The sequence below is a fragment of the Rhipicephalus sanguineus genome, chromosome 1 (assembly GCF_013339695.2).
Source record: "Rhipicephalus sanguineus isolate Rsan-2018 chromosome 1, BIME_Rsan_1.4, whole genome shotgun sequence".
NCBI classification, from domain to species: domain Eukaryota; kingdom Metazoa; phylum Arthropoda; class Arachnida; order Ixodida; family Ixodidae; genus Rhipicephalus; species Rhipicephalus sanguineus.
Genome location: NC_051176.1, coordinates 68,387,147 through 68,531,325, shown reverse-complemented (window position 1 = coordinate 68,531,325; position 144,179 = coordinate 68,387,147). Strand labels below are relative to the sequence as shown.

Here is a 144,179-nt window from a genome sequence, read left to right as displayed (position 1 = left end):
CTCAGGCAAACAGACCCTCAGGCAAACAATATTATAAATCCTAAGGAAGCGGACACGGTCACTAGAGGCGTAGTGTAAACTGGTGGTATAACGAAATTCCGCTCATGCGCTCTTTCGGTAGCCTTTTGACTAAGACTGTGGCAGCTGTGGCTTTTACGTTCTCACATATCTTGGTGTGGATCGACGCGATCATATGAAGGAGAGAGACTGAAGAGACTTACAGCATCGTCGCAAGTATTGGACTCTATGCGATTCACATTTTAGCAAATTTTTCATCAATTAGTGTTTTGTTTTTTAATCTCAACGAGCAGACATAGAGAAAGATGTGTTTGTAAGCGGTCGTAGTAATGGCACAGTGGGCCTAACAGCAGTGCTGGATTTGGACTTTATGAGCGTCATCTAAACATACTTTCAATTGCCTTCTTTTCAAGCATATAATGCACCAACACACTCTGGTGTTCATACACAAGATAGTTAAATTTCTTTCCGCAATGCTGCTGTTGTGGCTGTGATTTCAAATTTCACAGAGCAGTCCTACAAGAACAACTTAGCAGGCGTACTACAACAAGGATGGGTTTGTTGCCTTCGCGTACTTAAATACGCTGCCAATATCCAACACATTTCCACAAAAGTGGCAGCGGCAGCCTTTTCTCGCACGCAATTAAACTAGATATAATTCCGGGTCCGTCACATGTTTCGTTTAGGCTTGTATGACTTCCACAAATATTGACGATGTGCCTGATAGTGACATCACAGCGGAGATTGCTTACCAATTGATGTGTGAGTACTTCTGCCTCGGGATACGCTCACCTACGCTTGTTTCACGCAATTATCAGCTTTTCTGCGCGCGTTTTCTTCTTTCGACGGGCTAGTGCTGCACTTTTTCATCGTGTTATGACATGCAGTATAAATTTTTCAAACAGCTTCTTATATAGGCAGAAAGCGGGCTGACAAGGTTAGATAACCAAGAAGCACGTCATGATGATTATAATTATTGAACGCGAGAAGATTGCGAGTCTGCGAGATGCTTTTGCTAGTTACAATTGTACACGTAAAAAATACCATGAGGTCAAGGAAAGCTTAGGGAATAGTAATTGTTTTATCTTGAGGTAAACTGTAGAAATTAAAGGAAAAAGTGCATGGAAATGAATGGAAAGGCAACTTGCCACGTGTGCCTCGCACATTATCTTCCGCATTACGCGTGTGCGCTGCATTACCATTTAAGCTCTTGCGACAGCCATACCGCGGTCCACTTTCCTGGGTATTTGTATATTTATTTATTTATTTATTTGATTCATTTACGAATACTGTTGTCTCAGTTTCTGAGACTTAGCAGGATTGAGTACAGATGTTCAACATGATGAACAAATACAATTGAGCAATATACATGATTACGCAATTCGTTTTCGAGTTGCTCAGCACCAAGCCTGCGCAGAGACCCATCAAGTTCATTACATAAATCCACCGTCCGCGGAAATGTTGCATGTGTACAAGATTATCTCTGTGTTTTGTTATCCATTACCTTAATACAATTTTCGTCCCACATGACTAAATTGAGTTTGCTGAGAGCACGCCTGAAATCTCATAAGCTCATCTGGTAATCAAATGTCATCATCCTGATAATGTACAAAGGCTTCTCATTCCCAGGATTTGAAGACGTCTGTACGTGGCGCCATCTCTAGGCGGCAGCTACGGCGCCCTGCCATAACTGAATGGGAAATAGGCGAAAAGAAATATCTGACGAAAAAAGCCAGTTACAAAAAAAAAACTGTTTCCCTTGTTACGACCGGCTCTGGAATTCGCCATGGCAGGCACCATTGTGCCTGAACCTGTCAGTCTGCAGGTGTCCCCATGGGTCGGCGCTTAGACGGAGGCACGGAGCGCCGCGTCTTCTAGGAAGAGGCTTTTGCCGAGCGAGCCAGGAACGCCGCCGTGGACGGGTTCCGAGCAATACAACGGGGGATTCGTGGACACCCATTTCTGGCTCGGTGTTTTGAGCGTGAGATGGCACCTCTGGAGAGGTTCTCAGCAAACCACTGCATTCTTTTGCTCGAACGCAGGCATGAAAGTTTGCACGTGCTGGAGTGGACTGTCTCCCTGTCCTCCGAATTCGACGCGACATCTCCCCTTTCTCGGTCTCTCCTTCCTCGCCGGGAGTTTCCGGGGTCAGGTCCCTCCGAGTATGGTGCAAACACCCTCTAGACTAGCTAAGGCTTCTTCATATCATCCTCTCCTAGCGCCTACGTCACCACACTACGACGGAACTGATTTGTAGGCGCTTTCGGGAAACGGGAGACAGCATGAAAGAATGGATTCGCAACGCGCCTGAAGAACACGAACGAGCACGCAACAATGGGCATTTCTGAAAGCGCGTCCTCCGCGCCTGTCGCAATGTGATGACGTCACCAAGGAGTGGAGAGACCTCAGCTAGTCTAGAGGGTGTTGGTGGGACCCGAGCGCTGACAGTGTGCGGTGCGCTTGTTGCCCGATTGGACATCGTCCTCGACCAAGCCCTCACCAGATGTATTGTGTGGTTCCTTTACCCTCTCTCGTAGGTGGGGCCCCGACGCGGCAAGACACCGGATTGGCGGGAGCGGCTGTCATCTCTTCCTGAGTACCTCAGTGTTGGCAGAAGCAGGGCTTTAAAAGCCGAAGACTTTTGTAAAAACTCGTCCTTCCTTCATTCATTCTTTTATACGCCACTATGTAAATAAATCTCTGCCATATCGTACTGGAAAAGTTGGATGATAGATCCGACGACGGGGGCCAGCTACCAATGACGTGACCCACCGGATCCGAGTCCCAACATCCTGCCAGGGCGAATCAGTGAATGTGATAGCAACAAATTGTATACTTATACGAAGTAAGGCTAGCAGCTTACTCTTCTGGGTCCGATTTCACGTAACTCTACAAAAGGCCGGTGTAAGGGAATACAGCCGCTCCAGGGAGCGAAGTGGTGTTCTTGTTGTCGTCGTCTCAACGCGAAGTAAGCGGTGAAAGTACAGCACTATGCAAGCCGTTTGCTGATGTCTGCCGAGATAGCGCGCGCGCCAGCGCTCGCGACCTCGACCTTATGATCAAAGTTCGCAGTTGCTGCTCGAGAGATGCTGCCCCCCCCTCCTCCCCCAGCGTCCCTTCATGCTCCTTCGCCCGAAGAAAGACGGGCGCGGCGTTTCTTTTCTTCTTGAGAAGAAATCGACGGTAGGCCTTGCACGCGGGATGGTGTTATCGCATGCGCCCTCTGTGCGGCGGAGAACGCCGGCTCATTTCACCTCTCCTTTAGCCGCGTTCGTCGCCAGCGCTCGCGCGCTTTTGCTCGCGGTTAGAACATGCGATGCGACAGCAAACATGACGGCGACAGCAAAAGCCGTCAAGAGTGTCCACAGTGGCGTAGCCAGAGGGTGGCACACCGAACCGTGCCCCCCCCCCCGCCCCCAATTTGTTTCTCCCATAAGATACAGAGCACGGAATGATACTCAACCACACTTACCTGCCCGGACACAATGTCGGATCAAGGGCGTGCCCCCCCTCCCCCTCGAAACAAATTTCTGCCTACGCCACTGAGTGTCCATGTATTTCCTATCGCGATAAAAGTACTCTCGGCTCTATACAGCAGACAGAGACCCACAGGAACATTTTGACAAAATTTCAGTATCGGACTACAAAAGGTGTGGTTTCCCAGGACAATTGAACACCGCCCGTTTGAAACACATGGGGTCGCATTGTGAAATAATCGAGGGAGTATTGAACAATGTGACAGAAAGAAAGAAAAGTATAGTAAGGCAGGCACGCACACGACAAGCTTCCAGTGGGTTTCTGCTCTATAGGACCGGGAGTCCTTTTTGGTAACTAGCTCTTCAGGGCGAAAGCCTTATACAGTGGCGTACCAACTCGTTGGCGAGTGGGGGGGCTGGCGTCTCTCACTCTGTCCGCCATATATACATATATATATGTACATATATATAGAAAGAGGGAGAGGGAACTACATTTTCTCTGAATTTGACGTGATTTTTTATATTCACAGAGATGATTAGATGATTTCCTTTTCAAAACTGTTTGTTTTCAATGAAGGAAGAATCTGACAAACAGATTTTGCAGGCTGGGCCGTCCTATAGCGCGACAACACAGCAGTGTTTAATAACATTTTGGCAATATTACCGTAAAGTTTAAAACGTGCAGCCACATTTAACCTGTACTTCATCTGAGCATTCCATCTGCGAACTTCACAGTCTTAGTTTGGGGTTGTAGATATGATGAGTATGGAGAACCTGCTATGACTCCAGTACCTTAAGTTCTCACTTGTTAAAAAAAAAAACATGTGGCTGACAAAGCAAGGTGCTTCGCAGAAGTGCCAATTTCTTTACTCTTAGAGCCTTAATAAAGTCTTTCTAAAGAAGAAGGCCAAGTTCAGTCGAATAGCATTTATGGAAAACACATTGCGCTTGTTAACCATAGTAATAAGATTATAAATGACTGCGAATTTATATAGTAGGTGTCGTTCCTTGTCCTCCTATTTTTCCCAGCTTGGATGGGGGGTGGACGAGAAAGCGATGAAGTGGCCCCTTTACTCCTCGCTCCAGCCCCTCCAATTAGCCTACGCAAACTGTGTAAGCTCAAATTTTCTTTGAAAAAATATGGGTCATTATAACGTTAAAACCCCAGGTGGTCGAAATTTCCGGAGCCCTCCACTACGGCGTCTATCATAATTATATCGTGGTTTTGGGACGTTAAACCCCAGATATTATTATTATTATTATTATTATTATTATTATTATTATTATTATTATTATTATTATTATTATTATTATTATTATTATTATTATTATTATTATTATTATAACGTTAAACTACCCCGCATTGTCTCCTTCCGTATAGGTCGTTAGCTGTTAATGATTGGTCGAAATTTTTTGGGTCACGCCTACAGCACCTGCTCGTAACACGACGCAGCAAATGACGCGCAAGTGATCCACCGCGTAATTATCAGTTACGCATGACTGCGTGAAGAAAACAATAATAATAAACTATTTTCAATACGGTGTATTATTGGTCATTGGTTCTTTGCTATTCGTCAGAAATTTTCGGTGTGCCATAAAATCGCCTCCTTGTTAAGGCCCGAACACACGCACGCGTTGCAGCGCGTCAACGCGTGACTTTTTGACGCGGCGTCGTGCCCTCTCCCTGTGGAGAGGGAGGGCGCGCAGCTTCGCGTAGCCTCGCGCCCTCTCTCCCCATAGAGAGAGGGCGTGACGCCGCGTCAAAAAGTCACGCGTTGACGCGCTGCAACGCGTACGTGTGTTCGGGCCTTTAGGCGACGTCATGAGTATTCGAAACCTCGTGGCGTTAAAATGAAGTCTGCACAATAGGCAGCGCATTACTGTGCTGAACAATACTTTTTTTTTTGGAATAGCCACACAGTGTTTCTTTCTGAACGTAATTCAAGAAGGCTGCCCGCAATCACATTTATAATCACTTATAGCAGCAGGCGAGATGGATTCATATATGTATGATAGATACTTTCAGTAGTAGTATAACGATGTTGAGCTGCTCTTGCGCGTATACCACTTTCTGAGAACTCATCGTTGCTGACAGAGAGGTAGACAGAAATAAACATTATTAGGAACACACACAATCCTTTGCAGGTGGGCAGCCTTCTTAGTCCAGAAAACCATGGACGCTGATCATCTCCCTGGAGAGATAGATCAAGTTACGGGGCAAACTTGAAAGCTGGGCTTCTCAATGTGCTCGAGTCCACTGCCTTGTCACAAGCCGCCGCGACCGCTACACGCTACCATATGATAAGCAAGGTGAAGCAGGCTAATCGGAGACTGAAGTGAGAATCTTTTTTTAGCTCTCCTGGCTAGGCGGCAACTAAAATACTCGACGCTTCTGCGCACTCATCAACTCACAGCACCTTGAATATGGAACACTGACGATGCTATTCATTTTCAAAGAAAAAACTGAATTTCTGAAAAAGGAGAGCGTTTGATCGGGCTATAAAACGTTTACTGGCTCCCGCCCATATTTGCGTCACCGATTACTATAACTTAAGGCCAGGCAGAACAAAATAAAATCATGACAAATTGCTTTAATGTTATAGAGCCCCTGCTGAGTGATAGCCTCCTCTGCAATGCTCGAACGCAAGACGCGAAAGCGTGAAATAGGCAGTAGAGGTGTGCACGGGCTCCGTGTAGCCCGAAAGCCCGAGCCCGACCCGGCCCGCGGGCCGGGCTAGGGCGGCCCGATGTATTTTCACCTCGGGTCCGGGCCGGGCTCGGGCTATTTGGAGTTTTATCGAGCCGGGCTCGGGCCCGGCGCAAAGCCCGACTCAAACCCGAAATATAGAGAATGAGCGGGAATTGTTTTTCAGCACACATACAGCGCATTTTCCGCAACCGCCCTTTACCGCTTTTCCTTTCCATTCTCTACTTTGAACAAAAGGGGAGCAGGTAAAGCACTGCCTCTGTTGCACTCCGACAAACAGAGAAGTAACACCACCTGAGCTAGTGACGGCGCCACGCGACTGTTCGCGTTAGATTTAAGGCCAAATCCCATATGAGTGAAAATGCACGCGACAGCGACCCGACGTAGATCGCCTTCGTGCAAGCTTACGCTTGCATGGGCATACCACATACACGTGACGGCTTTGGCGAGCGAACTCCATTGTTGCTGTCATGAGGCCGTCTGCTTGTAATTTGTAATCTGTGTAATAGAGACTGTTCGTCGTGTGTCGTTTGATCATACTTGATATGCTCAATAAAATGCCATATTACCGGAAAACGATGTTTTGTTTTCGCAGCCAACCTTCAAAAAGCCGAGCCGGGCCGGGCCCCGGATTATGTTTTCGTACGTCGGGCCGGGCCGGGCGGGCTCGCAGCCCTTTGCCGTCGGGCTCGGGCGGGCCTTCGACAAAGTCAGCGGGCCAGGGCCGGGCTCGGGCTCGGAAATACGGCCCGTGCACAGCTCGGGCTCGGACTCGGGCTCGGGCTCGAGAATACGGCCCGTGCACAGCTCTAATAGGTAGCCCCACCGCAGACAGCCTACAGCGCGTGGTCATGACACACGGAGGACAGTCGTCACAGCTGAATCGGAGGACACATTTTATAACATATTTACGTTATTGCTGCGTTGAAGTAAAATTACCCGACTTGTTAGTTTCCCAGTCTGTAGCCCACAATGACTACTGTCGAAACTGGGGGGGCTCCGCCCCCTAATATTTCTCAGTGGGGGGGCTAGCGCCCCCCTTGCCCCCCCGGTTGGTACGCCTATGGCCTTATATGCCGGACTAAACACGAAATTTGACCGTCGGCCTCCCGCGTCATTGGCGGCGTCTCGCGTCCTGCGGCGTCGGGACGAGTGGTACAAGAAATCATCACGTGATGACGTCACCATCATGACGTCACAGGTCGCAATAATTTGTGACGTCATCATGACGTCACAAATTCTTGCGTGACGTCATGTGACGTAACGCCACACAATGCCGCTTCCTTTGGGTGCCGCCCAAAATCCTTTGGACGGCGAACAAAACCGGAGAGCACGCGAGCTCAAGAGAAGAAAATAAAGACGGCGCTTCGCAGGGCACGTGAAGCCACGGCTCATATTCCCTGCTGGCGTCGATTCTGGCTCAGCTGTCTCGTTCCTTCGCTCCTGTGACATAAGCCTACACCGCCATCACATGACATCGTAGCCTGGTCAAAGGTGGGCTGGTCACGGAAGAAATGCAAAACTAGGTGAGGTGCCTCCGATCCTGGAGGCAGTGCGAAACCACGCTCGGTGCACAAAGCTTTCGGAGGGTGGCGGGGCAGGATAAATACATCTAGGGAGCCTACATGAATGGCTGTTCATGTAGGCTCCCTAATACATCGACTGAGAAGAAAAAATTACACCATCTCTCGCTAAAGGGGACCATGAGGCGATGCGAAGCCGGAGCACATGCACGATCGCGTTCCGTTGGCGTTTGTTGGGCATGCTACCGACCTCGCGTCGTGGAACGCGAAGAGGGACGCTACGCGCGTCGTATCTTCCATCTAGCCTGGCCGTTAATTCTCACAGGGCGAGCGGGGAACGCGGTCGACAGGTGGGCGAGAGGGGGGCAGCGTGGGAGAGGAGAGAGAAGCGGAGAGGACGCGCATGCTCTCGAGCTCATCGCGGCGTTGCGCAGGAGAGAATTTCGGCATGTCTAGCCCGCGTTTCAGAGGAAGAGTGGAAAGGGGGAGGGGAGAGGGAAAGTGGAGAGGGGATGGTGAGAGCGAAAGTGGAGAGGGAAAGTGGAGAGGATGTGTGTGGAGAGGGTATGCGCATGCGCAGTAAGGGTGGTCACGCCGCACACCACCACCACCGGATTGAGCTCCGCCTTAAGATACTTCGCATCTAAAAGAAGGTGGCTTTTGCTTTCGAGTCGTCTTAAGTGAATACGCAAGGAACCCTGTGCTTTTTACAGCGGACTGGCTATACCCACTGTTTGTCGGGTTCGCGATGTAGACAAGAAATTATTATGAAATTACTACGTCAAGCCAAGTTAAGCATAGCTGTTCCTAATTAAGCCTAGTTGAGTATGGCAATACTTAATTAGCTAAGCACAACTAAAATAATTAAGGCAACGCCTAATTAGTTCTAATTAAGCCGAGTTGAGATTCTGGTGTGCCCAGTCATGCCGAGCTCGGCAAGATCAGTCGAGCTAAGCCTAATTAAGACCAGTTAGGACTGAGCCCAATTAGTGCTAATTATGCTAATTAGCAAATTAAGCATAAGTTGACTTGGGATGCAAGCTAATCGAGACCAAGCCTCGAATATGCAATTGAGGTCAATTAAGCTAAATAGTCTAATTAAGATAATTAAGCTACTTGGTGCTGTGATGGTCAAGCGATTCCCAGTTGAACCCGATCAATACGTAGCCAATACTCGTGATTTACAATGTGATCACGTGAGCAGTTCGTGCATAGGCGTGTCATGGCTTGACTAGGCACATGTGCCTAGTCAAGCCAGGACCAGCCGAGTGCCGACAAGCTCTCCTCTGCCCCAGCCTAGCGCGACTCAGTGCAAGCTGTGGAAATTGTTTTGGTCATATTGGGCGCGAGGCCCACCACTGGATACGCGGGCGCTGCAATCGCTGTGACGTGCAGGGTTGGATCACGTGATCTCACCTCGCTCTGGCGAAGGGAAGCGGACGGTTGAATGCGTTGTTTACACGAGATTCCGCGGCGTTTTTTTCTTTTAACGGCGTTGTTTTGCTTCACTTTACGTGTGCGGACCCCTAAAAGCTACACAATCTGGGAAAGTGCGCTAAAGTTATCGGCGGCATGGTACTTTTCTGCTCTGTGCCACAGTGCGCTACGTACGCGAAGGAGCCAGGCGTGAGCTTTCACTTTTGCTCCAACCCTGCTTTGCAAGATCATGAAGCCGCTGTTACCTGTCTTTGTTTCATTGTTATTTCAAGCCCACGGGGTTAAAATGGACACCGACTAGGAATGTTGGCATAAAAGCAAGACGTTTCGGCTCCTGCACGGGAGCCTTGTTCACAACGAAAAATGAATGTGCAAGCAGTCCGCAAAATATTTTAAAATATGACGTCGCAACATGCGTACACGTGTGAGAAGTTGTCATTACGTTTAATCGTGTGCGCCGTTGTCTGGATTGTCAGAAATTCAAGATACAGCCGAGAAGTCCAGTTTCTTTCTCTTTCGTTATTTTTGCCCTATCGCAGTCTATTTCATATGCGGCCAGTTGCTTCTGCGTGCTCGGCCAGTGTGTTCGATGAAACCTCGTTTCTTACATCATACATGTGCTGCTTGAGTCTTTGCTGAAAGTTACCTGTCTCGCCGACGAGACTTCCACCAACGTTACTAGAACAAACTCAGTTTAAAAGCTCCGCCGGAGAGGCGGTCCGCGTGGCGGTCGTGAGAACTAGTGGCGCTGCAGTCACGTCTAGCTCCCGCGGCTGGCGCTTGTTGTGATCGGCGAAGGCGATGTACGAGCGCACGTGGGTTACAGCGTCGTCTGCGCTTTGTTAGCTCGTCATTTTTGCGACTGTTCTTGACCGGGCTTAGCGTCTTGTACGAAGTGATGTACGAAGCATAACGAGGGCGAACAGATTCACAGTGCGGTATGCCGACTTGCTTTGCGCCGGGCTGCAAGAGCGGCTACCGCAACGACGACTCCGCTTCATGACACTTCTTCGGACCTCCAAAAGACCCTACGCCATTCAAGCTTCGCATCGCAAAGATAGAAAGCTTACTGCGAAATGCAGGGTCTGTGACGTTCATTTTGAGAGTGACGACATTGTAAAGCACTATCGTCGTGTCGTTGCGAGACAAGAGGTTTTGATCCCACGTGGAAAGTGGGAACTCGCGCCCGGTGCCGTGCCGCGCTTGTTCCCAGCACATCCACCCCACATTTCAAAGCCAAAATGTTCGGGGTTTTGGCGCAAATACTCCCCAAAACGCACGGCGTCCCGCGAAAGCCCCGTGCCCAGTTTGGAGGAGCCGCCAGAAATAGAACAACAAAACGAAAGGCAGGCGATTACCTATATACGCTACCGAGACTGAGAGTTGCATCACACTGACATTCGATCAGTTGTCAGCTGTCGCCATGCCTTCAAAGCAGTGGATTTTCGAGAGATTTTACGACGAGGTATCCAACAAGATGTGCGGAATATTTTACACTCGCCGGCTCGGGAACGGGCTGCTCAGCGCAAAAATTTGACACGGTACACATAGAAAAGACGAGGACCAGCGCTGGTTCTCGTCTCTTCTAGCTGTACCGTGTCAAATCTTTTGCGCTGAGCAGTTTAATAATGTAATACCAACTAGCCCAATCCCACACTTTGCTTCGGGAACGGAGACTTACTTGTGCAAAAGATAATTGTAGTTGACGAGCAGTTTAACTGCGTAGTGAACGGCTACAGCACGAAACGCAAACGGCTGTCGTACAGTGTAAGTGCTGCGGGCATGGAACATCTGCTCGGTGAAGTTGAAAAACTGAAGTTGAATACTGACGACTGTGACAGAGTACGCGCGAATAACTGCTCGGTGCTCACATCACGGCCGAGCTGTTCGAATTGTGTAAGGCACCGTAGAAGGATGCGACGTAGAAAGATGAGACACCGAAAATACAACTATCGCTGAAAAAATTGCTCAGAGACGACATCTATTCGATGTAATCGCACACTGAGATTTCATTTACGGAGTTCTCGTAAAATTTTCCGATTTTGGGTCAGTATCCCTTTAACCGTCGCGAAAACGTGTCTTGTAAACATTGCAGAGCATTGGCAATGTTTTTCGAAAACAATTTTTTCAATAAATTGTAGAAACACGAGTACTGTTTTTCTAGAACGTTTTTGTATCTCGAGTAAGTACGCTTCTTTGTACACTATAAAGGCTTTTACAAACGTGTTGGGTTGTTCTTGGTCTAGATAAGACGGCAGCGGCTAAAATTGTGGTGGTAGTTATAAAAATTACGCTGAAAACCCTCATTCACTTAGAAACTCTTATGCCTGGAAGTTAAGCGCAATGTAGACAGCTCAAATATTGTCACAGGGTCGTGACGTCGACGAAGGCAGCAGTCAGCAGGTCCGAGTTGAAACTCTTCATTCGGCCGAACTTGTGGCCGAGAAACTCAAAGTCAAACTACAGCAATACACTGAAAGCGGCGAACAGAGCGTCGACCGTCGATCAAGTGACAAGCGGTCAAGGGCGTCGAATTTTATACAGGCGCTATCGAACTTTCCAGCGATATCGCTGGTGGCGGCGTTATCTCTCGACAAAGCTGGAACATTCGCGTGCAGCGCGCAATCTTACCAAAACGAACTACGATCGCGAAGCTTCTCGAACACTGCTTCGCGGACAGCGTCGGGCGCTGATAACCGTCCTTGCTGGTCAAACCCGAATACATCAAAATAAAACAAGAAGTGGGCGTGGCAATATAGACCGAACATCGATTCTTAGCCAATCAATGAACAACGCACGCGGGCCAATGCATACAGACGACCTTATGCATATCCACCTAAGCATCCACCTAACTAATACAATAAGAAAGTTGCCGCGCAGTTGCCGCGAGCAACTGCGCGGTGCACCGCAGCGTTATGCCGTGGCAGCAGACGACGCGCCGATAGTGGAGCAAGACGGAACTGCAGCGCCGCTAGTTCTCGCGACCGCCGTTCGGACCACCCTCCTCCGCTGGCGGAGATACGGAGCTTTGAAACTGAGTTTGTTCTAGTAACGTTGACTTCCACCACAGTCTGTGCCCCCCTCCCCCCTTCCGCGGTGTCCATATTAATTGTCCGCATGCTTTCCCGACCACATGGGTTCCTGTCCGACTCCCGACTTCAGCCCATGAGATCCCTTGCTGACAGATTATGTCTGTAGAATGAGCCTGTAGAATGTAGCTAGTGCCACTTGTTCTCCTCTATGTTGTTTTACGCTACAGGCGAAAACGTGGCCAGCTTCAAACACCGATTCGCCTTCTAACAGCAGCAGCGAAGTGTCATACTGCTTATCTATGACGCTGTAAGTGCTGGACGCCGGTACTTTCACTGAAACATAAAATTGCCTTTAGACCGCGGTGAGCCACACCTTGCAGAGTGTTCATTCAAGCGCGCAAAGTAATACGGCCGGCTGGCACACGGCGCATTTGCTATCGCAATCGAGCCCGATCGGGACCGTATTTTTCGATCGCGATTGGCCCCTTTGTAGAACCTGGACAACTGAGCCAATCATCGAAAATTTTCATCCCTATGTGGCTCGATGGTGATGATCGAAAATGCACCGTGTGAAAACCGTTGAAAATTTGGAGCGCAATAAGGAGCAATAGGTAAATATTAAGATCGTGCCGTAGAGAAACTTGTGGTCATGTGAAATGATATTTAGCTACAACTCCGAGTGAGGCACGCGCGTGGCTCTCTTGCATTTGCCTCCAGTCATATCAGAAAGGTTGCGGCTGCATGCAGTTCTAAGCATGCTTCGTTGCTTCCCACAAAACGGAGAATCCGCTTGCGTCGTGCTTCATAAAGATATGTGTGTTAAACAGGAATGTAAATTTATGCATGCTTGTGTCAACCGCGGCCTGTCTTTAGATGCAAAACTACAATCAACGAAGTTGCACGGTGGCACGCATTTCTTGGATCAAAAATATGTGTATTTGCCGCAAGCACGCGCTAAAGCCCATTTGATGCTTCATTTCGACACAAAATGGTTCATTACCTTTTACAAGAGCAGCGCGTTCGGCCGCCGTGACTTTCGACACGCAGTGTCGGCGGCCATAGCAGGTGGCCATAGCAGACGACGTCGGCAGTCAGGGCGTTGTTGAAGGCATTATGAGGAGTTTAAGATTTTTTTCGGAGCAGTTATTTAGCATTTCGTACAGTCACTGAAGAAGCCGCCGCAGTTTTACTGATTTTGTCGAAGTGCAACGAGAATAATAATAAAAAACAGACGCGAAAGCGGCTGCTGGTTCTGCGGGAGAGGGCTGGCGGAGCGATCCAACCTTGCACGTCACAGGGGCGCTTCCGCATGGTGGCGCCACGGTATGTCCTCGCGCCCAATACGATTTTTTTTCTCGCCTATTTCCCATTCAGGTATGCCAGGCCAACGCCGCCACTGGCGAGAGATGGCGTCACGTGCTCACGTCCGCAAATCCTGGTTATGAAAGCTATGGACATTACTTGCCTCAATGGCGCGTCTTATCTCGCTAGTAGAGTGATGAAGATATTGTTTTGTTGTTTTTGCCTTCAAGCTTGAGCGGTCTTAACTCTTGCCCTGAAAATGCTTCGCAGCTGGGCAACCTTGGCCTCTTGCGTTATACAATAACCGGCGCACCATTTGTGTCTCTCATCTGATGTCAGTAACGAGCAAACGCATTACGCACGCCGAGGTGTCGGAGCTTACGTAATGCGTTTGCATATTAAATGCTGTAGTATAGCAGCGCTCTTTCCCATGAACACAGAGCCATGTATATTTATTGCCCACTATCTGTGCATCAATTTTGCATTCTCTCGGATGTGTAGAACTTCGCTGCTAACACAGAACATGCGCAAGTGTTGATCACTATATAGTCGGTGAAGACCTGAAAATACAAAGAGGCTCCGTATAGTCAGCGGTCAGCGACAGCCTAGTACTCCAGTTACGTAGGTACCGTTGTTCAATAATTTATACAAATGCGCTTGCCCATTATGTTCTGTCATTTACGTAACTATATATATATATATATATATATATATATATATATATATATATATATATATATATATATATATATATATATATATAATGGATAACGGGAACTTCTTCTGGCTACCGTAATAAAAATTGTGAAAGACTTCGTACTACAATATAGGCAACAAATATTTATTTTGCCCTGACAGTTTCGGCTGGAGGACCAGCCTTCTTCAAAGGATGTAAGTGAAATGAAACGGCCATTGCCGAACCCGCTGCACAAGAGCCGCCCACCCATTGGGGGCCAGACAATACTTTCAAAAAAAAGAGAAAAAATAGAAAAAGGAAGCCAGAACTCACGAAGGAAACAACAGTGACAAAACGAGGGAGGGAAAAAACAGCGGGAGGAGAGGCGGCGGGCTATGCCCGTCTTATCTTCGTACGGTAGATAAGAAGCGGCGTGAGCAAGGGGAAAAGACAAATGACGCTTCTACACATCACACACGCGGCGTACGAGTTCAGATGGCTCGGCGGTTAGCTCACGGCGCCGGGCCGCGTACACACATACGACCCGCTCCAGCTGTGGGAAGACTCTGGCCACGATACAAGGCTAAATGTGCCCCCCCCCCCTCCTTTCGGAAAAAAAAACCCGGAAAAAAGAAAAAATTACACCATCTCCCGCTAAAGGGGACCATGAGGCGATGCGAAGCCGGAGCACTTACTTGCACGATCGCGTTCCGTTGGCGTTCGTTGGGCATGCTACCGACCTCGCGTCGTGGAACGCGAAGAGGGACGCTACGCGCGTCGTATCTTCCATCTAGCCTGGCCGTTAATTCTCACAGGGCGAGCGGGGAACGCGGTCGACAGGCGGGCGAGAGGGGGGCAGCGTGGGAGAGGAGAGAGAAGCGGAGAGGACGCGCATGCTCTCGAGCTCATCGCGGCGTTGCGCAGGAGAGAATTTCGGCATGTCTAGCCCGCGTTTCAGAGGAAGAGTGGAAAGGGGGAGGGGAGAGGGGTATGGGGGAGGGGAGAGGGAAAGTGGAGAGGAGCAGGGGAGAGGGTGAGTGGAGAGGAGGTGTGTGGAGAGGGTATGCGCATGCGCAGTGAGGGTGGTCACGCCGCACACCACCACCACCGGATTGAGCTCCGCCTTAAGATACTTCGCATCTAAAAAAGAGAGTGGAGCCGACTGATACATGTGGTGACGACTGGGTCTGTTTTCACGCGCTCGATCGTTTCCTTAGCGTCCCGTGCGTCTGCACTAACGTGTGTATAAATAAATACATTAATTAATTAATTCCCTTTCTGGGCGCTACGACTGGTCACGGAGGCACGTCAATCGCCCAGGGCTCTCGTTGATTCCGTGGGAGAGTGATTTGAATTTGTTTATGAAATATGACTCCCGCTGTTCGCGCTCCCGTGTGTTCTCGAAGCCGGATTGTAGAAGTGTAACACTTATGTGTTCAAAAGAGTGACCAGGCAGAATAATGTGTTTGGAAAACGGCAAATTGGGGCGGCCTTTCACGTGTGCCCTGTGGTTGTTAAAACGTAAACGGAACGCGGTTTCTGTCTGTCCAACATATTCCTGCTTGCACACTTCACAGCGAATTTTGTATACCACATTGCACGAGTCGCAATTGAGGTCGTCTTTAATTTTATACTCAAAGTCCGAATAGGAGGCTTCGGCCGTATTTGTGGTCTCCATGTGTTACCCCGACGCTGAGATCGCTGAGATCAACAGCTAAAGGCCAGGTTCGCTAGAGTTTTGTGAATGGTGTTGCTACTGAATTCTCAACCGAGAATAGAAGGCACCAGACCAATTGTCTATTATATTCAACAGCACAAGGAAATCATAACATTCAGTGCATGTTTGTAACATCACTGCCACAAGTGCCCTGGTGGTTGGTTGATGGGGTTTAACGTCCCAAAGCGACTCGGGCTATGAGAGAAGCCGTAGATGAGGACTACGGATAATTGCGACCACCTGGTGTTTTTTGAACCTGCACTCACATCGTACACTACCCGGGCCTGCGGCATTTCGCAACCATCGAAATGCGACCGCTGTGTCCGTGATAGAACCCGCCTGTTTTGAATCAGCAGGTGAGCGCCCTAACCACTTAGCCTCCGCGGTGGCAGTACATGCACCGATGGCAACATATTTAGGAATCAAAGTTTTCCAGCAAGCTGTAGAGCTCAAGCATTCACCTCACTGGTAACGTCTCCTGGTTCAGTCTGTTCGCTGTTTGTTTCTTCCTCGAAGCCCAAAGCCGGTGTTGACACAGGCGCGTGGTAACGGCTCCAGCCCCTGGCCGACGGTTTCGTTGAGGCGACGTCAACAGTTGCAGTCGCCGCCGTAATTCTCGCCTTGGAAGCATTGCCGACTGGAACGGCCGGCGCGTCTAAAGCTCGAACCTTCTTCCGCCCTGAGGCTGCCACGGGTGTTGTCGTCACGCTGGCTTGAACGGAAAGCCAGCGGTCCAGCTACGTTTGTGAAAAACGAAAGAACGAACAATGAAGGGCATCTGCCCTATCGTCGATGATCGACTCGAGAAACCGTGGTTGATTTTTTTTTTCATTTATGCATGCTAAGTATGCAATGTGAGATTTTTAACGGACGTATATTTAGCCATACCAAATGACCTGCCAGCATACGGTATTTTTCACCTTACAAAATGTTTGTTACTGCAGCGGATAACTGTGTTTTCAAAAGGGAAATCGGCAGCCCTTCCGGGTCTTAGTCTTTCATAATACTTATAGCACTTTCCATTGGGCGAGCAGGAGCAAGGGGAACGAGCAGCCAGAGCAGCACACGGGGGCAGCGGGGACGCGGGCTCTCGTCTCCCGAATGGAACAATCACGCTACTCCGAGAGCAGAGCTAATAGAGGCCGCGCGTGATGTCAGGCGTGATGTGACCAAACTTTTCCCGCGCTCGCGCGCGCGCTTCGCGGACATGTGCAGACATGGCGCACGCTGGAACTGTCCGCGCGCTGTCCGCGCACTGTCCTCCCCGGGCATAAAACCAGAAGTGACGTGAGAAAGGTCATGTGACTTCCTCCGCGCTCTCTTCACTCCGCCGCTGGCGGCGGAGCACCAAGAACTGCTCTCGGCTGCCCCCGGCGCCGGAAAAGTGCTCCTCCTCGACCAATGAAACACAATGCCCCCGCTCCTGCCCGACCACTGGAAGGCGCCGCAACTCGCGAGAGCACTTTGAGCGCAGTTAGAAGTGCTCCTGCTCGCCCAATGGAAAGCGCTATCAGCTACACGATTCCCTGGCTCCTTTAAACAGTATTTGATGGCCGCTTGAGGCAGACTTAAAGGTAGGGTTCAAGAGAGGTATCTATGGAGGGGCTCTTTCTCAAAACTGCAATAAACCCACTGCGGTGGCTTATTGTCAAAACGTTTTGCTACTAAGCAAAAGGTTGTGAAAATCTTGCGGTAATTGCATTTTTGATGAGGGCGATGTGAACGAACGCTTCACTACTTATATTTATGTGCATTTTAAGTGAGCCAGTGACGTAGCTCTAACTACGTCGCTAGCTTTTGCTTCAGCAGGCCGAATAAAAAAAATTACACCATCTCCCGCTAAAGGGGACCATGAGGCCATGCGAAGCCGGAGCACTTGCACGATCGCGTTCCGTTGGCGTTCACTGGGCATGCTACAGACTTCGCGTCGTGGAACGCGAAGAGGAACACTACGCGCGTCGTGTCTTCCCTCTAGCCTGGCCGTTAATTCTCACAGGGCGTGCGGGAAACGTCACGTCGACAGGCGCGCGAGAGAGAGGCAGCGTAGCAGAGGAGGAGAGGGAGAGGAGACGCGCATGCGCTGGCCCTCATCGTGGCGCTGCGCAGGAGAGAACTTCGGCATGTCGAGCCTGCATTTCAGAGGAGCCAACCGAGACAAGCGCTGGACTGAACGCGCGCAGCGCTCTGCCATTTGAATGAGAGGAGACTAGAGGAGGAGAGTAGCGTATGTGCCGTGAGAGCAGAAGCGAGAACGCAGGAGAAGCGCAAGCAGGTGCTGGTAGAGAAGTGGAGAGAGTAACGCGCAGCTGTTGGAGAGAGGGAAGGAGGAGAGTCGTGCATGCGTAGTGTGAGTGCGTACCACAACGCCGCGTGCGGATGACCACGCCGCGTTACATACCCCCGAGCAAGAGATACTTCGCATCTAAAAAGCAAATGCACAGTGCATGTGGCAGTGGTTAGAGCATCGGGCTCTGGCGCTGAAGGCCTAGACGCGTAGATTTAACCGCAAATAATCTAAGTAAGCCCATCACCCACGTTGCTGTAAAATGTGGATAAGAAACAAGTATGAGTATATACCTATATAAACAAGTATATATAATTCTTGGGGTTCTACCAAAGCCATGATATAATTGTGAGAGACGCCATAGTGGAGGGTCCCGGAAATTTCGACCACCTTGGGTTCTTTAACGTGAACCTAAATCTAAACACACGGGCCCGTAGCATTTCGCCTCCATCGAAATGCGGCCGCCACGGCCGGTATTCCTTCGGTTCAGCAGTCGAGCACCATAACCACTAGACAACCGCAGCGGGTTAGGAAAAGAAATCATGGGCGATACGACGATCAGTCTGTACGTAATCACTTTAAGAACAACGAATTGCAATCTTCGTTCTTCCGCGTTTATACCACGGCATGCACATGTGCACTGATGACAAGTCACTGTTTTATTCGTTTAAATTGATTTCAGTTCTGAATTCGGCCGTTGCAATTTCCGTCATATAGTTCGCGCCTTCTCCCTCCGCTTCATTTTCTTACACTAACGCATCTGTATGACCTTGGCATATGAGGCCACACCTCGTGTACACAGTCTTTAATAGAGGCCGCCTTAGGCAGCGGTTGATGTACTTGCGTGATATTCTGCTCTAATTCAAGCATTAGGCATCCTGGCCCGCTTTTGCTCGTCGCTGCACTCATAACGACACAGCGCACTGTCTTCAAAAGAGACATTTTATTTCCGTATTCGTTTAAGCCAGCCTTTCGACTTACCGTCGCGAGGCTTGCCAGGTTTATATTTCGCTATCCGAATATTGCATTACACAGGATCGAGAGCAGTGCTCCTGCGATGATTAAACAAAGGGTTGGCGATAACAAAGTATTACTGTGCCAGCCCGCGACACAAAGCCATGACGACCCCGATCGTGGAAAAGCTTTGCACCAGTTAAGCCTGCAGAATGACCACATGAGAAACCTGGCCATTTGATAGGCTGGAAATAGTTGGTACAGGTAATAAGGAAAGTCTAGTTGTACGGGAGCTCTGCACTAAGAAGGGAGTGTGACAGTTGCATTCTCACCTTCACAGTATAGCCCGCGCCACCTGCTCCGTGTGCTTCGATTTTATTACCCTCAACACGAGTTCCCGCTCTTCCTGCACTGGCTACTTTGAAAGTACATGCAGAGTTCGCGTAAGCTCTCGGTAGAAGGAAATATTCGGCAGCACTGTTCATTCAAGGTGAGCCGGCGTAAATATAATAATTGTGGGGGTTTAACGTCCCAAAACCACGATATGATTATGAGAGACGCCGTAGTGGAGGGCTCTGGAAATTTGGACCACCTGGGGTTCTTTAACGTGCACCTAAATCTAAGCACACGGGCCTCAAACATTTTCGCCTCCATCGAACATGCGGCCACCGCGGCCGGGATTAGATCCCGCGACCTTCGGGTCAGCACTAGAGCACCATAACCACTAGACCACCGTGGCGGGTATACCTTTCGGGAAGGCAGTTTCCATATGGCAAGAATATAAGCTTTGTGAATTCGGCCCCTGGTTCAGAGCGAAGGCATCTTTAAACTAAGACGCACTAAAGTTCCGCAATTCGAGTCATTAGATGAGCAGGCGATTTTCGTTTTACTCGCTACCGAGAGCTGTACTGCGTTTTAGCTAGTTACACCTCAATGCTCCTACTGTTTATATGTACTAGAGGTGTGCACGGGCTCCGGGTAGCCCGAAAGCCCGAGCCCGACCCGGCCCGCGGGCCGGGCTCGGGCGGGCCGACGTATATTTACCTCGGGCCCGGGCCGGGCTCGGGCTACTTGGAGTTCTATCGGGCCGGGCTCGGGCCCGGCGCAAAGCCCGACTGAAGCCCGAAATATAGAGAATGAGCGGGAATTTTTTTCCAGCACGCATACAGCGCCTTTTCCGCGAAGGCCCTCTACCGCTTTTCCTTTCCATTCGCTACATTAAACAAAAGGGGAGCAGGTAAAGCACTGCCTCTGTTGCGCTCCGACAAACAGAGAAGTAACACCACCTGAGCTAGTGAAGGCGCCACGCGACTGTTCGCGTTAGATTTAAGGCCAAATCCCATATGAGTGAAAATGCACGCGACTGCGACGAGCGATCCGACGTAGATCGCCTTCGTGCAAGCTGACGCATGCATGGTCAAAAGCGCCGCACTTCGTTGAAGCCGGAATCGTTGGACTGCTTGCTGTTTTCGCACGACAATTTGTAATCTGTGCAATAGACTGTTCGTCGTGTGTCGCTTGATCATATTTGACATGCTCAATAAAATGCCAAATTACCGGAAAACGATGTTTTGTTTTCGCAGCGAACCTTCAAAAAGCCGAGCCGGGCCGGGCCCGGGATTGTGTTTTCGTATGTCGGGCCTGGCCGGGCGGGCTCGCAGCCCTTTGCCGTCGGGTTCGGGCGGGCCTTCGACAAAGTCAGCGGGCCGGGCTCGGGCTCGGAAATACGGCCCGTGCACAGCTCTAATATGTACGCTAGTACGAGCACATTAAATTACAAATATGGGGAGACAGATTTATGAGGGTGTGATGTTGGTGCGTGGACTGAAGTAACCGACACCCTCACTCACTGGGTGTTTCTTGTATAACTTCCTGTGACCACTCACCGCGGTGGCTGCAACGCAGGCGACGATGAACAGTCCGAGCGCGGCCACCACCATGTTGTCGCGGTGCGCCCGCCACCACGACCTGAACCCTTGGCTGCGGCGGGGGCAGCCTTCTCGCGAAGCCTCCGCACGACCACCTGTGCGATGGGCGGCTCCGAGGGACGTCGCCGAGCTTCCGTACTCGCTGGAACTGCAGTACCAGGTAAAACCAGTGTGCTCGGTCAAGTTGTCCTGTTCTTGCAAAGAAATCGATTTTCAAAGTGCTTCACTAGAAGACCAACTTCGGGCTGTCCAGGAGGCCCGTGAGGCGGCGGAGAGCTTCGGGCTCTCTGTCCCGACGTGGGAGATGCCCTCTACACCCGGCACCTAGCCGAGTGTCCTTCAGGACCCCTTTTTGGGCAATAAAGTTTCACCACCACCATCACCTCATACAGGCGGCAAGTTGTTATTTGTCCACTTGACTTGACCTTACCTTGATCTCATAATCACCGTTATTTCATTAAACAACGAATAACACGCCCTTACATTCGCCTGGCCTTCATTATTTGTTGACTTTATAGGGTTATGCCTAAACAAACATCGCAACCCTCGGTCTTCCCCTTTTTTTCCTTTATTGTGTTCGATACATCACCAATGGTGCCATTCCTACCATGCAATCCTGCCGCATGTAGAGTGGTGAAACGCTACTTCTATATGGAGTACTAGAGTACTTTAAACACTTGCTATTATATATTGTGCTATCACGGGGCCTGGCAAAAAAGTAATCAAAGGCATATAAGTGTGCACGTGGGAGCATCCGCACGACCCGTCTAAAACCCGGCGATATGCAGCAGTGCTTCTGCCATACTACACAGATAAGGTCGCAGGTTGGATTACCGGCCGTGCCGCCAGCATTCCGCCAAACCACTCGTGCGTTCAAGTCCTTGTCCATTTGTATTTGGGGGGGAACTATGGGGCTCAGCGCCTATCCTTACTGAAATTCGAGAGCATGCGCGACACACGTGCTTTAAAGGAGCACTGACGAAATTTCAAGCTCGAGATGTGGCCTTCACTTGATACTTGGTATGCATACTTTTTTTTGTCGAAGTGTTAATTGCGTCCGTTACCTGGAAGTTTCTTTTTTTTATTTCGAAGGCGAATAGCGTACGAAGGCTCAACGTCGCGTTCGGCACCCTGCGACATCGACAGTACTGTCATAGAGTAACATATACATGTAGGGATGGTACTGTGACGCGTTCAGCGGGCCCCCAAGCGCTGAGTGACGATGTGCTAGTTACGATAATGTCGACGATCTCAGTGTTGTCATCGTAGCCTGGTTGTCAGCGACGCCTGGTAACGGCTTCACTTCGATTGTCTGGGTTGGTTCGTCTCAAATCCTGCGTCTTTGCCGTGCCGCTTCGAATGATTTGTCGTATGCTTGTCAGCGTGCGATAATTCGGAGCGATGATCTCAACTGCATTACGTGCTAGCATGCCGTGAAGCCGTTGTGCGCTGCTTACGTCAGCGACGTTTCAAGTAGCGCAAAAAGGAATGTCTTTGTCGCGGACAGCTCCAAAGGTCGTTTATAAAAGCTTCCAGGTAGGACTGCGCATATAATTTACGTCTGTGCATGCGTCTCCGCGATTCATTCAACGTCGGCCTTACACAACCGGAGACTGTGCTGTTCTTCGGAGTTTGATGGTGACATGGGCGAGACGCGCGCCATGTCTGGGGACGAGACGCGCGGAGCGTCGACAGCGCGCGTGCGTGTGTGCGTGTGTGTGCATGTGTGTGCGTGTTTGGCTGGTGAAAGAAGGCGAGCCCGGCATATTGAAATAATTGGCAGACGCGAACGGACTTCTGAGCAGTGCGGACGTATTTCACCTTGAAGACGACCGGCCATTGGCATCGAATAAATGGTTTGTTGTTGTTTGTCACCGGACTGCTTATTTTTCACATTGGCTTCACTTCAATGTTAAGCCGAGTCAATTTTTTTTTAACAGTGGAACTGTTTACGCTTGATGTTGTGCCGGCCGTCGTTTCAGAAAACTCGGCGGGTATGCGCCTCAGTATGCGTGTATGTGCCAAGATGCTCCTATCCTTACAAAAATATATTTAGACAGTCTATAGACTGTAAAAAGATGGGTTTAGACAGTCTATAGACTGTCTAAATCAATTTTTGTGTGCATGCACGTGCACACCATAGCCATGGATAGTAGTATAGACCAGAATTTCCAGCGCTCGTAGGGGGCCGCCATGTTTGGCCGACCGAGGCGCCGCGGTGCGAGCATTTGCTTGGGGGCTGCTGAAACGCGCTGGCGTACAGCGCGGTGCACCACGTTTGTGGCTCTCAGTAACGGGCGATGGCAGATTCGCGAGCGCTGCAGCCGCTCAGTCTTCTCTGAATGTCGGAACGTGCATCTTCTTACATGCGACAACATTTTCGAACAGTGGAATTGTGCCAGGGAGCTTGCCAAACATCGCGAGAACGTTCAGCAACATCGTCACGAAAGTTTGAATAGTTGCAACGCCGTGCAGTTGTCAACTCTCTTTTTTTTTTAGAACTGTATCATATCAAGAAACGTTTTAAACTTACGCATTTGCGTATGATAACGGCCAGATGAAGCCTAGTAAGCTGTATCTTCTTTTTTTTTCTGAAAGGCAGCAGCGACAGATATTTTCGTGCCACGCTACCGTCCGACTTTGTGCTGCACGATGGCTGTTTTGTGCTCTCTCGCAAAATGTAACGGGATGAATTTAATTAGGCGATTATTTCAGTTTTTAACGCAGAACGCTGTAGCGGAGATTACGTGCGGCTTCATTAATTACTGCGAAAGGATGGCCTGGCATAGTGTCCGAAGCCTCTTGTAGCAAAGCTAGACGCATGCAGCGCGCATGCCGGCCCCCAGCCTCTGTGTTCTTAAAGAGCAGTCTGCAAGAACACACCGTCGCACAGGTGCTTTGAATCACTATCAAAACAGACGAAGATTACGTTTGAGTCCGATATTGATTTAGTTCGATCCTGACCAAGCGGCGCACACGCGTGCGCTTTCTGTCGCGACGTGCCTCGTTCAGGATATACTTAACTGCAATTGAAGGATCGCCCCTGCAATGACAAGATCCCTGTCACACGGGCACTTTCGATCACGATTTAGCCGGATCAGGATTTATCGCCTCGACCTTCCTTTGCTGTCACAGTAAAACTTCGTTGTTATGAAACCACAGGTCGACATACCTCGCGGCTGTGAGGTTCAAAATACATATGTTCTATACACATGAAGTTGTAAAAAGTGAAACAGTTCGTTACATCGAGGTTTACCTGCGCCTTTTTGAACAAATTTACAACCAAGGTGGCCGCATTTTGATTTCGGAAGCAAGATGAAACAACCGCGTGTTCAAATTTCTGTTCATGTTAATAACTGAAGCTTGTTTCCTCTCGGCAGCTGCGGTGGCCCCTGTAAGTCTTCAGGCAAAATTAAGAGACATTTGTTAATTGGCTTCGCAGTTTGAGAAAATATCTGGTGAGGTGCATGAATACTGTCTTTCTCATTTCAAGATTCGTCGTTGTCGTTCTAGTAATTCAGTTTATTTTTTTTTTTTCATCCAGAAGGTGGTCTTGTTTTAACCCATACACTTGCAGTGCAGCCGTTTGAATAGGTAGAAAATATGGCCTCCTGAGCAAAAGCACCAGCTCACTTATTACTTGTCGAAATCAAGGGCCTTGAAAACGTCTGGAATACACGCTGCACAAACACAAGCCGCTCGTGTTCCCGTGAACGTCGCAGGTCTGTCGCATCAGCCGCTTCCTTTTTCTCTCGTTGTTCGGGCACCCAACGACGGCGCAATGCCACCCGGACGAATTTTTATACATTGCAATGCCGTTCCTAGTACGCGGCAAGCAAGCAACTAAGACTGCAACTTTCTAACAGCTCTGAAAGCACTGACACAAGCGAACACGCGACGCAAGCGCGGCTATCACCTCCCGCCATCAGCAGCCCCCGCCGTCGTCTGCACCACCAGGCGGCGCCTGGTGTCGAGAGTAGCGGCGTGGCTGACACTCGCGCTATGAGGAGGGAAAGGAGGAGATGAGAAAGGGTACGTGCCAAACGGTTCCTGGGGGGGGGGGGGGGGTGATTCTTAAAAGGAAGAAGGAAATGAAAATGAAAATTGGGTGTAGAGTGCACGATAACTGTCTCTCAAGTGAGGACACCTCAACCGATACACTCACGGGGGACTGGGGATTGAAGGGACAGTGAGAGTGAAAAGAGATGGTAAAAGAAGAAAAAAAAAGAAAAAAAAAAGAAAGGTATGAGTGGAAAAAAAAAGGTGAGGGGGGGGGGCAGGAGAACGGGCGTCCGAGTCACCGTGGTGAGCGGCTAGAAAATTCGTTCGACTAGGCCGGCATCCTCGAGAAAAGCGAGTAGGGCCGCAAGGGCTGATCGGCGACGGTGCACGTGGCCGGTGGGATGGAGCAAGTCCTGTAGGGTCGCACACGGCAGTCCGACGAGTCGGTACTTCATGACGAGCTGCTTCCGCGCGGTGTTGAGAGAAGGGCAGTCAAACAATAGGTGGCACAGGGTTTCGATCGCGCCGCAATCGGTGCAGTTCGGTGCAGCGGCGCCGCGAAGACGATGCCTGCGTTCCGCGGGCCACACTGACCCGGTCCTCAGGGCAAGAAGAAGCGCGCGCTCGCGGCGAGTGAAACCAGTGGCTGGGATGGGAGGAGGGGGGTGTCCGGCGGCGACCCGTGCGTCCGGATGCTCGCGCACCAGCTCCCGGCGAAGGTTGTTGCGTGCCGAGTCGAACGAGCTGGCGTAATCTGTCAGCGAAGTCTCGGCGGAGTGTGCTCGTTTTGCGAGCTCGTCTGCAGCCTCGTTGCCCGCGATGCCGACGTGTGAAGGGAGCCACTGAAGGACCACGTCACAGCCTCGTTCCTGGAGGGCCAGCAGGCTGAGAGCGGCGCGCTGAGCAAGAAGGGGGCCCCGTTCCTCCCTCGCGAGCTGGCGCAGGGCAGGTTTCGAGTCGCAGAAGATTGCTGCGCTAGAGACGGCCGGCGAATTGCGCAGGAGGTCTGCAGCCAGCTGGAGCCCGACTAGCTCAGCTGTTGTTGAGGATGCACAGTATCGCAAGCGGCACTGTCGTTCCGAGCTGAGCTGAGGGGCTATGCAGGCGGCCGCGGCTGAGCGATCCTGTAGGACGGACCCATCGGTGAACACTTGCGTCCTCCCGGCCAGGTCCTCATACATCCGCGCCGCGGCCTCCTGAGCAATGGCACTGAGGGGGGTGTGGCGTTTGGATCGAATGCCCGGCAGGTGCAAGTTCACTCGAAGGGGCACTCGACGGTGAGGGGGTGGCCAGCGCGAAAGGCGTGCGGGATCGTCAGCCACAACACCGTCGTACACGTCGATAAGTTGACCGACACGTGAGTTTGGCACAGCACGTAACCGCGAGAGGAGGGGACCTGCATCAGGCGCTCGGTGGAGACGCTGCAAGTGGCACAATGCGCGCAGGTCCGCCGTGAGCGACGCAGGCCACGCACGAGCCTCCGCGAGGGTCTCGGCCACACGAGAGCCACGAGGCATTCCGTGACACATGCGGATGACTCGGCGGTGGTCCTGGTCGATCAGTCGCCACTGTGGCGCCTGGAGTTTGCAGATCGGCAGTGCGTAGTGGATGGCAGACAGAGCCATCGCCTCGTAGATGGTGCAGGCGAAGGCAGCGGGGCAGCCGTTGCCGCCTGCGAGTAGCTGGCGCACGGCCGATTCCACGCGACGCGTCGTCTGGCGTACACGTCGCACCGCCGGGAACCATCGGAGGCGATTGTCTATCGTCAGGCCGAGGTAGCGGACGTTGCTACTCCAAACTATTGGTGCACCATCCAGCTGAAGGCACGGAAGACGTCGTCGGGCTTCAGCACGGGGGTGGACGACTAGGGCCTCGGTTTTCGGCGCCGAGATCGTGAGGCCGATGTTTCTCACGAAGGCGGCCACACATTGGAGGGCCTCCTGCATGCAAGCGCGCACCACCGAGCACTTTCGGGTCGGTCCACGCACATACAATGCGACGTCATCAGCGTACACCACTGCGCGAACAGGGAACACAGCCGTTTCTGGTAGGCACTTGACGAGCGGCGCGAGTACCAGATTAAACAGAAACGGGCTGAGGACGCTGCCCTGTGGCACGCCACAGCTGACAGATCGCGGCGCACTTGTCGCCCCGCCCACGCGCACAGTAAACGTTCGGTCAGTGAGGAAGGCCTGAACGTAGTTCAAGAGTTTGCCCTCAACATCCTAGCGCGCGCACGGCACTGAGGATAGACGAGTGGGGGAGCGAGTCGAACGCCGACTTTATGTCAAGGAGGAGTAGGATGGCCATTTCTCCATCGTGAAGGGCTTGCTCGAGGGTGCTCACGACTGCAGCAATGCAGTCGATGGTCGCGCGATGTGGCCGGAATCCACACTGCTCTGGTGGGAAAGCGTTGCGCACCTCCGCGATCCACTGTAGCCGGCAAAGGGCCATCTCCTCCATAGTTTTGCCCGCCACAGAAGTGAGGGAGATGGGCCTGTATGACGTCACCGAACGCGGCGGTTTGCCTTGTTTGAGGACAGGGATCACAGTCGCGGAACGCCATTCTTCCGGGAGGACAGCACTGGAGAAAACTCTGTTGAATGCATCCAACAAGAGTGGGCGCTGGGAGGCATCCAGGTTTCTCAACAGCTGATGTGTGATTTTGTCCGCTCCAGGGGCGCTGCGCTTGCGCTTTCTGAGGAGAACCCGTTCCAGCTCGTAGAGGGAGAAGTCTTCCTTGCAGAGAGAGCGAATGTCAGCTGAGGTGATGGGATCCACGGGAGGCAGGGGAGGGAGCGGGGGTGCGGCGTTTGTCGTGACACCGCCAGCGCTCCCCGCTCTAGAGGGGGAAGGAGGCGCGAAAGAGGCGGCAAGCAGTTCAGCAAGCTCCCTTTCAGTGATGCCCTGCGCAACGGCTATGGCGAGCACTGGGTAGCGCGACACTTTCGGGTTTATCAGGACGCGCATGATGTGCCAGCCGCGGCGACGTCGGCGTGGGTCACTCAGAGAGGAACAGACGCCCGTCCAGCTGCGGTCGCGTAGACGCTGCGCGTGCCGCCGGCACACAGCGTCGAGTCGGTTGTACTCTGTCCATGCGCCGGGGACCGAGGAGCGCAGCGCCCGCCGCTGTGCTCGTTGGCGCACTGCGCGGAGGTTGAGCAGCTTGATGTCAGGGCAGGGCGTGCCGGCGGGAACAACACAGCGCGTTGTCGCACGCTCAGCACAGTCCGCGATGCGCGAAAAGAAATCATCACTGCTCTGCACGCTCGCGCACAGGTCACGGAAAAGTGGCCACCGTACAACACTGTATTCACGAACGGCACCACGGCTGGGGTGGCACGGAAGGAGTGTGATCGGGTAGTGATCAGAACCAGCAGTGTCAGCGTGGCGTTTCCATTCGTAGGAGCAGCGTTCTGACACCAGCGCCAGGTCAATCACTGTCGAGGCCGCACTGCGACGGATGAAGGTGGGTTCCCCGGAGTTTAGTACGAGGAGTCCCACCGAACTGATCGCGTCGCATAGGTCCCTACCGCGCGCATCCGTGGTACGGCAACCCCAGCTGACGTGGTGCGCGTTGAAGTCTCCACACAGTACGTGGTCACGCGCGAGCACGGCGACAAGGCGCGGCACAAACGCGCAGCTGGCCGCGACGACTGGGCGCACATAAACACTCGCGACAGAAGTGTCCACGCCGTCCACACGGACTGTGGCAGCAACGCACTCACTCGTCGCACAGCATAAATGTTCTGTGGGGACAAGCGCATGAGCGAGTGTGTCACGAATGTACAAACCGGCGCGCGGCTTCCCGGGCGGGTGGGCGGTGTCACAGCACGGCGCATTATTGCACTCAGCCAGCGCACACTGCGTGGAACTGCTGTAGCCGATGTAGCCGGGCAGCGAGACATCCTCCACGCGAACATACGTCTCCTGCAAAGCAAGGACGTCGTAGTCGCGCAGGGGAAGGATCGCTGCGAGCTCTGCTTGTCGGCGACGCAGTGAACGGCAGTTCCACTGCAGTATGCGTGGCCTAGACTCGTGTCGATCACTCGCCATCATTTGTTAACGCAAGGTGGGTGGCCAGCGCTGCAGCACAGAGCGGGCGAACGGGGCAGCCGAGAGGGAGAAAATCCATAGCGGCTGTCAGCGCTGCCGAGAGCACAGCGATCACAGAGTTTCTCTTGTCTGAGGCGGTTTGTGAGTTCTTTGCAGACGGAAGACCAGCGGCCGCCGCGTACGAAAAGTTCTCGCAAACCAGGGGGTGGGCACGGGACATGGTGGTAGAGCCGCGTTTTGCTGGGTCTCCTGTATTCTGTCCACGCGCGATAGCGAGCGCCTCACGGCGCGAGATTGGGAGCGACGATTCGGCGCGCACTTCCAACAAGCGCCGCTCTTCCTGCCAACGAGGGCAGCGGGGCTCGGTAGCAGGGTGAGCTGCGCCACAATAGAAGCACCTCGCCTTCTTCGCGGTGCACTCACCGAGGGAGTGCGGTCCGCCACAACGCACACATCGCCGCTCAGACGTGCACGTTACGTCCGTGTGCCCATAGCGTCCGCAGAGCTCACACTGGGTTGGTCGTGGACGGCGAGCACGCACGGGCCGGCGCTGTTTGAAAAGTTCCACATCAGGGGGAGCCTTGTTGCCGGCGAAGCGCACAATAACGTGGCGACCAGAGCGGGAGCACTGAAGGACAGGCAACCGTGACGCGATGTTGGCGCGGATCGAATCCTCGTCTAGCGCGGGGTCGACGTTATAGATGACGCCGCTGCAGGTGTTCGTCGACGCCTGCTTCGCGCGCACAGCAATGCCGCAGATGTCAGCCACAGCGAGCAGGGGGTCGAGTGGAGTTCCGGCGGTGACGTCGACCGCGACGACGTTGCGACCGAAATTTACGCGGACGCGACTGACGCCCTCCAGAGGAGCCAAACAGGAGGAGATGGCTTCCTGTGTGGCTGTTCGGAAAGTTTCTCTCCTCACAGCCGGTCTGTAGAGTACCGTCTCCAGCTGGGTGCCGGGGCTTGTGTGCCGTGGGGGCCGGGGGCGTGGGTCGCTGGCAGCGGGCTTCTCAGCACGCTGAGACCGACGCCCGGTGTTGATGGGAACACTTGGTGCGCAGAGCTCTGTAGCGCTCGGGGCCCCAGTGGGGGAGAGGGCGGGGAACTCTTCAGCCGTCAGCTGTCCCAGAACGCGGTTGGCGCGAGGGAGTGGGGAGGAGGGCACGCCATTCAGGGGCTCCTTTCCCTCAAGAATGGGCAATGGCTCGCCTGACCTTGCTGTGCACGTGTGAACGGGAGCTGGGTTCCCTGGAGTCAGCTGTGCTTCCTCCGTGACGTCAGCAAAGGGGGAAAGGGGCCTGGTGGGCGCTCGTGTGGCTTCATTCAACGAAACTGATGAGGCAGTGATTTCTTCGCTCCCCCCTGCGATGGGAGGGGGAGGGTTCTTGTTTGACAAGGGGCATTGTCCCTCCTGGTTCCCCTCTGGAATGCCAATGCGGTCGTTGACCCTCCTGATCCACCGTGACTTGCTCGCTGGAATCTGCCTCGGCGTTAAAATGGCCGACTTGGGAGGGAGGACGAGCCAAGATGGCAGCAGCGTCTTTCTCGACTGTGGAGGGAACGGCGCCCGTGGAGTTGAAGGGGCCGGGGCTGGATGGCGGTTCGGGCGCCTGGTTTGTGGAGCCTGGCACAACAGTGGCGGGTCGTTTGTACCTGCGTGGCTGAGCAAGACTCTTGCGAACCTTGCGAGGACGGCGGCGAGGTGACAGCGATTTTTTGGAGTCATCTTGCCGGAGGAGGTTGTTTGCCTCCCGAAGAAGAAGTTCAAACGCTCGAGAGCGCCTAGAGCTACAGCTCATGGTGATTTCCGACAGGAGCTTGGCGGAAAGTTGTCGTCCATCACAAGGAGTGTCGAGGGACAGGGAGGGAATCGGCTGGTGGGGCGTAATAAAAAAACATGATATAAAAGAAAAGGCCGATAAAAAAAAAAAAAAAAAAAGGTTAGGCGGACCTACATCGCCCTACTTAATCCCCAATGAGGGCTGGACCCGGGAGAGCAGAATAGATAAGTAAATCAAACGATAGAGGAGGGGGTAAGGAGATCATAACTGTTGATGAAAAATTAAACAAAAAATAAACGGAGAAAATGAAAAACTGAGGAGCTAGAAAAACGCGTGCGACCGCGACGGAGACAGGCGCGTGCGAGGAGCATAGCATAGCCATACATGGTATAGCATAGCAAGGGGGTGGGAAAGGGAAGTGAGGGTGAGGTGGAGTGATGTGTGGGTTAGGAGGAGGGAAAGGAGGAGAGAGGGCAACATAGAAATAGGTAAAGAAAGAAATATGAAAGAAAATATGAAAGCAGATGAAGAAAGAACTCAATCTGCGTTTTCCAGGTGGTGGCGCTTGCTTGCCGGCTGCATTGTTTACTCAGATTTCATGGGCGTAGAACTGGCTTTAATTTTTTTTTTTCTGAGGAGGCACTCTAGAAAGTATAATGGGTGCTTGGCAGGCGGGTGTATCGCAGGAGCTTGGGCAGGAGAACGTGCTTGCTGTGTCACGCCCTAACTGATACTGCGGCATCCCCATCGTTTCACTGTCTCTCGCACGCGGAGCCCCGACTCAAAAGGCGCGCTCTCAACGTCATCAAAACTTGGCTGCACGTGTTCTTATGGTGCTTCACCGCGGTGGGGTGCTAGTTTCTAATGATTTCTTATGACATTAGGCGGGCGTTTTGAACGACACCAAAACTGGTCATAATTAATTACGCTAGCATTAATTATACGATACGTTAGAGCACTTACAATTCAGTTTCGGGATTAACATACACAAAGCTGCTAATTAACGCATAGAGGTCGCAAACAAAAATTTTGCTTTTACTTAACCACCGACTGAACGCATGCAGCGTCAAAAAGGCATCATCTGTGAACACCTTCCAACCATCTACGTGTGAGCTGTTCATGCCGCGACACCCGTTTGAGCGCTGAGTGTGTCTGTGTACTCGTTTGGCTTACTGGCGTCAACAATAAAAACTCGATGCGCATCTCTGGAGACCTTCCCAAACTCTCCTTCCACGAGTCGTGTATTATTCGATCGATGTCGGGGCAATATATATAGTCGCAGTGTTCTTCCATGCTAATACCGCCCATAGGGCACGGCACGCATCTGATGGTCAACATGCCTAAGACTTCGTTTGTACATCTGCAGGTTATGCTGTGGCTTTCTGCATCCACATCGCCGTACTGATTTCAGTCTGCACCCGATCTACCTCACGGACGGCCGAGCAGGACTGGGATCTGCCTACCGATGAATGCTCATTCACTGCGCATGACGTCATCAACGGCGGATCTACTAAAGGACCAGCGCGACAACAAATTCTACAGAGGGCACGTCACGCATCTGATGGTCAACATGCCTAAGACTTCGTTTGTACATCTGCAGGTTGGTTACTTCGGAAATGTCTTTTGTTATAGAAGTGATGATCGGTTTTTGTTACTAGTGCCGTGCCCTGGCAGATGTTTCATTATTCTGTGACATTGTTGTACAACAATTTCACTCCTGCTGTCGGGAGATATAGAGCAAAACCCTGGGCCTACAAATGCTCAGATGCTACAAGCAATTCTAGATAACCAAACGGCCTCGGACCGCAAAATAGACACTATTAAGGATGAAATCAGTGAATTAAACACACGAACTGAGAAATTAAGCGGACATCTTGCGGTAATACAGGAAATGAACAAACGAATTCAGAACCTCGAACACATCGTGCAGGAGCAAGCTGAAAAACTTGCAGATTATGGAAACCGGAGTCGACGCAATAATCTTCTGGTGTTTGGTGTTCCCGAAAGCAAGGGCGCTTCAGTGTTTGATTTAAAGAAAGTTGTGATCGACAAACTTTTTAACGAAACCCTTGGTGTAGAAGTCCAAACGGTTGAAAGAATCCACCGACTTGGAAAGGAAAAGCCAGGGAAAGATAGGCCCATAATTATGAAATTTTATGATTACCGTGAGAAAGAAAGCGTCCTTCAAAATTGCAAAAAAACTGAAAGGGACAGCTATAACCATTAGCCACGACTACGCCCGAGAGACAGTTGAAATAAGGCGCAAGCTATGCAAGAGTGCAGCTTCAGATAGGACTAATGGTGCCCAGGTTAAGTTGGTGCATGATAAGATTAAAATTAATGGTGATTTATATGGTTGGGATGTCGCTCGAGATGAAAGATACGTGTGTGGAAACCGAAAAGATATACGAAAACAGCGAAATGCTCTTGAGGCTGCCGACACAGTCACGCGTAGTGAACAGGAAGAGAACACGTCATCTAAGGCGCTGGGAACGCCATTTTTGTCACCACAGGCATAGCTACGGCTTCTTTTATTTAATGCACGAAGCATCGTTAATAAGGTAACTGAAGTGGAATACATTTTGCTTTCGCGAAGTCCACACGTGGTGGCCATAACTGAAACATGGCTACACAATTGTGTCCCTGATGACTGCATTGCGCCGGAAGGCTGCAAAATGTTTAGATGTGACAGGGATTCACGAGGGGGCGGTGTTGCTATCATAGTAAAAAACTCTATTGTGGCGTCACAGGTTCAAAGCAATGTACAAGAAACAGTGCGGTGTAGAATAAGCCTTTCAAACGCAGTATACCTTATCGGTGTCGTGTACAGACCACCCGCTACAGCTCCAGAGTACCTTGATGAATTGAATAATTTTCTTTGCACTCATGTAAACAGGAACACCAGGCTCATATTGACTAGAGACTTCAATCTGCCTGATATTAACTGGGACGCTTTCCTGCCTGGTCAGGTCGAGATTGAAAGTGCTGAAAAGATGTTGGAAATTACGTTCGCTCACAACTTAATACAAATAGTGAATGAATATACCAGAATAACACCTTCATCTCAGTCAGTGTTGGACCTGGTGTTCCTTTCAAACAAAATATGCAATTACGAGATATGTGTTGAGGAGGGCATTTCTGATCACAGATTAGTCTTTGTCACTGTTCCACTGAGTGTTTCACGGGCTAGAACTTATAAGACTGTACAGGTAAAGGACTACGCGAATGCAGATGACACTTCCATCCTTGACGTGTTGGGGTATTCGTTTAGTCAATTTCAGCACATATCCGAGCTCGAAACAGTTGAAGAATTGTGGCAGCGTTTCAAGGGTATCGTTAAACATTGCTTCGACAAATTCATTCCTAGTAGAGCGCAGAAGACTAAAAAGCGCAATCCGTGGATAACGCGAGGCATTATTCATAAAAAACGAAAGCTAAAAAGACTGCGTAGAAGAAGAAACCGTGACGTCGAGGAAATAGCACGTGTACGAAGGGAGCTGAAGAAAGACCTGATAGAATCTAAGCGGGCTTTTTTTATTCGCAAGCTGAGTACATTTATTAAACATTCGCCCAGCAAGTTTTGGCTTTATATGTCTGATAGGCGCGATAAAATTGAGGAGCTGAAACGGGGAAATGAAATTGTGACGCAGAATGCTGATATTGCAGATTGCCTTAATACTTTTTTTCAGTCAGTATTTACAAGACGCGTATGCGGAACTGAAACCGAGGGTCCAGTATGTCACTTTTCTGAACCGATGGGAGATATTATTATTTGTCGAGAAGGATTATTAAAAAGCTTATTGTCTCTTGATTCTAAAAAAGCATGCGGACCTGATGAAACACCCACTCCCTTCTTGCAGCGTTATGCGGAGTGGATGTCTTACTACTTACAAATTATTTTTCAAAAGTCCCTTAGTACTAGTTCAGTCCCATGTGACTGGCGCAGAGCTTTCTTTTATCCTTATCTTTTTTTCTTTTAAATTTCTTTTTAAATTTCTTTTATCCTTATCAGCATGGCTTTAGGAGTAAAGTCTCAACTACAACACAGCTAATTGAAACAATCCATGACTTTGCGACAGCGTTAGACTTGCATGAACAAATTGATGTCATCTGCATAGACTTCGCTAAGGCCTTCGATAAAGTGCCTCACGATAGATTACTAAATAGGCTTCGCTGTGCGGGACTCAGTCGACTTGTACTTAGCTGGATTAAAGCGTACTTAAATGGCAGGCATCAAATTGTGAAAATTGACGACTCTGTGTCTAGTCCATTGGAAGTGTTTTCTGGTGTACCACAGGGCTCGGTCCTCGGGCCCTTGTTATTTTTGATATATGTCAACGACATCGCAGACATTGTACAACCTCCTGTAAAGCTCAAACTGTTTGCTGATGATTGTTTATTATACGCGCGAGTGATTAGTAGGAATGACCAGTTGAACGTTGCCCAATGCCTGCAGAAATTACACTTGTGGTGTCAAAGTTCGGGAATGGAAATGAATTACACCAAATCAACCGTTACCCATATTTCTCGGAAGGAAGCGACTATTCCATTCGAATATTATATCGGTAATCACAGTTTGTTCAGAGTGGGCGCATTTAAGTATCTCGGTCTCACAATTACGCAAAACTTAAAGTGGCATACACATATTGATACTGTTTGTTCTAAAGCTTCACAGAAGTTATACTTTCTCAGAAAAAAACTGCAGGGCGCAAGTATGGACGTGAAACTTCTTGCTTTTAAAACATTTATACGACCAATACTTGATTATGCTAGTATTGTCTGGAGTCCCCACCAGAAAGTCTTGGTAAATAAACTAGAAAGAATACAACGGCTTGCGGCTTGCTTTATATGCTCAAAATATAGGAAGACTGATTCAGTCACAGAAATGCTAAAATTTTGTAATCTAGAGATACTTGAAAAACGCAGACTTAAACATAGATTAAAGTTTCTTTTTCAAATATTGGAGGGTGATTTTAAAATTAACAGAAATGACTACATACAGCTACCTGGGAAACGAAGCGAGAGGGCAAATCATGGGCGAGTGCTGCAGCCATACTTTGCACGAACGAAAATGTACCAGCATTCATACTTCCCTGAAACGATTGAGGCGTGGAATGTATTACCGGGTGACGTAGTACATACGAATGATGTTCACAAATTTATGCACTCACTTGATCTACATTTTTGTGATTTGTCATAAAAATGATCCCGATTGTTCTTTATTGTTATGTGATTTGAAATGTCTTTGTTTTTTGTTGGCTGTAAGAGAGTACTTCTAATGTTGTATAAATGTACCTCAGTTTAAAAATTTTATTGTAAGTTGTATAATTATGTACCTACTTATTTGTACCAAGTGTTGTACCTCCCTGTAATGACCCTCAGGAGAGGGTTGACAGTATTTCAAGTAAATAAAATAAATAAATTTTGCGACCCCTTCTCAATTGTTAGCTTACGCCACCGAGAACAGGCGTTCGCTTACCTCCCTGCACACCCAAGTTCGATTACTCCAAGTGAATACAGCTTTCTCCATTTTTTATGCGGTCATCCTATCGAGGCCATGCCTAGAGGCAGGCCAGAGTATTGTGGGATAGCCAAGTAATGCAAAATATACGTGAAGAGGGCGTCGGGGAGCTGTGTTGTCTTTGTGCCACGCGCATAACTGGCCGTCCGTCGGTGCTCGTACGGGCGAAGACAGGCCCAAAGCCAGGAATTTTTTTCGGGGGGGGGGCACTTGGTGAAAACCTGGACTATTTGAGAAAAACACCTACTTCTCCAAAATTTCGGGGGGGGGGCGGCCCCTAGCCCCCCACCCCCCCTGGCTACAGGCCTGGGCGAAGACATCTGTTGCTGCCACGAGGCGACGATTGCCGCTATCACAAAGACATTTACTAGTGGAGACTGCTTAGGCGAGAGATAAGGCCATCAAGAACCGCGGAAAAAATTGCGACATCGTCGACAATAACGTCGGTCTTCGTTAACCACGAAGTTTTACCACATTCTAAAACCACATCAGCTTCCCTTTAGGGTCATGCTTTGTGCCGACGACTGCTAGTACTCCACGGCCAGCAGCCGCTGCACGGCTCCTGAAGGGCACTAAACGAAACTGAAGATTTTTCCCCGTTTAGCGAGAGAGAGCGCATACCCGGGAGACGCGCTGCGCGTGGTGGACTGCGTGGCCTGCGTACTCTCGGTGCTCGTTGCGGTGCGATTCGTAGATTCGCCGGAAGACGGTGGTTCCTCGCTGTCCTCGCCTTCCGCCCGCTGCTGCTTGATTTGGTCTGCGGGCGGTCTTCGCGGCGACACGGACGATTCTTGGCGCTCGTTCTTCGCCGCAGACCGCGACGCTCGTCCTCGGGCGCGGGAGTCGCTCTTCTGGACCGCAGAATTCTTCGAACGCAGCTTCATTGCTGCCGCTCTGTTCTTTGCGAATGATAATACGCGGGCGGCCGAACGAGGCACTTCGTTGTTGTTGTTGTTGTCGTTCCCTAGTATCTGTGGCTCACACCCACTCTAGGGCAACGTTTTGTTTTGTCGCCTAGGGGAAACTGACTCATACCCACGAGGGGTATTAGCCACGCTGTCGTTTATAAAGGGAAATGAGTGAAAAGCATTAAATAAAGCAATACTAAACGCCATACAACATTTAAAAGAAAGAGAAGGACGAAACGCGATGCATATAAAAAGTGATAGCTGTAAAAGAATTCAAAGAGCGATATAGGTAAAAGATAATGAAAAAAAAAATAAAAACAAAAAATGACCGTTTTCAAAGTCCGTTTGCATGCGATAAGTAACCACCTCACTGTCGTTTCCGCATTATTCGCCCAGGACCAGAATATTTGGAACAATGAAAAACAGAAGGTTTTAGTTTCATTTTGTTTTACTTCATGGTACAGGAGGATGAACAAGAATCTTAGCCAGTAACTCGATCTGCGCACAAGAGGTAGAGTAGGCCTGGGCTTGCATTGCGGCAGGATATCGCTGCTGTGCGCGGAACGAAACGGCAGAAATAAGAGTTGTCGGCAGTTTGCTAACTCACAGTTTGTCATTCAGTCCGTTTGCTTGAACAAACCGCAGCAACGCCCTCAGAGCGGCTCGTGTTGAAGACCGGGCAGGCCAGTGCCCTAGGTAGGTAGGTAAAAAATTTATTTCGCCTTTTGAAAGGAAAGGGGCAAAGGGATAGAGATAGGGGGAGGTTGCTACACACGGTAGTCCTCCGCAACCTTCTCTGCCCAACCCAGGATGGCCTCCTGGACGTCGGGTTTCGAGCTGCGCAAGGCAGCCTCCCACTGCTCCTCATTATTTAATATGTTTCGGAGGGACGGGGGAGGGGGGTGCTTAGGGCAGCCCACATGATATGACTGAGATTGGCCTTCGTTGCGGAGCAATATTTACAAGAAGAGGACAGGTAGAGACAGGGGTACATGAGGTGAAGAAGGTGAGGAGAGGGAAAGGTGCGAGTCTGCATTTGTCGCCTGCGCGGGGATTTAGCTATTAGCGGCGGAAAGGTTAAACGGCCGAGGCGGTAGTGGCTGCAGATGTCGTGAAATGTTAGAAGGCGATCCCGCGCAGCAAACGGAGCCGTTGTGGAAACGGAGCTTGGCTCTTCTAATGCCTGCTCCCGGACCGTAAATCCTCGGGCGCTGGCGTGAGCCGCTGTTTCTCTGCACCCGCAGACTTCACATGACGGGCTCTCAGCCATTTTAATAATAAATGAATAGGCATTTGAGAAAGCCACTTCAAGCCACAGACGGACCAGCTGAGTAGAGTTACGTCGTGATAGGCTGGACGGTATACGTAGTTCAAGATCAGCGTCCAAAGTATGCAGCCGATAACTTATAAATGTCGCTGACTTCCACAAGTCCAACGCTAGACGACAGGCTAGCACACGAAGTTCTTTTGCGGCGACCGATCTTGAAAGGGGAATGGCGATACTGCTGACGCCGTCGTGAGCGGATCGGGCAGCTGCGTCCGCTTGGTCATTTTCCTGAATGCCACAGTGACTAGGCACATACTGGAATATTATATTACTTCGCACCCTTTTTCTATTGCTTCACGGTGGACTTACCTGATTTCCGCTACGAGCTGCTCATGTGTGCCATGACGTAAAGCGGAGGGTAAACTTTGGAGGGCTACTTCGCTATCTCAGACGATAGACCACGAATTAGATGTCTGCTCTATGACAAACTGAAGAGCATCATGGAGGGCTACTAGTTCAGCAGCTGTAGTTGAGATTGCGTGAAACATTTTGAGCTGTATTGTGATAGATCTTGCCGGAATTATTACAGAGGCGGTTGAGCTTGTAGTCATAGCTGAATCAGTGTAATATGGGTGTGAGCGCTGTAGACAACATATAAAAACAGTACTGCGGCCTGTTTAAGGGAAACCGTTGACATTTTTCCTTTCTTCGTAACTGCAGGTATATTAAGGCGCACTCCGGGTATGTTAAGGTGCATTCCTGAGTGCATGGAGGAAGAATAAAAGAAAGGAGCTAGAATTGCGCAATGCGATTCCCGTGGTGGTTGATCGGAAGTCTACATGACTACGTCATGTAGATTTCCTTATGGTTGAACAATCGCAGCGCCTGACCCTCTAGTGTTTATAGTATGAAAACCTGTTGTTCTGTGCCGTGAATTTCAAGCCGACGTTGTTTTAAGCTCCATCCGTATTATAATGTCGTGGAGGAAGGAAAAGGAGACTGGAAGGGAGCATGACGTCATGCTGTTGGCCTTCTCAAGGAGCCCTTGCGCCGAACTGTTCCTCCTCTTGAGGCCGCTGACTTAACCATAGGTCGGCAAACTCACTCATGAGTCGACTCACTCAGAATCACTCAGACTCAGATAGGGCGGCGAGTCTGAGTCTGAGTGAGTACGTGTGAGTAATATTTTGGTGAGCTTGAGTCCGAGTGAGTCCGGTTGAGGAAAATATTGGTGAGTCTGAGTCTGAGTGAGCCCTAAGCACAAAATATATTTCTTGAGTGAGTGTGAGTGAGCTCCACCATTTATTGCCGACCTATGGTCCTATCTACTCATTTTCAGCATTACTATCAGTCTTATATCGGCTTACGTTTGTACTCAAGTCTACTCACACACAACGCAATAGCGTTCATGCGCCACTTCAATATTTATTGATCACAGGCGTGAGGTGGAGGGGGGGGGGGTGCCATGACGTCCCCCGCAAACTGTGTGAGTCGCGTATTTCATAAAAACGTTCTTAGTGATTCAAACCACTGATAACAAGCATTTGAAGGTACAAGATCAAGAGGCGTATCGTAAAGCACCGATTATGTGAGATATTGGCGTTCAGGCGCATTCACAACATGATCGAAAAAGCTAATTTTACGCTGACCGACTCATTAGTCGACTCACTCAGGCTCAGGTCAAGCTGTGAGTCTGAGTGAGTCCGACTGAATAATATGTTTCTGAGTTTGAGTCCGAGTGAGTCCGGTTGAGGTAAATTTTGGTGAGTCTGAGTGAGTCCTCAGAGCAAAATATATTTCTTGAGTGAGTCTGAGTGAGCTCCAATTTTTTTCCCGACCTATGGACTGAACCGCCCTTCAACGCGCACCAACTACATGCCACGACATCCTACAGGAAACAACTCATGGGAGCGCACACTGCCTATCCCGCATCCATCTCTTCCGCGCTTACGAGCCGTTATGCTACGCAGGGTACACACAAACAGGCTGATGGTTTCCTCTCCTCACTAATTGTGCCCCAATCTCTACCAACATTGTCAAAACAAAGGCGGCCTACTACAAACAATTTGGTTCTGTAGAAGGTTCCGCACTAAAAGTTGGAGGACGCTTGAACTTCGCCTTCAAGAGTAGAACGCAAGAGCTTAATCGGGCCCCATATGCATCGCCTTCTCAACTGCTAGAATGGCTTCGGTTCTCGGTGCATGCGCCTCAACCGTGCCGTGAGGTAATGAACGACTGTGCCCGTAATATTTGCCGTTTCAAATTATCGTAGAATGCCTAGTGCAAGTTCTCATTAATATAGTGCAAGTACAGTTTAGTGGCCACTACTCCATAATTCTTCCTTTTGCGAATCAGCGAAGGGTCTACTCTGCGTCCGTAAGGCAACATGCGATCCTACGCAGCTGTTCACTTTGTTGATGCTTTTGATGATTATGATGATTAAATATGTCTGAGCGCTTTGTAATGGGTGGGCCTTTAAAACACCCGCTCGTTGCGGAATTCACATGTTTTGACACCTGGCGCGATTCTACGCTTCTGCCACACAATATTACATGCGTTAAGGAGACGACTTCCACTACATGACATTCACGTAGCATTTTTTTTTTTCTAAACAGTTTCAAGAAAGATCATGGTTTTGTGGTAGAACACCTGCTTGCCACGCAGATGGCCTGGGCTCGATTCTCACTCGAAGCCGAAGCTTTTTATTATTTAATTTATTTGCATCTTTCTAGATTTTTAGGTCACGGACAAGATGATTTTTCGCTCGCAACCAACGACACCGTCACCGACACCGACGCCGACACCGGAATTTCTGCGAAACGAGCCCTAGAACGCTAACGCGTTAAAAATAATTGCATACCCTAACAGTGACGCAGTGCAATGGGAGGCCACCCTGCGCAGCCCGGATCCTAAGTACATGGAGGTAGAAAAAAAATTCACCGACGATTACGATGCTGCATAATGCCAATGCTGAGCGCAGCTTCCTGTTGGGGCAAGGCCAACTGTTTTTGAAGTTTTGGCTTTCCGCAAGGATCCACTACGCCTTAAATCATAATTTCTGGGAAGTAGAACAGCGCCCACTATGCCCGTATTCGTCTTTCTGCGGACAAGCGAGGTACCCGCTACACATGTGTAAAGTATTATGTGCACTTCGTTGATGCTGCATGTGGCTGATGACGATGAAGAATTATGGCTGAGCACATTTGCAGTGGGTGAGAAGCATTAAACCACACACTAGTTGCGCAATTAGCTTTATGTGACGACTAGAGGCCATATTTTTAGGCGTTATAAAAGCGCCTTTTAGGCGCCAGAAATAGGCTGGTAAAACAACGTTTTTGGCGACAAAAATAGGCAGGCAAAACACGTTTTAGGCCTCCAACGTCCTAAACCGAGGCACAATCATTCTTTACATAGGTGAAAATAATTTCAAAACAAACACGTGCGCGACCTGTATCTATTCGACAGGAAACCAGGCCTGCGCGGAACATGCAGCACAGTAACTGCGAAAGCTGGAAGAGCTGCACATTGTTGATTCTCTCGGGGCAACTAATACAAGTACACATGCAAGGTACCCACTACGTCATAAATCATCGTAATTTTTACGAAGTAGGGAAGCATCCACTATGCCATTATTCGTCATTCTGTAGGCCCGGTTGTTATTTTACTCTTCTACCATGCTATATTACATATGTTAACGCGATTCCTTTCCCGACATGACGCGTGCATAGGGTCTTCTTGCGAAGGGTTTTAGGCACCGGCGTGGCTCTCTTGGGGTAACTAATACAAGTACACATGCAGGGTACCCACTATGCCATAGATCATCGTAATTTTTATGAAGTAGGGAAGCACCCACTATGCCATTATTCATCATTACACAGAGAAGCGTGGTACCCGCTACACATCTGTAAGGCATTATGTGCACTTTGTGCTGTGGCTGATGACGATGAAGAATTATGGCTGAGCGCTTTGTAATGGGTTGGAACCATTCAACGACCCACCCGTTGCGCGATTCGCATTGTGTGACGCCTGGTTGTTATTTAACTATTCTATCGCGCTATATTACATATGTTAACACGATTCCTTGACGGATATGACGCCTGTATATGGTCTTTTTGCGAAGGAGTTTCAAGCAACGGCGTGGCTCTGTGGTAGAATACTCGACTGCCACGCAGAGGGCGCGGGTTCAAATCCCATTCAATCCTGGGTACTTCATTCCCATTTATTTTATCATGTCTATCGGTTACGCCACCGACGGCGACGGCGACGCTGCTCAACGCAGGAAGCATTGCGCAATGCGATTGAAGCCCACTGTGCTGTCCCACCACGTGATCAAAACGTCAGAGATCGCGGTAGGCTTTCGTAGTCCCAGTGGCGTTCTGTCTTTGAACCACCTCCGTGAGCCGGCAGAACTGCGCCGAGCAAGCGCGCTTCGGGCACCATACACCGAAGTCTCGGCTAATCTCGTTTAATGCGTGATCTTGACGCAAAAGGTAACGATCTTGACGCAAAAGGCTTGCCAAGGCTGGCTGCGTGACGTAATATTTCCCCTCTTTCTCCTTCCGCCATGCCTTTAAGTGCCAGTAGTGGGTAGCGGACTGGGCCATCAGGGCTCGGGGAAAGCCAATTAACGGTGGCCCCGGACTAGACGGCCCGCCGCGAGTTCTTAATAGTTTGGTAAATAAAGTTTTCATCATCATCATTATCATCATTCTTCATTCGCTTTTACAATCGCGAGAAGTTCGCGCAGCGTGCGTTTAATCCTGTAAGCAACGTGCCTTACGTGTCTCGATGCGGCGCAGCGGCCGCTGCGACCAGTTTAATCGCCGTTTTCTACTCACTTGTGCTTTTACTTCTCAATACCTGGGAACATTGTTTCCGCTCCAACGACAGCAGTGATTACGAAGCGTTCGCATTAGCCGTACGCTACAGCCCTGTAGCGCCACAGAAGGTGCAGACAGATCCAGGACCACCACTCGGAGACTAGAAACCACTTCACCTAGGCTACTCGTTTGAGGCTTGTACGCGCTAAAGAAATTTGCATGCTTATGGGTGTATTTGAAGGCCCAAACAAAATGGTGTTTCATTGCTATTACACCTTCCCCATACACCACGTTTGGTTTCTTTTTCAAGGCGCCGTCTGCTGCGATTATTTCCGCTATTTTGCGCTTGCCGGTAGCGTCATTGCGAGTCGATGCGATCACAATGTAGAGACCTTCAGCGCCGTTATGTCTGTACATCCCGTCTCCTTCGCGATCTACTTACTGACATGAATCGCCAGGAGTGCCGGCTTGACTTCGTACGTACTTTGGATTACCAGTCAGAAGCATTACGGCGGCCTCATGCAGCGACTCGAGGGCGTCCTGTCATCTTTAGCCGCCTCAATAAGCAGACGCCATGTCAGAGTGTCAGCTTATTCCCTTCAGTACGAATGATGCACTGTCCTCAAATGCGCCAAATTCGCATGGCATGATTCCAAGGCACTCGGTATTACATTCCAAGAAAGAAAATAAGGAATGTGTTGTTTTGTGTGAGTTTCAGTATCAAGTCAGCTTCAATCCTTGCATACAAAGAAGGAATGTGTTGTTTTGTGTGAGTTTCAGTATCAAGTCAGCTTCAATCCTTGCATACAAAGAATCAACTATTACGCCCGAAATGTATGCAGTTTGTTTTTTTGGTTGAATTCGTTTCGAGCGAAGAAAAAAATACTCTTGACGTTGGCCCTGGAACGCGGCACGTTGAACGATCGTCTAACATGGTAGTGTCTCCAGCAGAGTGATCCTCTGCAGCAGTACGCTGCACAATGAAGTTAAATGACCGCTAGTTGTTCAATCGGGAAGCCTGCACGAATGTGCGTTTCAGGCCATTTGAAGAAATACGCGGTGCGTGACGCGCCTCCGAAGTTGATGTACTGAACTGTAGACACTGCGACTGAAGGGGTTATTTTCGATGGGGGAGATGCGCGCATGGTTTTCCCGTTATTTATTAAAACGTGTCCGAGCACCCTTTTAGAGCTCGCGATATCAGAGCGGCCATCTTGGCCTTCGGGAATAGCTCACATGTCCGTGGCACAAAGGACGATTCTGCACGCCACGATGCCAGCACCGTGCACCCTTTCTCAAAAGAGACTGGAATGGTGCCCGTGCGCTTTCACACAACAAATTCTCACAGAAGTCACAAACACCTTTATTTACCCAAACGCAAAATGTTCTGCTCCCGGGACGCGTGCACAGTGTACGTCATGAACACTTCGAACAAAAAAGCGAACTTTGTCGTCACCCTTCATAAAAAAATGGCTGAAGGTAGTTGCAAGCTGCGACAGTCGGCTTTAAGATTGTTCTAGTAAAAAAAAAAACGTAAAATAAAACCAGCGCGCAGTTAGTGAGCAGAGCAGGTAACCTGAAGTGGCTATAAAAAAAAGCAATTTCGCCGATCACCGGAAAACGCGTGCAAAGTCTTTGCCACGAACCCTCGACTACAAAGCGAGCTGCTTGGTCACACTTCGTGAAAAAAAAAAAGTAAGCGCCTTGAAAAGTTATCCGCACCACACTGTCCGTTCAAAAAAAAAAAAAAGCTAGCAAACAGTTACACTTAGTGAGCGGAGCAGATGCATAAAGTGGCTGTCAGCTGCTTGTGAAGAGGCTGCCTTGCTGTGCAGACTACTTTACGTGGACCCTCTTTGAGCCTGTAAACGACGAAAAGAGAAATGAGGTAAGCTTTTAAAACATGACTAAAATCTGGCGGCATGATGTGTAATCGAAAACAAAGTTATGCATACTTAATTTTAGAAGATTACCTTTCACTAGATGGTTTAACTATTTGAGGAGAGTTTACAATGGCAAATATCGCGCGCACAGACGTTCCTCTTCTCACGGCATTGTTGAGGTGTCCACCGAGAAGCGAAGCATGGCAGGCGTTCACGAGAAGGCGATGCCAACGGGCCCCGAAACACTATCGCGTTCCACTATCAAATGAGAAGCTTACGCCTCTTCTCATTTCTTGGCTTTTAATAATAATAGTAATAATAATAATAATAATAATAATAATAATAATAATAATAATAATAATAATAATAATAATAATAACAACTTATTCCACCACTACAACGTTGATGGAGGGGCTCAAGATAAATACAACTATCCGCTTGACTACGTCCTCACCCCGTACATATACATCGGGCATCGGTGGTGGTGGCAACGAGACACATAATACAATATTATTTGCAATAGCACTCACAATAGAATTGCAATAGCACTCATTTTGAAATACATGCGCTAGACACACACAGTAACGATGCGTGAGTATAATGCAGCTAGGTTATACAGGCACACAAAAGACCGAAGGGCAAAAATAAAGGTCATAACCGAAATTTCGCCAACAAAGGTTTCAGTAAAATAGTTGCGATAAAACGACGGAGAGACATATTAGTTGGAGTACATAGACAAATGTAGTTATCGAGCATGTCTAAGTGTCAGCAGAGCTCATGAGGAATTGGCGGAGCTAAGGAAGTGTAACGTCCATGATTTCAATGTCTGCAAATTTTAGCTTATGTTTAATGAAGACGCTAGCTCGAAACAAACCCTTTGTAGTGAATAGTTGTAGTGTTAGGTAGTATCCAATGCGGTAATACCAAAAACTCATAGTGCTGTCGCCGTTTCATGGCGCGACATCCTAACAATTCCAGTACCTAAATCGACAGGAGACGCGAAATAGGTGAGTGCTTAACTGTCTTGAAATGCCACTAAAATGGAGTAATCGGTAATTAAGCAAACTTATTCGAATTCTCTGTGATATGGGAGATGTCGCCAAGTCGCGGCCGAAGGGAATCTTAAGCGAGAAGGGGCGCAGCGCGGATAAGTGTTTCCTGTAAATATTTTACATACACAGTGGCGAGTCCTAAACTAAAAGTGAAAGACCAAAGCTACTTCTCGCTCGGGACCTCAAGAATGCTCGTTGTGTAGAAAGAAGCTTTAATGCATCTAGATGGACCCAACAATCGATCCTGCTGCAATAGGTGTCGCCCAAATAGCCGGTCTGTACACAAACAACTTACAGGCGAAAGCGGCAGAGTTCGGCGTTTGCTTCAGGGCTGAGATATCTGGCGCTTGAAGACCAGCGAGAGCACCTCGCGGAACGACGGGTACACGACGATGTCCTTGAGACGCTCCAGTGCCCAGCGGCTCCCAGTGACCATGAGCTGAAGGAACCACTCGTCCATCCGGTCAGTCTTGATGTGGCACTGGATGGTGTCAACGCCCGACCAGTCCGTCATGATGACCGTGAAGATGTCCTCGTAGCGGCGGATTATTGTGAAGAACTCCTCATCGGCCCTGTCGATGTAAATCCTGCGACAAGGTGGTCAGGCAGAGTGTTTGCTGCCCTGCGATCCTTGAACTCACCCCCGTTATCGCTCGTTTTGCAACTTCACATCTATAAGTGGCAGACGCACGTCAATGGACGTCACCGCTTTTCAATGCAAATCCCAGGCCCTTGATTTCTGGAATGCTATTCCTAAGAGAATATTAGTATTTACATAGCGTTCACTGACGGAATCGTTGGTCATCCATGAACTCGGTGAAGCAGCGCACATTCGCGAAAATAAGGATGAGGACATGCGCCGCTGTCAGGTGATTATACTCAGCGCCCATCTGTGCCTTCGGCGGCCAAAGGCAAAAAGCGCTTGCAAATGAAAAGCTGAAAGTTTCACACCTGGACTTGAAAAAGCCTTCGTGACTGGGTTAGGTGCACGTTGATAAGTTACGAATGGGAGACATCCATTACGGAAACACTCTTAACCCACCTCTGACAGTTTCGGCGCGTTCCTTGTGCACTACATGCAGAATGTGTTTACGCGCTACGTTTATCTATGCATACCGCAGTAGAATACAGCGGTTCTAGGCGACACAGACAAGAGTTTTTCGTCGTGCGTGCTTCCCCCGCGGTGTTAATAAGGTATGGTATAGGTTAAATACAATTCGCCCTACCGATATATTAAGCGTGCCGTAATCGACACTATTATCAGCGTGACCGACCGTCGGCGTGAAAAAGTTATATCGACAGAGTCTATAGGTTTTGCATACCTGACCAACTCGGTGGACACGTTTCCTTCCGGAGCTCGGCGCAGGTAGGCGAGGTTTCCGGACATGGAAAGACGGTTCAGAGTGATGAGCGCCAGATGGCCGAGCCGGTAGCGGCGCCTGCATTCCCTCGAGATGACCTCTCCGTCGCTGCCGCCTTGAAAGATCTTGAGGCACCAAGCACAGGCGAAACGCAGGCACAGAATGACCAGCTTGTGCGGCTGCATATCTCGGGACAGGGAACGGGACACCTGTACCGTTCCGTGCAAGCGATGGTGCTATTAATAAAGCAACTCCCTTCTATATTACAGTTCGATGCACTATAATTTCCAAGTACTATACTCCTCTTTCCAAGTACTATAGAGCGATACATCATACCTATGCATCAAGAAATTGCAACCGCTTTAATATTTCTCTTTAAAAATGTGATACCTATTTACCTCGTTGTTGACATCCCGCAGGAGAAATCGCGCGCTAACGTTTGTGGCACTCAAAACCATGTGGATATAAAATGCTCGGAGAAATCACGAACACAAACTGCGCGCGGGAACACACTATCTTCACTACGGTCAGTTAAGGCTTTCAATAACCAAACTAGTCCGTCATCGCCCCCGCTACAGCTATGCTCAGCAAATGCTTCCGTAGATACCTGGCGTCTGCAAAGTAGACGTCTGTAATTTTGCATTTTTTGGCTTGCTTTAACCAACGTGCCCCTTCCATAAAGCACGGGGAACAGACGATGCGTCTAGTCGAGCTCTAATAATGGTAGTGCATGTTGCTAAGAGTATGCGCTCCTGTACGTTCTAGCACCTCGGCATATCCCTCCAGCTACCCGCCATGATGGTCTAGTGGCTACGGTGCTCGACTGCTGACCCGAAGGTCACGGGATCAAATCCCGGCAGCGACGGCTGCATTTTGATGGAGGCGAAATGATAAAGGCCCGTGTGTTTAGGTTTAGGTGGACTTTAAAGAACACCAAATGGTCAAAATTTCCGGAGCCCTCAACTGCGGTGTCCCTAATACTCATAGTCGTGGTTTTGGGACGTAAAATCCCCACAATTTTAATTATGCCTCTAGCTGACGTCAAATCGCAGCCTGACGCTACTGAATAGTTTTTGCTCCGCTCACTAGGCCGTCGCTGTGGTTTTCATGCAGTAGTTTTAAGCGCTGTTGTCCATGCAGTTAGCTCGCTGGATAGCAGCCATGCATGACCACAGTAACTACAAAGCCAGAAGTAAAAACAACAAAAAAAGCTTTTTTAACCTGACTCTGCGCATATGCAAGAAAAATCTTTTAAGCCACAAGGACGTACTGCATTCACCTTCATGTGCTAAAGATTTATTCAGGGACAGTTGTACCTACGACGGCGGTTGCCATGAACAACATTACTGCCAGTGTAGCACGGAGGTCTGCACCTGGCACTTGTTGATCTGCTCTCTTATGACGTATCGTCTGAAGACATGTATCGCAGCGGCCCTTGCTTATTTAGGAGCTGTTCAGATTCAAGTGGTGTGATGAGTCATGCACCTGACCCATCTATTCGATGCATGCATGCGTTTCCGCGATTCCATTAAATTCTCTGTTTTATATAAACAGTGATTCCGCACCTTGACGCAGGCGTCCCGCATGATGTTCTTGTAGACCCCGACCTCCTGTGGCTCTTTGACGAAGAGGAACTCACGATTGGAGTCTATCCAGTCGTACATCAGCTTCAGCAGATTGTTGAGAAGTCGAGCCTCGTCTCTTGGGTTCCCTGAACCCTGACCATCGCTGCGGGCCGGCGTTCTATCGAGCAGAAGGGCGCCGAGCCGCTGGGTGAAGCTGTTTCTCGAGGGTGGCGCGGCGCCGCATGCTGACTGGCTGGCGTCGACCAGGATGCGCATGAGCACGTCAGACACGACCCACGGAAAGCTCTGGATGCCTCCCTCTGACGCTTGCAGCTCGTACGTTACCTGCACAAAGGCCCCGCGAATGTGTTTTGTCGATCGATGGATCGCTTACACCATGCCTGGACACAACCATGCCCCTTCCACCGTTCCTTTTTTTTTTCTCCAGGTGTCGCTAAATTCCCCTTGCTAGTACTAAAGACAGAAGTTCAGGCAAGATGGAGGTTGATGAGATGAAAAAATCCTTGAACAGAAAATGTCCACGTTTCGACAAATCAACTTGTCGAAACGTAGCTTCGAGCGACATTTCCTGATGAAGAATTTTTCATCCCTTGCTACTGAAGCTACACGGGCTTCAGTAGCCGCAACATTTCGATGTGCAGCCATGGAAAATTGGAATGCGAACAGATTAAAGTTAACTAATGCGCATTCTTTCGTTCTTTTAACAGCGGAGCTGTTTAAGCTAGCCGTAATTTGTCTGTCGGAGACAGAAATGATCATCATCATGAACCGGCACGCGCTCTCTTCCTCCTCTTCATCGTCGTCGTCGTCGTCTTCTGCTTCGCTCCCAGTACACGCGCGGCGATTTCTCCGGCGCGGCATAGAATAACCCGATGGGCGAGAGAACGATTACAGAGAGAGAGAAAGAAAGATAAAAAGAAAAGAAACAAATATTCTTCGCGATAAAAATTTCTTCGCGAGGCGGGATTCGAATCCGCGTTCCCACGATCCGAAGGTGATAAGTAGGCGCCTTCGCAAAGTGGAGCAACAAGTAACACTTCAAAACGGCATTCGCCGGAGTTAGTTGGTTCATAGCTAACACTGGTTTGAACAGCGGAACTTCAAACGAGTAACGCCAAACGAGTAAACGAGTACACCAGGCATCAATCAGTGTTAGATACCTGTTAGTGACTGTGCTTGTTTTGGTTATTTATATAGCCGCGCGCATAGAAATAAAAAGAAATCGGTTGAAAGTACAGCGACGTCCTTGTCTGGCTTCTTTTTGTTCCTCGTTTTAAGTCCCGCTGTTCAAACCAGTGTTGAGTAAGACTCGTCGCTGGGCGAGTCGGTTGACATCGGAGGGGTGCGCAAACTAGGAAAGAGGGCACGGAGAAACAAGTAGAAGGAAGCATATAGGTCGGGCGCTAAATTAGTACAACAGCTCGCACTCTGTAGAATCCTGGGAGGCCCTGCTTCGCAGCCCAGACCACAACGTTCAGCTGGACATCATCAGTTTAACCCTTGCTGCTGCCGTGTCTCAGGGGATTCCGGCCGATGGTTATAGAGGCAACGGGGGAGGTGTACTTTCTCCTGACGTCCACTGACTGCTGTTATAACGAAGTTTTTTCTCTCTCTCCAACAAAGAGGCAACAAGGCGCCGCGTAGAGGCAGTAAAGAATTGGAGGACGCGGTTATTTAACAATTTCCGGCTTTCAGCGGAAGACAGAAATAAACTGCCTATTGTGCCCGGCGGCGACCGCCATTTTGACATGGCGTATTTGACGTCCTGTGCTGCATGGAGCGGAGTAAATCTTTCTATTTCAATGCCAAGCTGAACGAAGCTAAATTATCTCGATTGCATGCGCAGCTGACCACGGAACGAAATCGTGCACGGAATGTAGATGCTCGCACAGGAAGCAGCTTAACTAGAGTGTACACTGTAGATTAAGTCACGGCTAGAGAGAGTCGCGAGTGCGTTAGTGTTGCCCGACTCTCGCGCCCTCTCGCGTGCTTATAAAAATATTCAGCTGCAAATTAGGTGCTCGACCAAATTTGCTAAAATATCGCGAGCGTGTTTGTGAACGCACAAGGATTAACCCACATAACACAGATTATCATCGAAAATTTGGTGTCATGTCCCCTTTAGAGGTGTACTGACACCAATTTTCGAAGCCGAGTTTGCTCTGTCATAGAAATCTCCTGTATACAGGGACGGCTCTCATAAGTGTGAAGGTGAGAAAATGCCGGTAAGACATTTAACTTTAGAAGTAGAGTTTCGCATGGCGCACCTACTGACATCAACACGAGCGTGCACGCTGAGCTACAGTACAAATTCTGGTGACTTCACGCAGCCGCAGCCGGAAGTTGTCATGGTATCAGGTTCAAAAACATACAGAATGGCCGACCGCGCCTCGCTTTCTCGATAGTCCGCGCGCTCTTGCCGTGCAGTCACCGTAGTTCAGCGGACCCGTTAAGCGAGCGAGCGGACTTGCGCTCTATCGTCGCGTGTACACACGAATACACAGTCGACGTTTCCAATCCGCAAGCCCTCTAGCTTGGCGTTATCGTTGAGACGGGGTCGAATGCGAAATAGTTCGCGAGTTTGCACTCTTGGGAACTTCGCACTTGAAGTCGTTACTGTCGTCAGAGCCGCTATATATAGACAAAATTTCGTCCATCGTTGATTGCGTACTAGCCTGCCACACATATGGCGCCCGGCAGGCGAAGGAGCGGCCGTGAAACCTGCGCAAGCACGTGGCCAGAAGCTTATACTCTCATGACGTCAGGATACAGTAGGAACCGATACTTGTTTTTTTTTTTAACTGCACCCAAGCTTACAAGTACATTTTCTAGGCTTTGAAGGATTGGCATTTTGTTAGACGCGACTGGAAAATTCCCAATCAATACACATTAAGCATTGCTTTTAAGAATTGAACGCGATAGATTTATCGCCGACGACAAAACCACATTTCATGCGATACGCGCTCGACACTATATCGTTAATGCGCTTACGTACGGGACTACAAGGCTTCTTTAGTAATATTATGGCCACGGGACAGAACGGGAATCGACGGGGGTACAACACTGAATAGCTGTTTCTGTCGTCTCTGTCCTATTACACGCTATCGATACATGGATGGATTGGACAAACCTGGTACCACGCCGAGGCCTTCAAGTTCTCCTGCAGCTCGCTGACAGTCTGAGAGGAGAATTCTTCACGCGTTCTGCGTATCACGTGCTCGACCTGGCTCTCCAGCACCATGGCCACGTCCGTGGGGTCATTCTTTTCTTTCACGTACTTGCTGAACTTGGACACCGCACCGGAGAGGGCTTCGCTCTCACTCTCGATGCGGTACGACTTCAGCAGCGCCCGTATCTTCATCGCGTACCTGCAAGCACAGAGGAGCTTACGTGGTCGACAACACTGCCACAGCATCCGTACGTGATTCCTTCGACTACACAACAAAAAGGCAAAAAGGGGCAGCTTACCAAGAGCGATAAAAAGCGGAGCAATGCAAAACATGTAACGAGTAGAACGAGAGAAAACTGCGTGGAGTGCGGTAATCATGAAGGTAGGATCGAATCACTCAAATCAGCGTAACTGGATGGAAGGACGTTCGTCCTTCAGTGTACACAAATAAATCGATATCGGCAACCGATTAACCATGCTATGGTTTGGAGTACAGCCAATGCATTAGGCGTTGCTTCTTTTGTGTGGATGAGTAAGTAAGTACACCCCACCACGGTGTTCCAGTGGTTATGGGGCTCGACTGCTGACCCGAATGTCGCGGGATCCATTCCCGGCCGCGGCAGACGCATTTTCGATGGTGGCGAAAATATTGAGGCCCGTTTACTTAGATTCAGGTGCACGTTAAAGAGCCCCAGGTGGTCGAAATTTCAGGAACGTTCCACTGCGGCGTTCCTCATAATCATATCGTGGTTTTCGGACGGTAAACTCCGACAGTTATTAAACAGGCAAGTGCTCGTCCGGTGGCCTCAATTCGTCATCGTGAATCTTTATTTTTACACCAATCTTTGGCTTTCGGCAAGTGATCTTTTTCGCAAATCTGCGTCGAACGTGTGTTCGGCGAACGCGTTAGTGATTCTACATAGTTCTTTACAGGCCGGCTAGGGAGCGTCATCGGACAAAAGCAGCTGCTGTGGCATCGAAACTAACTTGGTGACTTCGTCAGACTGCGATGAGCTAAGTAAATCGCCTATAAGCGGAGGTGCATTATAGTGCAGGCACCCACGGCCAATTCTTATGCTGCTCACATTAATCAACGCGCTGGACGAATGCGAAAATGTCATTTACGAAAGAAAAGCGTTGATGTTTCGGGTGCCGAAGCAGTCCAGATCATGCTTTCTCGCCTACAACGATTTTTTTTTTCCTGGCGCCTTCCTAGAAGTTATACGGCGGGCCTCGCAACATTCTCCACCATTTGCGACCGCAAAGATGAGCGAGTGCCGACACGCTGTAAAAAAGGTTTTCTCGCAAGATCCATGACGCGTTTGCTATTATAGGCAAAATAAACTCCATGGAATGCCACCGAGGTAAACCCATCCATGTTGGTATCGTAGTGACATAATACGCCCAATTTTTTCCCGTCTTACCTTCGGTAGGCACTTTTGGCTTCGTCCAAGAAAGCTTCTCGTCCTTCCAGCAGCAACCGCGGGTCTGGTAGGGTGTCCTCTACTACGTCCAGGCACTCGGTGCTCAGCTCAACCTGGTGGTGTACACCGCAAAACATTCACTGAAGTGCGTTCATAGTTGGCTGCGTTCACACGAGCTAACTATGACGTAAAGAAACGGGGGCAATGAATTGGCCTATTTTCGAGTCTCCGATCCCTAATCATAAGTGGAGGTCCTAATACAGCGTAATGTTATCTTCTCACAGATCAAGACGACAAATATTTCATTTTGGTGAAGTTGGCAGGCAATGGCAATATATACTACTGAAGCAAACTAGGCAATAATGCAGGGGTGGTAAGTACATTTCTAGCTAACTGATATCAGTTTCTTAGAACATCACGTCATCGACGTGATGTTCTGAGGAACTGCGGTTACAAATATGTGCGATCACGCGCCATAAAATGTCCCTGCAATGGCCTTAAGGCTACCTTTATCGAACTTGAAAAGAACCATCGAGTCGCTCACAACTCTTACACCATACGTATGTGAACGCCTTCGAGCTTCCTTTAGTAGATATTTAAGCTGGCCTACTTTCCTTGTGGTCCGAAGAACACTTACATCGATATGTATAAAAGTGCTAAATTATGAGCCAGCATGCCAAGGGTACCTTCTTGCAGTTCCTGTACAGCTGGCCCAGGACCTTCCGCGAGCAGTACGTGTTCTTCGTGTCCTGCTTCTCCATGAAGTCAGGGTACATGGGCGGTTTCTCAGAGTTCTGAAACCCCTTCAGGTCGCCGCATTTTGCGAAGTCCAGGTTGACAGCGCACTTCCGGGCCAGATCGCGGCAGCGACGCGAATTGATGCCGGCGTCCAGCAAGTCCGCCCACACGAGGTGCGCGTTCGCTATGAGGCCGATCTTGTCGCCCTTGATGTACTGGCAGAAGAAGTCGATCATGTCTTGCACCTGTTGGACGATGTTGTTTTGATTGAACGCGCTCCGGATCAATCACAGCTCGCGCACGATTAGGTACAAATGTTTGGTAACGAGGATCACAATTCTCCGTTATTAAAAGGACAGTAACTTGAAACAATGAATCAGTGGTATCGGGACACAGATCAATCTGTGGAAGCAGAAAAAAAAGTCGATAACTCGTGCGACCTTCACAAACAAGGCCCCAGGTATGCAAACAAAGGGAGATTCGTCGAACCAAGATGGTTGTCCGGACTTCTTACAAGGTGCACACCATATAGAGCTCGATACCGTGCTGCGTATGTCCACTGCAGCGTGACAGCGGACAGCTGCGCTGTAAGGTCATTCCCTTCACGGACGTATGTACATATCCTCTAATTTTTACTGGTACCTGTAAGAGCACATCGCTTTGTGTTGTACAGCGAGTAATAGATTGTATTTACCCATGTAAATGAAGGAAGCCTCTACATGAGCCGCAAATTAAAATTAAAAAAACACTCGCCTCAATTGGTGTTTTCTGTTGACGTGGTGGATCGCTGTAGTAGCTCATTGGATTGCAGTTGGTCTTGAAAATGAGTTCATCATACCACAACACGGAGTACTCGTCGCCATCGAGGTCAGAGCCTGCAACAACAAATAAAGAGACGACTTGTTTTGAAACCGAACCAAAGGGCCCGATGCCTCACTGATAATGTCAGCAACCGGTGTTAGTCTTCACTATATTAGCCAACTTAGCCGAACGCGACACATTCGATTTCACATGATATTTTACAGGATTGCGCGATACTGCGTACTCTATTACAGGCAATAAATTCGCCGATCATTTTCTGTGTCAAGCGAGTTCTCAAGTAAAAACCTTTGCGCTGAATGACTGGTATGACGGTACGACGCAGTCTTTTTCCAGTAAGCGAGGCAGCAAAACAGGATCTCGCTGAAGCAATTTCGTCAAATTTTCTGATGAGCTACATACGCAGCTTCCCTTCAAAGGAGTTGAAAATAAGCTGGGAACTAATTTTAGTTTTGTCAGAGGTTTAGATACCTTCAAGTTGAGCGCTGCAGCATGGGCCGCTCAAATTTAATGTGTTCAGGCATGACATTTGTTCACACAGCTCAGATGGAACGGTTTATCGGCAGCGACGTGAGGACAACGCATTTTGCCGACGCTTTTCGCCTTCCGTTATACCGTAACGTGCGTTGCGCGAACACGTGCGAGTTAGACTGTCGGTTTGAACGTACGATATATCTCCAGATGAAAGGTATACGATGCTTTTAGATCCTGAGAAAAATAAAAACACACGAGGTGTGCTGTCCCGTTAATTGTCTCGTGTGTATGAAGCCAACATGACGCCGATGGCGACCATAATCGTGGCAATGGCTACGACATTAGCGATAAATGTTCACTGACAAGAGACATTGCGTAATGATAAATACGAAAACGAGAAAATGCTCACGAGGATGCCCCCTTGTGGCTCATAAAAGAGTTCACATTATCCTCCATGTATCCTTACCAAAAAAGAGTGCTCCTTCATCGTGTGTCATCCAGCGTGAAATCCTCACTGGTAGATCTAGTTGAGAGGCCTTTAGAGCTGGTACCCGTATGTCGGGAGTTTATTACGAACTTCTGGATGTACACCCGTGAGCAAAAGTATACGGACCACGGAAGCGCGAGCCGAAACCGCTGTCTACACCGTCAAGTCGGGAGCCGTCAGCTGTCGAGAGCATTACTTTGACGGAACAGCTTTCGAGAGCATTGCGCTGACGGAATTTGTCAGAGAAATGCTCTCGACAGCAGACGGCTCGCCACTAGACGGCGCAGACGGCAAAGGCATACGGACGGCAATGGTCCGTATACCTTCGCTCACGGATGTACACTCTTTCAATGTTGACTACGTGGTGCCATATGGATGAATGTAAGGGGTATCACAAAAACATGACGGCGCCATTTATGACGAGAACTTAATATGATTACCTCTCTTTAATCACTGCGGAACACAGCAGCCAGGTTCATTATTTCTGACTACTCCCATACAACACAAGTGTTTGTTTTAAAATCCCGGTTGCGTCTTCCTTCACTCTCCTTCCGCCGCATAAGGGCTCGACTACTTTTATTTTTTAAGTTGTTTCATTGTCTGCCCACAGGTAATCAAATAATTCTAGCACACCGCCTCACCTGCCTTGACTATCAAGCCTTACCCGCCTTACCTATTACGCTTTAGGGCAATCGTTGAGAGGAAGCTGAAGGCTCGCGGTGATTGTGTTTCTGGAAATGGCGTTTGACTTTTAAGTCACTCCCTCTTCATGTATAGGGACTGGTATAGCTCTAAGTAGAGTCGGAGCAAAGCAATTCACTGTATTGTGCATTTTTATCATCCAGAGAGTGATATTCCCAAGGCGACGTCACAGTAGGTGTACATTCTTTGAGTGTAGGCGACTAATGGGGCGACATAAAGACGTAGCCGTAGCATGCGAATCCAGCTTCAAAATATAGGACGAACTGATGAATGAGTGCGCCCAAGAACGTGCGTGTTAACGTCGGCAATCGCCGACACTGCAGGAACAACCTTTTGAAGAAACGCTGAAGCCAAGGTAATAATGACAATCGTTAATAATCCTGGCTCCGCTAGCGACTTGTCTGACGCGTTCTTGCACGAGGCTAAATTGGCGGCACCACCATGCTCGTCTGCGGACATTCCCGTCCAACGAATGCAGTTTAACCACCTGAAAATCTAATGAATGCGTAATGCCCCGCCTATACACAGATTATGATAGAGCGCTACCTCACGCCGGTGTATGTATGTGTATCGCCATGGGCTTATGCTTTATAACGCACGCCACTAGCATTTCGGCAGCTGCCACCACTGTAGTCGTTAACAACCTAAAACAAATACAAGCTCCGCCCCCAGAACTGCGGCCCCCGTTGTAACCGTAAGTTCTTTATCGCATGCTAACGTAAGAACTACGCATATTAATAATGCGCGAAAGATGCTTGACGTCACGGAAATTAGCAAGTGCAATTGGAAGGGGCACCTAGGTAAATTTTCCCGGGGTGGCACAGCGACGGCTGAGGGCGGAGCCTACATTTATTCTCGATGTAACCGACTATATAGTTGGGTGTATGTGCAATGCAGAAAAGCGCACTTGCGCATTTGGTCAAGCGTATGCGTATTAAGAAGTGCTTACCCGCCATCTCGTCTGGATGCGGTCGGTCTCCCTTGGCCGGAAAGACAATGCAGTCGCGCACGTGGTGCAGCTGTGGCACGTTCACAGCGGTCAGCTTACGGATGTCACCGGGATGCATACACGGGTTCTTCGTCACAATAACGTCACCTGGGCACGTCGTCGATGACCGTTGTGATATGGATGCATGCACACAATATTTTTTAGAGTGTTCAATGCCGGGTCCACCAAGTTATGCCTGAAGTCATTAACCTCACGGAAATAATGTCAGCAAAATAGCACACGAAAATGTCGCAATGAAATGGTCAGGAAGAAACGTGGTCGCAGTACCCGATCGCGGAATCCTAGTCAGCCCCGGAGGTGCAGCGGTTACGGTGCTCGGCTGCTGACCCGAAGGTAATGGGTTCGATCCTGTCCGCGGCGGTCGCATTTCGATGGAAGCGAAATGCTAGATTCCCCTGTACTGTGCGATGTCAGTGCACGTTAAAGAGCACCAGATGGTCGAAATTTATATAGGTCTTCACTACGGCGCACCTCAACCATATCGTAGTTTTGGCACATCAAATCCCCGATATTATTACCAATCGCGGTATCGAACGACGGACGTCTCCTAAAACAGAAGCCGGATGTTTTAACCACTGCGACACCGATATTTGCATTCGAGGCATGAACGTGAGATACGTACTTTCGCAGCGTTCATTTCAGAAAGCGTACACATATATACTCTCGAAATGTCTAAGACGAGAAAATCACAGGCCCTGATGGCTTCTGTTGTCTGGTGAGTGATGCGCCGAAGTTCTCGAAGTCTCTTCTTTCCACGGCAACGTCCCTGCCGTCCAGGATCTGAGCCGAGAGCCATTGTCTGAGCAGTCTTGCTTGCCTCCTGTATTCTGACCTCACGATTTCGCACACTTCTGTGCCATGGCCGACTGATGGGATAAACCCACCAAACAGGAGCCCGACTTCTTGAGGAAGGAGTTTGTTCCGCATGCAGAAAGTAAGCCTTCTCTCACGGCATCATGGTAGGAAAAAAACACATAACGAGACAAATTATCGAGGCAGAAAGATTTTGTAGATTAGGGCCTGGCTGTTTTCATCACGCCCTCCCTAGGGCTGCGTGAGAGTTAAAATGTCCTGAGATCGTAAGTTGTTTGCGCATGGCTGTTTTGTGCTTCTTGAATGTTTTTTTTTTTCGCAATTCGCGAGTATATATCTGCACGCTCTCCGAATGAAACGTTGTTGAAAGTTAGCGCTGGTCTTCGTCCCTTCTCTGGTCCTGTGTCAGATTTTTGCGCTATGCCAACAGTTATGTATCACCAACAAGCCCAACTTCACACCCTTCGTTTATGTCTTTAGAACGATTCTTATGAAAGGAATCGTAAAGGATTCCTATTCTTTTTTATGTTCAATCTGCATAAGAACATCACGCCCATTCGGAAAGCACAGAGCCTATTTTTCGGAAGCATTACAAAGCTCGCAAAGTTGGAAAACGTGAAGTCATTGAACTAAACGACATTTTTGGCGTTTCTATAAGTACTATTGAGTGTGGTGCCATTTAGACGCACTTATTCGCATGCTCTAGAGCCCAGAAAAAAAGTGATCACGTAAAACTTGACGTCATGTTAGCTTCACTGTGCTTCTGAGGTACTAAGACATTTTCAATACCTCCGCCATGGTAGCAAAGTGGTTACTGTGCTCGGCTGCTGAACCGAAGGAATCAGTTTTGATCCCGGCAGCGGCGGTCGCATTTCGATACAGGCGATATGCTTTAGGTATGCGTGTGCAATGTCAGTGCACGTTGTAGCACCCCAGCTGGTCGAAGTTCAGCGGAGCACTCCACTACGGACTATGGCGCGCCATATTAGCTTATCGTGGGTTTGATAAGAAATCATTCAATCAACATATTGAATACAATTTTCCTCAATGAATACTTAGCTTTTACACCAGACAACCCTAACTTAGCCATAATTTCCTGCGCTCGTACCTTTCGAGAGCTCTGACTGTATAAAATTGAGACTTGCGCAGTATGCATATACACCTGCAGCAAAAGCAAATACAGGCGCATGTCGTAGTCAATTAAGAAACTGCTGCGCCTGCCTATTCGTCTTACGACATGACCAAATATACGCGGCAATGCGCGGCTCTTCAGTGAAGTGTTACAGATGATGCCTGGGAGGATGAGGACAAAAACCGGAGGGCACCTCCAGCATTCATAAACGAACAGTTATGCCACAAGTGTTTATCCGAGCACGCGATACAGCCCCTCCTGTGGCCCAAAGTGACGATTATGAGCATGTACAGATGAGGAAGATTATATATATATATTTTTTTTTTCGGAATAAGATGGAAAACAAGACGCAAGAGCACAGTTCTTGGAGAGAGAGGAAGAAGAACTAGAATCATTAATAATGGTGACCATATTGCCTTTATGATTCTCGGTGTCGTTACATATATATTCTGACTCATTGACTGACTGACTTGTTGATTCCGACTTAAAGGGTCAAATTAAGGGTTCTAGCATACCTTCCAGGATAGTCGCAGGGTCGTTGGCCTTGTATCGCAGCATATCGTTCGAGTACTGGACAAACACCTGGCCGTACTCGAGTGTGCCCGTTTCGTCCAGCACGCCGAACATGGTGCGACCGGAGGCAGGTGGAATCAGGATGCGCGCTTTCGTCTTCAGCTCCTCTGCGAGCGCGCAAGGGAAAAGAACAGCGCGTCATTGGCACGCACTGCGGACACATTAGAGAGTTTGAGTATTGGGGACCCAAGACGCTGGGCCCCCAAGCTGCGTTGGGCAGTTTGCTCTTGCGCTCGGATGATCAGCAGAGTTTGAGAATTGGGCCAACGCAAGCTGCGTTGGGTCAAGCGCACGGAGCGCCACGCGTGACGAAATTAAAATCATGCGAGATGCGGGCCATACTGCGCCGTGGCCCGCGCTGCGTCTGTGTCTTCTCGCTGTTGACCCAAGACGCCTTAGGGCCCCACGCTAGCTTCCGATTTTTGCGTCTTGGGTCAACGCAGGCGCAAGAGCCTAAGAGTGGCTTGGGTTCTGCGCATGCGCCCTGGCGGCATGCAAGCTTCTTGGGTCCACAAGCTCCAAGGAGCTTGTGGACCCAAGCTTGTGGACTCTCTATTCACTTGGCGCTGCTTCGAAACAGAGTGTTTCAGTAACTGGCATGCAAGCGAGTCGCCCGTGTAGTCTGAGGCTCGCGATGCCTTGTACAGCGTCAGGACGTATACTACAGCGCACACCATGGGGTCGCCAATCGCATGCATCATTGGAAACACGGGGGAGACTAGCGATAAGTGGCAGTAAAAAGTGGAGTAAAAGGTAAGAGGGCTCGCTAAATTCAGTTGTCATGACGAAACAAAAAGAGAGAGAAAACCGCCACTTAAGCTCTTGCCAGTTACTTCAAAACGCCAATTCACGCAACCTACACATGCCAACATTTTCTTTCACACCCACTCTTACGTGAGCAGTAAGAAATGATAAGTCATAACAGGCACAAAAGCTAAAGGCTAGTGGTGCCACCTCTTTCATATTCCTACGCCAGCCAAGGACTGCATTTCACAAGTTTTGAGATCCTCTAGTTCAAGGTCGTCATGGTGACTTATGACGCCGCTCTGGTTCTTCTAACAAGAACTTAGAATGAGAGTAGACGCCCCGCCCTCTCTGCATAGGTATAAGTTTCATTAACTAACCTAACCACTTGTACTGCATTTGCGTGTTTTTCTTTAGCGACCCTATATAAGCGCCTGCGGTTCGCATTATGCAGCTTCTGTCAAACGGATACTTTCGCATGTGGCGAACTGCTGTTGAATAGGGGATGTAGGTTGTCAATGCTGTTGTCGAATAGATGTCAATATCGGTTGTCGAATAGTTGTCAATGCTGCACTCACTGAGGACCTTTTTGTTGACAGCTCGGACTAACGCCCGAAAGAATGGCTCCACGGTGAGGTCGACGCCAACACCTGCGAGTTCCTTGTACGGAAGCCGCATGGCACAGTACGTGCACAGGACCTGCGCGGGTATAAATGCATCCGGAGTGAAGAAATAGTCACTATGTCGGTTTCTACTATAAAACTTATTGGTAAAAGTCGCGTAAATATTTTCAGGCTAAAAGGCTGCCATAATTGCACCAAAGCATCTCTGCTTTCTCAACGTTACGCGTTAGCAATGACAGAGTTGTGTATGGTACATAAGGTTAGTATTACGAACATCTTATCTAACAACCCGATAATCGTTTCCATCGCCTGATCCAGCCATTGCTTAGTATGTTGTAGGTATGGTCTATACACTGTATATATGTCCATATGTTTGCGTCTGAAGACGAACGGTCGCTTCAAATGCTAATGTATTTCAGAAAGGAGCAAAGTTGTCTACCTGAGCGGCTTCGTGAGGGTCGAGCATGCTGTCGATGAAGGAGTCCAGGATGCGGTTTTGTAGTGTGAGAAACACCTTCGCCTTGATGCCGCTCTGTTCAAGAATGGTGATCATGGGCCGGTTCAGGTACAGCACACCTGCGAGAGCACATCACAAGCAGTGAAGGCATCCTTTCCTCATAGTTTAAAAAGACCTTTATTTAACGTTACGCGATGGTTTCGCTGATGAAACCGGGAAAACCGACAGGCTGAAACGAAAACTACATGGTTAAAATCGAAAAGGCGCACGTTTTCAAAACGTAGGCATCGTTTCATAGGATTCATTGATGGATGAATAGCAAAAAATTCGGCAGATCCCACGTACCGTGAGAGTCGATGTTATGCGAAGCATGCGGCGGGTAGGGGACTGTGGCGTAACTTTTTTTACCGAGCGACACGTTACAAAATGACGCTAAAGATTTGTATAAATTTTGTACGCACACATATATATGTTGCAGAGCCATGTGTTATATAACCAGATGTTTACGGTTACGTATGCAACGTGGGTATTACCAACACCAGTAGCGGTAAGCTGATACGTAGTGCTTATACGTGTCTCGAGAGTGCACGCACGTTTCACGAACCCGTGTAGATGTGTGCAAGAAGTTCTCGACAGTTCTTGAACAAGGGCATCATCACCGTAATCAGTGAGCACCAGCAGCTGGTCATGACATGTTATCGGATCCGGTCGTAATCGCGGAGACGAGGGGTCCATGTGTAGGGAAGTATGTGGTATAGTAGAGCTGTTGGAATTCGTGGATGCCTCGGTCATTTCGTCGACAAATTGTCTGTCGACAGAGCCGGCGACATGTCGGAACCTGAAGCCACACATCGCATTGGTGAGGTATAGGCCGTCGAAGCTGGTAGGCCTGGATAGTGCTACGTAGACCAACATCAGTGGATGGTGTTTGTCGTATTCGTAGACTACCTGGGTGTGTGTGGCCTACGTAGCCTAATCTACAAAGCGGCTGTCAATCAACCTGGCATCATCCTCGGTCAGCATGAGGCCATCGCCCAGCCTCGTAACAAATGAAGAGGACACTGCGCCGTTCTGGTGGACGAAGTGCACTTTACGGTGCGGTGATGTGGATATCATATGTAACTTTCGTTAATGTATTCCTCCGGGGTCGAGCAATGCTTCAATATAGCTTGCTGAATCATAGGAATACAAACGTAACGTTTATTAGACTGCTATAAAAGCGGAGCCGACACTGGAACTACAGACGTTAATCCCATATGACGCCTGTATCGTAGGAGTACATATCGTAGGAGTATCATGTAGCGTTTATTGCTTTCTTGTAAAATTAGATAGCCAGCACCACAACCACAATTGGCGTTGCACCGATATTACGCCTGCGTAGGCTATTTTTTCAAACCAGTTTGCAGACCTGGCGTGGCTCAGTGGTAGAATACCTGATAGCCACGCAGAATGCTTGGGTTCGATTCCTGCTGGGATCCTAATTTTCATTTTTCTATTCGTTGAGTCAATGCTGCCGATGTTGGTTTTCCTTAACGCATTAGCATTTAAGTAACCAATGTCTGTTCTCGCCGTTCCTGGGTAGATATAAACTGTCAATCACCTGTGGCGCATACCCGTACACCGCGGCCCATGGTAAACGGGTATGTGCCACACGTGTCTAGTGGAAAGGGTTTGACGACGTACGCGACAGGATTTTAATGTTATTCATGTCATGACCCCGCAATCATATTCGTCAAATCCTCTTACCCTCCCATGCAAATTTTTGTATACACCAAGTTAAGGAGGCGATCATGAGAGCATCCAGACGTAGGCGGCTAGATAGATAGATAGATAGATAGATACGTAGATAGAAACGCTCAAAGTGCCAGAGGTTCGGTAAGAAATGCTTCGCATTTAAAAGTAACGTTAACATTTTATTAATCCACCGTACACACACTTAAGGAAACATGAAGTGCAAATTCTACACATTCTCCATGTTGATAGGAATAGCTCAAACGTTCCCCGTTCGTGCGGATTTGGAACGCCTACGGATTTTAAAGGAACCGCTACCTTGAACTCCACCGGTTATTCTGACATACCAGGAACTACGAATGATCGTAGTTACTGGTATGTCAGTAACTACGATCCTGCTGACTGATCGATTGTGAGCGTGCATGCTACTTCACAGCGTGGCCGTGCCGAATAATAAGTATTATTCTAACGACATCGTGTTCGCAACTGACAGTGGGCCCTCGACCGACCTGCTCAGCCGTAAGAAGGCATGCGCTCGGATAACTCACGCGGCTTGCTGGTCTTCAGCACATAGAGGTCTTCATGTTCCGAGGAGAACTTGCACATGCTCTGACGAAAGATGATCCGTTTCCCGGCCAGCGTGGGATCGAGAAGCAGCATGCCCTTGCAGCCGCCGTACCGAATCTGCACGGCGCAGGGTTCCTCGCCTTCTTCAAGCTCGAGAGCACGGTGTACCTGCGAGTCGAAATGAGGCACGTGACGCCACTCAACGCATTATGACCGGCTTTGCAGCATACGACATACCAGTACTTTAAAGGTATGTTAAGTGGTATGCTATTTGCATGCATCCTTGACATTTGTGCCTAGCACAACTTAGAAAAGGGTAAATAAAAAAAAGAACGCATAGAATACCAAGTCGCCCGAACAGCCATTTGCTTCTATTTCTTTGGCTAAAATAAACTTCATCGATTTCACTTAAAAATTGGGGGGAGGGGGGGGGGGGGTGAAAACGAGCGCTGTCTGTGGTCAAGAAAAAAGCTGGGAAGACACACATGAGCGAAGTAATGCACGCCTTAGTCGAATATTCGAATGTGCGTATGATAGAATATAGCTTATTGCTTATCCGAAGGTTGTATAGTTTCGGTCCCTGCCGGCGGCAAGTTGTCTTTTCGTTCACTTGAAATACTTTCTTCACATCTATGTAACAATTACTACAATACCCCTAAAACAGTACAATTAACGTCCCCTATACTTCCCTTGGCTTCGTTATCTGCTGGTTTCCATTAACGTTAGATATTGAAGCGTCACATAAGTGCAACAAGCCCCACCTGCAGGGCTATTTACGCGCCAAACCGCATCCTGGTTGCGCATTTGTAGCAAGACACGTGACGCAGTCTACATGAGTTGTGACGTCACCTGCCCGTGCAGTAGAAGCGCAAAGACGGTCTGAATTTCTGTCTGCATTCGCGAAGTACACGCATAGTTCGGACACACAGCTATAACCACGTGACACTCAGGGATTCGCAAAACCTGGCGACCAGCCTTTCACAGAGTGCCGCGAAAGTTCGGTTTCGGAGTTTACGTGCCATAACGAGGACATTGAGGAATTTCTGACAATCTTCACCATGCACCTTGCGTTATTCAATGCATATTCAGTGCACAATGAACGGGCGTTTCCTCGTAGTGGCATGGTCTCTAAAGACTCCGGGGTTGGGAAAATGCCGTACCTTGCGCAGCAGGACGTGCGAGATGCGCCCGATGCCATCGCTGAACACGTACTCGCGCTCCACGGTATCTCCGGACCTGCGAATCGTTATTGTTTTCCGGATGTCCGGCTCGATGGTCGTGTACTGGCGCGGCACGGTAAGGAAGCCCAGTGACTGGGAGAAGGCCTGCGGGTTTTGCAATGAAAACCAATCAATACTTCGTATCAATCAATCAGTACTTCGTGCTTGCGTGCACGACGTTTACGGTCGTCTCCTACCTGCCCAAGACGTGCCATGAACTTGGGCACGCTGTGGATGGCCGACAGATCGCCGATACCCGCGCGTATCGACTCGGCGGTGCGGCCCTCCTTGTCACGAGCGTAGAACCAGACACCGTGGCTTCGCAGCTGACTGGTCGAGCATCCCAGGAACACGAAATGCCGTCCACCAATCTTCAGGCCGTGTGTCAGTGGAGGCTTGATGACCTGGCGATTACCCAGAAGCGATCAGAAACGTAATGCTTCTCCGCCGGTACTGCCTCCTTTCAGGCATGAAATGCCATACTAGCAGCAGGGAACGTTGAAGTATTTAGGCTATCGTTTATGTTATGGAGGACGTTGCAACACTGCCATCACGGGAGTTAAATGCTATGTGTAATAGGCCCTAGCAGTGCAAAACTAAAGAACAAGTGCTTCTGGCTTCCCAGTAACCAAAAGTGCTTTTTCTCGAGTCTTGAATGGCTAAGACCTGTGGACAGCTAGAATTTGGATCGCCAGGTCAAGGTCAATGAGGTGACATGGTTATATCAAATCGTTTCTCTTTTGCAATGACAAATAAACGACACGGCTCAATATGAACACCGATAACAAGGACGCTTTTCGTAAATTGTAAACCAAGTCGAAAATTCCCCGCTGGACGTTTACAGGGGCTCGGGGAAGGCAACGTGGTCTGTGCATTACTTTATGCGAAAAAAATCACAAAACAGGTGGTGACACGACGAGGATTTTCCCACGTACCGCGCTAAGGAAGTCGTCCTTGCACGCTCCGAGCGAGAAAGACACCAGCTTGCAGTCGTCGTCACGCACCACGATGCGCAGCGCGAACTCGGTGTCGAAGTGCTGCAGCAGCCGGCTCTTGCACACCAACTGCGGGGGCAAGTAGACGCGTCGGGTGGGCGTCAGGATCACCTTGCGCACTTTGACCATGTGATCGGGAAGCTCCTGGGCAATCACTGAGCCAGTGAAGGCGTCGTTGCGCAGCCGGTGGCCCCGGTACCGATTGTAGAGGCGATTCAGCGCGCTGCTGAACCGGAACACCTGCGCAAGACACAAGGCGTAGAGCCCGCCATTAGTTGAGCGGTACGTTTTCTGCAAAAGTGAAGGAAATAAACACTGACGAAAATAACGATATTCAAGCGCGATTCTTTTGGACCTGTGCTTTGAGTTACGAGTAATTTGAGCAAAAGGAACTAGTTGGAAGTAATTAATCGGGTTTTGCACTTGTCAGTATTATGGTCATTTAATTTGTTCTAAGCATTATACAAGCCTTATAAAAGAATGCGTTGGAAATGTACGTGGAGCGTCGGTCCCGGGTCAACGATAGCAGCACTCTTTAACGTAAAAAAGTAAGAGAAAGGATTACAGAAAAATAAAGCTTATCAAAAGAAAAAAAATAAAAACTGAAAATAAAACGAAAATAAGCGATGAAAAAAGTTATGTTTCGAACATAGGGCATTTAGCGCAATTGCCTAATCATTGTAAACATTAGGTCAACGATGTATGCTTTGACAGTGTGCCTTGAACACACTTAAAGGGACACTAAATAGGAAAACGATTTTTCGCATTTTAGTAACTTCGTCTTTCGCAATACCAAAATCACCACGTTTGCCGCGAGAAGATGCTTAGTAAGTGAGAAAACGCCCAAAAGGAAATGCGGGTGGCAACGCCCCCTTAAAGTTCCCGCACCAATCGCCGTGACCTCGTTGATTTTGACGGCCTCTATTAGGGCCTACGTAGTTCTTAATCGGTGAATATGAAGTGCAGTGCCCTTGTGAGGGGGCCAGAAACTTAGCATACCAAGTTTCAGAAAATTTCGTTGAGGCAGTGTGGCCAAAATACGAATAAAACATCTTGAAATCCATGACGTCACGTGTGGAGATTTCGGCGCGAAATTTAGTAATGAAGCTTTGATCTTGATTTTTCTCTTCTATTAGGAGCCTATGATGGTTGATGAGTTCTCAGAGTACAAATTATCAGTCTAAGCTGATCCACTGTTTCACTTTAGTGTCCATTTAAGAGATTTTTTTGTTGGGCGAGTTGGAGTACGTTCATATTTGCTTTAAGGCGTAAGAGAACGCAATCGCGAGACAGGGCACGGGACAGAGCGCGAATAACAACTGCACTAAAACTTAAGGATTTCCCGCATTCAAGCTAGCGCGTTGAGACCCTTTTCGATTTCTTCCAGTATCCACGAACTCTCCCACCTTGACGCCGTGCCTCGGTCTTGTGCTGCTACGATTCCCGCACGGGCTAAGCTGGCTGATAGCTCAGCCGATAGATGGCGCGCTATCAAACTTCAGCATGACTCTAAGACATTTCGCTTAATTCTTTCGCGATGTTTTACATCGGGCATCAGGTCTCGTAAGTTACTCTGCATGTATGAAACTAAGCCTAGGAAAATAAAATTATACTAGCAGCCTAGCCTTTAGTCTAGCAACTTCATGTTAGCAAATTCATGCCTCAAACAAACCCGGCCTTTTATTTTCATTTTCTTTTTGCCGTCTTTGCAGTCACTTTCATATCAGACCGCGGAACACCCCACGGCTTACGGAAAATCTACGCCCTACTGTTAGTTCTTACAGTTCGCGAACTTTCCTATCATCGAGCGTTCTTAGGGCCGCGAAATTTACGTTTTCTGAAAACAGTAGTAGTCATGGAGCTCAAGCTAACTACTCCGCCGCTGTGGTACAGTGATTGTAACGCTTGGCTGCGGACGCGAAAGTCGCGGGCTCGATCCCAGCGCGGCGGTCGCGTTTCGGTGAAGGCGAAATGCTAGAGACCAGGGGCGTAGCCAAGGGGGGGTTGGGGGGGGGGGGGGGTTGGGGGGGGTTCAAACCCCGCCCCCGAAATTTTTCAGTTTTGCTTCCGTATATATACACGCACACATACAAACGCACGCACGAACATACATAAAGTATGGTTGAACCCCCCCCCCCCCCCGAAAAAAATTTCTGGCTACGCCCCTGCTAGAGACCCTGCAATGCCAGTGCACGTTAAGAACATTAGAGGGTCGAAATTTTTGGAGCCCTCCACTACGGCATGCCCCATAATCATGTCGTAGTTCCGGCACATAAAACCCCATAAATTATTAACCTTTCATTTCTGCGCCCGAAACAAACACCGTGAATAGGCGCATGCGTTCCACAATCGCACTGCTGCTCAGTTGTGCCGCGTATCAATGTAGTACACCACTTTTGCGCTGACGCGCCGGTACCAACTCATGAACTAGGCATTACTTCGGCCTCATATCTTTCCGTTTATCGCTATTATATGAATCGCCATGTCTAGCTGTTCCTTCTGCATTACGATCAAGTCAGATTAGTGTATTTAAAACTATTCTCAGATGGGCTTGTCGGTTTACGTCCGTTGTGGCGAGAGAGTGCAGGGGACAGGGCGGGAACAAGGTGAACGGAAGACAGCGCATTGCCTCGTCAGCTTATCCCTCCATAGTGAACCACCACTTCCTGAATTTCGAAGCCAACACCTGGCATGTTCGAGAGTACTGAAATTGCGGCGCGCAAATACATGGGTTGTTACGTACTTCACAGTATTTTTCCGATTATTTTCCTTTTTAAAAAGGACTGAAATTTATATAGTTTATTTTTTACGGCCGGCGCAAGTAAAGCAATAAAAGTAGCCGTGGGATTAGGCCAGCCGTCACGTACAAAAATTCGTAAGAGATATTGACCATTTGCACACGATGATTAATGTGAATAGAATTGAAAAGAACGCGTGCCCTAGTAAGCCGAGGAAAGCGCCGATCTGAAGGCGGTGCCCAGGCCTTCTGTGCGGGGCTACTTTGAACTCTCCCCCATGGTGGAATACATATATAGTGACTGCTTTACCGTGCACGAAGTGTCATATATCATTTTTGGTTAGACGAGAGTGACGTTTTCTCTGAGCTATATACGAACGATCTTGATACTGCAGCTGGACTGAATTAGGAGTGTTTCATCTCCGTATTGAGACATTGTCACTGAAAAGGGCTTAGACGCGGGCACACCACAAAATAAGACGATATCTATGCTTTACGATTTCTTCTATTCAATTTACAGCTTCAAACATGAAGTTACATTAGTTACCCACATTTAGGTAGAAATTTATGAAGCCTCCCAAAGCGTTATTCTGTCCCTAGACTGAGCGAAAAAAATTGTGCGTTCCCATGCAGCATTACTATTTCCTGAAACCGCGACTAAGCATAGTGGTGATACCAGCTATGTTTAGCCGCGGAACCTTTATCGCCTTTATGTCGGGCTTTTCATTTTCATATGCGTAGTGCACAAACGCATAAATACGGAGGAAATAATCGATTTGTAGCGAACGTCGACGGAATGAAGAGCAGCTTTGAACAAGCACTGAACCGCTCTCGGTGATTCGTCCCATTGCCATACTATGGCTGCTCTTAACCCATATATGCCCAGTGTCCTACATATAGGACGCTTCTTTGATGCACTCTAACATCGCCATTTCTTTAGCTAATGAGTAGCGCCACCTACAGCACATCAAGCAGGCCTCATTGAGGCCTGCTTGATGTGCTGTAAGTGGCGCTAGTCATCAGCTAAAGAAATGGCGATGTTAGAGTGCATCAAAGAAGCGTCCTATATGTAGGGCACTGGGCATATATGGGTTAATGTGGACAACGTAGCCGCTTACCCTTCCCTGGCTGATGGAGAAGTAAAGCTCGAAAAGCGCTTCCTCCAGCGCACGGGGACATTCCTGAACACGCTGCGTCAAGTTGCGCTGGACTTCTTTGGCACTGTCGGGGTTCATCGCGAGCTCGTCTGCGACCTGTGGAGAAGGAATATAGAGTGCGAGCAGGATTATTTACGCGGTAATTGGGGTCGAGGAGACGGGGCTGACATTCACAGCGGTGAACGAACGCGTGTGTGCAAACGGGCATACGCCCTGCTAGCACCGATCGAAATTAAAGTAGCATTGCGGTCAGGCTGTACGTCACGTTCAACGGTAGAATTCTTATCCATAACAATACAGATATCGTCCACAGACATTAGCATAGCTCACACAATAAACCGATTGCTCTTCATACGCTCACAAAAAAAAGCGCGCTTCGTACGAACTGCAATCGTTCAGAGATCTTGCAGGCCACGAATAATGGGCATACACAACTACAATACCCATGCGTGAAAATAAAGACCAGCTGAAAAAAAAATTACATGAAAAAAAAAATGTGGGCAGCTTGCACTAGAGACGCAGGGCTCAGTCACAGCGGAGCTGGTGGTCTCCTAGCTAGTCCCGGCTTGACTCAATCTCAGTTAGGCTTATTAGCATAAGTATCTCGGTTAGGCTTGGTTAGATCACACACAACTTAATCTTAATTAGACCTAGTCTTAACTAGCAATAATTATACTTTATTGGGCGTAACTAGGCTCGACTCGGTCAGTAGTAATTAGTATCTTCCTGAGCATGGCTTCACTAGCCTCATTTGGAATTCGACTTGGATTGCCCGCTTTCCGTGGCTAATACCCGTTCCTGATGACAGCTTTCTGGTGACGCGAACTGGCATAAGGGAAATCTTAACAGCTCAGCAGTAAGTGTGTTGCACTTAGCTTCATTCTGAGGCACCCCGGCTACATGCAAGGAGTCCTCCAGCCTATCTTGAATCGCATCACGGCTCTGGTCGATTCCTTTACCACACTACAGCAGCGCCAATACCTACGATACTATACATGATCACTTCTATGCACACCTGAAAGCTTTCCGACCAGACGCTGAGCAGAGCGTAGGTGACGCCGTAGTCGGGCACACTAGGCCTGGGCACCGCCTTCAGATCGCGCGCGTGCAGCTCACGGACGGCAGTGTAGAAGACCTGCGCGCCGTGGCGTGTGCGCTGGATGAGGTTGCACAGAGGCTCCCAGTGGCGGGGCCCGTCGAGCTGCAACCGCAGGACGCGGCTCTTGCCCAGCACGTCGGGGCCGCACTTGAATGGGCCTTCGCCGAATTCAACGGCCCGGTCCCATGGCGTGGTGTCGGACAGGTTGAACTGCGAGAGCACGACGCGTCCCGGCACCAAATTTATTACTAAGCGGAATCATGTTAATTGGCACGGGACTTCTGAAAATGCTCGGAGCCTGAGATAAGAATGTAAGACGCAGGCAACGTACAGGCAGATAAATCGAACAGACGATAAGGCCAGGGAAAGCATGGAGGACGTTAATTGTGGTGTTTAACTATAGTGTACTAAATGTGAAGTATTTTTAAATGAATTGAAGTGGACGAAAAATCGCCCGTTCCCTCGGTGAAAAATCACCGACGGAACGGGCGATTTTTCGTCTACTTCAATTCACTTCAAAATACGTCACAATTAGCACACTATAGTTAACACCGCAATTAACGTCCTCCATTCTTTACCTGGCCTAATTGTCCGTTCGATTCATTCGTTTGGATATAACACATCAACTAGCCCCTGGAAAAAATTCCCTTTCTTTCGTTAAAGCAATGTAGTGCAACATTTGCGCGAATCATTTCAATCACGCAACAAAGTTTTCAATGTGCACTGACCTAAAAAATGGGCTACAGGCACTCATTAAGCCTCAACAGCTAGGCATATTAGGAATAAACTCGTGCATGAGGACAAGGTACGGATGCAAGGCAGACAGTTGGCGTAACATTTGCAAAACGTTTATGCGGACTAACTGAAAAAAAAAAGGCAACGAACGTATTAAGAATCAATAGCTGCACACATTAGGTTCCTTTCCGATTGGAAAATGAGGCCACAGCAGCGATCACCGTCAACGGCGCTAGCATTGGGTGTTTTAGTAGTGCCGGTTTACCGTACGCTAAGTGCTACAATACCGTTCCGTCGCGCTCGGCAGGTAATTTGGTCTCCATGACCTGTATCAGCCTCTCATCTTATCATCCCGTTACCGTACGCATCGAGCAACTCGCGCAGCTAAACCACTTCCGGAGCGTGGTACGCCTATTATGGAACGCTAATGCCGTATATAGCGTAAAATAACGGTACAGTATACTACCGGTTCTGCTAGAAGTCCATAATGTAGAAGAACTTCTTGCTCTTCATATGCCCACGGCTAGGATCAATTCGCTTAATGCGAACTATTACAGAATGTTCACACCAATCTACACATATATTCAGAGTCTTATTCCAATATTTTATCGTCAGTATTTTCGACTTTAGAGAGACGTTCTGTCATAAACTGTTTGAATATACACCGAATCGAGCTTTCCGCACCGAAGAGTATATGTACTCTACGAAAATCTGCACTAAATCCTTAATACTGACCTGGGGTATGTAGTCGCCCTCACGGTGACAGTGGCTCGTGGCGCTGTTGCCAGCGCACAACTTGTAGAGCAGCGGCGTGTGCAAAAGATGCAAGTATGCCGTGGTAGCCGTCGACGACTTCTTGCAAAGTACGATACGGCAAATAGTTGCGTATCGTACCACAAGTCGATACAAGGTGTAGGTGGAGCCTTGCTTGTCCACAAAGTACAGGTTGAGAGCACTAATACAGTGCTCAAAATGAACTGTGATTTGGGTAACCTGCATTGTAAACACATGAAGATTAATAGCACAGATATTGCCGACAATGCGCGATGATTGACGGCCATGCAGGCCAAACATACAGCGCGGTTTCATGAGAGCAGTAGGGTACAACTACCCTGCAAAACAACTATTAATAGTCAACTCTCGCTGACTACTGTTCATTATTCGGAGGTTATAGTTCTAGCAGTGAACACCGCCGAGACACTGCGTGGGTTATTATGCGCAATTTCATTCAATGTGCAAGCGATTGCTTCAGCGGACGGACACAGCTACAAGTACAGGTTCCGAGAGCAAGGCGACATGCAATTATACTCCGCGTTTCTAATGATTGTGGCGTTCGCGTAAGTTACGCTTACCTTGAAACCTTCACCTGAACGGGTAGACGCCGCCGATTTTTTTGGTGACGAAGGCGGTGAACTGGAGGTCGAAGTTTTGCTTGGGGGCGCATTCGAGGCATCAGGAAGCGAGCCACCCGTTGAATTGGTGCTGGAAGCAGATTGCTGGGAGCCAAGAGGAAGTGCGGTAGGGGATGATGATGATGGGGCCGCTGGGCTCGAGGTTTGGGCGCCCTCTTCCGTCTCACTGGGCGTGAACAATGCGGCCCACTTGCCCTTCGGCTCTTTCTTCGGCGTCGGAATCTGAATGATGGCAGGCTGCGGGCCAGGCCTAAAGGGCTCAGGCGGCGGCTCCGGGACGGGAACCACCACGGGAGTCCGCCAGCCCTGCCAGGCGGACGGCTTCCGCTGCCCCGCCGCAGCGTTTGACTTCGGTTGAGACGTAGAATCATGCAATGGTGGATCTGCCGGGAACAGAGACGAGGGTGCAGAACGCGCCGTCGTGTCCGCTGCAGTTGCCGAAGAGTCGGGTGCCGTTGAAGTCGTCGCGGGTTGCTGCGTTTGAGATTCGGGAGTTGTGTGCTCAGCAGTCGTAGCGGCCGGCGACCCCTGGGTGGATTCCCTCTCCGTGGGCTGTGCCGGAGGTGCCGACGAGCTGGGTTCTTCGGAAGTCGAAGTCGAGTTTGCAAGCGATTCCTCCTCCTGGGGAGGCTGTGGCGGAGGAGCTTTTTCCGAGTTCGCCGACGCTCTCCTTGAAGAAAGCCTTCTTGCTTCACAGGACACTTTGCGACAAGGAATGGGCGGATCTCCTTCACCCAACCCACAGCCAGACCTTGAGCCTGACTCCGCTTTCTTCCACTTGCTGAACTTGGTTAATATGCGTGGGCCAGACGGTTTCTTCTTTGAAGATGTCTTGGCACCCGGGGGAGCAGTTCGCGCGCTGTCGAAGTGAGCAATAAAAGTGTTGTAGCCCAGTAGGCACCCCAGCGCGAAAGCTTCCACAGGTACGTCTTTGTGCTCCATGGCAACCACAGCGTCGTACGGACTGCATCTTTCTTCAAGCTCTTCTGATGCGAGCCACCACTCGGGTGGATCGCACTTGCGGTCCACGCCGCCGCCGAGGACATGCTCTACTATTTCCCAATCACACCTGTGAGTAACAACATGCGCCACGCGCGTGCGCTCGTCATTTTAAGCGTTCATATAATTATCAAGATTTTGACATTCGTCTCCTTCTGCATACAAATTAGTATATCTAGCAAATAACTTGAGGGTTTGCTTAGCGCCTTCAGTACTGGTTTAAGAAAAACACTAAAACACTATACAACATTGCGTATGGGCTTCAGTCATTTTCCTCTGCACGAGTAATCGTCTTTAGCGTGCATGTAAACGTACTTTTAATACAAGCAATGTACGTAGGAGTGCCTCAGCAGTGTCTGCTTGAGTAGTCGGGAGGCTTTCGAGGCCTCTATATAATAGTAATCCCTACGTAGCTCCAGAAACTATTACTCTATTAACGTGATAGCGTTAAAGAGCTCACTTCGCAGAAATTCTAGTGTCGGCGGCGTCGGCATCTTTGGTTGTAAAGCGAAAAATGAGCGTTGTCCGTGAGCTAAAATTCAAGGTAGATGCAAACAAATGAACAATAAAAGACCTGCGGTTCACGTGGGATCGGGGATTCTAACCTGCGACCCCTCGCTCCGCGGCGCGATGCGTTTAGCCGCTCGGCCAGCACGCACGCATTTTCCAGTGAGCTATTTATATACACCATTTAGCGTTGGTGGTACGCTCATCTCGGAGGTTCTTCAGCGGCTTGACCGAAAACCCGCGAGAAGGCGCAAAGGGCCCACGGGCGCGCTTTCCGTGTCCTGTTGCGCCGCATGCATGGATATAGGAGCCGGCGCGCGTCGGCACTTTGGCTTTCCTTGCGGCACGCTTTAGGTCTCCACCGAGAAGCGAAGCTAGGCTAGCGATTGGGAAGGCGATACGAACACGGTCCGATTACGCTGTCGCGTTCTACTCTTGAAACCGGAGCTCAAGCGTCCTCCAAATTTTTTCGTTGCTTCACATCGGTGCACCAGGAGTAGCACCGATGTGCCACCACATTTATTGCAAAACATTCGATTTATGGCGCAATTATTCCGCTACGTGTCAACTGCAATTTACAATATGAACCTTGCGTTACGGCGACGAAATAAGTCGGGCAAATTTGTTAGGCAATTTATCAAGTTTCACTGTGTTAAATTTTTAATAGGTCGCTTTCTTGTACATGTTTTAAGTGCTACACTGCCCGCCCATCTGAGGTGAAGTATTCAATTCGCTCAGAAGTCTCGAAATTATATTGCAGTGTCAACATAATTACTGCCTCCAAATCGCTCTACAATAGCATACTTAAATCGAATGCCAGTGTATTTCGTAGTACGTTTGCAGAACAGTCGCCTCTAAATTAATACTACTGTGACATATTTTACTCGCGCTGTAGACGTCAATTTGTCTTACCCTTGCATTTCCCGAAGTCAAACACTCACAGCGGCCGTTATGATATTGATTATAGAGAATATCTAAATTACAATTAACGATTAGACAATTACATTCAAATGACATGAATTAAAACAGCAAGCGCTGCGAGTTGGTAATTGAACAATTTGTGAAAGGGGCAGCGCACCCCGGACAAAGAAAAAAAAAACGGAAGACGGCACAAGCGCCTTGTCTTCGTTTTGGTCCTTGTCCTACAGTGTCGAACAGCGCCCCAACCGAAAGTCGTAACCGACACAGAATTTAGGCCAACCTGGTTCTTAAACAAGCACGCAAGGAGGGTCACTAATGCAAAGCAGTAACCCGCCGCTGAGAAAGCACGTCTCGCCTTCACGCGGTTTATCACTTTGCTGTCTCAATTTTGATCTTCGTTATTCTTTCAGTTCTTACAAGCATTGCATTCCACCCCAAGTGGATCTGTGACGTACCCATTAATTTCAGTATGATCGCGCACCATGTGTAATCCTGCCAAATCACGTGTGGTGTACGTGTATACACTGATATGTAAAGAGTCTTGTTGTCGAACATACTCGCCGAGATTTTTCATTGAATTCAAGCGCTATTTAATTTCATTTAATTTCTCTAGTGCTACTATCGGGAGTCATCAAAATGGGCTATATCTGGTCGCTCATCACACTTGATTATGGGCTAGTGTGCTACTGGGCAAAACACGTACAGAGCGGTGCGGAAGCCTAGTACGTTGTAAGTTCGAGCACCACTCGTCTGTACGTGTTTGTTGTTTGTTCTTCCAGTAAAGTCCATGCGCATAAGCAAGTATATAGTTTTTCTCTAAGCTGACTCGAAAATTTCGCTCTGGGAACGCCCGCAATAATATGTACTCTTTTAGCCGTGCTCAGTATGATTACTTATAGAAAAAAAAGGCGTGACAGGAAGAGCTCAGGGATGGATGCGTCGAAAGGCCACAGACGTTTTCTGTGAAATGCAGCTCTCATAAGATGGCCGTGTACGCGTGTGCCTACTGTAGCTGCCATCGCAAAATTTCATCGCTCTTTATGTTAAAATGTCCAGCGCTGTTTCCAGTCTGCCAAAGGGCCGATGACTTCCAACTCTTGACAAGAGCTGCGGATGTGCCTTGCGCTCGCACAACATGTGATGGGAAACAAAAAGAAATGAACTGGAAAATTACAAAATACAAGTCCGGATCAACTTACGAGTGCAGTTAGTTGAACAGTGCTTTCTAAAGTGTTTCAGATTAGCACATTTAAGTCAACAGCATTTCGCAACGAGTCGAAGATGAAGCTTATACCGTGCCGAATCGGCTCGCGAACCGAAAAGTGACAGGAGCGAAATAGAACGCGTTGAACCCGAACCGAACGCGTATTTCTGTATTTCTATTTTCTTTCAATTTCGACATCCTGATTTCTTGTCAATTCTCATTATAAAAGATCGGGATATCTGTCGCACAAAAATTCCAACCATTTCAAAAGATTAAAGGCCTGACCTGCCTTCAAGAAATATTCTGGCATACCTGAGCGTTACAGCACAAATTGTAAATAAGAAGAAAAATTTTAATGTTAGGAATTTCACAGACGAGAACGTTTCCGAAATAGCCCACTCCGAATAAATCAATGAGACTTTCTTTGCGGAAATACGCGCCACTCTCACTCGTAACCTACACCGCGACCGTATACGATATCTGTACATGCATCCGATCTGCGCTCACCATTTCACGACCATCTGCATGAATGTGTCCTTTGGCGGCCTCTCCAGCTGCAGGGTCACATACACCTCCGAAACTGGGTTCTCATATACAGCAACCTCACAGCGGTCTCCGGGCACCACGCGGTCCACCACGCCGGGGAAGCCCAGCAGTCGGCGCAGCTGGGGCGCAGTGGGAGGACCCCGGCCGGAATCTAAGCATAGAATCCTCACTGGTAACTCCTTGCTGTTCGCCAATTGCTCGCGTTGTGGAGCCTTCGGCAACGTGGGCGTAGGCAGCAGGGGCGGCCTACGCGAGGGCGGCACACCGGCCGGCAGCTGACCGGCGTTGAGCGATGTCCGAGGCATTATCCTTAATTCCGTCAGGGTGTCAGCATCTTCTGAAAACGCTGGATGACTCGAGCGACCAACCGGAAACGGTCTTCTTTCCGAAGAAGGACTGCGAACACAAGGACAATCTGTCACGCTGCGATCCTCTCGCTCGGTCCAGCTGCTTTGCGAACTACTGGGCGTTTTGGTCATTTGTCATGACTCATTAGGCTTGAAGTAATGAATGTAATTGAAATTGACGAGATAAATGTAGAGAATTGAATGTCCGTTGCCATTTTAGAAATGCTGTAACATGACACCGTAGGCCATATTAGCCTATCACCACTCATCTAAAGTTTGCCTAACTTCAGTGTAATTTTAGACACGAATAAAATGTAAAAAACAAACAAAAAAAACTTGGTGACATCAAAAGGTTTAGGCAGGATAAACGAATAAGCGCGGCGCGTAAATCTCTCGGTTGCGATCACGTTTTTAAAGGTGAAGCGCCTGTGAGGCGCCAGAAACGTTAAAATTTCGAACAAAAGATAAAACGCCCTTTCTTTCGAAAGAGCAGCTCTTCAGCATTGTCAGAAAACGCTGTGGATCGGCAGTCCAGGCACCTGAGAATGCGCGAGCCGAACATATAGCACAGCACGCGGCCTGGAATTTACAGTTATCAGCAAGCTGGAAATCAATCCCTCTCTTCTCGACAAATGATGCCATAAACTCACATGGCCCCGCCACAATGCTCTAGTGGTTATGGCGCTCGACAACTGACCCGAAGGTCACGGGATCGAATCCCGGCCGCGGCGGCTGCATTTTAGATGGAGGCGAAAATGCCTGAGGCCCGTGTACTTAGATTTAGGTGCACGTTAAAGAACCCCAGGTGGTCGAAATTTCCGGAGCCCTCCACTACGGCGTCTCCCATAATCATATCGTGGTTTTAATTGGGACGTTAAACCCCAGATATAATTATTATTATAAACTCAAATGACCGTGCCACAAATCCAGAGTCCGTGGCCATTGGCTGATTTGAGCATCGTGAGCTGTATAGTTACCGCTGCCGCCGCGGGGTGCCGCGACGTACCCACGCGCGCGCTCGCGATCACACTGAGAGCGAGTCGTGCGTTCCAAAAAAAAAAAAGGAAAAGAAAGTGCTCTATATTCCATCTCACCACTACCGTTCAGCACTACCAAGGATACGGCGTGTAAGCAAGCCGCACGCTCGCGCAGCAAAAGATAGTTCCAGATATAATTGCCTTACAATTGGCAGGGTTGAGACATTTGCACTTGTTTGGCACGTGTTACGTCACATCGATGCGTGATATGTTTATTCTTCTTCGCATTTATATCGTGTGCTTTTAATTGCTGTATCAGTAACCGCTGTTAACTGTGCTTACAGATCAACATGGCAGTGCCCATGCAGGCGTGACCGCCCGCTTCGATCCGAGCTTGCGCTTGCTATTCGCCCACTTCGCTGGCAGCAACAAATAAATGGTGAAATGAGCCATCGCTTCGTGCCATCTGACTCTGAGGACCAAACATCAGGTACATCTTGTCGTTACTTGCGAGATCACCTGTTTATAGCCACGCTTGCTAGGCCTAACGCACCGAGAATTTGATAATGGTTTTGGAATTAGCGCAATGTAGTCACGGTTACATTGCTGTCGAAGCGTCAGCACATTAATCTAAAGCAAATAGTTCTAAAGCGTCATGACCAGTTGATAAACTAGAAGCGGAGGGCACCAGCTGCGATGAGTGCAGCGATTTTTCTTTTTCGGTGGTGCCGTCTGTTCGCTTTACTCGCCATATACGCGTGCGAGCAGACGCCAGGGAGACGCCGAGCAGACGACGCAACGCGGATGAATACATGTGGAGGAGATAATCGCTCCTCCTATTGGCAAGGACCCCCGGTAGCCTTCACAGTGCTGAAGGGAACTTCTGAGATGGGGTATAGATCATGACTCGCGCTGACGAACGAACGAATCTTCTTGCCCCTTGTCATACCCCCCTCCACCCTCTGCGTAGCTGGATTCAGCGCGCTCGCTGGTACGAAAGCAGATAGAAATCGCTTGAAGCGTGCGACAGATCCCCGTAACTCCGCTCGTACTTGACGGATTCTAAAAATGTTTGCAGCAGTTGATTCGTGAGGCGGTAAGCTCTTTTAATGAAGCCATTCGACGTTTACTTGAAAAAGTGTTGCAGGGCCCCTTTAAACACCACGATACTGCTCCAAATGTCACTGACAGGACACATGAATTTGGTTCATTATGCAATGTGGAGTGCGGAACCTCACCGGAAGCGAGTCAAAATAGAAACAGGAAGAAAGAAGGCGGGGTTCGTCACGTGAACATAACGCCTCCTGGTGACGTAACGACAGCTTAACCCCTACAAAAATGAACCGATATGAATTCTTTCCGTGGAATGCTCCCTGAAAAGGCGCCAGCATATAGCGCAATGCAAAAATGCTAAACGGTGAGTCATATATCAAGACACAAATTCACACAACACAGATTGGATGATAGCCGAAATACTCGGGAAAATAGGATATAACGGTCAACTAGGCCTAGTCTTGTCGCCCGAAATAATGTTCCCAAAAGGAACAGCAAAAGTGGAACAAAATAATGGTTGGAAACAAAAGCATGTCGTTCCGTCATAAGCCGTTCTCTTTGTATACCTTCGATCCACCATACCGAGAAATAGAACTCCAGCTAGGCCTAATGAGCGCTAATGATAAACAGGCTTCTGTGGTGGCACGTTTCGGAAAATTGCGCTTAAGGAGCGCCAGCACATCTCGCCATTGAAGGAATTCTGATAAAAAGATAAAAAATATTCGCAAATAAAATCATTGAAAAAATATTGACATGGAACGGGTATAGGTCGGCGTCCTGTCTGCGAAACATTTTTGTGATCGGACATCTCCAATAGAATAAAGGCTACAAGAAAATGGCAAGCAATGAGTATTAGAAGGTGACGTAGATTAAAAGCGCAAGCCCCAACCTCCATCGCAATGCTTTTGTTTTGTACACCTTCGATTGACTGTACCAAGAAATAGAACGCTGGCTCGGCCTAATCCACGCGCTGCAGAGTGCGCTAGTGTGGCGACACGTCACGTCCCTGCATCAGCGTCGGCAAGGTGGGTTCAAAAGGGGCATTTGCCTCTCACCAAAGCAGCACCAGCGCCCCCCCTCCCCCTCCCCCTCTCCCCCACCGCTACGCAACGCGGGTTTGTAATCCTCCGCCCCCCCCCCCTCAAGACAAAATCCTGCCGACCCCCATGCGTCCTTGCAAATCGTATTAAGAGCACGACCCGGAAAATCCTAAGCAGCGAGTGGTATATAGTGAAGCACTCACCCAGTTACGTGCGAGCAGTTATCGGTGAAGTGGAACTGTGTTCCCCAGATTCACGGGACGAGGGCCGCAAGAAACAGACGTGGCAGGAGATGGGACGACAGCGACCTAGCTCGTGGGCACCGAGCGAAGAAATGGTTCTGTTCTGTCGCGAGCAAGCTCGTGCGTCGAGAATCTGGCCGTCGTCGTCGTCGTCTTCCGCGTCAGCAAGCGGCGGGCAGAGCTCGCGCAATTCTCGTCTTCTTTTTACCAGCGGACCTGTTTAGGCTCGATATTCGCTACGAGGTGTTAACAAAAGCTATCATCATCACCATGAACGGCCTCTACCTTACATGGCATCTCGCGTCGCCTAGCAGCTGGCACAGCTGCGCCAAGCGCGTGCAACGCAATAAGTCGGTCGGCGCGCGCTCTACCGCAGCACCGATTTGTCCGGCGTGGGCGAGAGAAGGAGTACAGAGAAAGAGGAAGCGAGAAATAGAGAGAGAGAAAGAAAGGGAAGAAGGAAGAAAAAGACAGAAATAGCGAGAAAGAAATAGAAAGAAAGAGATACAAAAACAGAGAGAAAGAAAGAGGGGAAGAAAGAATGAGAAAAATAAAGAGAAACGAGGAAGGCCGTCCAGCTCCGCTTTTCCTTCAGGCTTGGCACCACTAGTGCCAAGCTGCCTTCATTTTTTTCAATTCTCTTCCACTCACTTTGCGGTAGTATCCACAGATACTAAGGGTCGGATTCTATCCTCAGCGTCGGTTCGACCCTCTTCTTCGCACAAAACAGAGCAGATGGCCAGTGCACCCACTCTCCTTGATCCCCAAAGAAGGATATTCACACTGACTCTAGATCCTCTGCTAGGGCCTTCGTTTCTGGAACTCTCGCTTTTTGGAAGTTTTTGGAACTCTCGCTCACAAGGAACTCACACACCACACCATCACTTGGTTCCCTGCTCATCTTGGCTCGAAGGTCGGTGTCAACGAGCTAACCCAGTGCCAGGCGCGAGGTCCGGGGCTTCCGAGGCCCAGACGGAGGAATCAACCCCCAGCCTTCATTTCAGGGACATTTCGCAACTGTCAGCGAAGTCACGAAACACTATCAGATGGGCCGTAGGTCCTTCCCACTCCTACAGAAAAAGTTGTCTAGGCTACAGGCAATCTCTCTTGGCCAGCTTCAGAATGGGGACATTCACCAGCCTCTTCATTTACAGTGATCATTCGGACATATCGGCACTTTGTCCAGACCGTCAAGATCGCAGTGATTTTAGACACATGCTCTGGAGGTGCCCCTCTTTATAGGGAAAGCATGAAGAATTATCTGAAGATGAATTTCATTCCATGATGAAGAGCCCGGTCCTACTACAACAACTCAAGGCTATCCAGAAGGCCCACGACGCGGCGGTGAGGCTAGGGCTCCCCGTCCCTACGTGGGAGCGGCCCGCACTCCCCCTCCTATAAAACGGGGACGGATTCCTTCAGGACGTCAAGGAAGTTCTTGATCTATCTATCTATCTATCTATCTATCTATCTATCTATCTATCTATCTATCTATCTATCTATCTATCTATCTATCTATCTATCTATCTATCTATCTATCATCTATCTATCTATCTATCCGCCTAGTCTGGGTGCTCTCGTGATCGCCTAGGCCAACTCCGGCGATTATTCGAGGTCGATGGATCTCAATGAAATTCGCTGGGTACGTTCCTTTGCACGTTTCCGTCATTTATGCCAAATTACAGGCTTGAGACATGCGCAGATTGTTTGCAAATTAATTTTAAAGATTGTCTGCAAACGCCCTCCTGGCTTCCCACAATTATTGGCAACATTGCGTCTGTGACGTCAGTATTGGGAAGGCGGCGGAAGTGACGCAGTCGAGGGCACCGCTAACTTCGGCGCTTCGGCCGCTACAGCGAGCGTCTGCTGTGCACAAGGCGACAGACAGCGTTGGTTTGGCCGGCGCTTCGCTGGTCGTCCCGGCTGTCACAGTTTTCATACTCCGCGCCGGCGTGACCGGCATGCCTTGCACGACTTCCGGTTCGTTCGTAACAACGTCTACGTCATACGTAGACAGTACACTCGGTTGGGTTTCGGTTTCGGTGTTGCGCTTTTTTGCTTATTTAAAATTATTCTCCAATTTGCCAAGTATTTCTGCTATCGGGCCCGTAACAGGAGCGTCTCAGGAACATAAAAGCACCATTACTTTGACATGGCCAAAAAATCGCCGGAGTGTAGACCAAAATTGGCATGGGAAAGCAAGAGGGTTTGACGATATGACTGGTTGGTCATGACATGAATAACGCGAAAATCCTGTCGCGTACGTCATCAAACCCTTTCCTCTAGACACGTGTGGCACATACCCGTTTACCACAGGCCACGGTAACCGGGTATGCGTTACAGGTGATCGACAGTTTATATCTTCCCAGGAACGGCGAGGAGAGACATTGGTCATTTATGCGAGAGCGTTAAGAAAAACTGACATCGGCAGCGTTGACCCGACCAATGCAAATAATAAAAATTAGGATCCCAGCAGGAATCGGACCCAAGCATTCTGCATTGCAGTCAGGTATTTTACCACAGAGCCACGCTATGTCTAGAAAGAGCTAAGGAAAAACATCCTGTTGTTGTCTTCGGGCGTCGTTGAATACACGAGACGTTCTAGAGAAGAAAGATCAACCTCATAGGATGCACCACCCCCACGAATTCACCCCCCGAGTGCGTTAGCGACAGTCTCTTCATCCCACCATTACCCAAAAATACACATCCAACCCATAATCACGACCGGAGAATGGCCAGGGCTAGGTCGCTTCATAAGCGCTACGCATCTTCGACCCCGGTCGCTTATGTAGATGCCGCAGAATACTCCCATCGTCCTGCCTTCGCAGTGGCGGTCTCAGATAATGCCCACAAGCTACTCTGTTGCGCCACTTTCGACCGAGTCGCTCAACCAATCGAGGCGGAAGAAGCTGCGATCGCTTTAGCTATTGCTCACACCCAGGCAGAGTATATATTCTCCGACTCAAAAACGGCCATTCGTAACTTTGCTATGCGTCGAATTCATGCACCTGCCTACCGTATCCTACAATTCGTTCCTCCTCCTAAACGAATAATCACTATTTTGTGGGTTCCAGCGCATTGCGGACATCCCGGGAATACAGCCGCCCATGAGCAAGCCCGAGCTCTCGTCAACCGGGCAGTGGACGGTCTGCCTTCCTTTCGCAGCGCGCGGGAATTCCTACTGACCTATCATGAAATTACTTTACATTACCGCAATTCCCGCATGATCTACCCATCAGCCCATAAATCGCTGTCCCAGGCTGAGCAAATCGTTTGGCGCCGACTCCAAACGGGCACTTTAATATCCCACTTCATCAATTCCCAAATTCATCAGGGTGACGCCTTACCCCATTGTCGTCTCTGCTCGAGTCCGCGAGCCGACTTTAATCACACGTATCGCCATTGTCCAAACAAGCCAAATCCCCCCTTTGAGGGGGCTGAGAGACAGGAGCGATGGGAGGCTGCTTTGCGCAGCTCACGACCGGACGACCAACTCCGGATAGTGTGCTGGGCCATGGGGGTCGCCGAAGCGCAAGGACTTTCGGCCACCTAAAGCGGCCCGAGGGCCCATCGGCTACCTTTTCCCTGCACCCATCCCCCCCTCACCTGACCCATTTCATGGTGTCAATAAAGTTGTATCCTCCTCCTCCTCCAACACTATGTAGGCGTAATATTGGTACCACGTCGATTGTGGTTGTAGTGCTGGCTATCTAATTTTATAACAAAGCAATAAACACGTACTACATATATGTACTCCTACGATAGAGGCGTCATGTCAGATTTACGTAAATTGTGGTTGCAGTGTTGGCTCCGCTTTTATAGAAGTGTAATAATTAAACATTACATTTGTATTCCTATGATTCAGCAAGCTATATTCAAGCGTTTCTCGACCCCGAAGGAATACGCTAACGAAAGTCACGTATTATATTCACATCATCGCACCGTAAAGCGCACTTTGTTTCGATATTACTGACGTCTGTGCTCTAACGTGAGTGATGACGTTACGTCAGACCATAAGTTACCCTTTAATCGCCAGTGTAGTCGACGTGCAAAGCCACGATGTGCACACAACTACTACGCTTACAAAAACACGTTGATCCACCTCGTAACGCTTCGCTCAAAGCCAAAAAAAATGCAGCATAGACAACTACTCGCTCATTGCTTCACATGAAACCGATTGCGACAAGGCGTGGGATCTGCCGAATTTTATATCTTGAGGCTCGCAGCGCGTTGATCATGTGTCCTCAATGGGCCGCAACAGGGTTGCCCTTGGGGCCTACTATGCACCAAAACTTTATGACCACGTCTGGCGACAAAAACTTCAGGCTGGCTCCACGGCTCTAGCTTTGAACTTATTTAAACGCGAAAGCGTTAAAGAGCTCGTTTTGCAGTAATTCTGGTGTCGGCGGTTGGGAGCGAAAAATCGGCGTTGTTCGTGAGCGAAAAATTGAGATCGATGCAAATAAATAAATAAATAATAAAACCTTTCGGTTCGAGTGCGAATCGAATCCAGTCCTTCTACGTAGAAAGCAGGTGTTCTACCACAGAGCTATGCCAGTGCTTGAAACAGCTTCAGAAAAAATATAACGTAGTGAGAGCAGTCTCCTTAACGCATGTAACATTGCGTGGCAGAGGCGTAGAATCGCACCAGGCGTCAAAACATATATGAACTGCGCAGCCATTACAAAGCACTCAGGCATAATTAATAATCATCATCAGCGTCAGCAACATCAACAATGTGTGCAGCTGCGGAGGTGTGCGTGTTGCCTTACGGACGCGTAGTATAGTTACACTGCCTATTCGCAGAAGGAAGATTTATGGCGTAGTGAACACTTCGCAACTGTACTTGCGATAGGAAAATAGGTAATGTTACGCACGCAGACGTTCCTTTCCTTGTGGCACGGTAGAGGTGTACACGGAGAAGCGAAGCGAGGCCAGGGATTGAGAAGATGGTGCGAAAGGGGCCCGATTACGATATCGCTTTCTACTCTTGAAGGCGAAGCTCCTGTCGTGTTGGCCGATGTGCGGCCATGCCCCCCCCCGCCCTCCGCCGGCGGGCTGGTGAGCATCAATCGAGGCATCCAACGCGCGGGGCAACTGCACAGACGGAGTGACGAAGTTGCGTGCATGTAGGCAGACACGTGGCTATAACTCGCTACTAGGCACCCTACCCGTTGCTGACGCTGCCCGCCATCTATGCTGACGCTACGCGCCAGTTTCTAACGCTGAAGCACAGCCCGTGCTCTCGAGTGAACTTGACAAAAAAGCGATATCCGCCACAAAATGAAGCTGAACTGTTGATCTTCAACCAGATTTCGCTACTTGAAGCTGAACTAGTATTATGACAACTCTACTAATCAATTTCAGTCCACGGCTTCAAGAAAGACAGCGTCAAGTTTAATGTACCTACCAGGCTTGGCAGTAATTAAATTACTATTAGCTGTAATGAGTAATGTATATAATTACTTTTGGGGACGGGTAATTCAGTAACGTAATTAATTACTTCAAGCGTGTAATTTCGAGAAAATCACTACTTTGCGAATTACTTCTGACAAATATTTCAAGTTCACTTCCCTTGTGGCATGAAAAGTTGATCAAGAAAAGAAGGGAAAATACCAAAGACCAACTGAGTGCCAAACCTAAAGTGCGAGACCGAGGCAGGCCCACAGCCACGCCAGCAGAGCCACGACACTCTGTCCTTTAAACAAGGACACCTATCTGATGTTCACTTCAACTTGCAGCTGTTTCTGCGATGCAACAAAGGTCTCTGAGATTTCTATGTACAGCAAAAACTCGTTAACGGGACCGAAATGTCAAGAAAAGAATAAAGTGGTGTCTATTACATCAATCCATTTTCCTTTTCTTGATGAATACGTAAATACAATACTTATTTTGCATAACAGTAGTGTACGATAAAGCCGCAATTTTTGACATTCGCACCTTCGTTCACAATGTGACCGCGGCTCAAGAAGTCCATGTCATTTAAGCCGAAACATGCCCTGAACCAATCCCTTATTACGTACCACCACCACGCGCACGGGACTATATTTTTTTTTTCGCCAGAAACATGGCCGGCAACTGATAGATCGTCGACCACAATGTAGCAAGCGAGTTTTATGGCAGCACGCGTGCCGCGGCTCAAGCTCTTCATCTTTAGCAACTTCCACCGTGTTTGAGTTTTGTGACATTGCGCGTATTGCCCGAAGTCAAAACGAAGCTACTCATCAGTCCACATCCTCTGTGGACGAAACCGTGGTCGCGACGACACGACCATATATAGTGTCCACGCACTTCTGAAGGTACGCGCGCGTCCTACGCCCAGAGAAACGAAACTGCCGAGCACGGCATCTGCTGCTGAATAAACCTGGCTCGCTAATACACAATCATGAATGGAGACTGCGCAGTTCTGAAGGCACGCGACGATAACAAAACCGACAGAACTGCTGCTTCACGCAGCTTTAACCCCAGTCGATATTGACGCGATCATTGATAGCGCCCACGCAGTTTGTGTGCGCATAGTAAAATTACACAATCGAAAACTTTCCGTCTTCAAAGTTTGCCGCAGCCGCTGAAGCCTTGATCACCAACGTGATTGTGGTAAGGTTGCGGATGGCGACGCCTTTCTGAAGGCCCGCGACCGTTTCGGTTGTTCGCTATCGCCATTTTCGCTCCTTTGCGTCGCACATATGCCGCGCTTCGTGCTTGGCACGCTCCGAGGATTGTCCGAATTAACCAGGTTTCGGCCAAATATAACCGAATTTACGAGAGTTTGGTGTCATTAAACAATACATACGCTTGCCGGGACCAGAGAACACGTCCGAATTATCCGATTTTCCGAATTAACGGAAGCCGAATTAGCGAGCTTTTTGAAAACAGTAATAATGTCATTACTTTTGGCCAGTCATATACGAGTAATTTTGCCATCTCTGGATTTTACCGAGTTGTGGCCCAAGGTTGCTCTAGCAGTGCATGCAGGCGCACGGAACTTATTCATTTATTTGCAACTTACCTGCGGCTTCAAGATCAAGCGAGAAAGAATACTGTGCTCCTGAATCTTTTATTGCTATAGCCGTTATATGGACACTCTCGGCGAGCTTTTGCCGTCGCCGTCAGGTCCCGGATATGTACATGTGTGTATAAAAGCCACAAAGAAAAATAAATCAGATTTCCGAAGCGCGCCACCGGGATTCGAACCTGCGACCCCTCACTCCGCAGCGCGCCGGTTTAGACAACTCGGCGATGCGCCGAGTTGTGTTCCAGCAGTTCCTGAGCAATAAAATAAGCCTATTGCAACTATACTTTTCTCAAAGGTCTTCAATTCAATTTAACAAAGTTTCGATATAACAAACTAAATTGTTGATTTTATCGATTTAGTTATACTGCCTCGCGCGCTTTCATGTAACCGACCCGTTGTTGCACGTATAACCACCGTCTTGCGCGCACCGCGCCAAAATGTCGAACATTCGAAATTGTTTTGGACAGTTCTGATAAGCCTGAGCGCGCAATGCGAACAGTAGAGATTATGCTGGGACTAACGCGGTCACCAACGATAGGTCTGAAATATTCGATACCACATGTATAAATGCCCGACGCGCCTTACCGCTGATTAGATTACTCGAAGGCCAACGACTGTTCCCGCCGCTATCAGTTTACACCGTGAATCGCGTGTACGTTGAATTTTCATTTGTCGGGCACAAGTTCGCCCTAACAAAGCGTTCTGTATTTCCCAGTCTTGCTGCAGCCTTCTTCACCGTCACAACCACGTGAAAATATCGAGGTTGCATATTGCAGGCTTTCACAAAACAGATGTGTCATATTCAGTGTAGGGCATAACTAATTTGTGATATTCAGCATGCAATGTCACCCCAATGATCCCCTTTCCTAGCCACAGCAAACCAGCGTCAACATGAAAGTGTCGCACTCGATGTTCTTGAATGGCAGCCACGCAATATGCAAGAATACTGGCTTTATTCTTGTAGAACGCAAAACAAAGGAAAGACAGCGAGTGAGAACACAAGAGTGCAAAAATATTCTTTTGAGCATCCACACGACACCACGGCGACCCTCTTCGCACTCGTTGGCAAGAACGTTGGCCCAGCAGCAGCTCTGACCTGCAAGGCAAGGAAATGTGCTCGATGCACTACACGATTTTTCAAGCCATACAATGCAGTGTTTTGTTTTGTTTTAGACAATACAGATTTTTTACAAAAATGCTATGACAGCAAGGCTCCTGTGATTTTCGTACACACGCTCTACGTTGAGGTGGAAATACTTTGCCGCAGCTAAATTGACACTGATGCAACTAATTAACAAAAACTCATTATATTTCTTATTATTGACTCGAGGGCAGTTGTTTACATTAAAAAGTTGTAGTGTATGACAATTTATGGCATACCCACTTTTTAGAAATCACAAAAGGTGGACGTAATTTGAGATATTCATAATCAAGTTTAAAGGGCGATATCGAAACTGATTGCTCCCGGTGTGCAGGAAATGCAAACACTCTTAAGTCAGACTGAAACTACTCGTGACAAGCAAGTGACGAAATTTGAATGGAAGCCGTCGTGGCCAGATATTTTCTTGAAAAGCAGCAAGTCATCTTACTTGTGTAATGTGGTAATTACGATATAACTATAGATAAAATGAAGTGGATGAAAAGACCACTTGCTGTGGTAGAAACCGAACCTACAACCTACGGATAATGCATACAGTAATGCGTTAACACGATAACACGTCTGGTAGAGCATTGGATGCATTATCGCATTAACGCATTACCGGATGCATTATCTGTAGGTTGTAGGTTCGGTCACTTCAATTTCCTTACAATTATATCATAATTACTACACTACAGTTAAAGACTACAGATAATGCCCCTATACTTCCCTTGGCTTCATTGTCTGTTGGTTTCATTAGGCCGAACCCCCTTAATATTGTTTGATATGTTAAGCATAAACAAGTGAACATATCAGCCACTTTGTCTCTCGCGGTATTGGGCCTGTTTGACAGCCATTGGAGGAGCTAGGCTTTGCTCATTTTAGTAGGACATTCTTGTGGGCTAGTTTCAAGAAAAAAGTGTCAACACCCGACACCCGCAATGTCAACACCCGCAAAATCAACACCCGTGACCTGAAAGAGATGAGACCTCAAGAGACTGTCACTAAGAAGGGGTCCTTTAGTCACAGAAGCAGCTTCAAGGCGAAACCTCACACAGACTGGCCAGGCACATTAAAATACTGATAACCATTCACAATCTAAAGCTTGTCTCGTCACCACAGATGGTGACACCACCAAGAAAGTGCAAACAATCACCATTTAAGATGAGGCTCTTTGTGCAACAAAAATGCACCCTTACTGAGGCCTACAGCTGCTCTTTAGCATTTTTAGGGGCGAAGCTCCTCTTAGTCTAACCTTGTCACGTCTCCGTTGTCCGGCATAACCACCTTTGCAAACTGCCCACTACTTCGTCTTTGCAAACATCCCACTGTGACCCATCACCGATCCTTTGCAAACTGCCCACTACTTCGTCTTTGCAAACATGCCACTACGACCCATCACCGATCCATCACTTCACCGACCATAAAGCCATTATAATGAAGGGGGAACGGAAGCCACGTCTAGCTACCACTTACGATTAATAAAATTTCTTGTATAAATATATACAGTGTTTGTCACGTCTTTGATGATGTACTGGGCTATCGCTTTGATTACTGCTGGGCGAAACCACTGAAGATTTCACGGTGTAACCATGATTGCTTCAGGAGCTTCGCCCAAGCTCTTTATCATTCACCCGTGGATATGCTGTGAATTTTTTTAAAATGAGTGAACAAACAAACGTACAACGTGCATGCAAAATTACGAAACGTTTCATGCATTCTGAGACTATGTTGTATAGGTGATTTTTGACTCTCAGAATGCCTTTGACATACGCAAAAGCGTCAATGTAACATATGCTCAAACTCTTGTAGCTTTGGCCCAGTAACATTTTTTACAAAGATCAATGCTTTCAAATTTCTAAGGCACGCATCTCTGCTTTCATCTGTTTACTGAGTGGAAATACAAACATTATGTTCTGTTTTCAATATTTCATTTGATCTCTCTCTGGGTTGCACCTCAGGCCCAGCCAGAAATTTATGTGGGAAATGCACCCTCTGGAGGGTCTATCAGTGCAGAACACTAAGCCATTCAAACACGGCAAAAAAATGCTCAGTCTCTTAGCCATTCACACTCCTTCCTCTTTGTCTTGCACAATGACACTGCTAAAATGATGCTTTTTCAATAGTGATGCTCGTGTAACTGCAGATATTCAATTTATACAAACCTGATGATCGTAAGCACACAAATTGTTGAAGCTGTACTGACAGAAAAACTTAATATAGACCGTACAAAACTTGTGGACGTTTTCATTTACTGTTTCTCAGGGTTGCAGCAACATCATAACCAGCTCAGAATGATTGCCAGCAAAAGTTTTTAGACATCAGCGATCCTACTGATGCTTAGAATTATATACGGCACGTGCGTGCATGTGTAATGAAGGGGCAAAATATGCTACGTCATGCACAGCTAGTGACCCCTTCACAATCTTAATGTGCTCCACTGAATGACAATGATGTACTGCGGCGAAGGTGACTTAAAAACTCGTTCCACAGCTCATTTCACATTGCGAAGACAAAATTAAACCTTCGTGCTTACGACACTTCCTTTTCACGAAGACACTGTTTATGTCCTGCTGTGTCTAAAACAGCAGCCGAATGGTAGACATATGCTGCAGTACGACACAAGGACAAAAAAAAAAGGACAACGAAAAGCTTGTCTATGCAGGATCATAATATTAATTGTTGGGGCTTTACGTCCCAAAATCACGATATGGTTATGAGAGATACCACAATGGAGGGCTCCGGAATTTTCGACCGCCTGGGGTTCTTCAGTGTGCACCTAAATCTAAGCACACAGGCCTGTAGCACTATGCCTCCATTGAACTGTGGCCGCCGCAGCCGGGATTCAATCCCGCAACCTTTGGGTCAGCAGTCGAGCACCGTAACCACTAGACCACTGCAGCGGTTTGGCTATGCATGATGGAGACTTCCTCATTGAGAGTGAAGTTAACGCACTGAAATGTAAATAACAAAACGCCAGATGCAAATGTGGCAGCCATGCTCCTTTCATCAAAGGCAGAACCACAAGAACCCTGCCCCCTTTATATCTGTGGGGAGAAGGGGGAGGGTCCCACTGCCTCTCTAGAAAACTGTTGGGATCTCTCAAGACCAGAAAATGTTAGAACCGCTGTCATTTGTTGTTATTTTCTTTATGGCAGTGGGGTTAGGGCTGCTTTTCAAAAGATTCATGGATGCGCCTGTACAATTGGGGAGGTTGGTCAGAATTCGGGAGTCTCCTGGACATATTGGGAGAGTTGGCAGGTATGCTACAGCCATGAACTCATTTTGATCTTCATAAACTCCTCTCAATGGCATGATCAGAGCGTCTCGGATGGCTCCTGCCATGCATCACTGTTTGTGCTTGTCTTGAGATTTTTTGCAGGGATTACTGTACAAGGCTGGATAATCCTTCCCCTAATCCTTCATTACTGTCACCTCTAGTAATCTGCACATTAGCTCGTTTCGGCTGTTTGTGTGTGTGGCATGTGCGCAATGTTCGTATTCGTAAATGCCGAACCTAGTGCTTCTTTCAATACTGCCAAGTAGAGAGAAGCGTGGCACCACCACTTATGCTAGTTTTCTTTAAAGAAATGGCATTGTAGCGTTATGCCAATTCCAGGATGTGAAAAGTCTGGTTTGAGTTGAGGCTGTCTTGGCCTAAAACAAGGTCAAAGCTGTGTGAATAAGCTAGGTAGGGGCACTGATCCCATCACTACAGTCGAAACCCTCAATAACAGAATCGTGAAACAACAAAATAATTTCCTATCCCCGGCAAATGCCCATGGGATTCAATGCATCTGCATCTCGTATTTCTCGACAATGAAACATTGCTGCTAAATTGGAATCCCGCAACAACGAAGCTTGAGGGGACATTCTCCCACACATTTTCTGCTCGTGCAAGGTCGGCATACTCCAAAATGTGCTCAAATGTCTTTGCTTCACACTTAAACTGCGTTAAGACCACTACATTATGCTTGCATGGGTGCCACCATCTTTCTTTGCAAAGTTGGCACGGTCCTGGAAGCAGTCTCAAGCACCAGATGTTGTCTTCACCACCATGTGGCTTGTTTAGAATGGTGTGTCTGTGTGTATGTGTGTGCGCGTGCAACTGCATTAAAGTGTAGCTGCATCGTTCTTCAAGCTAGAGGCACAGTGGCTCATTATTTGCCATTCTCGGCCAGCCGAGCACAAGAGGTTTTGCTCATGCATGTACAGTTTCCTGTGCCATTTGAAGAATGGTTTTGGGATGCATTTCAGCGATGTTTTGCAACAGCTGCACAGTGAAGTGGCCAATTAGCAATGGAGGAGTGATTGCCATGGCTACGTTGGCGGTGTGTGTATTGGACGCTTTCAAAATGATGCGGGTGTTTCTTGGAACACGGTGGCACTGCCGCATAATACAACTGGCTGTGTTGAGAAAAAAGATCTGTGCTAACTGAATTCTGACAATAAATTTTCGTTTTGCTGACCGCTTTCCTATTTGTACTGTATTATTTCGCGATAATGAAATTCTCGCGATAGCAAATTTTAGTTTCCCCGTTGATTTCATCATTGCGGGGTTCAACTATACTTCAGTGGGTCAATTAGCATGCAACAATGGGATCGGCCCAGCTATCTCATCACCAATCAGGCCTTAAGGGGACACTAAAGGCAGAAACAAAAGCGATGCGGGTTGTTGAAATAGCGTTCCAGAAGCCACGTACTTATTGTTTCGTGCCAAGGAAATGCTTAGTTTAAAAGAAACTCAAGTTCAAGTGGTGTGCATATCATTAGCGCACTTCAAACCGCCTGCCTTGGAGAGGGCTTGTAACATAGCACTCGGCATGCCCTCCCTTTACTGCCCGACAGCTGGCGCTGCGGTTTCTTACTGCTTGCGCTGTTGCTGCAACCGCTGTTGCTCAGGCAGCATACACCACTAGGACATCCAACAACATCACATGGACCCGGCATTATTTCGAACTTGCAGATGGAGTGAGTTTCGTAAACAAGCAAAGCATGTGCAACAGTACACGATAACGAAGCTGCCACTGAGGCGCGCATGCCCCAGCAGAGTACAGCCCGGTCAAAACGGAGCTTTTGAACTACCCGCGTCATTCTCAAGTGTAACGCGAAGAACTTCTTTTTCCAGGAATCAGACAGAAATGCACAAGCTGCATTTTATTCTGTTTTGTACTGCTCTGCAATGTTCTTGTTTATCATGGGTAGTTTGAGTAGTTGTAATGAACTGTGCTGAGGACGTAGCACGTCATGGACTAGTACCAGAATGTCCCACTGGCGGTGCAAATCGTGTCCTATGTTTACCTTAATTTCTTGAATACTAAGGCGCTGCTATGCTTAACACTGACATTTTAGACATTCTGAAGCATTGACCTTTCATTCTGACATAAATTGTAATTTGCCTTTAGTGTTCCTTTAAAACCATCCACAGGGATCGTAGTGCATGACCATCACAACCTGACAGTCTAACCTAACCTAAGCTAACTTGACCAAACTTACCCCAGCGCAACATAACCTAATCCAACCGTGAGCTATATATTTTATTCATTTCGCTACATATTACAGTATATTATTCTTCACAATTACAATTACACAATTCACAATTACAGTATATTATTCTTCACAATGTCCTTTATAAACATGGTTTTTTCAAAGTGCTGCAGAAATAACGGCAATGTTCACTGGGCTTCTTATCTACTATGATTACAGCATGGGGTAATAAACATGGACTACTATCTTCAATTGCTTCTGCAGGGTTGGAGTAATACAAAATGCAAAGAGAAGCATGAATACACCAAAGAAGGGGGGGGGGGTCACACGATGAAACCATTTTACAATGACCACTGCAGCTCTTTACTATGAACTCCCTCAAGGGGCACAATGTAAAAACGAGCCAGCCTGACTTCTGTAATTAGAATGCAATGAATTGAGGCTTACTCAGGTCCCGTGGCAGCTTTAAGTGTCGCTGGCATCCATGGCACTGGCGGAGCACAGGTCAGGGACCTTTTTCATCTGTGCATAGAGTAGAAAAAGACCGAGGCCCATTAACACAGAAATAAAATTAAACAATTGAGCTCTTGTGAGTCCCACACAGCAGCATTCTTTATGCTCTTTAACTTAACTGAACCTCTACATTGGCCATAGTGAAAAATAACATGGACTCACTTTCCACACCATACTTACGTGCACTGGTCACAGTGCTTCATGGCCATGTGATGCACAGGATGCGATTCCCCATCTTGACTGCACATTCTACAAGAACTCGTCAGCTCCAGGTTTGCAAACCTCTGCAAACCGGTTAATCTAGAATGCGCAATAAAGCCAACTGCGACGTACTAGCCCTGGTGCCCGCACAGCACAAATCTGTTTCTCACAAAGGCTAAAGTGGTCACGTGCTGACACAATGTGCTATAATAATCTAATCTGCACCACAGAGCAATTATGTTACGAGGTTTAACATTCCAACAACATTCCCAAGCTATGAGATACTCTGTAGTAAGAGATTTTGGATGACTTTTTGACCACCTGGTGTTCTTACCATGTGCCCAAAGCATAACAGACGAGTACATTTTGCGTTCCACCTCTGTCAAAATACGAGTGCCATGGCTTGGTAGCATAATGCCTCTGACATACCAATAGCAAAGGCAGTGATCAAGGAAACACTCAGAACAATGTACTAAACATTAATGTAACCACGATATGTCCCATAAGATAGCTCTTGTTATGCCCGTGTCGCACGGGCGTTTGGAAGGCTTTTCAATCGATAGTCCTCCGACTCAATGGCCAAGTTCGAGCTGGTACATGGGCGCTTTCTATGGCTACCGAGTCAATACTTGTGGCGTTTCAAGAGTGCCCGTGTGACATAGGTGTTACTGGTGGGCTACAGGTGCCCTGCTGCCTGTGCAAGCTACCAGTGGCAGACTGGACACTCCAGCATCATTCAGTACGTCACTGGGACCATGCAAAAATGCATTATGCACATTGTACGGTGTGTTTCATGCTGCGTGCTAATGCTGTTCAGCGAAAGGTTATTATTGTAATTATGAACGTGGAAATAGCAAGGTGTGCAACTTCATCTAAGAGGCCTGACAACTGCAGCATGACGACGTACAGAAGAGAGCACAATGTGAGGAATCAATACATGAATGAAGTAATGAAGCAACACAGTTGTAACAAGAGCATAGCCCTTGAGCCCTTGCCTCGTCCTTATTTAGTAGTCATTTTACCCTCCCCTAGAAATTCCATACTCAACAAAAACAAAAAATTGGCATTTAGAGAATGGATTTTAATCTGGTGAGCTCAATGAATAGAGTGTGCAGCTCAGTTGCAAGAGGTACAGGGCTGGTAAAAAGTTTGCACGCAGGCCAGTTTCCCATGTGATACTATGGCAGTGCGGCCTGGGAACTTTTGACCACACTTGTACATGACTCAATCCCAGATGGACAACCACATGTTTCTGAAGATGGGTACAGGCAGTCACCTCAGCCAGGCCCATGCTTAAGAAAGGTTTTTCACAGACCACTATGCTTATTGTGCAAGAACTAAAGCAAACATATCACCATACAAATATGAATGGGTAGATACATTACATGGCCCTTGTATAACACATCAGTCTACTTCCCACCTAGACTAAAGCACACAGGGAAATACGATACAAGCCTCTTCAAACATTACGGTACTGTATTTCACTTCCCCCTTAAAATTATCCGCTTTTCCTTTTTCTTTTTTTTGCGAGCAGAAGGCGAGTTTTTTGCATACTTAGAGTATATTGACGCTACAGCATCTGGCGCTAAAACAGGCCTCTCTAGCTTGTGAAAAATTACTTCAGCCCAAAGCCAGAGCAACGTTTCCTAGGCATTAAAAATGTGTATCTCCCAAATGCATTATGAAATATGAACTCCCGATCGTTCCTTGGAGTAGTAAGAGCCTAAGCTCAGAATTTTAATGAGTCATTCAGCCTGCTAAAGTCCTTATATTCTCCTTAAATAATGCGTCTCCACTGCTACAGTTTGGTACAGCACGTTTTTGTTCCATCCTCGAAATGTGTGGATGGAAGGCCCTTGCTTTTGCAGTCATAGGGACCTTAGTCTCACCACATGGACAAAAAAAAGAAAAAAAAAAAGAAAAGAAATCCAGTTTATTTACATGCAAAACCACAACATGATTATGAAGCATGCTGTAGTGGGGGAACTCTGGAACTATTTTCCCAACCTGGGGTTATTTAATGTGCACCCAAATTGAAGTAGACAGGCATTCTTGCATTTTGCCCTATCGAAATGCAGCTGCAGTGCATAGGAATTGAACCCATAATCTTACACTCAGCAGTGCGATGCCATAGCCACTAAGCTTCAGTGGTGGGTTACACACAGGCATGAGAAAAGTGTGCACAACATAATACAAGAGCAAGTGTGGAACCCTGAAAAAACAAACAAGTGCATCCGAGAGCTATAAGGAAAAGGCCATGCCTGCGCAAGACACAAAAGCTTGTACAGCTGTTCATGACTACCTAAGTAAAACCAATCACAGCATTGTTTCCTTGCATCTACCCATGCAATCCTTGGGATTCATGGATTAAGCAGGCATTGTCTGCTCGCAGACTGTTGCTATCAGCTATTTTTAGGGGCCTTACATCAGATACACAGGGCAGCATCCAGGAATGGCTGTCACTAAATGACTCACCACACATTCTTCTTGACACAGATACACAAAATTTTACACAACTTGCTAACTATGGAGCAGTATTACATGTAGCATTTTTACGCCACTTCCATGGAAGTGGATGTAAAAAATAAAAATAATGTGAACATAAAACTTGGATGCCAAAGAAGAAACAAGCAAAAAAGCGACATATGTCCTTTCCTTTCTCTGGTGTCCAAAGCTAACATTTGTGCTATTAGTGTAAATCTGTTCCACCAACTACAAAACCTGCACCCTGCCTTATGTGAACATGCCTGAAGTGGCGTCTACGATGCACCTTCTCACCCGGCATGACACTCTCGTGCTGCATCAGCATATTGGCATGGTGAACAGATTCCTCTCATTATTTCTTGCCCCTTGGGCTGCATGAAGACCACTATGGTGAAACGACAAGCCTGCTCCATAGCTAACTAACCAGCATACAAAGTGTGGGCTGAGAGCTTGAACACAAAGTTTCACGAAGCATGTACAAGCAAGGCAGCATGACAATAAGGCACAGAAATTGGTGGAACACAGACGCATGCGTGGGACCACAGAGAAATGTGCGTTAAAAAGACAAGCAAGCATTCAGAAATGCAAACACATGCAGATGTAGCAGGCAAGAGAAGAAAGCACATGCACGCAGTGGAGCAGCGTCAACAGGCAGTGGGGTGGCAAGGGCAGTCGCACTTGGCTGAAGCGAAACCAAAGCTTTCCCCGATGCACAGCAAAACTAGCCTTGCTGCCATTAAGCAACCTTCACCCTTTATTAAAATGTCACTCATACGCTTATAGTATCTTAATCCCATAACTTCCTACTGATGATCATGTTGGGACAGCCTTTTTGATACAAGAGAATTCCAGGGTATAGACATTTCAGTAATACAAGGATCGGGAATTCTTGGACTGGGCATAACACTAGTTTCACAGTCATCAATCAGCATGTGACACCTGATGCGACTGTTCATCAACTGATGACTGAAGGTGCAGCATATCGAGATCAACTTTCAGTGGAACCTAGTATATATCAAACTCAAAAGTGATCACGAAATAGTTGTGTAGTAAGTGATGCCAGACAGCAGCTAATGCCACAAACAAAAAGGGTTCTGCTTATAGCATTAAGCATTAAGATAGCATTAAGACAATTTAGCCGCATTGTTATCGGAGCTCACCATAGCTGATGTGGAAGCTGATGTGCTCCACGCTTTTCACGCATATTGCCACATGACGTCACTTAGTGAGATAACACAAGCTGGATATATATCCCAATAATTTTAAATACAAAATATTCCCAATCTGAAGCTTATGTGAAAACTACATTGTAATGAAAAGTCCCTTAACATCGTAAAAAGCAAGAATTTGCCTATTTCCTTCGCTAAGGCAGCCCCAAGTATACAAAAGCTATTATTCACTTTTCATGAGCAGGAACTTTAATGCACTCCTTGAAGGGGCCCTGCAACACTTTTCCAAATAATCACTGAATGACCTTACCAATCAATTGCCAGAAATTGTTTTTTTGAATGCGCCAAGTACCAGCAGAGTTATAGGAATACATTGCACGCTTTAAATGCTTGTTCTCTTCTTTCCGTTGCAAAGAGTGCTCAGGAAGCTACAGCGGGGGGGGGGGGGGGATCACAAAGGAGCATGAACCTATGCCAGCGCGACTCACAATTTTGAGCATGCTTTCACGATCATCAAATCAGCCAATGGCCATATCCTTCCCTCTGAGCCCGTCAATGACGTAGCTTGCTTAGAGATGAGCTGGCGATTCCTAGCTGCCTTTGAAATATAAAAAAAATTTGGGGAGGGGCGAAGCATGCAGTGTGTGCCAGTGTTTCCCACAACAACATCACTGCTAATGGGCAATGAGAGCCAGAAGAGAGATTAGACACAGAGACGCGCAGTCCGCTTTTAGTTAACGTGCATGCTGTGAATCTTTATTGTTCAACTACGCACAAGAGAAATCTCCCACCGGCACTACATTGCAGGTCAAGATCCAGTGCCTATATATACACGGCGGCCGGTGAACGGTTGCGCAGCGTGAGCAGTCGGTTTTTTCAATCAAGAAACTCGCTAGCAGACGCTGCCTGCGTCGGCATTGTCTCTCGCGGGCGAGGGCGCGTTCTCGTTCCTTGCGAGCTGGTAGTTCAGTGTTCATTGCAGAAAGAGCGTTTCTATAGCCAACGCGTGCCATTTGCTCTCTCTCGCTACACGGCAAGCGCTGAGGCGGTGGCGCCCTCTCTTGCGCTCAAGCAAATGGACCGTCACGACGATGCATGCCGACACTCTAAGGTGCTTCGCCCCTAATAATTGCAAGTTCCCTGCCGTGTGTAGTGCTATTATATTTGGCTCACATGTTCAAGAGAGCCTTGACTACCAATAGGCTGTGTTTTCTGACCATGTTCAAAAAAGGTGTTGCAGGGCCTCTTCAATGATGAATTTGCTTTAGTAAGCTTCACCACACTGCAACTTCGTAATGCAGTGAAGAGAACTACAAGCGGATAAAACTAACCACCAAGTAGTGGAGCATAGTACCAGCAGCCATTCATTATCGGAAAGAGGACGGCCACTACGCTTCGAGACTGCAAAAGCCTGGCATTCCAATACGTACGTTCAACAAGGAGGTGTGGATAAAAAATCAAGAATAATTAAACTTTCGTGCACTTAAAGTGGACCTAGAAAAACAAATCTGTAAACTGCCACTTTTCATATCCCAACAGACTGTCTGAGACATGCGGAGCTTTGTATAAGCTTCAGATAGGCATAGTTTATATGTCAAATTATCGAGATATGAAATTATTTAGCGATTCCCTTAGAGTTTAATATCTCTGCATTAAACTGTATGTCTATGAGTGTGCGTGTGCTGCGGAATTCCCAATCAAATGGCATGGCAAAGTCAGGTGGCTGGTAACAGGCGGCAATTACTCGTGGCGAAGAGTTGGGCGCCAAATCACATGTGAAAGCTGCTGACCATGTGTGCCAAGATGGCTATAAATAAATATAACAATAACCTGCTCCCAAATCCTGTTAAGCATATTTCTACAGATAAAAATACTAGTCAAGAAATGTGGAGAGAACAGAAGTTGCAAAAATGCTTAGTAACCAGCAACTGATACGAACTGATATTTCAGTGTCCCAGATACAGACTTCAACACATGCCACACTACTATATATCCTGTAGAAGCTGGCACAGAGGAAGGACGACTAAAATTACAGTTAGTATACGCAAAGAAATGATGGATTATTCTCACGCTACTTAAGCAGGCCCTTCCACCTCTCCCCAAAAGCTGATAATCAGGAATGGCAGACCTCACACTAACAGAGGACCCATTTACTCGACAGTATGCAAGCACATACAAGTAGAATGGATGCTTGTGTTAGTTGGTACAACATACTGGAATTTAAAACAGCCCTAGATACAGGAGATCAGTAAAAGCAGAACACTGACATCAGCATTGTTGTCAGTGTTCTCTGCTTACTGGTCTTCTGTCTCCTGCCCTGCTTCAAATTCCAGTGGCTATTCCAGCACGAAGCTATATGTTCCTGACAATATTAATAACAGATGCATGTCTGCTTAATAATCCTCAAGCCAACCCCACAACAGTAGAGTTCACGGCTACTTCGCCTGCATGACAGCAGTGCATTCCAGCATTCAAGTATATCCTCGCTCATTTGTGTGGCACATGCAATTTTGGCAGAACTTTGAAAAACCTCACAGTATGAGAAACGTGTTTGGCAGTGTAGCCAAATGACACACAGCACCAGCTCTTCTTTCTCATAAAAACACTGCAGGCATGGATTGTTTAGTAGAGGTTTGAAACTACATTTTGAGACAGCCACGTTAAACGACTTGGGAACCACTCCCCCTCTGATTAGCATATTGCCACGTGTGCTTATTTCTTTATTTTTATGCGATTGGGCTTCACCCACAAAAACTGTTACCAACGCTCCGGACAGGCCGTGCCGCAATGTTTGGGGAAATTTCGTGATAGCTTTAGACTCTACCGATAAGATTGCACACATGACATGAGTGGTTGAGTTTATTCTAGAGCTAATGCAAGCACCAGTGATAACCCTGGAAATTTCGATCACTCATGTGTAAAAGACATGCTCTGCCAACCATCAGATTATTCGACAGTTGATGATTGTACTCACCACTATTGTCTTGCGAGTGTTACTCGCTTGTACAGTAAGCGTTACTTGATTTTCTGGGCACAAGTTCACCCAATAAAGAGCTTCATCTTTACCACTCTGACCGCTACCTTCTTTACCATCACAACCATGTGATAATATGCTTAGCACGTGTCCCATGCTGTATATTCACAGCCAAGAAGCCCTCCTTCTGTCTGTGATGAAATTGAGTCAAACCTTAGCACATGTGCCAATGCAAGTTGCAATGTCCAGTATGGGCTGCATTGCACAGGATGCTAATACTCCTCCTTAGCTGCCCACACAAGTTAGTGTCGCCAATAGACGGAGCCCTGCAGTCTGCACATCCGAACGCCAAGCTACGCTGCTCCACGTGTGTCAGTGAATGCTACAACACCGCGCTGACACACCAGTTCTAACCTCGCTTGCCCATCATGACCTCGCGGAGTTTCACGCTGCTTCGTATCACCAAGCTTCTCTGCCGCCTGCTCTTGCGGCGGCGGCGAACGGTCTTCCAGTCGTCTGGGTTGTACCCGGGAATCTCTGGAGTAGATTCTCCGGAGCTGCACACATCCTCTCCATGTGCAGACATGCCAAAGCCACTGGGGCCAGGTATTAGCACCACTGTTGCCTTTCCATGTGCAGGTATGCTGAAGGCACTCGTGCTAGGTATTACCAGCGTTGTTGCTTCACCTGCACGCCGCGACCCAGCCCAAAATAGTTGACGTAAAAATGACTAAGGTGTTATCTTAATGATGTAAGACGTGAAGAAGATGGCACTGCTTTGTGGTCGCTGAAAAGGCAGTGCGCCTCACTGGTTCAAGCTTGGTAGTTAGTGTGCCATATGAAAATAGCGTAACAACCATGAGAACATGCTTTAGATAGAGAGCCACATGAACTATGCAAGAGTACACTGCAGTCCACTATTAGCGGGAACAAAGGAGCGAGTCGTGGCCATGCTGCACAAAAAGCTGCTAATGTGAGATAGCGCGAATTTGCCACCTGCTATAGAGTTCTACTGCTACTACATAGCAAGCTTTCACTGCTAAATGAGTGCACTAGTTGAAGACCTTTCCATAAAACATTCAGTGCAGTCATTGAATGTGATGGTCACATTACGCACTATATTAAGCTGGACTGGCTACGCGTCGGGTAACATTTCTTGAAATAAATCCCAAGAAATGATTTTTGAGTTGTTCTTGCTTTTGTGACATCTCATACAGATTTAGACCAGCAGGCTTCTCTCACAAGAAATCAAAAAACAACAGTGAGGGATTCACCTCACACTAGTGACAAACGGCTTCAAATAAATGTTTTGTGCTAAGGTTTCAATCAAGTGCGCTCATCAAGCAACGAATGTATGCCAAGTGACAGCAGAGTTTTGCAGCAGATGAGACAAATCTGCACACCACTCCATGCTTACAGCCAGTGGCACAGCCAGAAATTTGTTTCGGTTGAGGCACGTCCTTGATTGAAAGTTGGAGTCCGGGCAGGCAAGTGTGGTCCAGTGTCATTTTGCGCTCTGTGTTCCATGGCAGAAAGAAATTTCGGGAGGGGCACGTGCCCGGTGTGCCACCCCCTGGCTACGCCCCTGCTTACAGCACATGTGTACAGTGGGGCATACCCTTGCTTTGCACAGTGTTGCCAGCACTGCACGAAGCGCGAATGCCTAATGCTCCCGCATTACCTCTAACAGTGGAATGCACTGTACGTGCAACTTTACACAGCCTTTTAGAACCTTTCGTCACAGAGGCAGCAGCAGAGATGTCTAACACATATGCTGCATCTGAACAAAAGAAGGGGAATTTAAGGGCTCATTTGTCTTTGCTAAACACAACCTTAACCCTTTGCGGTCCGAAACCTTTTTTCACCTTTCGTTCATTCTGGTCCAAATCTAAAAGATTCAAGCCTCATGTAAGAAAAGTTGAATTACTCTTTTACAGATGGTGCATAGTGTAGTTCGAAAACACGCTCGTGAATCAACCGCAAACGAACTTGTCGAGCAGTGCCCGGCCACGGACCTCTGCATGCGTGTTGCGCTGTCGGGCAGGGCCCGACAATGGACCGCAAAGGGTTAATGAGAACTAACAGACAATCAAGCCAACAAAAGTATAGGGGAGATTGTTTCATAGTAATTATGCAATATTAAATGCGAAGAAATTGAAGTGGACAAAAAGATAACTTGCTGCTAGCAGGGACCGAACCTGCAACTTTTTAATAGCACAACCGATGCTCTACCAATTGAGCTACGGCGGCGGTCGTCCTCCCGTCCACTTTATCGGGTATATGTATCACATTACACGCTATTATGTTAGACAGGATGACTGCACACAAATACAGGCAAAAAATTCAGAGTAGAGCACATTAAATGTTAATATGTATAAATCCTGTGCAAATGAAGAAAAACGGTTATAATGCCAGAAGTTTGTCGCATGAATGTATATTTTTTAAGTAAGGGGCAACCCTTATTCAGATATAGATTTTTTTTATTTTTATTATATTTTTATGAAACTTTTGCAGCTTACGTATTTTCTTGTCCTGATTTCAAATATTCAATTATTTTTCTAGTAAAATTAGCTGTTTTTAAAATATTAAATATACCATTTGTATTGTTAGGAGCAAGATTTATTTATAAACTATGAGAAGTAGAGAGCAAATCCGCATATCACAATAACATGGTATGAATACTGTATGCAGTAAAATGAGAATGCATGTTCTAGGCCCATTTGAACAAAAGTTATGGCATGTTGAACATTCCCAGCTTGATCCCAGTATGGCCTGCAGCTTGACATTGCTCACTTGCAAATGTTCAATTTATCATAACTCTTGTTCAAATGGGTTTAGAACATCCACTCTTGTTTTACTGCATACAGTATTCATTTCAGGTTATTGTGATATGCTGGTTTGATTTATAACTCTCACAACTAATATATAAATCCTGCTCCTAACAATACAAAAACTATTTAATAGTTTCAAAACTATATATGATATAAGAAAAATAACTGCACGTTTGAAATCAGCTCATAAAAATACATATTGAGAGTTCCTAATACGTATTGAGAGTTCCTAATACAGCAGTAACATAGCAAACTGCACGGCCACGACGGCTTGAAGCACTCTGCTTTTTCCTTTTTAGGTTCTTAATTGACCGATTTTCTATCTGGGATGAACTGGCTAACACTGACTGATGAAGGCAGGGTTGAGCAAACTTCCCGTACCCTATATAATCCATTTGCCAGTAATCTGCTAGCAAAATACACAACATAGCCTTAATGTTCAGGGTCCTTTTGAACTCAACTACATGCAATGCAAAAGTGGAAGTGTAAACATTGCTGGCATCACGCAGCCATCAGAGCAGATACGCATGAGCTTTTTACGTGGTGGGATAACTTATTTAGGCACGACAAACTGCGAGACTAATGTTTCACTATCATATGTCTGCATTACTTACTTATTTAGGTTCATTTATTTCTACATACTGTAGCCCACATTGGATACAGCAAAGAGCGAAGCACAAGGCATGCAGTAAGAAGGAAGAATACCTTGGTGGTGCCTTCTGCGCTATCTAACTGCAGAAACAGTAAATTGCTGCATGTGTGACCAAGGGGTCTTTAAATGTCCAAGAACCATAAATCTGAACAGGCTATTTCGTTTCCCATTCCTTTTCTGCTTTCATTAATGGGTCAGACGACACTGCATTGCTGTTATGACCATTTGGAATGGGAAATGAAATAGATCATTGCAAAATATGATGTCTGCTTGTGATCCTAGCTACTACTCCACTTATTTGAGCTTGGTGAATGTGCTGCCAGGGTGCTTGATTTTGTAGTGCTCACTGCAGTAAATAAGTAGAGGTACAGCGCTGTAAGCCTTTGATTGAAAAACCAAACTGTGGCGCTTAATGTATTGAAATTGTCCAGTAGGTTATGAGGGAAGCCATAGTGGAGGCTTCCAGGTTATTTTTGACCACCTGAGATTCTTAATTCAAAACCAAAGCACAGTATGAGGGTTCATTGACAGTGGTGACTCTCATGAGGTTCCTCTCCCTGTTTCAAGATTTTTCCAAGTTAATCCGAAAACACTACACTGCAGAGTCTTCTGTTCCTGAAGAATTACCAAATGAACAGGTCCTCACAGAACCCTTTAGTCATTTTCTTCATTTTTGTTGGATCACAGTCAAAGCATGCCACTAAAGAGCAGTATGCAAGACTGAGTGAATATGTAGAACAGTTGCGGGCTAATCTTGCAAAATCAAGGATTGTCCTTTTGACGTGCTCTCGCATGATACAGGAAGCAACAGCGACAATCGGAGCACGAAACCAGTTTGGCTGCATTACCGAACTCTCGCGGCCTGCTGTCCTGGATACTCAGCAGTGATGGAGGTGCCTCCCTGCATTCAGTCCATGGCCGCAGAGGGAGCCCCGGCGATGACTGAGCTTGCTTTAGTGCAACGTGCATCGACGCCCACGACTCGAGCAGGGCAGGTGTGTCCTTCCATCCACCCTGTCAGAACCAATTCAGCGACGGTGTTCAACATCACATGGTAACACAAGGATTTCGAGAGTTTGCCGTGTACACAGTTGGTGGTCTTCAAAATAACAACCACTCGGAATTCCTTAAAAAGACACCAAAGTTTGCTATATGACTGTGTCTGTATTGTGCCCTCCCCAGAAATAACCATCATGGCTTAAAACTGAACACACTCAACCATAGGCAAGCAAAATGCTGATGGGCAGAAGGTTCCACATGGCACTGGAGAGACTGCACCCACACACTGGTGGAGGATAAACAACAGAAATTGCAGCAGCAAGGCAATCGGAAGGTGTGGTACTCCGAGTGTCAACAGTCTGTCACAAGGCAGAACCGTGATAATTTGAGCTCTCTTAATTAGAATCGACAGCTAATTCAAACCCGGCGTGTATATACCAACTTCATTTTTCCAATTTCCTTGCCTTTTCCAGGTTTTCCCTGATGATTCTAAGCATATTCCCCGACTGGTAAGCCTGTTGGCAAACCCTGCGTACTGGAAATGAGCCCTTGGGTGGTGAAAAAAAAAAAAGACAGAGCACTTGCATAAACTGTGAACCACACTGCTTGATTACGTTCCCTCGGCTAAAAGTACTCTTTTACAATAAATACACTCTCAAAAGACAGAATAACTCCTGTGCGTCCACAAACAGAACAGCCGGCTTATTTCATTTATTTAGTTATTTGCACTGGCCAAATTTTTACTCTTTCAGAGACTCTGCTTCTTGGTGCAGCATCAAGACATGAAACTGCGCATCTTTTACGAGTTCTTGCTTCTTCAATTCGAGTTCTCTTACAAGAGCAGCAGTTCTTGTCTTCTTTCTCTGAATGTCCGACAAATTGAACCATTCCTGCTTTTTCCTTTGTAATTCCTCCTTACATCTAGTGTTAACACCACGTCTTCATCTCTAACTTTTCATAGCTATTCCTGCTCACAGTGACTGAACTGTGCAATATTTGTAATATAAAACTGGACACTCACTTGCAACTAAAAAGAAGAAAAATTACTGTCATCGTCGAACTAGTGGTGCCAAGCCTGAAGGAAGTGCGGAGCTGGGCAGCCTTCTTTGTTTCTCTTCGGTTTTCTCGTTCTTTCCTCCTTTCTTTCTTTATTTTTCTCTTCTCGAGTTCTTTCTGTCCTTTTTTTCTCTCTTTAATTCCATTTATTTCTCCTTTTCTTCCTACTTTTTCCCTTTCTTTTTCTCTTTCTATTTCTCGCTTGCTTCTTTTTTTTATACGTGGTTTTGCCTGTGTTACGCCAAGCGACGACAGCATACGACAGTCCGGGCCCCTCAAGTGCTCCGCACTTAAAAATCAACCAGCTATCCCATGGTTGGCAAGACCAAAAATTGATTCATTGCTGTGCCTTTAATGTTAATGAATGTTTTTAAGCAAAAGAAAAAAAAATGTGCGAGTTAATGCACGAAAATAAACAAGAAATTTGAAGGAAAATGTTCATTCTAAAATGTAGGCTCATGTAAATATTCTAGGGTTTCAAATATTTGAACGAATATTACCATTCTCAAATTTGCTTCGACCAGAATTTAAGATTTCCAAAATTTCGAAGTATTCGATACGAATGAATTCGACAGTTTCTCAGCGTGTAAGCAGCCTGAAAAGGTAGTTTCACTGTACTGCAGCGTTGCTTTGCTGAGGAAACACCTTCAAAAAAAAAAAAAAAACCATAGAAAGTTCACACTGCCGTGAAGACGTACCTCAAGGTGATGACTGCATATTATCTTCCCCTGAATTTAAATATTTTGAAAGTTTTAGAGCGCACTACTCATGCCATGATAAAAACTTAAATTTTCCCACCATATAACACACAGCCCCAATTACAAGAGACAGGAGAAACTGGTCGAGCTTACGTGCAGACACAAAGCAAGGCACTAACACAGCATAAACTGCTTGCACTCAAAATTTCACTCCACGGCATCGTCACAATATACTCTCCAGGTGAATGCAAAATGCCCTGGCGACCTCAACCACAATGAAACCTTATTTATTGAGTTGAGAACAAGAGTGAGCATGAGCCTGTAAATAAGTTTTGTGTGCTGCTGGAGCTGTCAGAAATTTGAACTTGCATTTTTTCATGTCAATACCTCAACAACAGTATTATGAAAATAAGCTTGACCTCAGAGACGAACCTGTCTTCTATTTCGCGAGTAAAGAACCATCTTGTTTTTGTCAACATATGGCGCTTCTGTCAAGGTTTAATGTAAACCCCAATACCATTACAATTTGCTTTGAAATTATTCTATACTAACTACCGTATTTACTCGAATCTAGGCCGGCCCCGATTTCAAGCCAACCCCCGAAATTTGACAGCCAGAAAAAAAAAAAACTTAATCACTGTACTCGAATCTAAGCCGACCCCCCACTTTCGCACATCGTTTTTTCGAAAAAAAAAAAAAAAAACATTGGCTTAAGGTAACAGAACTCCTGTTAACTAGAACATGTTTTGCTGGTCCCTTCAGGTTCCGTTCAACAAGAGTCTAGTGATGTCTATTGCACAGATGTGTTTTTTACATGAGAAATTGGTTTTAATTTGGTTTGTTGACACTACATCGTCAACCTGTCAGGGTCAGTCTGCATGGCAGCTGTGTGCATGACATAAGCAGAAAAGTTGGAACTGTTCCAAGGTGGTATCATTGTACTCACGTTGCACAGGGGAGTGGGGCCCTGAGCTGAGCCCTGAGCATTCAGGCCGAGGCGGGAGAGCCTGTGAGAACAATAATGAGCAATTACGAAATATTAGCACTAGGGGTGTGCGAATAGTGAAATTTCATCTCGAATCAAATTCGAATCGAATAGTGCCGAATAGTGCTGAACAGTGGCCAAAACTATTGAATATCGAGTAGTACATTTTAGGCTTGTGCGAATATTCGAGCACTTCGAATATTCGAACGAATAATACAGTATTCGAATTCGCTTCGAGTCGAATTTAAATTACTGAAAATTTCGAAGTATTCGAAATGAACGAATAAGTGTCCGCTTATAACCCCCTGTAACGGTGGTTTCACTGCAGAGGAGGGGTGCTATGCCGTGAATACATCTTTCCAAGAAAAATCCGGCACTGTCCGTTTGTAATTTCCTGTAAAGGTAGTTTCACTGCAGTGGAGGGGTGCTGTACAGTGAAGACACCTTTCCAGGAAAAATCCGCACTGCCGCAAAGCCCCACTTTAAGGTTAAATGAACATATTCCCTCACATCGATTCATCATTTTTTTTAAGTTTAAAAACTTGTTATACCGGCTTATATGATCCAAGTATAGTAAATTTTAAAACGTAACATATTATCATTTGCCTTCTACCGAAAAGGAAATCCTGCTACTATTAAAAGTTGCTTCCACTTCCTTTGAACCAAAAAAAAATGACGTGCACACGCCTTGTTACAATTTAAAAAAAAATGTTGTGCAGGTTGGTTGGGTCATGACAAATATGCTCACTTTTCTCTATAATATGTGATACATACTATTCGAATTCGATTCGAAATTATTCGACCAAAATCACTATTCGCTTCGAATTCGCTTCGAACCTAAAATTTACTATTCACACAAGCCTAGTATATTTACACGAAATGTATACCGCCAGTTACGGCAAGGGAAAGGAAAAACCAGGGACGCTATGGCGTATGGCTTTATTAAGCGCTTGTTCCGGAAGGATCTTTTTTTTTCCAGCTTTAATGGGTGCGCAGGCATGTTGATACAAGAGCCACCATTAGAGTCCCCAACGGTACTCCTAACCTCTTAAACGTCTGACAGAGGGGGGTACGGTAGCTATTTTTTTCCCCCTTATCGTTGCTCAATATGGCTTGTCTGACAATGGTAATGTGCTTCATCCTCTTGAGTGCTCCGGGCCCAACAAACTACGGGAGTCCGCACAGCAGCGTTTTAACTGCGTGCCGGAGCGATGGGAGTTTCTGAATGAATGGTGCGGTGCGGTAGTGGCGACTGCACAGCATGAGCAAATTTTCACGTGTGAAGCCTATCACCGAGGGTTTCGCAGGCCAAAGTTGGGGCGTTTTACGGCGCTTGTGGCGTATGCGACCAAACTATGCAAGAAGTCCGTGCCTTCGTTTCGGAAGCGAAGTTGGGAAGGGCTTGCCATTTTTCTCTTGCGTTTTTTTACGTGCGGAAATGACATAATTTCCTTTAAAAGAAACATACGATCGCTTTTGAACCGGGATGTTGGTGGAAGTTTCAACGATGGCCTACTGTACCGACGTTAGCTTTAGTTTTAGCCACCCCACCCTAACCAAATTGCACCATTGGCCTTTGTTGCCTTTTAGATATTCGTCCAGTCGAATTATTCAAAACTTCTAATACTAGCTATTCGAAAGTCGAATGGATTTATTCGATTCGAATTTGAAACTCGAATATTCGCACACCCCTAATTAGCACTGGCCTGGCATTTGCCATTAGCCTATTCCTAACAAGAATGATGCGCCCCCTTTTAACGTATTGTGTACGATGTGTACATTACAGTCATCCAGTTATGCTGATGCTGTGAAACCTTTCTTATCGAAAATTATTCATCGGCACATTTATCCCCTTCTATGCAGTACTTTTATTTATATACTTGACAGAAATGTAATGTGTGTTACATTTCTGGGAAGCTTTGAAATTACAAGTGAAGCCATCTTTTGCCACCTTGAAAATTGCCTCCATCGTTTTCATGGTAGTTAGAGGCCAGCGCCCTATCCCACATCCGAACAATGTCACTTCAGATCACTCTTGCCATGCGGCATAACAGAAAGCTGTACGATGAAAAGTGGCGACTGTTGGGCTAATGGCAAACCTTTGACGAGACAGAAATCGCGTCACTAATCAAACGTGAGCTCTTGCATTGCCGTGATATTTTAAGAGTTCAAGCATGTACCCTCGTCAGTGTATCCAGAGCACTTACGCAGTATTCGGCATTTACTACCTGTCCTAAAAAACACCAGGAGTGTTTTTCTTTGCTAGGTGTAAAAATGTGATGACCACTTTCATAATACTGCTGGATGACCTCTGCATCATAACCTCTTTGAGCCAGACTGCTCCTTTTCTGCTGAGTGAGAACTTTGGCATCGTGTACATATGAAACTGCTGTATAAGCAGCCATTGTCGTCCATAATAATGGTTTTCCACTAATACTTACTTTGCTTTTCAATTCAGTGTTTGCACTCCAGATAGATATCTTCATGGCTGCGTTACTTTATTAGAGTAAGCAGTCAAGAAATACATTATGCATAAGCTCTCAACATGTTCTCTTTATGTGTTATTCCTACCGAAATCTACAGATAGTGGCAAGTTGGCCAAACAAAAAAGGCACCCATATGTTTAGATCATGACCACCACTGCAGAGTTGGCTTTCTTGTAAAAGGACAAAAAAATGATGCAACATCCCCCAATGCAGGTTAGGCTCATTCCTGCCATTGTTGCATGTTACTTCAGACTCCAAATCAGGCTGTTTTACACATGAAATCCTCACAAAATACATGAGTGAAATCTGCGCAAGTATCTGTGGCTGTCTTTTGTCACACACAAAAATTTGACTGTGCAGCATTATTGAAGTGAGGATTGAGGCGACCAAATAATATTGCATCTTCAAATGAAAAACGCAAGCGCACCCATGTATTAGACTTAGGAACGCGTTGAAGGGGTACCGACACAAAAATTTTCGTCTGGCATCTGTACTATTTCTACAACATGTTGCTGGAGGCCTATTAATCGTAAAATGTCGCATCGCTTGCTGCAGTGCACAACAGATAATTAATTACAGTCTGTTTATTACTGACCAGTCTCAGTTGTGGTTTGGGGAGCTCCGAGAACGACAAGCCGCCAGGTGCAACTACTATTGCCATCAAGCGTGTGAAACGGCACATGGAGCTTTGACGCATTTCCATGCTGCCTGCATCGTCTGTTTGCATTCTTTTGTTGCCGCATGTGCTGCATGATGTTGTTGCCGTCATCATCATCGTATGGTGGCAACAACTTTCTTGAGACCTCCACACTTTTTGCATGTTCGCTGCGGGCACAGACTCGCAAGCAGCCGCCGAATAGTAGCCTGCTGGCACAAGCGCAGCCAAAGGGCGATGGTGACTATGACGTTATCATTCTACCTGAGCCAGCTCGAAGCATGGCCGCAGTGGTGACATCTCGGAAGTGGGGGTCACCTTCAAGTCACCTTAGATGATGTCACTGTCACAAGGTACAGTGTATAGCGACGGATCGTGCACACAATCTTCAAAATTAGTATAAATTACTTTCAAAGTTATATTCACAGTTGAGATTTGGTAAATGATATACGCATGTTCATGGGAATCGATCCCGCTGGCTATTTCAGCCACAAAATTTCATGTCGGTACCCCTCCGAAGGACTCCAGGTGGTCAAACTTAATCAGAGTCCCCCACTATGGCGTTCTTTCTTTTGTTGGCAAGTAAATCAACGTTTTGCTTTATTTTCCCTATAATTTGATAATGTCAATTTCAGCTGATACGAATACTTTGAGCGACCCCATGAGATTTGTATTACTGAGGTTTCACTGTGTTGTTGTGGTGGAACAAAACCAGCACAACTTTCAACCAAAGAGTACCGCAGAGCACGAAGAGAAAGTGAGCACCATTCCCACAATGCAGTAACTACTAGCAGCATCAGTATAACATGAATGGCACCTGCAGGAATGGCTGCCTACAGGCAGTTCAGTGCATTGCCCAGTGGCTAACATCTCATGGGAGTATTGAACTGCAGCCCCACATGAATTAGTAGCATAGCTGCATGCTGCCAGAATTTGGCCTAACTGACACAAAATGACCGACAGAACGTCATTACGAACTGAAAGGTTTCTTTTAAAGAAATTCTTGCTTCAATGAAACGAGATAGTATATGCATCGACTGATGAAAATGTGATGCCAAATTACGGTTAGTCCTTTGTTACATTCGGCAGTTCTCTATAAAGCCTTTTGTTATAACAAGAGATGTCTACATTTTTGTACAGCAATTTGTGCATTTGTCCTCTTACACATGCACTGTCTGCATATGATCTGCAAAGTCAACTTCAACATGAGAAAACTGGACTAGTGCCGCCGCTAATGACTCTGCAACACACAAGGACATGAGGTAACTGACCTGGCATCTTCCAGCTCCTTTTCGTCTACCTTTCCCCACTGGAAGTTGAGTCGATGCTCCATGCTGTACACACGGCGCACCGATGACTGCAGCAAATGAGCAACAGTTGCAGATTTGCTTCTTGTCTGACAAGACAAGGGACAGGGACATTAAAAACATCACAGGCAAATTTCTCCACAGATCGTAATGCCACCACCAAAAAGACACATCAAATGTTGGAGAAGTTGGTGAGATGCCACCTTCGCTGCAGCAACATTTGCTTGCAGTGGCATTTAAAACATTTCAAAAAAAAAAAAGAAATGCTGAAACAACACTGAAAAAGTAGGAACGGCACCAAGTAACAAACCTGCCTGAAACATAGTAACATGCTACCTGAAAATGAACGAAATGAATCTGCAGTACCACCATCATTCTGCTACATGTATCATAAACCTCATAGGAATCCACTAAAACGGGTCATGAACCACCCCTCAGGCTTGGTGAGAAAACACATCCTGTGGACAGCTGTGCTATGAACACTGCTATGAACAGCTATGACGCTGCTATGAACAGCTCGGCCACATCTCGCAGTCGTGCACAGCAAGGAGAGATTAGAAGGCGTAAAGTTAATATTTTCTCGAGCGCACTCTCGTCCTCACTCTCTTTGGTGGACGGAGTGCCTGCTATTCGACATGAAACAACAGATAGCACGCTATTGGCCAAGAGCCGACATAAACCAAGAGCGGTGTTTGGATCAGATGCGCTTCTTGCCACAGGGTGCTGCCACGTGCCAGCGCCACACTCCATAGCGTGCTAACATTACACAGTAAGCCACACCCGCACACACGAATCACACCGGGAGAGTGCAATCACGTTTCACCACGTGTGCTCAAGGTCATGACGTGCGCTGACATAACTTCTTTTTCCCTTGATATAATGCCTCCCTGTGCCACTTCCAGCACGTTCGTTGGGACGACAGGAGCAACAAAGCACTTAAAGCATGCGACAAGTCTCTGTAACTGCTCGTTCTTGACGGATTTAGGCAGCGATCAATTTGCGAGTCAATAAACTGCGATACTGAGGTAATCAGACGATTACTTGGAAAAGTGGTTCAGGATCTGTTAAAGCACTTGCAACATAAGTTTATTATCACTACACTCAAACCTCGATATAACGAACACGGATACGACGAATTAATGGTTATAATGAAGTAAATGAAGAATAGTCTTGACATAGAAACAGTGTTACGAATAAACGTTTATAACGAATTTTTGGATATAACGAAGTTATTTTCGTGGCAGATGCGACTTTGTTATGATGAGGTTTGAGTGTACCACTTTCTGCTCTCATACACTTATGTCAGGATGCAGTAGTTTAGTAGCAATCAAGCATATCTACGAAACATTTCACTGTTTGCTGCTAGACTATTTGCACAAATCGAATTTGTTCGTGTACCTCTGACCCCGTATTTTGCTATGCCCAGGAGGAAACTACTGAAAGAAGAAAAGGGTTACCAATGCTAACCAGTGGTAACTTGGCTCCTATGCAATGCAATTTTCTCACTTGTCTAAAATCTTGCAAGCTCTTACATCTGCAGCTGGAGTAACAAAACATTTCTATAGATTCAAGCTCAGTTAATTATTTGAACATGTTTAAATGTTCTGAAAGACGTCCAACCTTAAAGTAAAAAAAAAACTATTTCAGAGGTTAAATAATTTGAATTAATTCAGTATCGAGTTTTGTTTCTAAAGTCTCTACTGCGTGTTTGGTGTTTAAAGCAAATCCTGTCAAGAATATTCCAGTTTACCTACCATTCTTCACTGTCTGCCAATAGCTTATAAAGAACATTGCTGCACAACTTGAAGTGCCATTAGCAACCCGACTGAGGAGAATGCAATTCCTGCAGACTAATATAACACAGATGTCCGCTGCCACAAATGACAAAATGTGGCCCAACTTTACGACTGTTATGTGCAACTCTCACTTTGAAAGAAGGGGCACAATGTGTTTGCCAGGTATATTCAATAAAGGCAAGTGCAGATGTTGCAAAGTTAACGGTATATGCACCAACATGTCCAAAGAGTTCCATATGCCCTTGCACTAACCTTCCTATAAACTATGAATGCCTCAACAGCAATGGCATCTACAACAATAAATTCACCTCTGCAATAAATAAATCTCATTTAGGAGTTCTCGAAGGTCCATTTGTTGCTTTCAACGACTGCATGTAAGGGCACTGCCACTGCCCGGCACAGCCACCACTGAGCTACGGTGCACATAAGGAGCACTAATCAACACCACAGCAAAGAAAGCATCAGAGGATCTGAACTCACTAACTGCAATGGTAGCCCCCGCACACCTTTTCTTTCCCTCTCCACCCTTTGAAGAAAGGCCAGCAGGCAATATAGCTGAACACCGACAAGCAGCACCAACATGCTGCGAACCTCAATGCCATGAGGTTGACTGCAGGTGAACACTCTGGCGGTTTAAGTGTGCAAGAATCATAGCAGGTTCTTTAACTGAACATTTTCTCTTGTACTCATAACAAAGGTTTTCTTTTACTAAGCGAGTTCACTCTGCTCCTCTGCAAAGTGCAATTGTTACAAACGAGTAGCCTGCACAGTGAAGCATTTCAGCAGTCCCAAGTATCTTATTTTGGAGGCATACTGAATCAGCATACTTCTATATCTACCAGTGTGCGCTTTGCCTGCATTTGACTAGAAAGTGATGCTGTCATGAAACAGGCTTTTGATGCCCGGTTTTGCCAACAACTTGGGCTGCGTCCAAGGCACCATGCAGAACGCGCAATTAGTTGCAGTTTTTAAAGAAAAAAAAAAAATTGAAGGTCTTTTCAGAGTCATCACCATTCCAAAGAATTCTTGAGAGCAAAAGCAACACGATGGACTGTTTCAACAATGAGCCAACCTTTTTTGTGCATGCACGTGTACACAAATGAAAAGAGAAGTGTGAAATGAAGTCAGTGAATGTATTTCCAGAAAAGTGGACTGGCTAAATTTTTGGAGGGTGCCAAGTTCTTTTAAAAAAGTCACATACTTTCTTTGCGTTTAAAAGTATTTTGTAGTGTGTTGCACTCCGTGCAAGCATGCGCTTACAATCAACATCTTTCCCACTGACAAGCACATACATCATCTTTGTCCTTGTGATGCAGACAGCTAAGTTCTAATGAGGCTGCACCTGTGTCATTCGTTACTGCAGCTATCATAAAGGAGTTTTGAGATTCCAACATTTTGTTGGCGCAGCATGTTCTCATTTAATTACTTTGAACGAGAATACACATGACACGATGCCTGACGAAGTCTTGGCAACATGGTGCGTGCCTTCACAAGAGGAGCTTCCATGCGTAGCAGTTGAAGTTAACAACTGAGCAATGTAATACACAGTCACGCGTAGAAAGAAGATTACTTATTATGTAATTAAGTCACAATTAATAGAACAGCGCTTAACACCTCGACAAATATGATTTATACATTAGAGTAGAAAGTAAAGAAAGCCAGATGAATGAAAGACAAAATGTCCACAGGAATGATCTTATGAGTTTAACTCAGGAGCTCCTTGTAAAATGTGGATATTAAAAAATTATTTTTATTCGTAACCTTTGTACCAATATCAATGGGAAGTGCTGCATTTAAAACATACTGCTACAGTCTAGAGACGGTAGGAAGCAAGCATTTTGCCACATCCTCTCGTATATAACCCGCTCAAAATATACAGAAAATTTGGAGCTAAAGTCAAGGTGCTGGTTATATGCAAACTTTGGTGCATAACATGGCTTCATGGCACAGCTTAAAGGGACACTAAAAAGAAGAAGGATTTTTCTCGTATTAGTAAATTACTCTTTCACAATACCAAAACCACCATGCTTGCTGCGAGAAGACGCTTGGTAAGCGAGAAAACACACCAAAAAAAAATGCGGATGGTGACGCCACTTTCTTGTGATGATTACGTCACAAGAAACAGGAACAGGGACCCTGGCAGACTTATACCTCTGTCACACGGGCAGCTTTAACTGCGGTTATGCTTAACTTGCTTAACCGTGGTTACAGGATTAACCGCAGTTAACGCGAACGCGGGTTTGCCATTGCTACACGAGCTCAGTCAGCTCAGTTGAGCATGCCGACGAACCCACGTGCCGGTCGTATGGTCAGCAAGAAGTTTGGGACACACCCTCAGGCGAGCTTCGTGGTACGATACACCTCCGCTAACCCCAACGACAGTGTAGTGAATCGTTCCACTTACGACTACATATTCAGTGTTTGCAGCTCTGTGAGGCGGCTAGACACGAACAATGCAAAAAGCACTTCCCCTCAAGAAACCTGTAGCGATAATACTGTACCCTCTCGCAAACACGCCGTGGATGGAATACTAGTCTTTGTTGTTGGCCTTTCCACGGCGAGCCTCGTTTTACCAAGTAAAACTCGTTTTCAACTAGTTTTGCTCAGCTATTGTTCGCCAACTGGAGACGCGTTCCGTGAAAATCCTCCGCGAAGCTGCCGAATAACGTGCGCCGGTTCATGGCTGGTGCACTAACAGCTCCGCCATCTTGTCAGCTTCTCGGTTTGTGAGGGTAAACCGTGCTTGCCTAGCTCGGTTTGCGATAACTACGGTTAGGAGACTAACTGCGGTTACGTCTGCCGTGTAGCTACCACTAACCGCGGTTAACCGTAACCGTAGTTAGCTTAACCGTAACCGTAGTTAGCTTAACGTAATTAAGGCTGTCCGTGTGACAGGGGTATTACAGTCTTCACAGAATTTTGGTGGGCACAATTTATTGACCAACCCCATATATGCAGCAAAACAAAGTCTCACAAATTTTCGACAATTTTTATCTGCGAGTGACGAAAAATACAAATCTACGTTGCTTTATAATCTGTATAAAATTTTAATACTATGTGTTCTTGGGCCATGACAAGCATTCCTGCTCTATGAAAACACATGAAGAGCATTTCCTGTGTCAAGTGATGAAGAAAGCTTCCTTTTGGCAGCAATGTAGACACATGCTTTGTGCTGTGCCTGCAGTGCCCACAAATGCTTTTTCTTTGTAACCTTTCACCTCGGCCTTCCACAGAAATGGGACGCGATTTTGCACCTGTTCTAAAACAAACGAACATTTTTGCTGCTCATGATACACTGAGGCTTGTGCGTACGTCTCCCATTTGTGACATTCCCACCAGCCTCAACCAATCATGCACGGCAAAAATATTTGTTCGTTTATCAAATGTGCACAAGACTGTGCCTCTGACTTGCTATAAGGAGGAATCAGTGTGAAATGTTCAATTATTTTTTTAACCGGCATCACCAGAAAACATCTGAAAGCCATTCCAGAAAGAAAGAAAGAAGGTAAAAAGATGCAAACAACGAAGGTGAAATAAACAACTAGCTTTCCTAGCCCTATTTTTCAGAGCATGCGTGCGAAAAGTAAGTCCACACACCTTGAGTGCGACTGGCTGCCGCCTGGCAGGTCTAGATTGCTTGGCACTGCTTGGCGTTGGCCACTCATCATCATCACTGCCCCTGTAAGTACAGTTCTCGTGAATTAAACCTTCCACAATAAATAAAAATAAAAACGAAGTCCTAGTGTTTCATATGCAAAAGCCACCATATCATCATGAGGTACGCTGCGGCGGGGTACTGAAGATGAATTCTGGCCACCTGGATATTTACTGCACATTGAAATGCAGAAAAGAGAAAATACAGCAGTCATGCACCAAGCGGTCTCATGCAGTTCCAGCATCAGACATTGTGCAAAGACTGGTATTCTCTACTGTGGAGCCACATTGCAACTATGACCTCCATGGCTATGGCCTCATAAGGGAATGAATATTTAGTTTTATCACAACGATTACAGACTTGCTTTTAAAAACACGGCACATCACGGAGAATTAGCTAACGACTACGGGCTTGCATTTAAAAATGTGGCACATCGTGAAACACTATAAATTTCAAACACTATCACTGAATGAGGTATATACTTGAAGCTATCGCACAACGTTGTTTCATTTCTTTGCAGAAGCATGACAGTTTATGACCTGGAAATGTTGGCCACAAGAGTGCTAAAAGGTCACAAAAACACCCAAAATGGTCAACATTCATCGTTTGGAGCCGTTTCTGTTGGACCAGCCCGTACGGGCTGGTCCAACAGAAATGGTGGCACTGTCATGGGGAAGTCAATAACTGAGTAGCTCAGAAAAATTAGGTGTCGGAAAAAAAAAAACAGTAGAGAATTGTGCAACACATAACTCTCTCTCTCATGTCTCTGGCTGTGTAGTGCCCAGCTCTATAAGAATTCGACAACGGTTTTTTTTTCTTTTTGGCCTCCTGTGATATGGAGTTACAGGGAGAGAACAGAAACCCCAATGCAGAATTTGATATCAGCCCTGGCTTTATTGTGGTCTGTATAATTGTGATGAAGGCTAATGTTTAACCAATTATTTATTTATTTATTGCAACATACTGCAGCCTGGAAGGACTATTGCAGGAGTGGAGAGCAGCAATTACAAAAAATTGCAAAACAAAACAAGATGCAATGAATATGAACATCAATGGTTAGCAGTATACAAGAGGTATCCAGCAAGTGATATCTTACATGGCCGGGTAAAGCATTCCGCAGCTCGATAGTACGGAGAAAAAAGCTGTATTTATATGCATCAGTGCGGTGATGAAAAAGAGGCGTATTCAGTTCAAAACAATGCCTGGTGAATGTAGGTTTAGCGGGTGTGATGTAGCTGCTAATTGATGTAGCTGCTGTAAATTGTGGAGAGTGAATCAGAGCATAAAAAAAAATTCAAAGATTCAACGTTACGACGATAAAGAGGCTAGTAAGCTGAAAACTAAGAAGATGGGAACAAGGTGAAAATACCAAGACCTAGAACTACTAGATGCTGATATGCTGCTACCTTGGGCCATTAATGTGAAAGCTTTCCAAATGCATTAGCATATAACAAGAGTTGGCCAGACACAATAGGCATTCTCCAAGTATGCTTTATGCAGCCATGGGGAAACAAAGAAAACCTTCACATTGACAGCTGAGAGCCAGGTAACAAGAACCGAGGATTTTAAAAAAGTGGTAAACCGCAACTGAATCAGACCAATGACAAATTGTCTGCCATCATGTGGTACTTGTTAGAGTATTCCTAATTAAGGTAGTTAACTAAGATTAACTTTTGCTAAATCTTTAATTTTCACTGTAGGGCCAAGTGCATTTCATTACATTGCAGAGGGCATTCCAAAATGACCGATACAATTTTTGTGGTGGAATGAGCGGCCACAGCTCTAGGCATCGGCTTCACAGCGCATCAGCATTTTTGACAGCGGCACATGGCAAGGAAGCACCGTCATCCTTGATAAGTGATAGGCTGGTGGTCTGCACGCACGGTTGTTTCACTCGAAGCATGGTTGAGAGCACTGCAGTACAGTAGTGCATGTGGGCAGTCATGTGGTTTTATTTTATATTTCGTGCGCTTTCTTTACATGCCAGAAAAGAAATCAGCATGCAGCATGTACGTGGCCACAAACTGGATCGGTTGTTTTGGAATGCCCTTTAAAACGTAACAAAATGGACTTGGCCCGAAAGTGAATATTAAAAATTTTAGATACCTCAAAATTCCGAGCAAGCAAAATTTAGAGGCGAGGGTGGGGGTGAGTGGAAGGGGCACTAGGGGCATGCCCACAAGCAATTCAGTACGACTTGCACAACATGCCAACAAACGACTACCTTGCAAAAGCAAGGCCTAAATTGACAAGAAGATTTTACTATGCTGTGTGTTATGGCTGATACCTCTAGCAAATCTGCAGAGTCCACAGTGCCCTCAAACTCAGGAATTTGTGAATTAAATCAGGGCAGCCTCAGTGTACTGGTTCAGTAGCATTACGCAGGGTGTGATATTTGGCTGCACAGGCTTCTGTGAATGATTCCCAGTCATCATACCACCCTAATATGCTGCTACAAAAGCCACAGTATGTGCCACCCACAAAGTGTCATGGGGACGCATGCTTTGTCGACATTCCCATATTAAAATGTTGATTAAAATCTGCACCACAGCACACTTGCATCGACTATTAAAATGCATGCTGAGCAAACATACTTACTCAGTGGTCCACCAATCTCTGCAAAATCAAATGAGACATTTATGTCTATAGCGGAACATCACTGCGGCGCACAACATTTTGACAGACATATTCCCTACAACAAAACTATCTATAGGTTATTTGCCCAATTCTCAGTTACTCACAGGAACTGATTCAGAAAATTAAAATTCTTCCCTGTGACTCAGCAAAAGTTCTAGAAGAGAAATAAAATGCCACAATTTGTTCAAATAAAAACTGCTCAAATCAGTTTCCTAAGGCTTGACAAGCAACGAAAAAAATGTGAATGCCATAATATAGTCTAAATTCCTAACACGATATGAGGGACAGAGCAGACAAAGCTATAACAAGAATCCAATACGGTTATGATGTGTAAAAAGGTGCGATGAGAGGAAATGGCATGTAATAATTACAAGAAAAAAAAAACAACACAGTAAAAACACCGACAAATCACTAACTAAATGACATGGATACATTGAGAAACACTTCATGGTAGGGCGACTGATATAGCAAAAAAAAGAAAGACAGGATATGTTCCTCCAGCCACACCACAGGCATTGCCAAACTAAGGAAGTAGCAGAGCTTTGCAAAGGCCCGTTTAGACACCCATTTATTTATTTTTATTTATGTTTCAATTTCACTCAGGAAACTTGTATGTGCCTAAAAAATACGAATATGCCTGTTTCCTTTCCTCAAAACTACCTCGATGGAACCGACAACTAATTTTATGGTACCTGTTTTCTTTATCGCAACGGAAAGCTTACAAGTCAGTGTCTAAAATCACGGAATGGTATAATACGGAAAACGCTGTGAAACAATTATAATCAAAATTTTTCTATCTGCAGTGACAATGAAATCGTGTACACACAACACATGCTGCAAACGGTGGGAGGTGGGTGCGATAGCGGTTCGTGTTTGTGCGCGGCGGTTTGCTGAGCATGTGTGCAGTGTGCATGTGTGCAGTGTGCATGCGTCACGGCTCGACATGTTCCAGTAGTAGTTGCCACAAAGGCAGTGCTGATTCTCAGCGTGCAACTCCTTTTAGCTCGTGAACAGCACGGAGCGGGGATGGATAATAATATACATAGTCTAATTTTGAGCACTAATTATGGCGTGCGTGAATGCAACAGACTACGTACAGTAAGGTGAACGACTTCATATTGCAGCATCAAGGCTCTTCTGCTGTGCTGCGTGACATACCGGCTTTTTGTGACTTTTAAACGTGATTTAAAAATACAATTCTACTCAGATAGCAAAAAGGATGCTTGAATCTGTCACTGGAATTCGCGGTCCCCCTTTTCATTTCCACCAGGATCTTATCACACGTACTGGCCAGTTGTCGATCCCTTTAAAGGGACACTAAAGGCAAATAGTAAGTCGACGTTGATTGTTGAAATAGCGGTCCAGAAACATCGTAGTGCTACTTTTGTGCCAAGGAAGTGCTTATTTTGAAATAAAATCATGTTTCAGTGGTCCGCATCACGTTAGCGCACTTCAAATCACCTGCCTGAAAGTGGTCTTTCTGACGTCACTGTTGCCGTGCCCAACGTTGCCCGCCTTTAATGCGCGGCGTGCACCATTCGGGCATCCGGCAACATCACATGCATGCGGCATTTTGTCGAACTTCCTGTCAGAGCGACCGCGTGAGCGAAGCCGGGCGCCGGGCGAAGCGCAGTTCGGTGAAAACGGAACCTTTGAACCACGCGCGTTGTTCCCCATGGCAATGCCAAAGAGTGTCTTTTTTCCATGAATTAAACATACGAACAAGCAGCATTTTATTACGTCTTTTGATGCACGGAAGGTTCTTTTTTTTATTGCAGCTACTTTGATTACTGGTGATTAATTATAGTCGGACGCTCTCACGTCATCGGGATCATTTCCAAAATTTCCCACTCGTGGCGCACGTCGTGCGATACACTTAGCTTAATTTCTCGGTAAGTAGGGCACTGCTGTTGATAATATTGCCGTTTTAGACGTTGTCATACATTGAGCTTTCATTCTGACATAAATTCTTATTTGCCTTTAGTGTCCCTTTAAAGGGCCCTAAAACACTTCTTAAAACACCTCAAAGGTACCCAACCAAGGCCCTGCCCAATATAGTTACACCAGCACATATCATGGTTTGTGTGTTTTAACACGAAAGTGTTTTATGCCGGGGTCCACCACGGCTCCACTGACGCATTTCCGTCACGGATATGATGTTGTAAGAAAAAATTAGAAGAAAAAGTTCCGCCACCAGGAGTCGAACTTACGACCCCTCGATCCCCAGTGCGCAGCACGAAACGACTCCGCCACAGATGGCACGTTCTTCGTCATACTAACGGCGTGCTATTTATATACACCATTTGCTGGTGGCGGTACTCGGAGATTGGGGTACACCAACGTGTTTTCGTTATCACTAGCGAGATGGCAAGAAGGGCTCGAAGGGCGCGCTTTAAAGGTCGTCACCCCACACGTTGAGAGGAGTGTGCGCCTCTACAGGGCGTGGCCGCTCCTGCGCGCGCGCTTATCTTAATAGAACTTTTTGTTGGGCTAGTTGGTACATGCTTACTGAAAAACCAAAAAGACGTGTACCATCAAGGAAAAAAGTAAGGACAGGACAGAAAGGGCGTCTTTCTGTCCTGTCCTTACTTTTTCCTTGATGGTACGCGTCTTTTTGGTTTTTCAGTAAGCGCTTATCTTGTACGTCTCGCGCTCTCACCGCAAGTTTGCGTTGAAGTTACAGAAAGCACAAAGGTCACTTCGCTCACTGCAGCGGCCGCTTTTGCGAAAGGAGTGCACTGCTCACAAACAAATAAGTTACAACTGCGACAGTTCACGCTCATCCTGTGTATACTTGTGCGTTCGTTTCGTGCGTCCTCCTTTGTATTTGACCAGCGCGCTTTAAGTGTCGAGCTGTCACAGTCGTTAGTTCGCGCTCATCCTGTGTATGTTCGTTCCGTGCGTCCTTTCTGCTTGAGCAGCACGTTGCAAGTTTCCAGCTGCTTGCCGTTCTTCGCGTGACATTACAACTTCTTGCTACAGTATTCATTCCTTCGCCCTTGCGGCGAAACAATGCACAACAAACGCTCGACTACGTCTGTGAAGACACGTTTTACTTTCGTGTTATACCGATTCCTATGACAGAGGGATCAGCCATGTTTTGTTTTTCTTGAAATTTCCACTTCAACGTGTTGGCCTCAAGTTCTAGTTCAGAAGTGCATGGCACTGTCTCGCTGTGAGATGGGCACTTGAGCTGCTTGACATTCACCCCTCACTTGGAAGTACGTCACTCACAGAGACCAATCAGAGCCCACAGTCATCAGAGTATCACTGGCTAGAGGGACAGCATGGTCTCTCCCATGCTGTCCCTGCTGTTTTTCTACATTTTGCTAAATCAGTGACTTGCAGCTGGCATGACAACCCATATGCCCCAGCCATTTAACTGCTCATGACCAGAAATTAGTCTTAAGAAAAAGCTCCTTACGTGATTGCCCATTCTATCGGATTGTCTAGTAAATGAGAATTGACTGCTGTTAGCATATCCTATGCCCATCCTGCCACTGCTCTTTTATCGCTCCAGAGCGCCCTGGCCAGACAACAACCTCTGCAGGTTATAACAAGTGCACTGTGGAAAGAAGGAAAAGCAAGAAAGGGCAGTGGGCAGGGCAACGCTACTGGCATTGCCTCAGCCAAGGTGATCTGGTAAATTCAGAAGGAATAGAGAAACCAAGCATTATACTCGTTCTATTGCTCTCCATACTAGGTTATTTCTACAAAATTTGCTTGTTACCATAGTTGAAGAAAGGGATTTCATCTGCACATTCCTGCCTGCATTTTGGTTTGAGTCCAGTGCACCCTTTAAGTGGAGCTACGGCTTACTGTAACATCAGTATCAAGAATGTAGCTGCAAAGAAACTAACAGCCCACATAAAGCAGATTAGTTGAGACATTGGAAATAGCAAGAACTATAACAATTTAAATTTTTATTCTAACATATCCAAAAGATAAGGCGTGATGCCATTCCTAACCACAGTGGCAGCTACAGAGGCGGCCATTTCAAGGACCTGCTCAAGCTCTGTCGCAAGAGCATCACTCTTCTTGTATTTGCCCTGAACAAACCACTTTAAAAAATATTTATATGGTAGTATTGACATCACATCCTGTGTTTTGCCATGCAGCCGCTAAGTATGGCACTTCGGGAAAAATAATAAATTCATTCTCTTCTGGCAATTTGTGCCTAAAAAGAAGCGGTGTATTTGTTAACTTTCAGTGCCCTAGCTTATATTATAAGTGCACTGAACTTCAGTGGCAAAATTTTTTTTTTTCAGTACCCTTTCCAAACTGTTCATGTTTAACAGTGCGAAACTGCACAGTAATTTGTGAGAAATGTCTTGGGGAGGAGCTCCTGGTTAATTTTAACCATGCATGGTTCTTTCTATGTACACTTAATTCAAATCTAACTTTTGATATGAGGCCCTGAATTCCATGCTGCATGCCGTCTAACACAGTAGACTCTCGTTAAATAGAACCTGAAGAGACCAGGAAAATGTATTTCGTTTAACAGGAGCTCCATTAACCGAGAGATGAACAGGGGTGCAGAATCCGAGTATGTAACCAACTGTATTAGAGGCAGTTCCGTTCTAAGCAGCAGTTCCGTTTAAAGAGATTTCAGTTTACTGAGAGTCTACTGTGACTAATATGTCGATCACATGTACATATGAGCCCCTGTCTACAGACCAGGCAAGTGGCGAGTTCATATGGTGTTCCAGGACAACTTTAATATAACCGGGTCGCACAAGTCTCCCAAGAATGGGCAGAATGGCTGTACTACAGCTAAGACAAATCTGATGGGTGCTCAAAGTGGACGAGGCAATAATGGCAACTACTCACTGTGGTGATGTTGCATGGCCTGCCTTTGCTGGGCTCTGAAAAATGGTTGAAGAAAAGACTGTGAGCTGCTCTGATTCCAATCCGCACTCCAGCTCTCTTTATTTTCAAGCGAATAAGTACAAGTGTCTCTAAACAACACAATCAGCTCCTAAAATCTTGTACAGTTTACTAACAAAAAAAAATAAAAAGTCAACGCAGTATTCGTGATACGTTCATAAGTTTGCATCCTAGAACAATGCTAGGGCTACGAGAGATATTGTTGTGGAAAAGTTCTGTAAAAATCTTGACTCCGCGGCATTCTTTAACGCTTTCCATAACAAAAGGTAAGGGATATTGTACAAAACTCACCATAATTATTTTGATCAATTTTTAAACCTCTAAACCTCTCATAGAAATAAACGTACCCTTTTTTTCAATTCAGCAAGGCTGCATCATATCCCAAATCGCAGGAAATAAATCGCATCATTTGAAGAAGACCTCTCTTCATCGTTAAAAACATTTTGTTTCCAAGCAAGACTCTACGCAGCTGGCGTCTAACAAGGAGTCATCAAAACACTTCTTCTTGCCTGCCCTTTTGTTCCCATGTAGTATTAACACCAGAAGCAGCAATAAGGATTAAAGGCAAGCGAGACAATAGCACAAAGCCGAACAGGTGTGGCCACGTAGCGTAAAAAATTTAACGTGGTTTTTCACAACACACAAGCCTGATATTCCTTTCCAATGTGAAAGTGCAGAAAGAAATACCATATTTGCTCAGTTGTAAAAAGAGATTTTTCATTATCATTACTGCTTGAAGTCAACCCCTGCGTTACATCGGATAATGGGGGAAAAACAATAATTTCAAAGGGCAGTAAGCAGTTTCACACTTTTTTTTTACACTTCACAAACAAGCTTGCTAACTGACGCAGAAAGGCCGCAGCGATCAAATTTTGCTAATATCGTAGCATTGCACGCTGCGCAGATGCTTCCTTCGAAAAACAATTCCCTTGTCCCCTATCCTGTGCCTGACCAGTCCTTTTCGCCCGTGCAGTGACGTAATCTGGTGCATGGGCAACATTACGTAGGACCGGCTTCGTCGATTGGGCTTTTGCCCTACAAAACGGTGCGCTGGCCCAGCAGTGATGCGCTTTTGGCCTGCATTTTAATTTTCTTGTGCTGCCCTCTGGCGTTTTGGTAGAAACGAGACTACTGGGACGGGCGGCATCGCCAGTACAAAAGCCTCAGAGATAAAGAGGCATCTCGCGACTTTACCGCTAAGGAAAGGGTGCATGCGCCGTGGAACATTTCATGCCTACCCCTCCTCGCTGCCAAGAAGGGTGGGAAGGCCGAGTTAGAAACCAAAAAAAGCCGACGCGGATTATTCTACATCCTGTAACTCCCTTATTACAGCCCTTATTCGCAAAATTCTTGCGGCAACATGTTCACATTGTACAAGTGCGCAGTTCTCTCCATCCCAAATTTTGGATCGTGAGGTTGTTTACTGGCCCTTTAAAACCAATAGTATTATAAAGTGGTTTTTATCATTATGTTGGCTACCTGAACATTTATGCTTTGATCTAATCCACAGACAAGTCAACTGAAGCCAGAACTTGTAACTTGAATTAATGCTATTTTTATTGCCACAGTGCTGCAGCATGCGGAGGTCCTAACCATTCATGCTTTGATCCTATTCTTTTGAAACATTATGACACAGTACATTTGGTATGACATCAGCTACAAGAGATGAGGAGCTGGGATACTCTGTCACAGCTCAACGGCTATACATCAATGAGTCAATGATTTGAGGATGACAGGGCTAATGGAAGGCCTAGTATGGCCACCAAAAGAAATGGCTGCATGATCATGGATAGTGATAATGCAGTTTTGAAGGCATGTTACTGATGTGGTGATGTACGTGATGGTCGCAAACAAGCATAAAGCGTTCAGGCATTACTGCCATTCCCACATGGTTCCCATTCATGACTATGATGATGCTTTATGTATACATAGTAAATTCATGCTAAATAAAACTTTTCAGTCAAAGGAGGGCAGTGCCATTTCCTTCTTGGTCCCAAATGATCTGCCATCATCTTGAATTAAGCAAGGGCCCTACTTCATTATTTATAGCATTGTCAATGACCTCAGAGGGGGCACACTTGCTCGATATTTCGTCGAATTTCAATTTGTTATTATGGATGACTCACTCTACGGACAGTGTCATTTGAGTACCAAAGTGTCCATGCAAGGCATCCACTGTACAACACTAATGACATCAAACAGAAGAGGTTGACTGTTGCCTAAAACAACTTCACCTTTTCCCACAGAGCATATTCCTCCCATACATTATGTGTGTGGTTTCTGTACTGGCACTGTTGAAAATGAAGCAGAGGCTTCAAATGAGCTACCAGCAACGTTCTTTCACTCAACAAAAGTATCTGGAACTGCTACTTCTTTTTAGGTGCACAATACTACCTGTGTTCGCCTTTCTTATTCTTACCTGCCACTTCTCAATGTACACTACGCAGGCACTATGAATAACGCGTTTAGTTCTTACTTTAGTTGCTTCCATCCAAGCATCATCCACTCTATGTTTTAAATCCTTAAGAATTCGTCAAGCAGAAAAAGATTACCATGTTTACTCGACTGCACTCCACGCATTTTAACCGATAAACCAGGTTCGAAAATTGCCCGCATGTCACAGTCAAATACAAACCGAAACCACATTCACGGCATTGGCAACAGCCGACCATAAGATGCAGTGTCATCATCATCACAAAATGGCAATGGAGCACATGGTATTTGCTAGAGTGCAACCTGTGTGTATCATATCTGTTCCCAATGAAGTGCAATGGGCGATGTACTGCTTTCATTATGAAAACTCAGGTGAAAGGGAAGTTATTTTGCATGCACAAGGACAGCTTTGCCGCGTCTTTTTTACGTGACCAATGTCTGTGACCGGGAATGATGCAAGAGAAAACGATCTTCAGCTGTGTATGTTCAACAGGAAATGCTTTTAGGGGCCGAAAACAGGAAAATATCCAGACCCCAATGACAAGTATGGAAACCCTCTTCGACAGCTTCATGTAGGCTAAGCTTATCAAGGTAACAGCCCTGAGACTTAATCGAGGTGTATATCCAGAAGCGATAAGCTAAACTGGATCACAGAAGGGGCTGCCAGGAGAATAAGTTTCCCATTCTACGAATACAAATTGTCCCTTTCTCCTGCTTTTTTTTTTCTGATCACACAGCCTGCCACACTTTTCTTTTTAAAAATATGGGAACATTACAATCAGGCACATATTTATTTACAACTCATGAAAATTGCATGCACGTTAGATTTAGGAGTGCACTATTTCACCATCTCGGGATGCAACTTAAGAAGTCTGGAGAGCCCCCGCACAGATGACCGAAGCGCGACAGCCAACTGCCTCCATGACTAAAGAAATACTAGTTCTGCTCATGCACATGGCAATATTCTCCAAAGGCAGGGTCACTGGCCATGTGGCTCATGACGTCAGTCTGGAGCGCACACCCATTGGTGCAGGCCTGCGTGCAATCCGCCTTTGAGGAGAAAATGCCGCAGACTTCTGAAGTTGTATCAGACAATCGGCTCGAATAAATATGGTACATTTAGTAAAGAAAATCGCTGCAAACTCTCCCGGACACATAATACTGCCGTTGCTCTGATTTTTTTACAAGATGTGCAGATAAGTTTTCTTTTTTTGTTATGCTGGTATCTTTACAAAAGTTGCAAGAGTTAAATTATTTTTAATGTTATGCCATTACATGTTTGCTACTCCGCAATTGACAAGTATTGGCCAGTCACTGCCATATACTGGGTGGTAATAAGAACACACTGGAAGTTTCAAGGTCTGCTTGTTCATTGGTTTTTCACTTTTATAGCGTCTATTAGTGTGTCCTTCCACAACCGAAGAAGATAAAACACTTAGACGAATGGAACAGAGAACCCCACATTCCGCGTGTGTACCACACACAAAAAAAAACATAAGGGCAATAGGGCATAAAAATATGCCTAGTAATGAGAAAGGCACCTTTCTGTCCCAAGTGATTTCAGTTGATACTGGTGGGACATGCTGCTTGACTGGGGCAAAATGGCCTTGCCTTACAGCTTCCTCCCTCTGTGCAGTCTCCTTGGATGCAGCCACAACCCTCTGCAAAGGCAAGCACGGTGAATGAGTAGGAGTGGCCAATCGTGTCCTTCTTTGCACACAAACCGCATGAATAAAATTTTCAAAACAACCTTGGCAGAATGATGCCACCAATATACCAGATGAGAATCAATGAAAGAAGGAGAATTTTTCGACAGGCCCGCTTTTGTTGGACACAACCAAGTGAATCCAACAGGCAATTAGGCTAAGGAAAGCAGAGGGGGCATTAATTATCGTATTTAACTGAAGTGTAGTAATTATTACACAAATTGAAATTAATGTGGCCAAAAAAGTCACCCTTTCTGTTAGTCGGATCCGAACTCACAACCTTCGAATTACGTGTGGACGGGGAAGCGCCATCCGTCATAGCTCACAATTATCTGTGGCATTCATTTGGTTGTATCTAACAGATCAGAATCAAGTGCCAGAAAACTGCAGCAGATCGAACATGCCCTACAAGTACCTACACAAAGAGAAGCTCCTTCACATCATCGGCCTGTCACCAAACGGTTAGACGCACATTATACGAGACGTCTGCTTGCTGCTGCGGTGCCTTTCAGCTCCACGATCTGCCACTGCAGAGAACGTTGGGAGGCCGTCGTCTTACGGGCTCAATTGCTTCACTGCAGGTGTGCTCACTGTCAACCCTCACGAGGCCCTACTTCACTACATCGCTCCTAGAAGGCAGCATCATCTCTACCTACATAACGAACACGGGAAGCCGTGTTCTCCCTGTCCTGACTAAGGTTGGGCAGCATCCTGGAAGCTGTGCCCAATTGTAGTTATTGTAGTTCTGCCCGCTGGGAAAGCTAGTGTATGGGTTTGTTACACTTGCCAAAAATAATGGTAACAAAAAGTGTTCTTATTTCCTGTCCTGTTCACATTACTTCTGGCTTAAAACTACATTCCCAAGTGCATCTGGAAAAATGACTGCCGCAATTACGGCCTTCTCAAAGGCAGTGAGTGGTCCGTCTACAACATTTAAGCACTATTAAATGCGACTTTTTCGCATAGTGAGCATTGGAAATGTCAGAGTACAGGGCAACAGCGTTTCTAGCACTATACAGAGACACCAGGAACGTTGTCAGACGTGCACACCAAGGTGCCTGATGCCATGCCCCGCGACATCTGGCAAAAGTGATCATTAGCCATTGCTCGATAATACCGCCTTTGAATTTCAAGTCAGACCAGAGTTGAAGGAATGCGTTGTCTTGCAACCAGACAACACCGAAATCAGTTCACAGTACATGCAGCCGTGTAGCACGTGCCTACCTTGGTTGAGGTGCATTCATGAAGATAATTTATAATAGGGTGAGAGAAACACTTCTTAATCAACTAAGAGAGCATGCTGGCATCAGAAAGAAGTACTCTACAATGACTCACAGCCATGGGATCAATCGGGTCATCGAGAAATGAGCTGAGCACTACAGATCACTTTCATAGGCTATGAAAATGCATTCAACTCAGCTGAGATAACAGTGGTCTTGGCAGCACTGCATTGCCAAGGCTGTGAGACAACCTTCTTTTTTTTAAACGAATGCTTGAGCGAGTAGGCTCATACTTAAGAAGTATTAAACAGCGCAAAAAATGTGACACATAGAGAAAGGCCCACAGATACAGCGCCGATTTTAGCACTGTATCTGTGCGCCTTTGTGTGTTTCATCCTTTTTGCACTGTTTAATCTTTCTTCAGCTTCTTTTGCAAACAAAAAGTAAGAAAACAAAAGTAAGGGCCTGCGACTATCACAACTGCTCGAGAGACTGCCTTCTGATGACACAAAAACAGCAGCTGCTCAACAACATGCATCGGAAAGGTGCAGTAGCATGTGCCATAACTCACCAAAAGCTCCACCTTTTGTTCCTCGGTCATGTCTTCCTCCCAGAGCCCCAGAGCTATGTCAGTCAAGGGAGCAGTTAATATCACACCGACAACAGGAACAGTTTACAAATGGTTCTATGTAGATTGAGCTTAATCCAATCACACTCGCTCTGGCTGAATGCAAAATACTGCATGTTTTATAGCTGCTTTAGTGCAAACGTAACCACCAATGATGACCACAGTAGCATAACAGCTTATGGTGCATACTTGCAGAAGTGGCCAATATATACCGGGTGTCCCAGCTATCTTTAGCCAAGGGTTAAAAATACAATATTAGAGGCAAGCGAGTAAAATCAGTGGCAAACTGCTGAGAGCCGCCTTGCGCACTACAGACAATTTTTTGTTTAGTAACTAATTAATTCGATAATTAGGATTATATAACTAAATTGGTAAATATTGACTTTAGGCAAGAAATGCGACTTGCAAAGTTTGAGAGCGTCTTCAGAAACCCCCATTGCATTATTTGCGATAAAGAAAGTCTCACGTATACCATTTTTTCCAGGCTGCAAAGAAAGCCCACGAAATACAAAAAAAAAAACACGGGACTAGCGCATTCGCGCCCAGCGAATGTGCTGCTCTCAGCCGTGGTTTGAGCAAACGAAATCAGCTGCAGCCGTGACTCGCCAGCTTCGTTGCAGCGGTAGGCCGATAAGTTAATGGTGGTTTCTTGACCCGCGCTCGCTACAACTTGCACCGTCACGTGCGCCAACAGGCTGAGGCGGGCCAAGAAACCACCGCCAACCTATCGGCCTACTGCTGCAACAAAGCCGGCGAGTCGCGGCCACAGCTAATTTCATTCGCTCAAACCACAGTCGAGAGCATCACGTTCACTTCACGCGAATGCTCTAGTCCCGTGGTTCTTTTTGTATTTCACGGGCTTTCTTTGCAGCTTGGAACAATGGTATACGTGAGACTTTCTTTATCGCAAATAATGCCATTGGGGTTTCTGAAGACGCTCTCGAACTTTGCAAGCATCATTTCTTGCCCTAAAGTCAATATTTAGCAATTTAGTTAAATAATCCTAATTAATAAATTAGTTAATTACAAAACAAAAAATTGTCTGCACTGCGCAAGGCAGCTGTCAGCAATTTGCAACTGATTTCACTTGCCTGCCTCTAATACTGTATTTTTCAACCCTTGGCTAAAGATAGCTGGGACACTCAGTATAATGAATACTTATTTTGGGAGAACGCAAGAAAGAAGCAAAACCTCCAAAAGGAGCACTAACAAGCATCAGCAAGTGAGGTTATGGTTGACACTTAGGGAGTAATCATTGCAATCAGTGCATTAATAATTCCTCAGGAGTTCCCACAGACCACTATGCACATAAAGAAAAAAAAGCATCAGGGGAGGTGGCTGCAAATACATTTCGCATATATTTTTGGACAGACGCCACTTGGGCAAAGTTGATGAACTGTCAGACTAAGACTGCCAAGCCTGTTATAGGCAGCGAAATGATTGCATCACACCTCCAGGAAGTTCATTCTCGGTACGTCACTTTCAAAGTGTGGTCGAGGCAGTAAAAGCAAAATGAGCAGGAGAAATTCATCATCCACACAGGCACACACTGTCCATCAGAGTAACATTCGCCATGCACAGTTGTCAAGTGCAGTGACAAGATTCCCAGAAAAAGTGTGACAAGCAACACCCACCACAACATGCTGACATCATGCTCACTGTGATCATCGTTGCAACTACAACCACATCATTCACTCAAGAATCTGGTTAGCAATCGGTAAAGTGTTCAACTTAGCCCAGATCACATTATTATCGTGCCAAGTGAAAGAGCCATCGAGAATTATTCAATGGATAATACGGCTAAAATACATGTTTAAACGTTTAAAATGCTTGTTTGAACCTGCAAGCATAGCACTACATACAGTGTGCCCAAACTCCCCTCACTGCAAGCCACCTTAAAATTTTTTAAAATCTGCAACGTATGGTGCAGTCGTACACTGCATTCAGTGGCTTATTTGTGTAGGAGGAATGTTGAAGACCGTGTGAATAGGTAGGGCAACATCAGAACAACAAGTTTTTGTGTTATATAATGTTGTCCCATTTTTTTTTATATGCTCCCAAGGTATTCCTGCAGATATGTACTAACCAGCAGTTTTCAATCTTCTCATGGCTTATTTGTGGCTGCCCAGCTTAAAATTTTTGTCACATCGCCTCTAGTTCGTAATATTAAGTAACAACATTGAAAGCACCAGTGTTACACGAAAGGAAGCCCTATGAAGCGCAGAAAAAAAGCACAGTCCATGCTCTCATAGGCTGGAATACACAATCAATGTGGGTTCATGCCACACGCAACAAGGTAAACACAGGCATTCACTCCTTTTTCATTCTGCCTTACTCTGTTCCGTCTGCTGGTTCCTTGGGAGCTTCGAACAAAGCAATCAGGCAAAGGCACTTGGATAACAATGCTAGTGCAGTGCACAATCCACTGTAGATAACACCAATGACCATGCAAAAAGAAAGCAAGAAAGCAGCTGTTTTTACTTTACAAGGTCACAGTCACGGCAGCAATGTGACAATGAGCCTCTCCAAGATGGCAGATCGAGCATAGCAGAAACAGCTGTATGCACGAGTTCTTGCTTAGACGGTGCAAAGAAAGAAGTGCAAAGTTGGGCAGGCACATGTTGGCAGAGCACTTTGCAATGCAACAGACGTGATGGTGCGAATGTTGTTCTGGGACTTTCTTAAAGAAAGAACTCACCCTGCAGCTCCTCGTCCATGTGAGAGTCCTGCTGCTCAGGCGAGCAGCGCCGCGTAACCGTTGCCAGCTACAACGGAGACCATTAACACAAAGAGTTACTTCCCCTTTGAAAGTTACTGTGACACTAAATGGCAGGCGATTGTTATTCTTTTTTTCTTCTTAAAAGAGTTTTGTAGTGATGAATTACACGCGGCCTTAATTCAGTGCCACTTACTGAGCAATAGCAGAGGTGTCAAAGTTTCGACCTCAGCATGAGCTTTGCCTTTGTAACGCACACATGAAGCAGATTAATTGCCGGATATGAAACAACCAGTTAACAAGTGCACGCAGTGACGCCCACACAGAACAAAGCACTGGCATTAATTAGTGGCCAAAAGTCCTTATGCAGCAGGCCTACGAGTACACATTACAAGTGCCTGCAGGTTGAGTTTTAGTTTGACAGAGCATGCACTATCAGCCAGATTAAGTTGTGAATTCTTAGTCATAACAGTCGGTGCACTATTGCAAACAGATGGACAAAGCACCCTGTCAGAAGATTGCTGCTAAGCAGATTTCAGAAAACACCAACAGTGGAATTATAAAAGGATAATAATAACAATTTTCGGGGTCTTACATCCCAAAACCGTAATAAGATTATCATAGACACCGCAGTGGAGGGCTCCAAAAACTTCGAACACTTGGGATTCTTCAACGTGCACCTAAATCTAAGCACACGGGTTTCTAGCATTTTGCCTCCATCAAAATGCAACCATCACGGCCGGGATTTGATCTCACAACCTTTGGGGCAGCAGTCGAGCACCATAACTACTAGACCACCATGGCAGGTAACCATTAGATGCTATTCGAAAAATGCAATTCTTTTCGAAAATTACAGATTTTTCAGTTTTTACTTGTTTTGTCGAGTTGAGTTTCTCTACATTCATGACAATAAAAACAAGTTTGTACTTAAACTGCAAATGGGCTAAATTCGTGTTTAAAGAGCACAAGGTGGCTATTCAAAACTAGAAAGTGCGCACTGACTGGAGTCCCCTGGATAACGTCACGTGACTGCATGCCATTGCACACAGCATGAGGAGTTCACCAAAGCCACATGCTCAAGACAGCCACGATTCCCAAGCTCCCATGAAGGAAAAAATAATTTTTAGAAGCATATCTCTGCCACAAGGACAAGCTTCCAATTTTACCTTTAAAATGCACTTTTCTGATGATGCCATTCTTGGCAACTTCTTGATTTTGGACAGCTTATTTTTTGTACTTGTGATGCTCGGCTGGACGAACTTTTTCTCATATTTTCCTTAGCGTGTTTTGAGAGTCATTATCTCTTCATTAGTTTGATATAACTTATACTACAATTATTACAAATTTCAAGTAACTCATTACCAGTAACTCATTTATTTTTTTTTTTGACGGCAAAAACTTGCTTTTTAAATAGTCATTTAAAGGAGATAACATTTGAAAATATTAAGACAGTTCAAGAGTTAATGGCTGATAAATATGGAAGTTTAGTAATATAAAAAGTTGGTGAAAAATGAGCTACATTTTACGCATTGTCATGATGCAGAACAAAAACTAAGCAACTCACTATAAGATGGATTAGATATTTGAAAGCAGCATAAAACGGCCCGTAAAAACAAAAAATTTCATTGCTCTAGGCAATATATTAAAAAAATTATTTCTTGTTTTGAGTAGCACCTCCCCTTAAGGCTTTGGAAACGGCATGCTTTGGTGATGCGCTTGTATGCATGGCATCAGTCCAAGCTGTAGGTAAGGAGCCATTGTATGTAGAAAGGTACGAGACAGATTGCCATGATGGTTACCTTTGTACTGTAGGCATTGTGACACATGCGTGCCGGTGATATCTTTGTTCTCACATACCCAAGTGCTATGGTCTACAAGTAAAGGTCAGCAGAAACAAAGAGCTGCATTTCATGTCCCTTTGTCCATCTGTTTACAATAGTGCACTTTTAACATATGTACGCTTAAAAGTGCACTGTTGCACTTTAACTTCCGAGTACATCTTTTCCGGAAAAATAAAGTCTGCAACTTGATTCTATCACAGACCTTACTTTTTCTGGAAAGATGTACTGAGAAATTATGCGTGCATTAGATTCAAACACAAAACCAACACTACAGAAGTCCCAAGTTATCGTCAGAGGCCTTACAATTTAGGATGACAGAGAGCTGAGCAACTTGGTAGGGATTCATGATAAAGGACGATAGGCGTGCAAACATGGATACACGAGAGAAGTCAGGACAACACAATACCGACTAACAACTGAACAGGCACACAGCGGCGGAAAAGAAGGCAGATACAAAAACTTATCTGCGCATGTCTAGGCAAGAGGCAATAGCTATCAATCCAGCACGCGTGGGGGTCTACGTGAGAGATAACTGTTCACACATTTGATTTTTTTCTTTATGCAAGTTAATCGACGATTGGCTCAGGCATGCATTACCATGCGGGTTGTCCTGACTTCCCTCTTGTGTCTGTGTTGCCATGCCTACTGTCTTTTAGGCATTACACATTTTTGTAATCCTAATCCACAGGTCACTGCATCATGGAAGCTGCAGTAGCTTTGTAACTACATATGGTCATTATGCTTTGCAAGGTATTTGGGAAATGTGGCATCCGAAAGGCGAGACAACAGACATAGAGATGTTACACTGCTTCACATAAACAGGCTTTCGAATAGGTTTTTGCTACCGGAAGGTACTAACAAAGTATAAAGACACCCCCAGACTTCAATTAGCAACATTACTTGCCTTTGGAAGCAGGAATAAGATGCTTCCAAAAGCTGCCATAGCACCAAGATCTCTAGAATGGCCTGCTTTTAGTGACAGAATATAAAGGGGGTTGGTAAGGATTCACTGTAAATAAAAGTATACCGGTGTCATACGGGCACTTTTGGTCCCGATCTGGGCTTATCTAGATTAGGCTCGATCCGGATTGGTGCTGCTATACAGTCACTTTTAATCGCGATCAGGCCTGATCAGAGCCACACTGCGAATGCGCTGATGTTTACGCCAAACTCGGTCTGGATTAGTTTGGACCATGTAGCAGCAACCACTGGTTATCGTCACCAAGAAATCTAATCCAGATTGGCCCTGATCATGATCAAAAGGGCGCGTGTGAGCGTGGCATAAGGCTTGCAGACATGGACACAAGAAAAACACAACATAATGGCCGTAATGAGAAAGGTGTTTGCGTTGTCCGTTTCTCTTTTTCTGTGTCTGCATGCCTTACTCCCATGATGGAACTGGCATGTGGCAAGTGCACAACAAACGTCTTTTGCTGCACAATTTGTAGTACAATGATCGCTGTCACACATGACACATTAATATGGCCCACTGCAAAATATGAGTAACCGAGCACCAGTAATGATAACTATGGGATCTAGGCTGTTGAATATGCCTTCTGACAGTTGAATTAATAATTAGTGGTGTGCCAGAAATTATCGTGGATTCTGTCGATTCGCCGAACATGCATTAAATGGCACAGCCTGCATATTACCACCTGTAAACAATGGTTGTAATAAAAGAATAACTTATTTTTTTTTTTGCTATGGTGGAGCATAAAAGAAGATCTAGTAGCACAATTAATCGTGTTTGCAGGCTAATGTGCAACCTGTATGCTAACTAAATTTAACGCGACACAAAAAAGGCGCTGTGGTGAAAGAACACAAAACACCTCGTTTTGTGTTCTTTCTGAGGAGCTCCGAATCACCGAATATGTGCATGTTCGCCCCATTTCAATGATTTCCAGTTACCTGTTACAATCTAACGGATACAGGCGAAGGCCCGCTATTTTGTTATCCGCTCTTTCATAGGGTAGGAGCAGAAACGCCGTAGCGGGAAAATCTCAGCTTAATTTCGTTGCCGTACGTGTTGACAGCACTACAACGGCGCATAATCAGACAAACGCATGCATGCGACCCGTTTCGTGAGGGTCAGCCCAGAGCTCGCGCATAAACAGCATCGGAGGCCCCGTCGAACTGCCTGAGCGCACGCTGTTCGAGACAAGCGGCCGGCTCGGCGTAGAGCTTACGTCGAACGTCACCCTGGGCTGCTGCGGCTGCTGCGTGATCTCGACGGGCGAAGACGGCTGCTGCGCTTCGACGGGCGTCGTCGCGTCCTCGCCGCCTCCGCTGTGGGCCATGATGTCCAGCGCGCTTGCCACACAAATCACTCACCAACGATGAGTTACGAGTACAGCAGCTGTGGCCACGCGTGTATGCACGCAAACCACCGCAGCAAAGGCCGAGCGACCGTAACGAGGACCGGGAGCGAAGGAAGGGAACGGCGGTGAGTGCTTGCCGGTAGAGTCCTTACACGACGAACGCCGGTCGGTGCGGGCGTTGCAGGCGGTGCTTGTCCAAGTTGCGGTTGATCCCAAGCTCACCTGCAAACGCTGCGTCGCCACGCCACCGAACGCGGTCGTGCGTTTCTCAGTCAATTCGTGGTTTCATACCGCCGCCGCCGCGTCCAGCGAATACAAGCTGAAACACGACGACAACGCGAAGGCGCCGCCATGAGCGCAGTGTTGCTTCGCTGCGCGGCGGCGGCCGGCAGGTCACGCTGTATTTGTCCGAGGAGGTCGTGGCCTCGCCAGTCCTTATTTATAACGCTGCTGCATCTTCGCTAATAGTTATTTAAGGCAAAATTTGGTACGTTTATAGCATAATCTGGTGTATCCATTGGCACCGATTGCGTTTTGTGCCCAGTTTTGTCGAAACCCCTTCATATGCCAGCTAGTGGTCCACCGGACTTCGTTAGCGTGAATAAGTCATTACTGTACGTTATCGTAAAATAAGTAAACGAACGAGAATATGTGCATCCAGAAGAGAAATAACAATGTGGTTTCTGGACAAGAGTTTGGGCTCGACTGAGCTCGCCGTCATGATGACCTGCACCGCTGCCTGCACGCTTGCTCCTTCAGTGGTATGGTTCATGGCCGCGCTAGAACACGATCGCTCGCGTTTCTGTGCGGCCGTGAAGAAATGAGGATCTATATAGTTTATCGCCTCACCTGCATGCACTGTTCGGCAATCAGGCTGCGTCACCGCGGAAACCACAGCGCAGGAGGAAGCTAGATCCTACGCCTTGCACGATGCAGTTCATTTGTGGCTCTTCACGCGCTGTGCGCTCGCTCGCGACAGCAACCTCGATTCGCGATCATCACTCCACGTAGTGCCCAACTCATGCAGCAGAGGAGGAATAGCGAGTGGAGGTCGGGCACAAGGAAGTGATCTGCATCAACTTTTAAATCATCTCGATCGCATGATCATGCCTGACAAAGTGAGATCTTGGTTCAAGGAGGAAGGCACCGGTCCTCGCACCAAGTAGTACATATATGACTGCCACCTGGAAATGGTGATACGCAGGGCTTAAAGTCAGGGGGGGGGGGGGGGGGGGCTCTCGGCAGTCCGACGGTGGCACGTGCGGCACCATTGTAGGAAACTCTATGGCGGCACCCATTTGACAAGTGCTGGAGTTGTATTTTTTGGCAGTAGCGCTTTGTGCGGGGGGAAATTATACTGTGCAATTTTCCGAATAATGATTTCATCGCGAATGTTTGGTTGACGGGGTGTCAGCAAAACAGAAGAAAACAGGTATCGTCGTAGTTCTGAATGCAGTCCACTGAGACAAGGATGGCCAGGAACGCCTTCTGAAACCAAGGGTCACCAGCCTGTTCGACAGAGCGTCTTGGCACAGGATGCTGTTTCACGAGGCACCTGAGTGTGAAGCTACCTGCTCGTGAATCAGTAATGGTTCACCTTGGTCTGTTTAGTTTGCCACCAGGCTCGTAGCCAGGAATTTTTTCGGGGGGGGGGGGGGGGGGGGGTTTAAAGCAACGCTCCTACATTTTCCTTCAGTTTTAAAACTGCCCTTGAGACGCGCACTAAAATGTGGCCCATTTCTGTGCCCACTCGCGATGTGATATCAAGAACTTAATTCCCGTGAAAGAGTTAACTTCTTAACTCTTTCCTTTTTTTATTTACATCGCGTTTCGTGCTTATTTTTTTCTTTTTGAAGTTTCATATATAATTGTCAGTGTGGCCAATCCCCCTCGTGGGTATGAGCCAGTCCCCTTAGGGCAAACAAACAAACAAAGGTCACGGCACCCCTTCCCCTGCTCACGCCTCTGATCAATATTGAGGTGGCCCGTAAATGCTAGTGTACCGAGATATGCATGAATAGCCTTGAGTACAAACGTAAGCCAATATAAGGCTGACAGTAATGCTGAGGATGAGTAGATAGGACCATATGTCGGCAACGAAAGGTGGAGCTCACTCGGACTCACTGAAGAAATATATCTTGCGCTAAGGGCTCCACTCGGACTCACTCTCATCAATATTTTCCTCAACTGGACTCACTCGGACTCACACTAAAAGTTTTCTTCAACCGGACTCACTCGGACTCAAACTCGCCCAAAAGATTACTCACCCGGACTCACTCAGACTCGCGGTCAGATCAAAGTCCGAGTGATTCTGAGTGAGTCGATTCATGAGCATGTTTGCTGACCTATGGCAGTAGCCTCATTTAGAAAGCTGGAGCGCAAGGCGCGAAAGCGTCGCATAGGTGGCCTGCATCGCAGATAGCCTACAGTGCCTGGTCGTGAGACGCGGAACGACAATTTTAACAGCAGAAGCATTGGACAAATTTCTTTATATAGTGACGTGATTGCTGTGTTGAAGGAAAACTTCGCCACAGTTCGTTTCCCAGTGTGCAGCCGACAGAAACCACTGTCGACAGGGGGGGGGGGGTCTAGCGCTTCCCTTGCCCCCACGTAGATACGCCTATGAATGCGACTCACCACGGGGGCATGAATAAAACACACTATTTCGACGCAATGTGGCGTTATATTTCACTTGTATACAGATACTATTGAACAAGTGCAGGAAAAATTAAGTAATACAATAACAAACTACATAATCCTAAAGGTTAGAGTCAGACGCTAGTTGCGTTGGTGCTGCCAGTCGGCAGCACCAACACCCCAAGGCACCCCTGTTTTCCCACCCAACCGACTCCTTGTGCCCGCCGAGGCGCCGGTCCTTGAGTGAGCTGACGCAGAGGCGTGACAACGGTATCGTCGTCCTGCAGACTGTTGGGCCCTGCAGCCACGGCGGCATCCATCATCTTCGCTTCAGGGGCCTCTGAACGCTTGAGGCAGCCACGGTAGGAAGGCATGCCCGGCTCACCACGTTGAGGACGCCGATACAGCTGTCTGGGAAGTCACGTGGCCCAAACGTCGTCGTCTTCCTCTGACTGCGCTCGCTCACGACGCCCCGGTCGCTGTCGCCACTGTGCTCGTGCAGGTGTACTTTGCTGTAGACGCTAGGCGCGACGTTGGTGCAGCCACTCGGCCGGCGTCGTCCTGCTCGTAGCGCTGCCAGCAGCGGCTGCAGCTCCCCTCGGTGTGCACCATGCTGTCGAGCCCCTTGCAGCTGGCGTCGTTTGCGGGGGAAACAGCAGCGGTTGTTCGTCTTCAGTCGTCCGGCACTCGCAGTAAGATGAGTCAGAATGGATTCTCGCCTGAAGTCCCAGTGATGAAGGGATTGTCGAGCTGGAGGCCGCTGTGCACGACGGGGACGGGCATTGGCATGCTCTCGCTTCATGACCCCTTGAGGAATGATCAGGTCGTCCTGGACTTGAACGAAAATGACCTCCTGTTGGACGTCGTCACGGCGTTGCATTCGGCAGACAAAGCCTTCCATGCACGCGCTGGCGTTCCTTCTTTATCGTCGTCTTGGCTTTGCACACGTGCGCTCGTGATCGGTGGGAAAAAAAAAATTCCGGCAGATCCCTCGCACTGTAGGAGTCAAAGTAATGGTGCTTCTATATGTTCCTGAGACGCTACTGTCACGGGCCCGATAGTGGAAATACACAGCAAATTAGAAAATATTTTCAAATAAGCAAAAAAGCGC

General features: G+C 47.1%; 2 protein-coding genes and 1 long non-coding RNA gene across 7 annotated transcripts; all 3 read right to left on the bottom strand.

Annotated features, from left to right (window-relative positions):
- Nucleotides 1-46,669: 46,669 nt before the first annotated feature.
- On the bottom strand, nucleotides 46,670-78,590 carry LOC119392810 (uncharacterized). The gene is made up of 21 exons (XM_049417586.1): nucleotides 78,247-78,590; nucleotides 74,049-75,177; nucleotides 73,432-73,689; nucleotides 71,878-72,171; nucleotides 70,824-70,958; nucleotides 66,909-67,208; nucleotides 66,171-66,377; nucleotides 65,914-66,078; nucleotides 64,735-64,921; nucleotides 62,438-62,574; nucleotides 61,954-62,074; nucleotides 60,574-60,738; nucleotides 58,054-58,200; nucleotides 55,376-55,497; nucleotides 55,017-55,024; nucleotides 54,571-54,898; nucleotides 53,885-53,997; nucleotides 52,422-52,659; nucleotides 49,271-49,615; nucleotides 47,667-47,914; nucleotides 46,670-46,931 (listed from the first exon to the last, which is right to left on the bottom strand). Exons 1-21 carry the CDS (start codon nucleotides 78,588-78,590, stop codon nucleotides 46,670-46,672), a joined length of 5,253 nt encoding a protein of 1,750 aa, XP_049273543.1.
- An 11,303-nt stretch (nucleotides 78,591-89,893) lies between these two features.
- LOC125758046 (uncharacterized) lies at nucleotides 89,894-100,491 on the bottom strand. The gene is made up of 2 exons (XR_007415769.1): nucleotides 96,032-100,491; nucleotides 89,894-90,055 (listed from the first exon to the last, which is right to left on the bottom strand). It is a non-coding gene; the product is annotated as an uncharacterized LOC125758046 (long non-coding RNA).
- Nucleotides 100,492-103,301: 2,810 nt separating this feature from the next.
- LOC119392765 (uncharacterized) lies at nucleotides 103,302-140,809 on the bottom strand. Of its 5 annotated transcripts, none has more exons than XM_037659725.2 (11): nucleotides 140,300-140,809; nucleotides 136,255-136,321; nucleotides 133,500-133,552; nucleotides 131,544-131,663; nucleotides 127,513-127,547; nucleotides 122,644-122,661; nucleotides 119,988-120,069; nucleotides 114,559-114,683; nucleotides 110,108-110,168; nucleotides 107,257-107,422; nucleotides 103,303-103,612 (listed from the first exon to the last, which is right to left on the bottom strand). In XM_037659725.2, exons 1-11 carry the CDS (start codon nucleotides 140,408-140,410, stop codon nucleotides 103,335-103,337), a joined length of 1,116 nt encoding a protein of 371 aa, XP_037515653.2. In that variant the 5' UTR covers nucleotides 140,411-140,809; the 3' UTR covers nucleotides 103,303-103,334. The 5 variants fall into 5 exon arrangements, with proteins under 5 accessions (XP_037515678.2, XP_037515653.2, XP_037515659.2 ...); XM_037659736.2 differs by having other exon boundaries at nucleotides 103,304-103,612; nucleotides 114,559-114,644; nucleotides 140,300-140,808; XM_037659750.2 differs by lacking the exons at nucleotides 136,255-136,321; nucleotides 140,300-140,809 and adding an exon at nucleotides 135,892-135,942 and having other exon boundaries at nucleotides 103,302-103,612.
- Between the last annotated feature and the right edge of the window lie 3,370 nt (nucleotides 140,810-144,179).

What these genes read in the sequence shown, in the direction of transcription:
- LOC119392810 (XM_049417586.1), bottom strand. Translation starts at nt 78,590, where the DNA reads ATGCCTCGGACATCGCTCAACGCCGGTCAGCTGCCGGCCGGTGTGCCG. An exon ending in ACCCTCACGAAGCCGCTCAG is followed by an intron (nt 62,075 to 62,437) that starts GTAGACAACTTT and finishes ATACCCGCGCAG; the next exon opens with GTCCTGTGCACGTACTGTGC. An exon ending in CCCTGCGACTATCCTGGAAG is followed by an intron (nt 58,201 to 60,573) that starts GTATGCTAGAAC and finishes CGACGTGCCCAG; the next exon opens with GTGACGTTATTGTGACGAAG.
- LOC119392765 (XM_037659725.2), bottom strand. Translation starts at nt 140,410, where the DNA reads ATGGCCCACAGCGGAGGCGGCGAGGACGCGACGACGCCCGTCGAAGCG. An exon ending in CATGGACGAGGAGCTGCAGG is followed by an intron (nt 133,553 to 136,254) that starts GTGAGTTCTTTC and finishes TGACTGACATAG; the next exon opens with CTCTGGGGCTCTGGGAGGAA. An exon ending in GCCCCACTCCCCTGTGCAAC is followed by an intron (nt 107,423 to 110,107) that starts GTGAGTACAATG and finishes TGGTTCTGACAG; the next exon opens with GGTGGATGGAAGGACACACC.